The 144,179-nt window shown below is 34.5% G+C and overlaps 5 protein-coding genes and 3 long non-coding RNA genes across 15 annotated transcripts; 3 read left to right on the top strand and 5 right to left on the bottom strand.

Moving 5' to 3' along the window:
- Positions 1-20,798: 20,798 nt before the first annotated feature.
- LOC108481968 (caffeic acid 3-O-methyltransferase-like) lies at positions 20,799-22,345 on the top strand. 4 transcript variants are annotated; one of them, XM_053019797.1, is made up of 5 exons: positions 20,799-21,324; positions 21,405-21,453; positions 21,541-21,715; positions 21,793-21,857; positions 21,941-22,345. In XM_053019797.1, exons 1-5 carry the CDS (start codon positions 21,158-21,160, stop codon positions 22,235-22,237), a joined length of 753 nt encoding a protein of 250 aa, XP_052875757.1. In that variant the 5' UTR covers positions 20,799-21,157; the 3' UTR covers positions 22,238-22,345. The 4 variants fall into 4 exon arrangements, with proteins under 4 accessions (XP_052875757.1, XP_052875758.1, XP_017640562.1 ...); XM_053019798.1 differs by having other exon boundaries at positions 20,799-21,313; positions 21,412-21,453; XM_017785073.2 differs by having other exon boundaries at positions 21,405-21,715.
- Positions 22,346-29,336: 6,991 nt separating this feature from the next.
- On the top strand, positions 29,337-31,870 carry LOC108450195 (nascent polypeptide-associated complex subunit alpha-like protein 1). Its single transcript, XM_017747750.2, has 4 exons — positions 29,337-29,526; positions 29,621-29,714; positions 31,074-31,207; positions 31,301-31,870. The coding sequence occupies exons 1-4, from the start codon at positions 29,458-29,460 to the stop codon at positions 31,631-31,633; spliced, it is 630 nt and encodes a 209-aa protein (XP_017603239.1). The 5' UTR covers positions 29,337-29,457; the 3' UTR covers positions 31,634-31,870.
- Positions 31,871-41,526: 9,656 nt separating this feature from the next.
- On the bottom strand, positions 41,527-45,987 carry LOC108480120 (uncharacterized). 4 transcript variants are annotated; one of them, XR_008271707.1, is made up of 3 exons: positions 45,580-45,987; positions 42,442-42,514; positions 41,527-41,950 (listed from the first exon to the last, which is right to left on the bottom strand). XR_008271707.1 is itself a non-coding variant. In XM_017783114.2 (2 exons), the coding sequence occupies exons 1-2, from the start codon at positions 45,884-45,886 to the stop codon at positions 41,868-41,870; spliced, it is 390 nt and encodes a 129-aa protein (XP_017638603.1). In that variant the 5' UTR covers positions 45,887-45,986; the 3' UTR covers positions 41,527-41,867. The 4 variants fall into 4 exon arrangements, 1 of the variants encoding a protein (XP_017638603.1); XR_008271706.1 differs by having other exon boundaries at positions 41,527-42,015; XR_008271705.1 differs by lacking the exons at positions 41,527-41,950; positions 42,442-42,514 and adding exons at positions 43,794-44,401; positions 44,486-44,532.
- A 1,410-nt stretch (positions 45,988-47,397) lies between these two features.
- LOC108450561 (transcription elongation factor SPT6 homolog) lies at positions 47,398-56,299 on the bottom strand. Of its 2 annotated transcripts, XM_053019625.1 has the most exons (18): positions 55,930-56,299; positions 55,732-55,818; positions 55,359-55,491; positions 55,164-55,230; positions 54,723-54,873; positions 54,506-54,635; positions 54,169-54,415; positions 53,887-54,072; positions 53,674-53,796; positions 53,183-53,569; positions 53,010-53,117; positions 52,138-52,917; positions 51,639-51,780; positions 50,345-51,516; positions 49,365-49,574; positions 48,251-48,746; positions 47,873-48,034; positions 47,398-47,809 (listed from the first exon to the last, which is right to left on the bottom strand). In XM_053019625.1, the coding sequence occupies exons 1-18, from the start codon at positions 55,958-55,960 to the stop codon at positions 47,730-47,732; spliced, it is 4,692 nt and encodes a 1,563-aa protein (XP_052875585.1). In that variant the 5' UTR covers positions 55,961-56,299; the 3' UTR covers positions 47,398-47,729. The 2 variants fall into 2 exon arrangements, with proteins under 2 accessions (XP_052875585.1, XP_017603733.1); XM_017748244.2 differs by having other exon boundaries at positions 47,398-48,034.
- Positions 56,300-66,453: 10,154 nt separating this feature from the next.
- LOC128281636 (uncharacterized) lies at positions 66,454-68,342 on the top strand. The gene is made up of 3 exons (XR_008271886.1): positions 66,454-66,511; positions 67,633-67,868; positions 68,020-68,342. It is a non-coding gene; the product is annotated as an uncharacterized LOC128281636 (long non-coding RNA).
- A 255-nt stretch (positions 68,343-68,597) lies between these two features.
- LOC108480674 (uncharacterized) lies at positions 68,598-72,479 on the bottom strand. Its single transcript, XM_017783753.2, has 9 exons — positions 72,352-72,479; positions 72,135-72,245; positions 71,907-71,952; positions 71,744-71,801; positions 70,872-70,967; positions 70,306-70,359; positions 70,174-70,239; positions 69,347-69,425; positions 68,598-68,865 (listed from the first exon to the last, which is right to left on the bottom strand). The coding sequence occupies exons 1-9, from the start codon at positions 72,409-72,411 to the stop codon at positions 68,788-68,790; spliced, it is 648 nt and encodes a 215-aa protein (XP_017639242.1). The 5' UTR covers positions 72,412-72,479; the 3' UTR covers positions 68,598-68,787.
- A 6,116-nt stretch (positions 72,480-78,595) lies between these two features.
- Positions 78,596-79,359, bottom strand: LOC108484333 (uncharacterized). The gene is made up of 2 exons (XR_001871237.2): positions 79,151-79,359; positions 78,596-78,890 (listed from the first exon to the last, which is right to left on the bottom strand). It is a non-coding gene; the product is annotated as an uncharacterized LOC108484333 (long non-coding RNA).
- Positions 79,360-83,499: 4,140 nt separating this feature from the next.
- On the bottom strand, positions 83,500-84,302 carry LOC128282635 (uncharacterized). Its single transcript, XR_008272978.1, has 2 exons — positions 84,056-84,302; positions 83,500-83,696 (listed from the first exon to the last, which is right to left on the bottom strand). It is a non-coding gene; the product is annotated as an uncharacterized LOC128282635 (long non-coding RNA).
- Between the last annotated feature and the right edge of the window lie 59,877 nt (positions 84,303-144,179).

Consider the following 144,179-nt stretch of genomic DNA (forward strand, 5'->3'; position numbering starts at 1 on the left):
CTTTACTATTTTATTTTTTGTTCTTTATTTTGATTTATTTATCAAGTGTTTATGAGCATAGATCGAATCATTGATCTATTACCTGTGGACCCTGAAATTGAGCAGACTTTTAAACAAAGAAGACGTCCGAGATCTGCTCAAAGACAAACCGATATGGACCTTGGAAATCAAAATCATGGACAAGGTAATGGATTCAATCAAGTGCACAACCCAATCTTTATTGTTGAAAATAGGAATCATGCCATAAGACAATACGCTATGCCATTCTTCAGTGAGTTAAATCCAGGAATTAAAAGACTAAATATTGAGGCACCCCCTGTAACACCCCTCGCCCGTATTCATTGTAGGAATAGGGTTATGGAGCATTATCGGACTTATAACTCAATTAAATAAACATTTCTCATATATTTTCCATTTCAAATATAAAACATTCACATACATTGATAATGTCCCTAATACGAGCTCACGATGCCCAAAACATGCATTCGGGGTTGTTCAGGACTAAATCGATAAATTAGGAAAATTTTAAAAAACTTAGAAAATTTTTATAAAATACAGAAGACACATGCTCGTGTGGCCCGACCGTGTGTCTCACACAGCCAAAGACACGCCCGTGTCACAGCCTGTGTGGACATACATAATGGGATCACATGGCAATGTCCCATCCCATGTCCAACCCTATGTAACTCTCTGACTTGGGTCACACAGCCAACTACACACCCGTGTGACCAACCCGTGTGCCCTTTGAAATGGTCACACACCCCGTGTGCCAGGCAGTGTGCTAGGCCGTGCCAAACGTGTAAGGTATACTGACTTATGCCACACGGCCAAGTCACACGCCCGTGTGCTAGGCCATCTGGAGCATATTGACTTGATTTCTAATTTAACACCAAGGGACACATAGTCGTGTAACCTGACCGTGTGTCACACACGGCTGAGACACATGCCCGTTTCTCTCCCCTGTGGACAAAAATAGGCTATTTACCAAGCCAATTTGCCACCCAAATTTGCATACACCTACACCAAACCAAATGGCACACAAAATGGCACAAATAGGTATTCATCCAATCTCAAATAAGCTTAATTCATGCCATAACAATACCAACAATACAAAGTACACAAAAACCACAATGTACCATTCAATTTCATACCAAAACTCATAATCTCAAATCATGAATAAGACCACATTCATTTAAGCATCATCATACCTAAAATCACATACATGAAAAACTTAACTTATCAAACATATGATACACAATTTACCAATTTGCAAACTACCTTTCATCACAAGCATTTATAATACAATTACCATATGCATAATAAAGGCCATTTGCATATATATATACACAACCAAATCAACTAAAATAAGCCAACTCTCATAGCTATATACCAAACCAAACATTAAATGTTTACAAGCCAATCCAAATGGCTAAGTTCATTACTAATATATATACCAAAATGATCAAAGTTCCTATACATGCCATATATCCAAAAACATAGATTCAAAAGTACTAAAGTGATAGCTTGATAGAGTGATGAGGTCTCCGACGATTCCCGAATCTGAGCTAGCTTTGATTTCGCTACAAAACATGGAAATATAAACAATGTAAGCTATAAAGCTTAGTAAGTTCATATAATAATAAACTCGTATTATCATACAAACACAATTTAAACAGCTAATCATATCAATATACAACTCAATAAATACACAAACCTATCGCATATTCAATCACAAGGTTAGATGTGAAATTTTACAAGTTTCTTCGATTCAAAGCTTATACTGTTCATGTACATACTTGTACCATCTCGAATTAATCTCATAGTCATCCATAACTTTCATATAACCATTGAACCATTTGGAATACTATCGGATACTTGGGAAATCTCGTACCCTAAGTGCCACATATATAGCTGAAGCTATCTCAATCTCATATTACATATAATGCTCACTCTCGAGCTATCAACGGGTCTGATTACACAAGCTAACGGTCTTGACGAGGCTACACGATGCCGCTCACACAAGCTGACAAGAATCCACAACACACGCCATATAACTCAGCCACCGGTAGGACGGACCAGCACCCTAATCACATAACCCCTAATGGCATGTCATTTGTATCCTAATCTATTCCTAAGGCTCAATCGGGATTTCAAATTTATCGAATCATTCACAATTTATGCAATTTCAAAGCATTTAAAACACAAATATAAAAATGTTTATTACATATGAACTTACCTCGATTGCAAAAACGGTAAAATAAGTCAATTAGTCCGATACTTTGTTTTTCCCCCGATTTAAATCCAAATTTTGCATTTCCTGGTCTAAATGTAATCAAAATTAACTTATTTAATGATCACTCTATTCAATTTAGTCCAAAATACACATTAAGGCAACTTTACACTTTTGCCCCTAATATTTCAACATTTTTTATGATTTAGTCTTTATCTCATAAAAATACAAATTCATTCAATTCAACCTATACCCATGCTAGCCAAATTTCAATTAAGTCTCTAGCAGCCCATATTTTTCATTTATTTCACAATTTAACCACAAAATTTCAATATTTCCCAATTTAATTCCTAAATGACAATTTTCTCAAAAATCACTTAACAAATGTTGTTTATCTAACAACAAGCATACATTTTCAATCATCAAACATCAAAATACACCTATATTCATCAATGGAAAAACACTAAACCTTTAATATTTTTGTAAATTAGTCCCTGGGCTAGCTAGATTAAGCTGTAACGATCTCAAAAACACAGAAATCATTAAAAACGGGACAAAAACCATACCTAATTGAGCAAGGATAGCATGGCCGAATGAAAGAGATGAAAAATGGCCTCTTTTTCCCTAGGTTCGGTTGAAGAATATGATAATGGGATAAAATTTTGTTTTGTTTTACTTGTTTTAACTTTAATTACTAAATACCAAAATTAACCTTTAAAATTAATTCAATGTACAATATTACCAAGCCATTGTCACCCACTATCATATTATTAGGATATTTGTCACATAAGGACCTCCAATTTAAAGTTATATAGCTATTAGAAACCTTTAACTAATAGAACACAAGTTTTACACTTTACGCGATTTAGTCCTTTTTATCAAATTGAACATTCAAACGATAAAATTTCTTAACGAAACTTTCACACAATCATACTATCATACTATAAACATTAAAATAATAATAAAATAATTATTTTGATTTTGGATTTGTGGTCTCGAAACCACTATTTTGATTCGACTAAAAACGGGATGTTACACCCCAATTCGAATTGAAACCATTTATGTTTCAAATGCTCCAAATGGTGGGCTAGTTCAGTAGTATGCCCATGGAATATCCACACTTACACCTTCGATTATTCATGGAGGTGATTGATTCATTTAAGTTAGCTGGTGTGACTGAAGATGCACTGAGGTTAATATTGTTTTTGTACTCGTTGCGAGATCGAGCATGAGCATGGCCGTAACACCCCTAACCCATCTCCATCACCGGATTAGAGTTACAGAGTATTACCGTACAATAAGAAACATTTAACATCCAATCATTTAAATAAATTATACATATCATAATCCATTCATTCACATACACTTTGTCCCTAAATTGGGCTTTCGAGGCCCTAAAAATAGCTTTGTAGCAGTTCAGGACTAATTTGAAACAAAATAGAAAAGTTCAGAAAAAGTTGCAAAAATTGGGAAACAGAGGTCACACGGCCGTATGGCCAGGCCATGTGAAATCTCCCCAGGCCGTGTAAATTTTGTACAAGGGACACAGCCAAGTCCTTCCTCACTCGTGTAACTCCCTGAGTAAGGTCACACGGCCGTGTCACATGCCAGTGTGCCAAGCCATGTAACTCTCTGAGTTGCCCCACATGCCCGTATGCCAGGCTATTTACTAGGCCATGTAACTTACTATCAAGAAGCATAAGCTGCTACTTGGCCTTCTTGCATCAAAACATAACCTAAACCATTTAATGAAGCATCACTATAAATCACAAATTCCTTACCGAACTCTGGCTGAACCAATAGAGGGGCTTCAGTCAACAACGCTTTCAACTGATCAAAGCTTTGCTGACACTTTTCAGACCATTCAAACTTAACTTTTTTTTTGAAGCAATTTCGTCAACGACGTAGTAATCATTGAAAATCCTTTAACAAATCTTCAGTAGTTTCAATATAATATGCTTCCGTATGGCCAGGCCATTTAACTTTCGAAAAATTGACACGTGGCCATGTCCCATCCCATGTCCTCACCCGTGTAACTCTCTAAGTAGGGTCACACGTTCATGTCAGACGCTTGTGTGCCAGACCCTGTAACTCTCTAAGTTGCCCCACATGCTCGTGTGTCATGCCGTGTGCTAGGCCGTGTAAATCACTAACTTAGAACCTTTAGAAATCACAAATGACACACAACTGTGTTGTCAGGCTGTGTGTCTCACATGGCTATGTGATAGCCTGTGTCTCAGGCCGTGTGAATCCAAAATTTTACCTAAAATCAAACCATTTCCTAACAAATTCAAGCATAGACATTCAATCCATTTGTGCACACTTTCAATGTATTAATGCATCATTCAAATACACATAATCATGCCAATTCAAACAACCTAATTCACCTAACCAATATGTCATTCAAAGGCACCTCAAATGCATCCAAACAACACCTACCTAAACATGTTCATATTACCACATTTCATGCATATAAACCTAACTCAAACAGGTACTAAAACATACCACAAATGACCATTCTCAAACCATTAAAGAACCTTCCTTACAATCATTTACAAGTGACCAAAATGACATAATTTGGTAAGTATCAAAGTGCACCAAACTAACACAACTTCTAAAGGCTTATACATGCCAAAGCACCAACAACACATTCATCAAAATACCATTACAAATCATTCCATACATGCCATTATAAACCTTGGCTAAATTGCTCAAAAACTATTAAATTGACAGTTGGATAGTATGATAGGCTTCCAACGAGCTTCCTACCAAATCAAGCTTTTGATAATCTATAAAACAAGGAAATCAACTACGTAAGCAACAAGTGCTTAGTAAGCGCATATAAACTTAAACACAACTTACCATTTCATTTGCATAATGTATAAAGCTAAGTATAATATCAACTAAAACCATAAGCTTGGCATAAGCCTATATAACATCACCAAATTCACAAGTTAGTACTCTTGCACATGGTTCAAATGAATCCATCCATAAACAAGTAAATTTTTACATGTAATCACACCATTTAGTTCATAAACCCTTTTCATAAGTTCATGATACATTCCATTTGAAAACTTACCATTTCAATTCCTTTTCATACTCATTGAACCGTTTAGAATTACATCAGATACTCAAGAAAGCTTACACAAAGTGTGCCTTTACATATAATTGTAACATTTCCTTTACATCATTGCTCACACAAGTCGTGAAATGGGCATGCTCACACGAGCTGTCGGTAAGAATGTAAGCTACACGATGCTACTCATATGAGCTGTAAAGAATCCGCAACAAATGCAGGACCTCATTCATCCGTGTGACATTCAAGACCAGCACTCGAAACATGAAATCCCTAATAACATGTCATTTGTATCCTAAGAATTCTTAAGGTTCAACCAGGACTCGATATCCGTCAATTCGTCATAGCATTGATGCATTTATATACTGATTCATTTACATTAAAACAACATAATAAGCATTCAATTTAGATAACATTAAAACTATGACAGTTCATACGAACTTACCTCGATAATTAGAGCCTAGAAGTTAGATCAAACTTTTAGCTTTTCTTCAATCTAAGTCCAAACGTGGTTTACCTTGATCTAAATAGGTAAATTTTAATCAACTAAATACTTCTAGTATTCAATTTCATCAACATTTCATATTTATGCAAAATTACTAATTTGCCCTTAACATTTTAACTTTTCATAATATAGTCCTTAAGCTTATAACTTAAAAGCTAACCATTTTAATCTAAATCCAAGTTAATAAAATATGCAAGGGACCTTGAACCAACTCATGTTTACCATCATTTCACAATAAAACCCTAGAATTTATACCTTTAACAACTTAATCCTTATTTCTAAAATTCATCAAAAATCACTTAATAAAACTTGTTTATTTTTAAAAAAAGATTCATATTATATCAATTAATATCAAAATAATTCAAAGGCATTCATGGAAAGTCCCTCAACCTTTAACAGTTTTGCAAATTATTCCCCAGGCTAGTTAGATTAAGCTAAAACGAACTTAAAAACATAAAAATCATTTAAAATGGGGTTGAAATCACATACCATGCAAGCAACAAGCTTAACCGAATGCTTCAAGCCTTCTTTAATGGTGGTTTTAGGTTAGAAAAGATAAAAATGATAAAGATGATAGTTTGTCATCTTTTAATTTCTTAACATTTTTATTTAATTATCAAATTACTTAATTAACCTTTAAAACTATCAAAGGTTCATTAAAACCTATCCATGCATATCCACTAACTCATTAAATGGTTTTTTTACCATTTAAGTCCTTTATTTTAAGATTTCATAGCCATTGGACCCTTTTAACTAATAGAACTCATCTATTACACTTTTTACGATTTAGTCCTTTTCACCTAATTAACCATTTAAACATCAAAATTTCTTATCAAAATTTTAATACAGCCTTAATATAATTCTGTAAACATTAAAATAATAATATAATAATTTATTCGTCAGAATTTGTAGTCCTGAAACCACTGTTTTCGACACCTCTAAAAACGGGTTGTTACAATGGTTGAATTCATTGCTACCAAATTCAATATCTACTTGGCAAGAATTAGCAGAAAAGTTTTTGGCAAAATACTTTCTACCGAGCAAAAATGCAAAGTTACTTAATGATATAACTACTTTCTAACAATTGGATACGAGTCTTTATATGAGGTGTGGGAAAGGTTTAAAGAATTGCTTCGTAAGTGTCCTTATCATAGGATTCCTCATTATATCTAATTGGAGACATTTTATAATGATCTCAATGCACATACATGATTAATGGTAGATGCTTCTGCGAATGGTGTGATTTTTTCTAAGTCTTATAACAAAGCTTACGAGATCATCGAGAGGATCGCAAGCAACAATTACCAATGGCCGAAAAATCGAGTAGTTTCAAGAAGACAAGTAGCCGGATGCATAAAGTGGACACACTGACTTCACTCTCTGTTCAGGTGTCTTCTATTTCCTCAATGTTAAAACAGTTTACCACTAATGGTTTAAATAATTTTGCAACTCAATCACCAAGTTAGTATGATGTAATTTCTTAGGTATACTGTGGAGATGGTCATTCTTTCAAGAATTGCCCTTCAAATCCCGAATTAGTTTATTATGTAAGGAATCAGTATCAAAATAGAAATGGACAAGGACCATAGTCCAACTTCTACAATCCATTGTGGAGGAATCATCCGAACTTTCCCTGGAGTAACCAAGAAAATGGACCGAACAACAATCAGATGCAGTATAGACCCAACCAAACCCAAGGGTTTAACTAACAAACCCTAAAACCACTTCAATTTGAGTTATCAAACAGTTTGGAGGACTTGTTGAAAGCATACATGGCTAAAACGACGCCTTGATCCAAAGTCAAGCAGCAATATTGAAAAATTTAGAGAATCAGATAGGTCAGTTAGCTACTGAGTTTTGTAGTAGACCGCAAGGAGCCTTGCCGAGTGATATAAAAAATTTGAGAAATTTGGGTAAAGAACATTGTAAGGTAGTCGAGTTACGAAATGGTAAGATTTTGGAAACTACGGAGGTTGTGGTTGAAGAAAAGCTTACTGTAAAAAAGGGAAGGTCAACCAATAGTTAAAGTTCCTACAACTGAAAAGCCAGACGTTGAAAAATTTGATGAGGTAAACCCTAATCTAATGAATTCTTAAAAGCTAACACCTTCTTTTGCAGATTTATCTCATCAGAAAAGTTGTATGTATCAACCTAGAGTTTCATATCGTTAATGACTTCAGCAGAATAAGAAGAAACAAGAGGTATAATTCAAGAAGTTCTTGGATGTTTTAAAGCAATTACACATCAATATTCCATTAGTGAAGGCTTTAGAGAAAATGTCCAACTATGTGAAGTTTATAAAGGATATTTTGTCCAAAAAGAAACAACTTAGTAAGTATGAGACAAACGCTTTGACGAATGAGTGTAGTTTGTTATTACAAAACAAGCTACCTCTAAAACTGAAGGATCCTAGAAGCTTTACGATACCTTGCAACATCAGTAAATCATATTACGGTAAAGCTTTATGTGACTTAGGAGAAAGTATCAACTTGATGTCTAAATCTATTTTCAAACTGTTGGGAATAGGTGAAATAAGGCATACTTGTAACAACCTGATTTTCGGGTTTATTCGCGATTTTCAATATTTTGTAAAGATTTTTAAAATTTTGTATTTGGATGTGGAATTAGTATTTTGAGTAGGTAAATGGGCTTATAGAAGGCCCATGAGTTGGCCAAAACCCAGTTGAATTTTTGGAATTTTAGACTTAGGAGTTAGGGGTTCTGGCTAAGTGGCCTTAAGTGGAGTGATGGGTAAATTGCATCACAAAAAGAGCCTTGGTTAAGTGGCAAGGGTGACGCCACTAGGCTCCTAGAAAAGTGGCGTGTGGAGCTTTGGGAAGGCAAGGGATCGATTCCTGTGTTGGCAAATAGATGCATTTATTTTTTAAGTGCGGAGGGGTAAGTGTTGGAGTTCGGTGGATTACGCTAAAGGAGAGTTGGATCGGTTTAAATGCTTGGATTAAGGAGGGATAAGGGGAGAGATTTAAGGGATTTGGATGAGGCTAGGAGTTGGCTGAATTATGGGAATTGAAGAGGGAAAAATCGGCAGGGGGCTATGTTGATAGTATTTCGGCACTTAGGGTATTGAGTGGTGTCGTTTTTCTTCTGCTTTAACACCTTAGGGTTGTTTTTCCTCTCTTTTTTCCTCTCTAGCCGAAACTACCACCTCCCCTATTCCTCTTCTTCTATTTTTTTTTCTTCTTTAAAACTATTCATCATACCTGCTATTCATCAATACTTTTGCCGAATCCATAAAAGCCGAACTCCTGTGATCATTGCTTGTGCCGATTTCTTCAAAGCCAGGTTCTCCTATGTTCTTTTGTTTTTATTAATTTGCAATTATCTTTTCTTAATCCTAGATCTCGACCGCAATTCTACTTCAAGGTTGTAGCCCACATTATCATCTTCTTCATCACACAAAAGCGAAAACCATAGATTTGGGGGCTTATAGCGAAACTTCAAGACTTTGGGGAATCGAGTTCTACCATCGTTTGATAGATAAATCTACACCGGATTGCGTGGAAATCAAGTGGGAGTAAGGGTAAGTACGTATCATCTCGGATCTGTTCTTATTTTGCAAAGTTAAGAAAAGCCAAGTCCCTAAAATTAGGGAGGTCATCGATTTGGGCATATGGCTCTAAGGGTCTTTAATGATGTTTTCTTTCGGTGACTAGAGTCTTCTTAAGCGTTGAATCTAAGGCGTGGTTCATTGGAGCAATCGATTCGGAGCTAACTATCGATTTTGGCAAAAGGTAAGGTTTCAAAGGTTTTAGGGATATGGTTCGATCATGGATAAGTAAGTTTTGGGGTTTAGTGATTATGGTTTGTAAATAAGAACTGTGCTAATAAATTGTAGGACATCGAAGGGATCTCGAAGCGATCGTCATGAATCGGTGTGTCTGAACACCCTTTCTTAGTTCAATTCAGCAAAAGCCGAAATGCCGAAATTCTGGCATTTCATGGTCATGTGAGTATGCGTATGCTCTCAAGTCATAGAGTAATTGTTAGATCTGGCACCGCAAGGTGGTAAGCACGTTCGCGTGACGTTTTAGCGTATTTCGAAAAAAGGGGCTCGATGAGCCAAAAGCGGGCCCAATGGGCTTACGGACCAATATGGGTAAGAGATGGGCAAATTAGCACATTAGGTAGATGGTGGAATCAAATTGCATAAAACTGATAAAAATTACTGAATTAGCTTGTGTAGTAGCGTAGATCACGAAATTACCCTAAAGAGCAAAATTACCAAATTACCCTAAATAGCAAAATTACCAATATACCCTAGGGTTTAAATTGGTGAACGCATGATTGATTACTCTTGTATTTTGCATGATATGCATTTATTAATATCTGTAGCATGGGATTGGGGTATTAATGGAGGAAGTCTTGAAAGTGGTTCAACCACGTCTTGGAGGCTTTGCCTCAATCGATGAAATTTGAGCGTTTCTTTAAACTGTGGTGTGTAAATTTGGGTAGGTTGAGATATTCCCACAAGGTGTGTAGGGCTGATGCAGGCGGTGTAGCGGTTGGTGGGTTGAGTAGTCTCCCAGATGGGCTTGCATTCATTATTTCATTGATACTCATGTTCTTGAACGGGCCTATGGGCCACACTGTTATGTAAAAGGGGCTAAGGCCTTGCTCTTGTGATTCGAAAAGGGCTTGACCTCTTGTGTCTTCATTATCTGAATAGGGCTTAGGCCCAATGGGCTCGAGTGAATTGGGCTTTGGATGGGTTTCTGATACACCGAGTTTTCCCAAACTCACCCCCTTCCTCTTCCCTCCTTGCGGTGAGCCCTAGTTGGTGGACTTGGAGTGGGCGGGATTCAGAGTGGCCATGAAGATGGATTGCCAATTTTAAATAAGTTTAGCATTTAATTTGGATTATTTTATTTTATTATGCTTAAAGTTGTAATAAGGCCACTCTTTTTAATTATTTTTATTTTGGGGATTATTAAACTGTTAGCACTAGGGTTCGTTTTATAAAAACTACTTGATTTTTTTAAAGATCACGATGACGCATAAAGTTTCCATAAGTAAATGTTTTTCCAAGAAAATAAATATTTTAAACAAACGTTTTCAAACTTAAACATTTTCTTAAGACGGACATAATCAAACGGTTTTCTCAAAATTATACGAGATGTTAGAGTGTGGCAATGGCGGTGTGCATGTCTAGGATTGGATCCGGGAAGAGCTTGGTACTTAAGCGGTCCGACGGACTCACCTCCTCTTTTTCCTGGTTTCCTACGGTGCATGACTTCCATTCACTTTAACCTACTTTTAAAAGTGTCTTTTACAACACCAACTCAGCTTTTCCAAACTAAGTAATACGGAATGTTTTGAACGCATCAATGTGGCGCATCAGATCCGGTCATAACGTCCAGGCCGGGTTTGGGGTGTTACATTTAGTGGTATCAGAGCCTGGTTGCAACAACTCGGCTGTGGATCGGGTCCGAAAATCTTTTCAAAAACTTGGGCCTAAGAAGGGTATTTTTTAGAAATGGTAAGTTTTTCGAAGATGTTCAAGTTTTTTCTATTTGTTAAACGGGGTTAAATCAATAGTTTTAAAATAAAAGTGTTTTCAAATAAAATCTTTTTATTTTCGGTAAACAAAAACATGGTATTTGAAATTTTAAATAGACTGATAAATGAGTGGCACACTGAATCCCCGGCACCAAGTCTGTAAGTATCTTTCTGCTCTATATATATACTGTACTGTACTGTAAATAATACTGTAGATAGTACTGAGCCTTAGAGATAGAGCTATTGATGATGTAGTATTAGGACTACAAGACTGGAACCATAGTTAAATTATGATTGCGCGAAATAACTTTAAAACTTTATCTGTTCATAAGACATTCTGTAATAAACAGTGGAAACAGTAAACTAATGTCATAAAATTCGTAATCAGATAAATCGTTATGAGTACAAGGGCTACTCGAGGAAGAGGCCGTGGTCGAGGCCGAGGTAGCACTCAAGCTGGATCGGCGTCATCTGAACACGTGCCAGCTGGCGGGGTACGTCCACCACCGATTAATGAAAATGGGCCGTATGACCGGGCTGCAGGGGATGACGCTTTGTCTTAGGCCATGTTGAGGGTTTTGGAAAAGGTGGCCGGAGCTAACATCGACCCATGAATAGGGGTCCATTTCGAACGACTTCGCCAACGGAGTGAGATTTTTAGGGCATATCTGGAGTGGCCCCAAATGTGGTAATCTTGGTTGGAAGCCACAGAGCGGATCATGGACGACTGGGACCGCCAGAGATCGAAGTTGAAAGGGCGATGTCGTTCTTTGCGGGATGAAGCGTGTCGATGGTGGATTCTTGTGAGAGAAGGTACCCCGGTGAGAGGGTAACATGGGAGCTGTTCAAACAGACCTTTAAGGCGAAATATGTTGGAGCTAGCTATGTAGATGCACGCAGAAAGGAGTTCTGAATCGACTCGGAAATAAGACCATTCTTGAATATGAGGCGGAGTTTCTACGATTGAGTCGGTATGCTAATGGCATCGTTTCCACTTGAATCTGGCGCAGCGTCGTTTTGAGGATGGCCTTAGAGATGAGTTAAGGGTGCTCATAGCTCCATGAAGGGCGAGATTTCATTGACTGGTAGAAAGGCTAAGATAGCCGAGGAAGTGAAGCAAACCGAATGGACAAATCGTGATAAGGACCGAATCGGTTCGGGAGGATCTTGGACCAATGGTAGTCTTTAAATCGAAATGTTAAGAGAGCTAGGATGGGGAACCGGTTCGGCGATTCCGGTGAACACAGGTAGACCGCAAGCTTGTGGAGATTGCGGCGAGAATGCATCAAGGAGAGTCTTGGAAGCGTTAAGGGCTTGTTTTCGTTGTGGGTCTAAGGAGCATAGGATTAAGGATTGTCCTAGGAGGGCTACTCAAGCTCGGTGGCGAACAAGGGGCCGAGCGACCGGCTCAACTTTGTGAGGATGGACCACCGCCAAGAGGTCGTGGACAAGGTCATGGTGGTAATGGCCGTGGGCGTGGGGCACCCAAAGCAGGGTATTGGTAACGCGGATGCTCGTCGGCCACTTTGGTGTATCTTGCTTCGTCGTCGCGAGGAGGTGGCCTTTTGATGTCATAATGATACGTTTTTATCTATGGTGTACCTTATCTTGCTTTCGATTGATGTGGGATCAACCCATTCGTATGTGGCATATAACATTTGGGCACCTGGGCGTGCACTTGAGGAGACCGTATGTGGGGTGTCTGTGATAAGTCCTTTAGGTCATTCGGTTAAGGTAGAAAACTCTTCAAGGAGGTGCCTCTGGAGATTCAAGGCAAGGTTTTCGTGGGGATTTGATGGAGTTACCGTTTGAAGAATTGATCGATCCTAGGGATGGATTGGTTGACCAAGCATAAGGCAACTTTGGATTGTGCAACTAAGAGGATGGTGTTAAGAACTGTCAATGATGAAGAGGTTATGATCATTGGAGAACGAAGGATTACTTATCCAATGTAGTATCGGCGTTGAGGGTGAGAAACCGATGCGCAAGGGATGCGAGGCATATCGGCTTTGGTAAGTCAAGCTGAAACGGAGGATCTGACTGTGGAGACCATCAGAACTGTTAGGGAATTCCGGGATGTTTTTCCGGAAGAGCTTCTTGGATTACCTCCCAATCGGGAAGTTGAGTTTGGAATCGATTTGTTACCGTGGGACGACTCCAGGTCTCTATTGCACCCTATAGGATGGCACCAAGGAGTTGGTGGGCGAAGGCTCAAATTCAAGAGCTATTAGATAGAGGCTTCATTAGGCCTAGTGTGTCTCCTTGGGGAGCACCGGTCTGTTGTAAAGAAGAAGGACGGAACGATGCGCATGTGCATCGATTATCGCCATTGAACAAACGGCGATTAAGAATAAGTATCCACTACCAAGGATTGATGACTGTTCAATCAATTTAGGGAGCTTCGGTATTCTCCAAAATCGATCTTCGATTCGGATACCATCGCCTAAGGGTAAAGAAGGGATATTCATAAAACAGACATTTGAACTCGATATGGACATTATGAGTTTGTGGTCATGCCGTTTGGGCTAACGAACGCACTGCAGCTTTTATGGATCGATGAATCGAGTATTCCAACCTTACTTGGATCGGTTTGTAGTCGTCTTTATCGACGATATATTGGTATACTCAAACGGAGGCGAAGCATGATGAGCATCTCCGTATTGTCTTTGCAAGTGTTAAGGGAGAAGGAGCTCTATGCGAAATTTAGCAAGTGTGAATTACGGTTGAAAGAGGTAACCTTCCTAGGGCATGTGGTCTCTGCCGAGGGGATTAAGGTGGATCCTCGTAAAATTGAAGCTATTCGGAATGGAAGCCACCTAGGTCGATGTCGTAAATTGGAGTTTCCTAGGGTTGGCGGTTACTCTGAAGGTTTGTGGAGGGTTTCTCGGTGATGGCGGCGCCTTGACAAAACTCATAAGGAAAGGAGTACCATTTGTGCGGACGAGAAACAACAAAAGCTTTTGATCGGTTGAAAAAGGTATTGATGAAGCGCCGGTGTTGATTCAACCGGTGTCCGGAAGGACTTCACCGTATATAGCGATCGTCGCATGTGGGGTTAGGTTGCGTACTGATGCAAGAGGGCAAGGTGGTCGCTTATGCATCACGACAGCTTAAGGCTCATGAGGTGAATTACCCTACGCATGATTTGGAGCTAGCAGCGGTGATTTTTGCGTTAAAAATTTGGAGACATTACTTATATGGGGAGAAGTGCATCATATACACGATCATAAGAGCTTAAAGTATTTGTTGACTCGAAGGAGTTGAACCTTAGGCAACGAAGGTGGGTGGAGTTGCTTAAAGACTACGATCGTTCGATAGAGTACCACCGGGAAAGGCTAATGTGGTGGCGGATGCATTGAGTCGAAGGGTTGTTACGGATTTGAGAGCCTTGTTCGCACGATTAAGTCTATTCGATGATGGAAGCTTGTTGGCAGAACTGCAAGTAAGGCCTACTTGGACTGAACAGATTAAGGAAAAACAGTTGAAGGGCGATTCATTAGCTCTTGGTTCCAGCAAGTTAAGAGTGGTGAGAAGAGGATTTTGGGTTGAACAGTGAAGGAGTTCGTGTTTTCGTGGAAGGGTTTGTATTCCAAAGGATCCTGAATTGAGGCGATTAATTCTAAAAGAGGCTCATGGTGGACTCTGCCATGCATCTGGAGGGAATAAGTTATACCGAGACTTGCGAGAGGTGTCTTGGTGGCCGAATTAAAACGAGAGGTGACCGAATTTGTTGGGAAATGTCGGCGTGCCCGGCGAGTTAAGGTGAGCACCAACTGCCGTCGGGATTACTACAACCGGTGAAAATTCCACTATGGAAGTGGGAAAGAGTAACAATGAACTTTGTGAGTGGGTTACCTTTGACACCCACCAAGAAAGATTCGGTGTGGGTAGTTGTGGATAGGTTAACAAAATCGCTCATTTCATACTGTTCGCACCGACTACTCACCGCAAAAGTTGGCTAAGCTATATGTGGCGGAGGTAGTGCGACTGCATGGGGTGCCAGTGTCAATAATTTCTGATCGAGACCCTAGGTTTACGTCTCGGTTTTGGCGGAAGTTGCAAGAAGCATTGGGAACACGATTGGATTTTAGCACCGCTTTTCACCCATAGACAGATGGACAGACAGAAAGGGTTATTCAGGTTCTGGAAGATATGTTGAGGGGTTGTATCATCGATTTTCGTGAAAGTTGGGAGGACTACTTACCATTGGCGGAGTTTTCGTACAATAACAGCTATCAAGCAAGTATTCAGATGGCACCATATGAAGCGCTTTATGGGCGAAGATGTCGTGCGCCGACGTGTTGGACGAGTTGGATGAACGACGAGTGCTTGGACCGGAATTGGTGGCGGAATCGAAAGCAAGGTTAAGTGATAAGGGTCGGTTAAAGGAGGCGTCCGATGAGACGAAGTCGTATCGGATTTGAAGCGCAAAGAGATTGAGTTATTTGTGGGGATATGGTTTTCTTGAAGGTATCCCTTGGAAGAAAATTTTGAGATTTGGTAAGAAGGGTAAGTGAGCCCACGGTTTATTGGGCCTTACCGAGTTGTTAAGCGGGTTGGACGGTGGCTTATCACTAGAGTTGCCACCGAACGCGCATCGTATCCACGACGTTTTCATGTATCCATGTTGAGGCGGTATCGATCGACCCAACTCATATCATACCGATTCTTTGAAATTAAAATACTGCCCAGATTTAACCTTCGAAGAGGAACCTGTGCAAATACTTGATCGTGACGTCAAGATGTTGAGAAGGAAATCAATTCCACTAGTGAAAGTACTTTGGAGAAACCATGGCAAGGAGGAAGCTACCTGGGAGACTGAGGAGGCTATGCGGCAACAATACCCTCAACTGTTCTGATAGGGTAAAATTTCGAGGTCGAAATTTCTTTAAGGAGGGTAGAGTTGTAACATCCTGATTTTCGGGTTTATTCGCGATTTTCAATATTTTGTAAAGATTTTAAAATTTTGTATTTGGATGTGGAATTAGTATTTTGAGTAGGTAAATGGGCTTATAGAAGGCCCATGAGTTGGCCAAAACCCAGTTGAATTTTTGGAATTTTAGACTTAGGAGTTAGGGGTTCTGGCTAAGTGGCCTTAAGTGGAGTGATGGGTAAATTGCATCACAAAAGAGCCTTGGTTAAGTGGCAAGGGTGACGCCACTAGGCTCCTAGAAAAGTGGCGTGTGGAGCTTTGGGAAGGCAAGGGATCGATTCCTGTGTTGGCAAATAGATGCATTTATTTTTTAAGTGCGGGAGGGTAAGTGTTGGAGTTCGGTGGATTACGCTAAAGGAGAGTTGGATCGGTTTAAATGCTTGGATTAAGGAGGGATAAGGGAGAGATTTAAGGGATTTGGATGAGGCTAGGAGTTGGTAGAATTATGGGAATTGAAGAGGGAAAAATCGGCGGGGGCTATGTTGATAGTATTTGGCACTTAGGGTATTGAGTGGTGCCGTTTTTTCTTCTTTAACACCTTAGGGTTGTTTTTCCTCTCTTTTTCCTCTCTGGCGAAACTACCACCTCCCTATTCCTCTTCTTCTATTTTTTTTCTTCTTCAAAACTATTCATCATACCTGCTATTCATCAATACTTTTGCGAATCCATAAAAGCCGAACTCCTGTGATCATTGCTTGTGCCGATTTCTTCAAAGCCGTGTTCTCCTATGTTCTTTTGTTTTTATTAATTTGCAATTATCTTTTCTTAATCCTAAATCTCGACCGCAATTCTACTTCAAGGTTGTAGCCCCACATTATCATCTTCTTCATCACACAAAGCCGAAAAACCATAGATTTGGGGGCTTATAGCGAAACTTCAAGACTTTGGGGAATCGAGTTCTACCGTCATTTGATAGATAAATCTACACTAGATTGCGTGGAAATCAAGTGGGAGTAAGGGGTAATACGTATCATCTCGGATCTGTTCTTATTTTGCAAAGTTAAGAAAAGTCAAGTCCTTAAAATTAGGGAGGTGTCGATTTGGGCATATGGCTCTAAGGGTCTTTAATCGATGTTTTCTTTCGGTGACTAGAGTCTTCTTAAGCGTTGAATCTAAGGCGTGGTTCATTGGAGCAATCGGATTCGAGCTAACTATCGATTTTGGCAAAAGGTAAGGTTTCAAAGGTTTTAGGGATATGGTTCGATCATGGATAAGTAAGTTTTGGGGTTTAGTGATTATGGTTTGTAAATAAGAACTGTGCTAATAAATTGTAGGACATCGAAGGGATCTCGAAGCGATCGTCATGAATCGGTGTATACCGAACACCCTTTCTTAGTTCAATTCAAAAAAGCCAAAATGCCAAAATTCGGCATTTCATGGTCATGTGAGTATGCGTATGCTCTCAAGTCATAGAGTAATTGTTAGATCTGCACCGCAAGGTGGTAAGCACGTTCAGCGTGATGTTTTAGCGTATTTGGAAAAAGGGCTCGATGGGCCAAAGCTGGGCCCAATGGGCTTACTGGACCAATATGGGTAAGAGATGGGCAAATTAGCTCGTTAGGTAGATGGTGGAATCAAATTGCATAAAACTGATAAAAATTACTGAATTAGCTTGTGTAGTAACGTAGATCACGAAATTACCCCTAAAGAGCAAAATTACCGAAATTACCCCTAAATAGCAAAATTACCAATATACCCCTAGGGTTTAAATTGGCTGAATTGCATGATTGATTACTACTGTATTTTGCATGATATGCATTTATTAATATCTGTAGCATGGGATTGGGGTATTAATGGAGGAAATCTTGAAAGTGGTTCAACCACGTCTTGGAGGCTTTGCCTCAATCGACTAATTTGAGCGCGTTCTTTGCAACTATGGTGTGTAGGGTGGGTGGGTTGAGATATTCCCACAAGGTGTGTAAAAGTTGATGCAGGCGGTGTAGCGGTTGGTGGGTTGAGTAGTCTCCCGGATGGGCTTGCATTCATTATTTCTGTTGATACTCATATTCTTGAACCGGGCCTATGGGCCACACTTGTTATGTAAAAGGGCTAAGGCCTTGCTCAGATTCGAAAAGGGCTTGACCTCTGTATCTTGTTATCTGAATAGGGCTTAGGCCCAATGGGCTCGAGCTGAATTGGGCTTTGGATGGGTTTCTGTATACACTGAGTTTTCCCAAACTCACCCCCCTTCCTCTTCCCTCCTTGCAGGTGAGCCCTAGTTGGTGGACTTAGAGCTGGGCGGGATTCAGAGTGGCCATGAAGATGGATTGCCAATTTTAAATAAGTTTAGCATTTAATTTGGATTATTTTATTTTTATTATGCTTAAAGTTGTAATAAGGCCGCTCTTTTTAATTATTTTTATTTTGGGGATTATTAAACTGGTTAGCACTAGGGTTCGTTTTATAAAAACTACTTGATTTTTTTTAAAGATCACGATGACGCGCAAAGTTTCCGCAAAGTAAATGTTTTTCCAAGAAAATAAATATTTTAAACAAACGTTTTCAAACTTAAACATTTTCTTAAGACGGACATAATCAAACGGTTTTCTCAAAATTATACGAGATGTTAGAGTGTGGCAATGGCGGTGTGCATGTCTAGGATTGGATCCGGGAAGAGCTTGGTACTTAAGCGGTCCGACGGACTCACCTCCTCTTTTTCCTGGTTTCCTACCTGGTGCACAGCTTCCATTCACTTTAACCTACTTTTAAAAGTGTCTTTTACAACACCAACTCAGCTTTTCCAAACTAAGTAATACGGAATGTTTTGAACGCATCAATGTGGCGCATCAGATCCGGTCATAACGTCTAGGCCGGGTTTGGGGTGTTACAATACTACTGTGACACTTCAACTACCGAATCAATCTTTAGCATAAAAGTTGATAAATTTATTTTTCCTGCTGACTTTATTGTTTTGGATTTTGAAGCAAATAAAGAAGTTTTGATCATCCTGAGGAGACCTTTCCTAGCCACAAGAAGAACGTTGATAGATGTGCAAAAAGAAGAACTCACCATGAGAGTTCAAGACGATAAGGTAATGTTTAACGTTCTGAAGAACATGAAATTTCCCAATCCGATGGAAGAGTGTTCAGTAATGGAGGAATTAGAAACCTTAGTTTCTATGGAAAGTAATTTTGAAGAAGACCCGTTGGAGAACACTTTAGGGTCTAAACCATTCGAAGATGAAAAAGGTAATGAAGACATAGCTTTGGTGAAAGCCAATCCGAGAAGTTATGATCAACCACTGTGGTTCAAAGCGCTAGAGTTGGAAGTTCGAGAATTTACACAACCTAAGTTGCCAATTGAGGAACCGCCTAAACTCAAACTAAAGGTATTTTCATCCCATTTAAAATACGTTTATCTTGGTAATAGTTCTACTTTGCATGTGGTTTCAGCGAACTTGATAGAACATCAAGAGGAGCAATTGATTGTTGTTTTAAAGAAATTTAGAAAAGCAATTGGTTGGACCATAGCTAACATACGAGGTATAAGTCCTTCTTTCTGTATGCATAAAATTATTTTAGAGGAAGGTGAAAAAGGCAAAATTGATGAGCAAAATAAACTTAACCCTATCATGAAAGAAGTAGTATGAAAGGAGGTAATCAAATGGTTAGATGCCGGAATTATTTACCCCATCTCAGATAGTTCTTGGGTAAGTCTGGTACAATGTGTATCAAAGAAAAGTGGGATCACGATTGTCGAGAATAAACGAAACAAGTTAATCCCGACGAGAACTATCAGGGGTTGGAGAATTTGTATTGACTACAGAAAGTTGAACAAAGCCACTCGTAAGAAAAATATAGAAAAACTACGTTAAAAGAAATGAAGAAAGGAGGAAAACAGAGTGAGATGCAGAAAAGAATGAAAAATAAAGAAAAAAAAAGTTAAAAGAACATAAAAGAAAAAAAATTAAATTGTCAAAGTGAAAAAAATATAAGAACCAATTCTAGAATTTAACCTAAAATTTTCGTTTGAAATGATGATTTAACGTTTCATATCAACTTACTGTTACATTATTAACGGCAATTAACGGCTCAGTGACTAAAATGTTACAACACTATAACGTAAGTGACTAAAATGTATCATTTCAAACATAAGTGACTAAAATATAACGTAAGGCAAATAAAAGTGACTATTTTAATAGTTTACCCTTTAAATAATTTACCAATCATTTATTCTTTCTTATTTTATTATCTTCCAATTTATGTTAGTAGTTTATTCAATTAGTGAGTTGATTAAGTAGACCTTTTCCAAAGAGTTGATTAAGTAGTCATTAATAGTCTATTACCCGTGAATGGAAGTTAACATAATTAGATAAAAAGACAAAATATATAGCTAAACCCTCCCATCTAGCTGACTGCTTTTTCATTGCTAGTGTCTTCTTTTTCTATTACCCGTGAATGAAAGTCAACATAATTAGATAAAAGACAAATGTAATTAGTTGAATGATTATTTATTTTAAAAGTTTGGTAACACAGTTTTTAAATTTTTTAAAATTAATTTACTTAAAAATACTTATAGTAAAGTAATATGCACACAAATTTAGTACACAAATTACATCAGAGGTTTTTAATTGCCAACCAAAAAGGAAAGAAATCAGCTTTAGTTTCTATTCAAATTTGCTCACAAGGCAAAGAAACATCAATGAATGAAAAAAAAATGAGTTCACTCGTGAATCAGCTGATTTCCTCGTCCACCATGTCCGAAGAAGAAGAAGCATTCCGCTATGCTTAGTGTTTACGAACCTCCGGCATAGTTCCTTACGTTTTGGATGCCGCAATCCAGCTCGGTGTCTTCGATATATTAGCGAAAGCAGGTCCCCATGCCGAGCTTTCTTCCAACCACATCGCATCGGAGATTCAGGCGAAGAACCCCGACGCCCCTTCCCTTCTCGATCGCATGCTTCGGCTCCTCGCCTGCTATGGTTTAGTCACCGGCGGCACCGATAATGGAGAAGATGGTGAAAGAGTCTATGGACTTACTTTGGCTGGTAAAGCTTTTGTTAATGACGAAAATAATGGATCTTTGGTTGCTTCTATTATGAACAAGGGCAAGGTTGAACTCTGGTACATTGAGTTATGCCTAATCTCATGTTTTTTCCATAATTATTCGATCAAATTGGGTTTAATATGTATGATTTATGTAGGTTACAGTTTAAAGATCTGGTCCTTGAAGGTGGGAACCGTTATGAGAAGGTGCGTGAGATGCCCTTTTATCAATATACGAGCTTAAATCCCGAACATGCTAAGGGTTTTGACACCGAAATGACAAATCTTTCGAAGATAACAGTGAAGAAAATACTTGAGAGATACAATGGATTCCAAGGGGGAACGACTTTGGTAGACGTTGGGGGTGGATATGGGGTTACACTCAACATGATCATCTCCAAATACCCTTCCATTAAAGGCATTAACTATGACTTGCCTCATGTTGTACAAGCAGCCCCATCTTTCCCTGGTAATTATATAACCCTACTTTAAACTCACGTGTGTTTATTTATGTTGGCTCGTAAATTTATCTTTGTTATCATGCAGGCATTGAGCATGTAGGAGGAGATATGTTCTCAATTGTTCCCAAAGCAGATACCATAATGATGAAGGTAGATATGCATGGTTATATAGGAGTTAGATGGATTCAAAACTTTACGATTGTATCTATTTTAATTTGTTTGTGTTTTTGTAGGAAATTCTTCACAATTGGGATGATGAGCATTGCTTAAAACTCCTAAAAAACTGCTACGAAGCATTAGAAGAGAGAGGGAAAGTGATAGTAATAAGTTTCATTATGGTTGAGGAAACAGAGGCAAGTAATGCAGCTAAGTTTATTTGTCAAATGGATCTGAACATGGCTATGCTATTTGGTGCAAAGGAAAGGACTGCAAAACAGTTGAAGTCTATGGCCATGGATGCTGGGTTTTCAAGCTTTCAACTCAAGTGCCTTGTTTTCAATGTGATTGCTGTCATGGAATTCTATAAATGATTAATTTCCATGGTGATATGATGTGTCTGATTTGGTTAAATAATTAAGGATTTAGGGTTTGTTTTTGTAATCTTATGAACTGAATCATTGGATCTTTGATTATTATTATCTTTTGTGTTTATTTTCAGTTGTTTTTCTATGTTTTGGGGGATAAAATAAAGGAATAAAAGAAAAAAAACTCTCAATTGCTTTAGTTTAATTTGTTAAATGAAGAAAAATATTTTTAAAAATAATTATAAATTTATTTATTTATTGAGTTGGTGTCACAAATTAACTCAACATCAATTCAATAATAATATTAATTTAATTATAAAATTATTGAGATACCTTTATTTTAAAGAGCAATTAATATTATTATAAAATTATTTTTATATAATTTTAAATAAAATAATTAAAAATATTATTTAAAACAACAAAATTATAAAAAAATTTATTACCATTCCACCAATAATGAAATATTTTTATAAATATATTTTTAATATAAAATATTTTGATAAAATTTAATATTTTAAAATACATAATTAATGAAATAATTCAAAAATCATTTTTGGGAATAAAGTCTTTTAAGTGAGCTTGCTGCTGCATTGATTGGGCTTTACATGTTTGAGCACTTATGTTAAAGGTTATGGTTACCAAAAGGGATTTGAGCACATGACTTGATTTCAATGCAAATCTTTTATCATTAGATTTTAAGAGTAAAGTAAGTGTAATTATTTTGATATGCATATTGTATTTTAATATTTAAAAGGTTTAAATATTTTTATTTTACTTTTATTAATAAGACTTGTGTAATTTTTTTATTTTGAGTAAGTTAATGATATTTAGATAAATTAAACTCAATCAAACATATTATAAATAACTAGAACATATTTCTCCTACCTTAACCAGTGGTCGAAGGTTCGATCCTTACCCTAAGTATGGAGCAGTTTTAAAACTCGCGGCCATCATTTACCCCCCTAATGGGCCTACAGAATGCAAAGAATTAGATTCTGAGCTTGCTCTAGTAGATACCTTAAGAAATAAATAATAATAATAATTAGAACATATTATTTTGTGGATGGAAAATAATATTTTGAAAAAGTTATTTAGGTTGATCGGTAAATAGAGTTTTAGTCTTTTTTAGCTAATTTGGGCACAAATGGAGGATTGGGTAATCAAACTCTTTAATTGTGATGTTTAGTATATGAAGGTTTGCAAAAACTTGTTGAGCTAAAACCTCCAAAACAAAAATAAAATGTAGGGATGGGCAATCTTTTTCACTACTAATTAGGAATGAGATTGTGGAATGACTTATCTTACTATGCTTGCTCAAAAATTACTCCTTTTGCTATATGCTTACTCAAAAATCACCCCTTTGCCACATGTATCTTTTTCTTTAATATTTATATACTGTTATTTATTTTCAATTTACTTGTGTAAAATGATTTATTATGCAATTTTATATTAATTGAAATATGTTACTTGACAAATTTATTCAGAGTGTGACATAATTATCACTAATTTATATACTAAGAACATGGCATAATTATCACTAAGAATATAGTTTACATTTATATTGATACACTATTAATATTTATCAATTTCCACAAGATTAATATTTGTAAATAAGGAATTTAAGAAATTTATTTATTTATTTTTAAAAATATTCACTAATTAATTTCCATAATAGATGTTGTAGTTCCTTGGTAATAGTGTTTTATGTCAATAATTTCACCCAATAAAAACTAAAGTATTCTAAACAAATAAATAATTTAATAATAAAATGTGTTATGCTCTTATTTGTCATTTTACACATATCAACTTTCAGCTATCAGTTAAGTTTTATCAAATACTTTTAAATAAATAGTTAATAGAATCAATTGGTTAAATCAGTTAATAGAATCAGTCGGTCAAACTAGCCACTATTATCAGTTATCAACCAATTGCCAAACAAGACCATTATAATTGAGTGAAAAACAATGTTATTATGGGTAATTACCTTTAAAATTTTAAAACTTACCCTTATTCTATTTTATAATTTCACAAAAAAATATTATTAAGTTAACATCACAAATTAAATCAAGTAATTTATATAGATATATTTATATAAACTACTAATTTTCTACCTCGTGTGCAAGGCACATGATGCCACAATTACAATTTGATCTGATGAGGTTTGCACTTGATCACTGGTTTTTTGGTGGTGAACAGTATTTTTTTGTTTGCTTGATATTGCTTTCTTTACTGCCTTGTTTTCATGATCGTTGATTACTGCTGGTTTTTCTTTGGTCAAATTATTCTGGGGATTACTTGCGGTTCAATTTTACTCTTTCATCGTGGATCTTCGTTCTTTGACTGCCAGGTGTTTGTTGATTTGTTTCTTAAGGAATTGCTAGTCTACCAAATGTAAATATTTGTGCAATGGATGTTTTCAAAACTTTTAGAAAGTAAAACTCGATTTGATTCAAAAAATTAAAATTTTTTAATTTTGAAATATTTGAATTTTGAGTTTAAGTCAATTTGAATTTTAGAGTTCAAGTAACTTAAATAATATTGTGGGTATAAATACTTTTTAATTTTTAAAATGAATAAATTTGTCTCTTTCAAACAAGAATTTAAAAAAATCAAAATAACTTTTAAAAATTCAAAAATTTATAAAATATTTAAAAATATCTTATTTTTATTTTATTTTTCCTTTCAAATATATATGATTTTAAATTTATGTATTCTAACATGGAATTAGTTCTATTGTAACAATATTTTAATTTAAGATGCTTAATTTTTAAATCTAATGGAACAATTTCACTCGATTTGACAAAACTCGAATCTTATTTCAAATCAAGTTAGAATGATAAAATAAGGATCATCAATTTAACTAACTCAAATTTGTTTTACTCGACTCAATCGAACATTAACCCCTAATAAAGAATAGTTTGATGTTGAGGTTTTTTATTTGACAAGTGACTAAATGAAAAATTGAAAGAGGAGAGGGAATAGAGATGGCAATGAAGCAGGCCAGGAGGATTTTGCCTGCCCCAACCTGAACCTTGATGAATTCGATCTGACCTCGAATTTTAAAGAAAAAATTTCATCTCAAACTCAAACTTAAAATTTAATAGGAGACTCAATTTCGACTCAACCTGATCCATATTTAATTTAATTGCTTTATTCTTTATTTGAAGTAAATAATATTATATTTTTATTTTTATTTTGAAATAAATAAAATTTTTTTAGTTTAGACTTAAAACTTAATACATATTTATTTATTGAAAGCAAAAACTTAATATATATAACTAATTTACCTCAAATTAATTCTCTATTTTACTCTTTCACATCTTTGCTCAATTTAGCTTTTATTTTTAATTTAAATTTAACCTTCAATTTTGTAAAAAGTTAAATTTAATTATTCAAATTTTAAAAGAGTCAATTAATGTTTTTAATAAAATACCAATTAAAATTAAACATGCCAACTCATGTATACTTATTTTTTAAATATTTTATTTTTAAATATTTTATAAATTTTAAATTATTTTCTTGACATGGCATTTGTTAGGATCGATCCGATTAAGCAACGAAGAAGAAAAATAGTGAATAAATTAAGAAATTGAACACATAAATTTAACGAGAAAAAAATCCCTCTAAAGAGGATAAAAAACCACGGGCAAAGATAATTTTACTATAATGGCAAAAGAACGAAGAGTACAAAAGATGGAGATAAAGACTAAACCCCGAAAACCCGAAAAAAAAAAAGAACCATCAAAACGTAAACACAAAATTCTCTAAATGTGTTATGAGTTCTAACCTCTAATGGCTGTATTTTCTAAGGTTGTAAAAGAGCCTATTTATAGGCTAAATTCATAAGTCAAATAATAATAAAATAATCTACACAAATCAGAGTTTGATTAAAATAAATAAACAGAGTTTAACTGAAAGATTATTTCTCAAATTTGACTGAAATAGGAGTCATACTCAACAAATCTCCATCTTGACTCATATTTCCATAATGCCATCTTTGCCAAAGCTCTCCACGGGCCTATCTTGAACTATGCAGGGAATTAATTGAGTCAAATCTGTGCTTAGAAATTGGAAGACTTCTAGCCTTCGACTTGTACACTGTCAAATCAAAACTAACCCGAGTCTGATTTTCACGAACACAGTGCCCTAACTTTTCAAAACCTGCATCCAAAAGAGAACCTCTCTTCAACGAAACAGTCATACCTTTTTCCCTCCTATAACCAAGTTGCCTCCGCTCCAAACGAGTTGACTTTAACTCCGTAACGGACGAGGGACGTCCGATTTCACCGGTCATTATAGAACCTTCCAGAATATAAAGACTGCCGGTTCTTTTACCTTTTAACAAAATGAGAGCTTTAAGAGATATTTTAATGTTGTTTTTACTCGATGTTAATTGTGCATCCTTTCAAGTCTAAAATACTCAAGGAGATGAGATCCTTTCGTAAATCAGGTACATACCTGACATCTAAAAGTGTCCTAATTGTCCCATCGTGCATATTAATTTTAACAGTACCAATACCAATTACCTTACTAGATGAATCATTTTCCATGCGCACAACTCCACCTTCAACCGAACTGTATGTGGGGAACCATTCTCTATTGGGACACATGTGGAAAGAAAATCCTGAATCTAGGATCCACTCGGACTTGAGCTTGGAGTTATCACTTGTTGACACTAACAAGAAATCATCACCATTTTCATCGAACAAATTAGCACCAGTTACATCTTCCTCGTTACTCTCAGCAGCTCTTTTATTTTACAGTTTATAGCAATCTGCTTTGACGCGACCTAACTTTTTAAAATAGCGACACATTTTGTCTCGTTTCTTTGATGCTACCAAAACGAAAGCTTGCCTATCTGCCTTGCTATCCAAATGAAGCTCATTATCGAGTTTGTCTCTACTCAAAAAATGACCCTTCACATCTTCAAACGAGAGTTTGTCTCTATCATAAATCAGGGTCTCCCTGAAAAGACTTGTATGAAAGAGGTAAAGAGCACAATAATAGCATAGCTTGATCTTCATCATCAATATGAACCTCAACGTTCTTTAAATCATTTAAAAGAGTAATGAATTGACTGATGTGATTCTAAGAAGCTCACATTCGTTCATGCGAAACGTAAATAGATATTGTTTCAACACTAAACGGTTAGCTAGAGACTTAGTCGTATAATGAGTTTCTAACCTTTTTCACAAGTCAGATGAGGTCTTCTCCATCAATACCTCTTGCAATACCGTATTCACGAGGCACAACTGGATTGCAGACAAAGCCTTTTCATCAAGCCCTTCCCATTCTGTTTTATTTAAATTCTCAGGCTTTTTCTCGATAACAACCTTTTTCAAACTGGATTGTATTAGAATTGCCATCATCCGAACTTGCCACAGATTGAAATTTGTCTCACCATCGAAGTTCTCAATTTCAAACCTTGTTGCTGCTATATCTGAATAGGCTGATCTATGAAAATTTAACTAACTTTGATACCACTTGTTAGGATCGACCCGATTAAGCAACGAACAAGAAAAATAGTGGAATAAATTGAGAAATTGAACACATAAATTTAACGTGGAAAAACCCCTCCAAAGAGGATAAAAAACCACGGGCAAAGATAATTTTACTATAATGGCAAAAAGAACGAAGAGTACAAAAGTTAGAGATAAAGACTAAACCCCGAAAACCCAAAAAAAAAAAGAACCCTCAAAACGTGAACTCAAAATTCTCTAAATGTGTTATGAGTTCTACTATCTAATGGGTATATTTTCTAAGGTTGTAAAAGAGCCTATTTATAGGCTAAATTCATAGTCAAATAATAATAAAATAATCTAGACTAATCAGAGTTTGATTAAAACAAATAAACATAGTTTAACTAAAAGATTATTTGTGAGATTTGACTCAAATAGGAGTCATACTCAACAACATTTAAGACAAATAATATAACGTGAGCATAAAATGCACGTTGTTGAATGTCACATAAACATTGTTAAAATAATTAATATTTTAGTTAGCATTCCATTAAAGAAAAACGATTCGACTTTTTTCTTTGAAAATTTAATAATTAAATTTAATTTAAAGAGAGAATAAATATCTAATTAAAAAAATATGTAAACGATGAGAGCTAAATTTGTCATTATGTCTTTATTATATTATGCTATCATAATCATTATATGGTAAACAATGCTAAAGTAAGATTACTACTCAATCAAAACTTGAGTTATTGTGGCCGATTGAGTCTTAATTCAATTAACATAGGTATTGTTATCAATGTAAGAGGACGTGAGTTCGAGAGTGCACTGAAACGCATTATCCTCCTATTTATGGGTTAAGAAGTAGTTATGGGTAGTTCTAAATATTGTATCAAAAAACAGCAGACATAATCAGAACTTATAATGAAATTATTAAAAAAAAACACTTAAGAGTTATTGAGATACTAAACACTTGAGTTATTGAGATGCTAAGGCATCTATTTATACTACTATTTTTTATTTTGATTAAAATGTAATTGTAAAATTAATTATATAATAATTAATCTTCAAATTTTATTCTCTTTTCATTACATGAAATACTTGTTGATTAGATTAGGATTATATACATTTTAATATACCCATCATATCATATTCATATTTTTTTTCTTAAACATATTATATCATATTTTAATTATTTTAATGGGAATGAAAGTTGTAATGTTTTCTAATTGAAGTGACAATGTTGTAATTTAGAAGAGGTGTTGTTGGTTATTGTAATTGTATAAAATTTGAGATTTAGTTTTTATATTTTAAAATTTTAAAATTTAATCATCTTATATTTGTAATTTAAAAGTCCAATCCAATTATTATCGTTGGTGGTCATTTCAGTCAAAATTTATCACTTTATCATGTTTATTTTTTGCCAATCATATGTCACGATATATGAGGATATTCTAATCGAAATTCTAAGTTGACAAATTTTGATAAAAAAATTTAATTTTTAGCGACAAGACTAAGCTTTTTAAAAATAAAAAAGCAAGAGGACTTATTTTTTAAGTTTTTAAATAGAGAGATTAAATCTTAAAATTTGTAAAAGTGTAAGGGCTAACAGCATATTTTAACCTTTAGGGGAACATTTGTTCTGCTTTCTTTATGAGGTCTAGTATAGCTTCCGGGGGCCCTTAGGGTTTTTCTTGGTTGTTTACATTTCCTTCTCTCTTTTTTTCGGTTTTGCTTCAGCTTATTTCTCTCAACTAAAAAAAAAAAATGACTGCTCAAACAGACAAAGAGGTCGAAGAGATCCTCGCCGCTCATCTCGATCAACAGAAAATCCATGTAATTTCTTTCCCCTTTTCATTTTCCCAAAATAAATTTTCTTTTTCTTTTTACTGATTTTTATTTATTTATTTTTATTGTTGTCGAGTCACAGTCTGAGCAACCCGAACAACCTGTAGTTGAAGATGACGACGACAACGATGACGACGACGATGATGACGATGACAAGGATGAAGATGATGCCGAAGGTGAATATTCGTTTTCAATTAATTTCTTATTCATTTGTTAATATTTTAGATTTAGGGTCGAATTGATTTCAGCAGTGCTATCGTTTTTGGTTAATTTTATATGTTTCATGAATCTTGAATTATGCCTGAGCTTCGAATCAAGCTTATAGTGTCTTTGTCTTGAATCCGATCGATTTTGATCTTGTTTGGACTCTTTTTTAAGCTTTGTTATTGATATCGGTGCTACTGCTATGAATCAAAACCCGGGAACCTACAAGTCTACGGTTCTTGATGGATTTAGATACCTTGTCATATTCGTACTATGTTACATGAACTGGAGTGTATATGATGGATACAGTATATGTATGACATGGTATTCTTTTTTCATATATTTAGAGGGTTTTTAGAGGGGTTTATCTTCATATTTTTATTCAACTCGGATATGTTTCCAACATGCGTGTTGGATTCATCTATGAAATCAATATTTTATGTTAATGTATTCTATGCATTGCAAGTTTCGTTTCTCTCTGTACCATTCTTCAAGATGTTTTAAGTGATAGTGGAGATTTATATCTTGCTAAAATATGGTATTCTTCATATCACTGTGTTTAGAGTTCCATATTCGGGAGGGTTGGGACTTTTTCTGTTAAGAGATTCATCTTTTGTGTTGTTGGTCTGTCTCTGGGCATGGTTAGATTCTTTTAAGTTTGTCTGTGTATTTGGAGATCCTTGAAATTCAAATTGCTATATCCATGTACCAGATACAGATACTTAAAAAGAAAAAGTTCTCAAGCAATATAGGTTTGAGTATTTAATTTTAAGTTTCCTGAATCTTGAATCATGCCCGACCTTCAGATCAAGGCATCAAGTTCTATATGATTTTTTACTTGGATTGATTCGATTTTGATCTTGTTTATTGATATTGGTGCCACTGCTGTGTTTCAAAATGGGGAAACCTGCATGTCTAGGGGTTTTGTTGGATTTAAATACCATCTCATATTTATCCTATGTTAAGACTTGGATTTAAGTTTTGGATATGGCATGCATCTGATTTTTGGACATATATTTCCAGGGTTTTAAATGGGTTTTAAGAGAATGAAGTTGGATTCATTTGTTAACTCACTGTTTTATGTTCTTAATGTATTCTATGTTTTGCAAGTTTTACTATTCTGCTAAATGTTTTAAGCTGTTATAGAGATTTATATCGTGCTAAAATATGTGTACCTTTTACAAATTAATACGAATCAAGCCCTATGGATCCTGCGTTTAGAATTCCACATTCAGGGAATAATAAGGACCGTCATTGAATGACAGTTGGGAATTTCTCTTGGTTTTTTTCTGTTAAGATATCCATCTTTTACATTGTGTGTTCTGTCTCAGGCCTTCATGACGTAGACGGAACTGGTAGGTCAAAGCAAAGCAGAAGTGAAAAGAAGAGTCGTAAAGCAATGTTGAAGCTTGGGATGAAACCGATTCCCGGTGTTAGCAGGGTCACAATCAAGAAGAGCAAGAATGTAAGTCCCCTTTTGTATTGTTAACCACTCGATACTCTCCTGTCCTTGTGCATTATTGCTTATCATGATAACCGATTTTTCCATTGAATTCAGATCTTATTCGTCATCTCGAATCCAGATGTCTTCAAGAGCCCTGCATCGGATACATATATAGTGTTTGGAGAGGCTAAGATTGAGGACTTGAGCTCACAACTGCAGACTCAAGCTGCTGAGCAGTTTAAGGCTCCGGATCTCAGCCATGTGATCTCCCAACCCGAGCCATCGACTGTGGCCCAGGACGATGAAGAAGTGGATGAGACTGGAGTCGAGCCAAAAGACATTGAGTTGGTGATGACACAAGCAGGAGTGTCGAGATCGAAGGCTGTGAAGGCACTCAAGGCTGCAGATGGGGACATTGTATCTGCTATAATGGAGCTAACAGCTTAAACGAATATGGTGTGTGTTAGCGAAATTTGATGGATTTTGCACTAGTAAATGTGTTCTATGAGAATTGCGTGATATGTCATAGTCACAAGTTTTAATGCGATGTTGTTTTGGTGACTTTTTTGTTTTTGTTTTTTTAATCATTTTCATTAGTTGAATTGCAATTTGTAGTCACTCTATTTGTTAACGTATCTTTGGGCAACTGATGAAATGTTTGTATAATTAGAGTTGTTGTGGCAATCAGGCAGGTTCGGGTTGGGTTATTTTAGATTTATATTTTTTCCTGGTTCAAATTAGCATGGGCTCATTTTTTCGGGCTTGTGTTTGGGTTTAGGTTTTTTGGGTTTGAGTTTTTTAGGCTTGAATTTTTTTTAGACTCAAAATGAACTTAAAAATCTTTTAAAAAAAAATCTTAAAAAAAATCTCAATATCTAAATACAATTTGTAAAAATTAAAATTCAATTTAAAATTTAATGTAATAAAGTGATATTTTATTTTGACGTTAAAATTTTAATAATATTTTATGTATTACTAATTATATACATTTCATAATTATTTTATATGTTAACATATGAGCATAATTAATAATTTAACTAAATTTAGGTAAAAATTTAATACTATAATATATATCAAAAGTTTTATTAATAGTTATATAATATAATATAATATTATAGCATAGTATATAATGTAATACTATATGTATATGTATTAATAGTTATGTAGTACTTACTTTTTATATAGATAATATTTTAACAATTCGACCGTTAAATTTAATGTTTTATTCACATAAAACGTTCATGTCAAGTTTTGAATAAATTAAAATGTTTAACAATTGGTTTAACATAAACAACTTTCAACTGTTGAATATAATAATAAAGATGACATTCTCAATCAATACGATAATGATATTGAATTTATTTGAAACTTTATGTCAATGACAAACATAACTATATTGATAAATTTAAAGGTTTTATTTCTTTTTGATACATGCTTAGAATTACCCATAACTCCCTTCCCAATCCTTAAATAGAAGGATAAACGCATTGTTTATGTTGTAGGTACACACGTATCAAATTTGATCCTCATGTTTTAAATATGTTTCATGTCATATTTGAACTAGTGTTTAACACCCAAGCTGATCAATGGTTAGGCAGATAAAATGATATAACTTATACAACATTGATACTTTAAGGAATCAATAAGAATAATTTGAAATTTAAGAACTAATTTAGAATCTAAACTATAGTTTGAGGACATCTAATGTAATTAATCTTATCTTTAATATGAAGAATAATCTATATAGTTGTAGACTTGAAATTTTTTTTAAATAATTAATCTATTTTTATTTTTTGGACTGATATGAGGTAAGAAAAGGTGATGTTTCGAGATCAATCCAATGTCACATGCATAGAAGATTGATTGATGCAATTTGGAAAATATGAACAAAGATCAAATGGCCGAATCTCGTTTCCCTCGGATATTTATTGAAACTACTATTAACCTGGCAAGAGTTTCCGTGTTAGTCTACTAAAATGGTGGTGATGATCATGGTATTCAACATGGCAACACTAAGGATACAGTGTTACCATTATTTATTCACTCGGTTCCTACACTAAAATGAAAATACGTAAATTAAGTCACTAATGTAATAACAAATACTTGTGCTGATATGAAATTTTAGTTGACACTTGGTCTCAGGCTCTAACCCTGAACTACACCATCAATTAAGCCACTTGTATAATAACAAAAAGACTCGTTTTAATATCAAATCTTTAATTTACACTTAATCACCAATACAAAATTCGGATTACATTTTCCCTTCTCTTTATAAAAAAATTGATTAAAAACAAACTAAATAAATCCCAAAAATGATTTTCTCATCATATAGTATAGTGTGCCTAATCACTTATGTCCTTACGGTACCTACATATGGTAATGTAAAACTATCTTGCAACAAATTACCAAATAAAATTAAATATATTTTTTAGAATAGATGGGTAATGGCATCATACATCTCTTAACTACGATTTTAATTTAAAATTAATACTAAATTTTAAAATATATTAATTGAATTTTAAAAATATTAATATTATATTTATTTAACTTTTTGTTAATTTAGCAGCATGTTTGAATCACACGAGAAGCATATGTAAAATTTATGGGTCAAATTGTAAACATCTTCTAATTTAAAAGGTGTCAATTTTTCAACTTGTATTCAACTCAACACCAACTGAGTGGAGGTCGGTATTGTTAGATCAGCATTTATGGTTGATGACTTTTTCAAATTTTACCCTATGAAGATCTCCCATGAGCTCATTCATTATGGAGCTCTTAGATGTTAGGGTTTACGGGTTTAGGTGTAATAACGGTTTTCATTGCTTTGAAATGAAGCCACGTGAGAAAAATTACTTTTTTACAATGTAACATTGCTTGACAACATCAACTCATTATTTCTATGGGGTAGGAAAACCGTCGGTTTATTCTAAAGTGGGAGCACTATACAGAAATCACCCACTTTTGGGAAATATGAAACCTACTAGCTTAATCAAATTGGTCACAAACCACAAGTTCTTTTTTGTCCATATTGGACAAAACACCTTAACGAAAATATATATATATATATATAAATTAAATTAAATTAAATAATTTATATTTAAATTATTGGATATGAAAAATCAATAAATAACATAACAAAAATCAAAAATTAAAAAGAAGAAACGAGTTTTACTAGATGTTGAGGCTTGTTTTACATAGTTTCCTTAAGACAGATTTGGCCGTTCCTACGGTACTTAGAGAAATGTTGGTCGAATGTCTCACATGATACAACAACATGATGATCGAAGTAGTAGCACCTCTGCAGTGATCAACGAACAAACGATGCCTTTTTCTATCACCGAAATGTTAGAAAATATGGAGAGGAAAAGAGAAGAATTTTGGAGAAAAAATAATCTCGGTGTGAGATCTCACACCGCTAAAAGTCTGTTCTCCTGTAGTGGAGAGAGTGAGATTTAGCAAAAATTTCTAAAGAAGTCTTAGCCTTTTATAGGCATTAAAAGTTGAGGAATTTTGAAAATATCCATGTATACGGAGACAATTTGCATTAAAATGGTAATTAAATCAATTTGATTAAAATCAAATCAAATTGATTAGAAATAAATAAAATAAGGATATATATCCTTTTAAATTAGATATTGTATATATTTGATGAGAAAAAAAAAATTCCGTGTTTGGTTAAAATATCCATAAGACCATTTTGGGCTCAACCAATCTGGAGATTTTGCATCACCCATGTCATGCAGATACTCCCCAACCCTAATGGGTTTAAACCTGCACTCCTACATGCAAAGCAAGGTTCCAAGCTGAGTGATTCAATCATTTTTTAAGTGGGTTCTCATATACATACACATCTCATACTTGGTCTTTAACCAATGTGGGATCTAAGTTTTTCTTTTTCTCAACAAATATTCACAAGTAGCTTACTTTGAACATCAAATTCTCATTCATCACTCAACCATTTTGAGCATATGATATACCATTGTAAAGGTCTCATTGAGTAGAATATGAAACCATAATTTTATGATTCAACTCCACCTTTACCAATTGAGAATATGCCTCAAAATTTCCATAAATTACCATTTTTCCAACAATCAATTTTGTTGCACAGCAAAAAAACTTAATTTTTTTTTAAATTGAGCATTTGTATTATTTATAACAATAAATCATTTATCAAACTAATATCTGTCTTTTGGGGTAGGCAGTCTTATTTGTTTCTCGATTTTCAACCAATATCATCTTTTCTTCTGTTCTCGAACCCTTGGTTTGCTTAGAAAATGGGCTCAAAATTCACGAACCAATAACACAATGAAAACTTATTAATATTCCATATGGAAAACCAATTTCTCTCTACTAGCTACAAACCTGACAAAAAATCTCTTGAAAAATAGAATTTGCTTAAAAGAAAATTTCACTAAATTTCGACAGAGTAACTGCACTCAAGAATGTATATTTTGACCCAACCCGTAGTCTCTATTTATAGAGAAAAAAAAAGAAGTGTCTTACCCGAACAAGAGGACAAAAAATAATAATATTTTAATTAAAAAATATGTGTCTCTATTATTTGGTTGGGTCCAAATTAATATTTTGACAAACAATTTAAGCTATGCCAAAAGTAATGCCAAAATCAATTCCAACTACCAAGCAAAAGAAATGTAAAGTGCAAAAAATTAAATAACACAATAAATGTTTACGTAGTTTGGTTTCCTTACAATTGCGGTGTCTTGCCCAGAAAGAATATTCACTATCTTAGTACCTTGTACAACAAGTGAATCCGACCTTTAACACTCACCAATGTTGACTTTTCACTTTTGTACCTAAGATCTAAACATCTCTCTTCTAAGTTCTTCCCTTGAAAACTAAGGAGAGTTAACCAAGTAACACAGTTGATTATTACAAAATAATACACTCTCAATTTAGGTTACTCACTTGTACAAAATAAGTGCTCTCAACTTATGTATGAAACCTATACAAGTTTGCATACTATGAACTTGCTAACATAATCCAATCTATACAATTAATTATCTCTTAATATAAGCAAAATAATTATGACATAAATCACAAAAGATAAGACTTCCAATTAGCTAAGGATATCTTCCTATTAATTGATCCTTAGCTTTAGGGATGCCAATAAAGTTTGATCCAATCCCAACAAAACTTCAAGATATCATAAATGAATAGATAGGGATGAAAGAATCATAATCAACCAAGTATGTCACAACCTAAACAGATCTAGAATTAATTCAACTTGAGTCATGTCTCTATCTTCTTGGAGTCAATCGCTCCAATACCCAAGATAATATACCTTTCCATTTGGACTTGATAAACAGTATAATAGTACTTGAATCGACTTGCTCAATTTTGACTCATCAAATTATGGACCATTTAGATTACCTACTAATATAAGTTTTCTCAAATTATGATCCAACCATATAGTGCACCTTATTATGGGTTAAACATTAGGCAATAAGTGAGTCAACATTTACTTATACATTTTTTCTTTACAAAAACCATTGAGGATAAATACAAACAATATTAATGTGAATGATGGAAGTTCTATTAAACCAATCTATTCAAAGAATTACAAATACATATGACAAAAACATATACTAAGGGCACTAGATCCCAACACATCTGGCTATTTCAACAAACAAATGGCATTGTAATACCACATACCCGTACCTGAGACCGGGATAGGATACAAGGCATTACCGAGATTTTCGGAATAATTTCAATTAATTTATTAATTTCAGAATAATTCATTTTCATGTTTCACGTAACATCCTTTTCAAATATTCAATTCAAACATCATATAAAATACGATATAATATTTAAATTGTAATATTTACATGCTCATTCAAGATATACGAACCTACCTGACTAAATTGCAGAAATACCAAGATTTAGGGGCATATTCGTAATTTACCATTTTTCCAAATTTCGGCCAATCTTAAATTGACAATTTCATTCAATTTATTAATTTAGATAATAAAACAATTTCAATTCATTCCCTTCAATTTAGTCATTTTTTGACATTTTTACAAAATTACCCCCTAAAGTTTTACTTTTATTCAATTTAGTCCATGAGCTTAAAACATGCAAATTAGCCATGCTAACTGAATATTCATATATATTTTCCTCCTCCTCCTCTCCATTCCACATCCTTAATGTATATAACACACTTGTAAGTAACATTATCTATAATTTTTATTCTTTACTTTTATGGATATTCAAGCTGTCCATCTGTGTCATAGTCACTAAATTATTTATATCTGGAGCTATAAAACTTAAAATTAAGATCTGAAAATTTTCCCTGAAACTAGACTCATATATCTTCTTACCATAAAATTTTCAGAATTTTTGGTTTAGCAAATAAGTACAATTTATTCTTTAAATTTTCCCATGATCTGCTGTCTAACAGTTCTGACCCTTCTTCACTAAAAATTAATTATCTCCTCGTACAGAATTCGAATGATGTTATCGTTTATTTATCCTGAAAATAGACTCATTTAGGATTCTAAACATATAAACTTAAGCCCGTAATTATTTTTATCCATTTTTTTATGATTTTCCAAAGTCAGAATAGGGGAACCCAAAATCATTCTGACCTTATCTCACAAAAGTTCTTTTATCTCATGATTTACAGTTCTATTGCTTACATAATTTCTTTTATAAGAAACTAGACTCAATAATCTTTAATTTCATATTTTATTCATCCTCTAATTCGATTTTTACAATTTTTAGTGATTTTTCAAATTTAAACTACTGCTGCTGCGCAAAACAGTTTTAGTGCAAAATATTGATTTCCATTTTACCCCAAATTTCATAATTCATACAATTCAGTCCTTTCTCAATTAACCCCTCAATTAAGATAATTTTCTCAATTAATACTTTTTCTAGACATTATAAGTTATTTAATAACTATTGAAATTCAGAATTTCCACATGAAACTCTAACTTCAAACTCTTTTACAATTAGGTCCCAAACATTCACTTTCAATTCAATTCTTTCAATAAAATCAGCATATAAACAATTTAAAGCTCTAATTCCATGCTAAATCATCATATACTTCCAGCACTCATCCATAACAACTTCAAAAATTAGACATGGAATCAAAAACTAATGAAATAGTAAAAGTCCAAAAACATAAAAATTTCAAGGAGAAAGCAAGAATTAACCTTACATGAAGCTATAGTATGAAAACCAGCTTGAACCCTCCTCCATGGCTATTTTTCAGCTGATGAATATGAAGAGAAATGAAGAGAATTCTAGATATTCCAATTTAGTCCTATTTTTATTTAGCCAATTTTGACAATTTTCCAATTTTGCCCTTATTTCACCCATTTCCTGATTTTTCTCAGCTATTGCCGCCCAAAATATCTCCTTTGGGCTTATTTGCACTTTAGGTCCTTCCTCATTTGACAATTGAGCTATTTAATCCTTTTAGCAACTTTTACACCCTTTTCAATTTAGTCCTTTTTATTTAATTAACCACCCAAATGTCAAAATTTTCTGACTAAATTTTATTACTACCTCACCAACACTCCATAAATATTTCTAAAAATATTTATGGCTCGATTTATGAAGTTGATGTCTCGATACCTCATTCTCGACCCAATTTACCTAATTAATTCTTTTAAATCACCAAATTCACTAATTCAAAAATGCTTTTATATTCACATTTGATTCATAGGTATTAATTTATTAAATTTTTAACTCACCCGTCAGATTTGGTGATCTCAAATCTCTATTCCCGATACCGCTGAAAATTAGGCTGTTACAGGCATTGAGAATACACCTCCTCGTACTGCGTTTGGTGGGTTCATATGGCTTATGGGACCAACAAATATGACCGAGCAATCTATTAGAAATTTTGCCCTTATAGTGCAATGATTTCATCATGACTACTTGAAATGTTCGAAATAATTGAGTAAATAAAATTACTCCATTTTCATTTAATTAATCTTTATATGTTTGTCCTTAATGGTTTTTGTGTGAAAAATAAAATGTATAAATAAATATTAGCTCATTGATTACCTAAAGTTTAACTAATAATAAATTGCATTATATCCACGAATTATAATGCGAGAAGATAAATTATGATAGTAAGTAATCTAATCCATAGTCCATAGAATCATATTGAGCAAATAATTCCTTTAAGGGACTATTATATCGTCTATAAGTCCAATTGAGAAGATAAATTTGTCGTGACTTTCAAAGCAGGATTGACTTAGAAATAGAAAAATAGATGTAATTGTCTGAACTAACAATGCAATAGATAAAACCTAAGTTGAATTTATCTTAGATTCGTTTATGGATTTTTTTTTCACTTGTGACATTCATTATGTGAATATCCTAAATCATGTGTAAGTGAATAGTCATATATGTGTAACTCGTGTACTTTGATATATTAAAAATACGTACTCTCATGATAGTGACTTCAAAGTTGATATGTTGACAACATGATTTGTGCATGCCATGATTTTACTCATCATAGAGGAATAATAACTCAATTTTAAAAGAGTAAATGATATTATATGTAATGATCATTTTCATCACAAAAGATATAATGGTGACCGTAATATAAAATTGATCAAATTAGGTAAACGAATTTAACTTAAAGGGATCGTGGATATCCTATGAGATTATAAGACTAAAACTTAATATATATATAACTTTCGCAATGGTATATAGTGTAGAGATCAATCATGGTACTTTTAGTCGATGAGTCAATAATTTTGTAATTAATAAACAAAAGTCAAAACATAATTACAAATTATTTAAGTCATAATTAGATATGTTCGATTAATCCCTTTGCTAGCTCATTATAACTAAACAGTTAAATAACAAGAACAAATTAAATTAATTGATTTAACAAAATATGAGAAATAGATTGCATAAATGGATATCCATGATAAATGCATTTTCTCGAAAAAATAACTTGAGATTAATTTAATTTCTTTGGATTATTACTTAATTTGATAAATAAATTAAATAATAAAGTCCAAAATAAGAATTAAATTAAATAGTTCACAATAATTTTTATTCAAACAATTAAATTAATTTGCACATTGAATTAATGAATTCAAGAGACGTGAGCACATATTTAATTTTGGAAGAATATTTTATTGTTGGGTTGAATACTTATATAAGTTTAGTTTAGTTTTTTTTTTTTAAATTCAAGTGAGCACATATAATTAAACCGAACATGGACCGACTCAACTAATCCACCAAGGCTAGAATGTGTAGGCACATATTTTATGTATTACACATACAAGTATAACTCGTGCAATACTCCTCTAAATAAATCCTATATATGTCGAAAAATATATACATAATATACCAAGGAACACTCTATCGGATATTAGTGGAATTTATTTTAGTACTCAAATAAATTCTATTATTATTGAGTTTTTATTCTAAATTTACGAGATTATAATTACAATTATGGGGTAATATCAAGGAGCTACCGGTAGTCCTAATTGGAATTGAATTCCCTAAAATAATTCATTTTATGTATTTCAAATACAAGTATAACTCTTGCAAATACTTTTGTATATAAATCATATGTGTCGAGAAATATACGTACAATATACTAATAAATTATATTTTTGTTGAGTTTTTATTTTGAACTTTGTGAGATTGTAATTGCATTTATCTAGCAATTATAATTCAAATTTAGAAGTTATTTTTCGGTTTTGGGATCCCCAAATAGAAGTTGACTTACCTTTCGTTGTTCGGGTTTTTGAGGTAGTGAATGGCAGAGTATATCATCTGGTTGAAAACTTGAATGATTTAAACTCTAGTTTAGATCGAACAACAAATTTGGGCACCTTTCTAGAGCCATTTGTGATTTCAACCTCTCATCAAGGCTCGAAACATAAGTATTTAATTTGATCAAATATATTACTATAGATATCACGATAAAGATTGATCTTAAAAAAAAGTTTTGAATTTTTGCTATGTCTAACTCTTAACTTATTTTCTAAACGATTTTCAAACACGGTTAAATGCTAGATGTTAGGAAAAAGGGATAGTGTTTACGACATACCTACGTTACAGTCCTTGTAATTGTGGCGACATGCATAACGTCTGAACCATACATAGATAGTTATATTAGTCACTTGAATCAATCATAGGGTGAATCTTTTTTAGTGGAATTAGGTAAATGGTTTATGCCATTTTTCCCTTGAATGAATAAACATATATGTATTGTCCAATTGCATTGGTTGACATATTATTTTATGCCAATTTTTACTGCACTCGATAAAATTTTCTTCTTCTACTTGTCTAACATACATGTAGTATAAATGATTGAAACACTAAATCCTAAACGAAATGAATAAAAATGGATTGTGGGAGGTTTTTATGTTTATTTAATCCAACTTCATAAATACATTCAATTGTCAGATCAAAAAAAGCGTAATACAACAAAATAAAATATATATATATATATATATCATTCCTGATCTGCTTGGTGCATCGAATCTTCTATTATCTGGGCAAATCCAGGATCAACCATTACATCTGCAAAGTCATGACCGAAAGGTACAATAGCTAGGGAATCTTCAGCAAGAAAGCCTTTGCCTTGGCCTTTACCTCAAGTCTGACATCTATATCAACCGCGACCATTTTGCCCAACCCTAAAACTTTTGTTTACGAATACACTTATGCCACGAAACAGTTATAGATTCCTCCCTCCTCCAACTTGACCTCGAATGGTTTGTTGGGTCCATGCTTCCACGTTCCTCCTCCGATGTTCAAAAACTGAGTGATTGATCCAAAATTATGGAACTTATCTAAACGGATACATGTGCGGTTTACCGTTGACCCTAAACCATTTCATATATATCTCAAAAACAGCAAAAAAGTCATTCTCGATCAATGCACTTTGTGGCCTATGTTGGAGATGATTACTCCAATGTGTCACGTGTCGTACAAATCTAACGGTCCAATTGCACTTCTAAATTAAATGCAAATTTATAGGATGATAGTAATCCATGTTCTCTAAATCTGCCAAAATTTCTTGGACTATCCCAAACTGTCGTAATACCCAACACAACTAATGTCACTCGAAGCAAGAAATCCATATAAGGGATGTGTAAACAGTGAAAGCATATAATATAGTTGCAATCTCTCTCACTTGGTGCGCTATATACTAAAACTACAGAAATGATGAAAAAAATATTAAATTTAAATTCCATCATAATATCATATTAATTAAACCAAACAAACTCGACCACATAAAAACAAATTACCACATTATTGGATTCCCTATTAATTACTCCTTGTATAGATTGGTATGTTGTATGATCAAAATGCTTGAACCACCTAATAAATTACAAAATATCAGTATAAATAAAACACATACAAAAATAATGGGTTTTTGAAGTAATGGTTCTAATTTTACCTTATAGCTAGAAAAAACCTAAGAGATTTAGAGGATATAAACGCAATGAACAGAAGTTGATATCATCCACACAACTGTAAAATCACAAGGAAACTATTCACTTTCTCGTTCCCCACTCTACATCCCTTGTACACCACCTTGTATAGGGGCAAGCCAAAATGACAAATTCTCAACTATATATACCAACCAATCGAAAATTTGATAACGGGAGGTACATGGGTACAACTAAGTTGTCAAACATTTCTAGCATCAACACACCTCTAATTCAACATAGAACCAAATTTGTTTAGATTTTATGATTGCATATTTATATAAAGTTAGCTTTATCCACAATCATTTCAGATTTAAATTAAATTATTTCCATTTAATTTTCAAATATTACACCATGAAAACACCTACAAGTATCAAAGTACAATAATCATATCATATGATTTCAAAAGCGCACAGAAAACTTAAAGACATTGATATGCACTTTAAACTCAAACATCCATAGGTGTGAAGCTACCTCTCCAAAAAGATTTTAATAGAAAACTCGACTCCACCCCAACCATATTTGAATTTAATTTAATTTCCTATTTTTATTTTGAAACAATTAAGATCACATTTTTTAATTGTTTTAATTTGCATTTTGAAGAAACTAAGATTAAATTTTTTGAGCTTAGACCTAAAACTTAATATATACATAATTTTTTATTGAAGCAAAAACTTAATATATATATATATATATATCAGGGGTATTTTAGTAAATATTGCAAAGTAGGACGAGTGGATTTACCTCAAACCTGAGCCCAACCCCATTATATATATTTTTTAATTTCACCCAGCCCACCCCGCTCCAAACCCGATTTCTAAAAAGAATGCAACTCTAACTAATTGGGTCAGATTCGGGTTTTTTCTTTGTCATCCCTAAATACATCTAGACTATACTTGATTGGCCTAATTAGAATTTTGGACCTTGACAATGTTGAAACAATGAATTATCCCAATAGGATTCTGGCAATGCTGAACACGGTTAACATGATGCAGCACGAAAAAGAAAACACAACTAAAACACCACATGACACAGCAGATACACAAACATTAGTAAAATCTATACAGTACAAATACTAACCAATCAAAAGTTATATAAATATAACATAACTTATTGAATAATACAAGAACAAGATAAGAAAACACGAATTGGCAGGACAAAATTATGAGTTTTTCAGGCAATCAAGGTCATAATATAACAAAGAGTACGATCCACAAAAGAAAAAAACAAAAAATATAATGGCCACAAAAATCATATTAGGCAATGAAAATATGAATACCACGAATACATTTTAGAACCGGTCAAACAGGAATGTCCATAGGTCTATATGGCCCGGATACTTCATGTTCCTAAAGTACCCACCTGTAGCATTTGTGTTTGGTTGAACATGGTTGTAAGAGTACCATCTTTCAAATATATCGAAAATCTTACCATACCGGTCACATATTCAGTATCCGACATGAGTAACACATGTCTAGGCAACTACAAACTAGAGTCAAACTTGCTGATTTTGGGATTAGTTGCCTCATTCTTGCCCCCTGCTGGTTTTCCTTTTCTTAACATACATGGTTATATAAATACGGTCCAACAAATATATTGAAAAACTTACCCATATCAGAACACATAATCAGCAGCAGGCACTCACCCTGAATCTGAGTAACATAGATCTGGACAACTATGAACTACAAAGTTAAACTTGCTGATACAGGATCAATTGTTTTACTCTTGTCCCCGCTTGTTTTTCTCTTCTTAGCCTGCTGGTACAAATCCAACAAACCTGGAATTTTGTCCTTGTTCTTAGTTATATATTGCTCCAAAAAATCATGTTCAGACAATGTCATAATCCAAACAATCTTCTTACCTTCTTTGATAAGTTTCATCGACTCCAAAACCTTCAAAACCTTATACCTGGCAACAATCCGTTTATCAGCCGAAAACAGAAGCAATTTCGGGTACGATTTAATTGTTTGGCATCCAACTTCATTATATTCACATAAAAATCCATCAAAAACCGGAGTTTCCTTTTGGAACAAGCTAAACAAAGAGGGTATTTCCTTAAAGTAATAAAAATTTCCTCTTTACTCCATCCTAGGCTCATAAATGCTTCAACTTTTTTCTTCCAATTAGCGTTGCTAACTGAACAAATAACCCTAAGAGCATGTATAAACCTAGATTCTGCCGGCTCTAGACCGATTTCTTTAATGGTTTTAATGGCGTAAACCATTCGAGCATGGCTTTGCAAAATGACCCTAGGTTGTAATACTAACAAAGAGGGTATTTCCTTAAAGTAATAAAAATTTCCTCTTTACTCCATCCTAGGCTCATAAATGCTTCAACTTTTTTCTTCCAATTAGCGTTGCTAACTGAACAAATAACCCTAAGAGCATGTATAAACCTAGATTCTGCCGGCTCTAGACCGATTTCTTTAATGGTTTTAATGGCGTAAACCATTCGAGCATGGCTTTGCAAAATGACCCTAGGTTGTAATACTAACAAAGAGGGTATTTCCTTAAAGTAATAAAAATTTCCTCTTTACTCCATCCTAGGCTCATAAATGCTTCAACTTGTTTCTTCCAATTAGCGTTGCTAACTGAACAAATAACCCTAAGAGCATGTATAAACCTAGATTCTGCCGGCTCTAGACCGATTTCTTTAATGGTTTTAATGGCGTAAACCATTCGAGCATGGCTTTACAAAATGACCCTAGGTTGTAATACTAACAATTTCGATATCCTACTAGCAGCAACTCCTTCACTAATCATCAACTCAACATTTCGTCGCACAATGGAATTCAGATTCAAAGTCAACAACTATGAAGACGATCGTCTAATAGCTACCGGGATTTCATCAGCTTTCAAAAATTAGGATAAAAACTCTAAAGATGCTTAATCTGAGCATCCAAGCTTCGAGAAAGAATCAAAGGATTCGATAGAATGAATTCAGGCAAAAGCTTACCTTTAAAACCCTTTTCGATTAGATACTCGAGCCTGGGCTTAAACTTTGAGTTAAATCTGGAATGCACGATTTCGGGGCTTTTTTCGACCAATGTGGCGATTTGGGTAGTGTTGAATCCGTAAGATTCCAAATTTTTGAAGAGGGATAAGGATTCAGGGGCGGCGTCTCGGGGTATTATGAGGCGTTTGGAGAGTGGAAGAGCAGAGCTTGAAGGGCGGGGCTTTGAAATAGAAGAAAGGGTAGGGTGGGTATGAAGGAAGCGTTTTTGGATGAGTGAAAGCAGATTTCTGAGAGGGATTTTCGCCATCCTTGGGAATATTGGTTCAGCGTTTAAGCAACTGAAGAAGCAGCCCACTTACTGCAGGGCTTCGGCTCACTCACTATTTACAGCAAATGGAAATCAAGGGTTTTTATAAGGGTTAATTGCTGATATTAGTCCCTCTACTCTGCACTTCAATTTATCACTTTGTTTTTTGGTAAAAAATTTAATTTAAATGTTATTTTAATACACTTTCCGAAATTTGAAATTTCAATTGTAATCTAAATTCAAACCGTAGTAATTAATTTTGTTTGGTTAAATTTTACTATTAATAATGTATTAAGTGTAAATTATGTTCTCGAATTAGATCATTTTTAGTTTTTATAATTTTCAAATTTCAAAATTTTAATCTTGATACAAACAAGAATCGGTATTTAAATCTATTAACTGATTTTTTAAAATAATATATAAAAATAATAATACGACATAAAATTATACATGTAATAACATAACTTAACTCAATAAATAGCTTAAAATATATTAATTAAATCCACAAAAAATTTTAAATGTAGCTTCAGGAATTATTTTATAGACCCTTTTCACCATATCATCCATGGTCCCATCTAAGTAGAAGAGGATACATCAACATTTTTTCACATCAAATGTACATTTAGACTAAACTTTCAAATTAAAAATAATATGTTCTCTTTTAATTGAACGAAATCATAAATGATGTGACGAAAAGAATACATAAAATAATTTCTCAGTTTGAGTGATATTCATGCTTGAATTAGGTTGGAATAAACTTTAAGTGTTATATTAATTTATATATTTTAATAATTTGATTGGAAATATGAATCTAAATCTTAACTATCCAAACGGAATTGAAAACTGTCTTTTACTTAGTATATAATTATTTTTAAAAAATAAAATAAATATTCTGTATTTAAATTAATAAAAATAACTTTAAAATACTACTGTATAAAACTTATTCTAAAGGATAATAATAAAAGCCGACTAATTGAACTGACATGGACCGGTGAATTTGACATCAATTTTATTTTATTGTATGGTAACCATGATTTTTCTCCAAATTCGATCTGAATCGAGTCAATTTCATCTCTACCATTCGTTCATATTATTTAAGAAATTAAATGTTAATTTTGTATATTTGTCATTAAGATCTTTTAATATATTATACATGTAATTTTCATATTACTTTAGCTACATAATAAAATAAAGTAAGAATATTATTTTATATAATTTTTTACATTAAATACATAATAATATAAAAAAATATTATATCATACGACATTAAATACATAGTAATAATAATATTGTATTATATAATTTTTAGATGCTTGTGGTAAAAGAATGTCTAGCAATAAAACCACTTCAGAGTTCAAACTCTCAGGAGAGCAAGTGGATAATCCTCATTTAGGCACTTTTGAGTTCAAACTCTCGAGGCAAGTGGAAAATCCCCATCTAGGGAAACTCTTCTTGTAAAAAAATGGGAGAAATGAAATAGTCAATCAAATAATCTAGTCAGGGAGATGATATAGAGACAAATTTCAGGTTTCCATTCGTGAGAACATGAGTACTATTGTTACAAGAAGATCAAAATACTGAAAAATGAATGTTCATGCCAAAGAAAAAACTAAAAAGATACATTGGTCGTATCAGATGTATCTTTTTGATCCAATTTATACATGTACAAATACACTATAACTACAACTACATGTTTCAGTTTATTATTCAGTCAGCAAGCAAAGCAATAATTTCAATTGTGAATTCAAAACTAAACCCCCTACACCTAACACTACAGCTATCCTCCAAGTAGATAATAATATTACTACCTTTGGGGACCAGTCAGCAGTCCAAATCACCTTTGTCATTGCCAACCACTGCCACTGCCACTGCCACTTTGGGTTCCGGCACTGCCACCCCAACCACCAGGGAAAGCTTCCCTACCTGGAGAGTTTTGAACTTTAGCACCTGGGAAATTACCCCAACCATCTTCCCCTTTTTTGTTACCTGAATCCCGTTTCGGAGTTCCATTGTATGATGAATCCTGCCCCTCATTATGTCCCCTGCTGCTATTATATGAACCCCTACCACGTCCCCGTCCACCATAGGGCCGTGGTGCACCACTTGGATGCCCATCTCGACTACTGCTATTTCTGTAATCGTTTCGCCCTTATACCAAACAAACCAGCTAAACGTTAGACAAAAAGGAGACGAGCAACTCAAAACGAAAATACACTTGAATGTACAAAACGCATACAATAAAAGGACTAGCATTTAGAATGAACTTTTACTCACTACTATAAACAAATGAAAAGTTCTTCACCGAAATTAACTAATGAAAAGATCTTGTGTCCAAAATTTCATCTTAAATGTTTCAAAACTTACCAGTTCTTGACCCTGGAGTGGAAGATTGCCCCCTGTCGGAAGATTGGCCTCTCCAACTGCCTTCATTGGTTGGACCACCCCAACCACTACCGGTAGATGCCCCAGCAGAGGATCCAGCAGCAGGGCTCCGCATTGGTACCATTGCTGCAACTGATCTTATTGATGGAGCTGACTCATTCTGTGGATCATCGATATGCCTCTGGAAATATGCAACTAGACGATCAATATCCTCAAACATCCTTTTTCTGAACTTGAATCCCTTGGGATATAAACCAACATACTCATGATGCGGATTTGTACTTCGTATATAAGTAAGAATGAAAGTGCCAGGATGTTCATGAGAAATGCCAAAACAATAGACAATCCTCATAGGATACTCTTGTCTCTCGATTGTTAGAAGCTTATCAACCTCTGATTTAGTTCCCTTCCTGAATTTACGATAACTCAGCATTGCCTTCAGATGAGACACAAGGGGATCAACATATCGATCCATCACCTGCAATTTAAATTTTATCAACAGACATCCATTACATGGATTTCTATGCCTCTAAAACATATTAACAGTAAAATCCATTAGATGATAGCACCAACTGTTTCATCCAAGAAATTTTTTTTTTTTTTTAATAATATTGATTTTACTCTCCGAATTTAGCATTCTACTCATTAAAGATAATAAATAAGGATTAGCTAGACATCTTAAAATAATAAGAAACATTGACTAAAAAGAAAAGATATACATCTCGTTAAAGAGAGCCAAAAGTCAAGACATCAGTTCGTCAAGGAGCCAACCACGACTTTTTTCTACGAAAGAACAATAATTTATTCCAAGTTTAGAATTCTCTAATAGAAAACCACAATATTTGAAGCATGGACAAACGGATTTATTGTATAATGATAACAGTAAAACAACAATCAATTTTTGAGCTCCTATGGTCAAATTAGAAAGTTCATCCTTCATTTCTACAACTGGAAAGGACTCCCCACTACAACCTAACTCCCATGCAACACCATGCTTACATGGTTATTTCCATGGTTATTTCCACTCAATTCACACCCCTTCAAAGTTTTAAGAAGGGGAATCTCAGGAAAACAAGCATTTTAAATAAAGAGTTACCTCATCCAAATCCTCGAAAGTGTCTTCCCCAATTTTCAATGTCTTCCCAATGCGAAGCAGGCTGGTGATGTCCTTGTGCTCTTTACCACCTTCAACTATTTCTTTATGGGCGTAAACCCCACCATAGACTTTGAGAGTTAAAGTCAAATAAGAAGGTCCACGAGAACTGGGACGGACTATACTTTCTCCAGGTTCCTTGTCGCATAAATACTGTCATGAAAGGAAAACGTAATAAAAGCCATAAGGAAATGTGGAATTTTTTAGAACGATTCAGGCACTGAAGCAATCAAAACTCAAAAGCAGGATTGGATAATAAATGCATACTGCCTGATGTGCAACAGCATCAGAAGATCTAAGTTATGGGGATGCGCAGTGCTGTCAAGGGCGTGCAAAGCACACTCAAGGTGCAAGGACATAGATATTACCTGACACAAGGTGGCAAAAAAAAAAAAGCACTTGCCCGACTTAGGGTGCAACATGTATATTTGCATGTATTTGTATGTGTCTCTGTATATACATAACAAGATTAACATATAATTATGATCTTCTATAAAACATGGAAAGTCCCTTTTTCGTTTGTTGGCCAGTATGAATTGTTGAATACTCAGATTGAGAAGTAGAGTTCGAAATTATGCCCCTTCTTACGAGTAAAGGAACAACTAATGAAGAAAGTAAAAAAAAGAAAGAAGAAACTAAAGAATTTCCATCACATGGGTTTTTTATGCCTATTGTCTAACAAAACGAGCATCAAAACACACCTCATGTACACCTAATCAATGTGACTTGCTGAAAGGGTTTAGAGAGCTTTTGTTGCTTGGCGTTATGGCATAAATATAATGCATGTGCACACTCCTTGACACAACTGAGATATGTTCTGTTAATTTTGTATATTCTTTGGGCTTTTTAATTTTCATTATACAATAAATTCAATTCAAACAGACTCCACGTTGACTTAAAAAGTTCCATTACTTGTAACATACCTCCACAGCTTCATCTGCAGTAATATTTTGGAAGCGTGGATGGACAATCATCCTGGGCTTAAAATGCTTCTTCGCCAGCTCCTTCTCTTTACGAGCTTTCTCTTGCTCACTTTGAATGCTGCTTCGCTCCTCATGATAGTAAGGATCTAGGTTCTGGACATTCTGGTGTCGACTGCTTCTCATCTCACTATCTTTGCAAACCAGGAACACTTGATATCTATTCTTTTGAATTGATTTAATCTTGCAGGTCAAGATGTCACCTTCACGCAGCCTATCAGATAACTCAATTATATCTCTCCAATCATCTGCATAGTCTTCTTTCATAATAATCCCAGTCAATCCAGATTCAAGTGCACATATAGCTCTTCCACCTTGCACTCTTCTAACTGTAGCTTGCACAATTCGACCTTCTGCCAGGGTATCCTCCGTTTCACCTGAAATCATAAAGAACTCCTCATCCTGACTGGGCTCCTTATACGGTTTACGCCAATCCTGGAAGCCCTGAATTAATTCCCTCCTTATATCATAAAAGGTCTCCCTCTTATTTTGTCGATCCTTGCTTTTTAGATAGTTCTCAAGACGAAGCCTTTTCAACAAACCAGGCCGGTCCCTAACATGTTCTATTGCCATCTCCAATGCATCCTCATCGTCATTATCACCCTTAAGATCCTCATCATAAACATCTTTGGCCAACTCTTGGGCAACAAGATAAGATTCTGGATGTATTCTAGTGTCATCCAGCAAATCAATGAACTGGCTGCTGTTGGCAGCAAGCCCACTCCGTCTGACGCGCAGAAAGGCTACCGCATTAACAAACACCTTCTTATCAAGTCCATGGGCTGACAAAAAGTCTTTCCTAGTAAAAATTGTTCCAACTCTGACCAATGATCTCTGCAGTGATGCCGCCTTTCTAGGTCCAAGACCAGAAATGAATTGCAAAGGAGCAAACAACCATTCATGACTAGCAGCCAAATTAGCATCAAGGCCCACCTGATTTGTGACATCAACCAAAACCTGTTCAATCATGCCATACTTCTCATCTGCCGTGAGGAAGTTCTCCATTGGATTAAGCTTCCAAGAGAGTATCTCCTTCCCTGGGCCACACAATGTGGCAACCATCGCTAATGGATTTTGAAGATAACGCCCAAGGGCAACAGCCCGCCTAACAATGCCTAATATCATTCATATAAAAGACAGAACATCCTCATCAACAGAAAAAGATGGATAAAAACTTTGTAATAGAACAGTTCAACAAAGATGGGTATAATTTTGTGAATATGAGAATCTGTCCTACCTGACTGGCCAGGGAGCTGATCTGTTGAAATCCTAGAATTTTCATAGAGACGGGGTAGAGATTCATCCCCATATACTATGCTGAGCTCATCCATTTCATGCCCAACATCTCTAGGATTTTCCTCAACCATCTTAAAAATAATCTGGTGAAGAATCAAACAAATAAGCAGCATAAGAAATGGAGAAACTATATAAAGAAACACTGAATACTCTAAAATGATAGAACCATCTTTAGTAAAAAACAATCAGATTTTCTGAAATGATTCATGCACTTGATTAAAGATAATCAGCCTCCTCAAGGCTTTAAGAAATTTAGTCAAACGACATTTCAAGCAAGATTAGCAACCTAACAAGTAGTAGAAACCAAATAACCTAGATAAAATACTAAGAAAACAAGAAGTGTTTCTTTTACTGAAGAAAACAAAACTAAAAGATAAAATACACAAATCATTTTAGACAAACGGAGAAAACACCTAACATGTCAACAATGATAAGCCTACCTCATAGATATCATCCTTCAATCGAGTACAAGACAAATTCACAGCTCCAAGAACAACAACGTGTGGTTGATGATCGGTCATGAACTTCAAAACACGTTGCTGATCATTTTTCTTGCGTTGCTGATCATGTACATTTTGAGACCGTAATGTAAGAGCAGCAGTATAAAGCACATCAAGCACCTCCCCAGATGAATCCAACATCACAAAAGTGGTTGCAGGCTTCCCAGGGCCCCAACAGCAGGCCATGACTCGCGGTGCAGTTTCCTCATCAGAACTAACATCACTTTCTTTCTTTTGATAAGGCCCCACAGAAACCTTATTCCACAAGTCCTTGCCATATTCCAAAAGTAACCGGTTCTTAGCTCTACTTGCCAACAAGGACCTTGCTTCTTTCTCCATTGAGGGTAAAAGAAAACCAAAAAGAGCATCATGCAGTATCAGCTTTCTCTGCTCATTCCATTGTTGAGCAGATTTGCTAACACCATTACTAAGATATTGGTCGTTACATTCTTTAATCAACTTATTAAGAAACTTTTCTGGCAGCTTAATAGTTACTTGAAGAAGCTTCTCCTCTTCAGCCTTCTGGATAAGGAGCCATTGTGCATCATCAAATCTGGTCAAAGGTTTTTCACGCAACCATTTCACACCAGCAAACTGATGGAAAGAATCAATGGCTATTTTTCCATCAGGGGTAGGGCTGGTTGATACTACAGCATTATCCATAAAGATATTCCGAACACATCTCTTGACAGACGGCTCACAGCTTATCTCAACCGCAGCCTAGGAAATTAAAAACATAAATAACTACACATGGTACAATGAGATTTATTATCAACAATATTACAGTATTTGCTTAGAATAACAATGTATACCATATGCCTGGCTCCTTTAAGGACAGCTTGTGGAGTCTCAAACATTGCACATGTAAAATTTGAAGCTATCTCCTCTGGTGTCTCCTTTGCATCTTCCAACTCATCATCCTACAATTAAATGAAGCAACATTAGATCTCAACACAATATAACAGAAACTACAAATCATACTCACCATCTTTTCCAGAGATAGATGTGCTCCAAGTTGCTCAGCACTGTATCCAAACTTGCTCGCAACCTCCCACAGGCCAGCCTTATTGCAAATACTATATTGTGATCTCCTCTTGGGCCTCTTATATTGACCTTCATCAACACCAACTTCCCCAGGTGGGAAATGCAAGTTAAACTTGGCATCAACATCGTCAACTTCCCTTTCTGACTCTGCTCCCCTGAGATCTTTAAGAATTGATTCAAAAAGCTGTTGGTTCAAATTAAGTCTTGTTTCATCATATATGCGTCGTGATTCTTCTTCAAACCGCTTATTGTAGTGCGACTGAAGACCACTCTTTCTCTTTTGAAGAAGCAGCCATTTTCGGTCAAGGTCCTGAATTGCCCAAAGCACCTAAATAGAAGCATTGTAGCTGTTAACCACAAAAAAAACAAAACCTTTCCATAAATTATGGCTTGGTTATATACAAATTCATAGTTCCATGACAAGCCAGTTACCCTGTGCCACTTCATTGTAGGTGCTTTTTCAGATTTATCCTGATCATCATCAACCTCATGTTGCTCAGGATCTTGAAGCAGACTAAGACACTGCTCCTTGCGATACATCGCAATAAAGGGAATCTGCAAGCAAGAAAGAATTCAAGAATACTAAGAAAATATAAACCAGCACATGAGATAAATCATTTATCAATCAAGTCAGGAAGTACTAACATCTAACTTCTGTACATGAGTTAGATCCAAAAATCTCATAATGTCATCCTTGTTTATAAAATGATCCTGCCTTTCTTTACCAAATAATGGTACTGCACCATTTATAAGTTGGTTAAATATCCAGGTGCTCTCTTCAATTATGCTAAGTTCATCTATTGGAGGAGTGCCGGTGCTTTCCTCTGAGATCTGGAAACAGAAAAGTAAAGCCAATCAAGACTTGCATTAAGAGAATAAAGGAAAACATAATATATTTGTAACACTTTTTAAACCAAATCAACAAACCTGCATTCTTTCTGGAATATCAGTCATCCGAATTTGGTCATCCTTTTCGGTCATGTACTTTTCAGAAAGAACAGTTGGTTCAAATTGATCTTCAAGTCGCCCTTCTTTCTGCTCACTAGAATCTAAGCCCTGTTTGCGTAACAGCAGGAGTTCATCCACATCACCAAAGATATCTATAGCTTCCTTTAAAGCAGATGATGAAACATCCGGTGCATGCCTTGACTTCTTATTCTTCATCTTCTTCCGTCTGCAAACAAGTTATTTAATAAAGAGAACTCCAAAAGTCCAAAATTAAATGTATAAAGGACTCCGTATTCATGCTGTACAAAAGTTATACCTAACAGAAGCTCCATGCTCCTCATCTTCTTCTACAATAAAGTCTGCCATTTCATCTTCTTCACCCATATCTCCATCCTCTTCCTCTTCTATTGGCTCTTCATCTTCAGCAATATCTTCAAGAGGTTGTCCTAAAACATTGCATATATCAACCAGATAGTTCTTCAAAACTGCATAAAAATAATAATGATAATGGACAGTATGTTCAATGCACAAACCATCATCATCACCAAATAGAGTACGCTTAAGCTTTTCCTCAGCAGTTGCGCTACCCTTCATGCCCCCATCAAACTCATCATCAGAAAGTCCAAATTGCTCCTCATCAAAATCTCTCCGAGCCTTTTTTAACCGCTTAAATTTCTTGCTTCCCTGGATTAAATAAAAAAAAAAGATGAACCAAAACCCCAAATAAATAGTTAATCGAGCTGTGCAACAAAACAGATGTTAAATTTGAACCATTGTCTTCAGTTTAATGTTTTATTGCATAACAATTTTCAATTCAACAGGGATAAAACCAGTCAATATGATCAAATTTCAATAACAATGGAATGAAGTTAAATGATGTACAATATTCCATTTCAAAACATAAATGATTAAATGATATAGAAATTTAACAATCATAATGTGTTCATTAGGGTAGGGAAACAAAATCTTACAACCTTCGGTACATTAACATCATTCTCCCGTAGAAGCTCATAGTCATCTTCATCAAGGTCCTCAGCTTCCCTGAAAACATTGATATAAAACATCAGAAATTGGCGAAGCTAACCTGTTGGACCTAGGAACATCATATGAAGTTTTCTTTTGAACAAGTGTAGCAATCACATATTATCATAGGAGGAAAAAATATTAACTTCTTCTTTCTTTTTTTCTTTTTCTTCCTCCTCTCTTCGTCACTATCTTCCCTCTCTTCATCTTCATCTACATCTTCATCCTCCACATCATCAACTATGAATCCATCATTCTCATACTCATCCTGCCCATCCTCTGCTCAAACCAAACATAAATAAATAAATAAAAATAATTCAAGAACAATTAACAAAAAAAGAAAAACACTTCAACACCCCCTCCCCAAAATATTATATTCATCATGCCATTTAGCCCTGATTTTCTTCATTTTCATTATTTCTCTTAAAAAAAGTTAACTAAAAAACAGAACCCAGAATTTAGAAAGCTATGCCCAAGCTCTGAAATGAGAAATCAGATCTAAGAAAAACTAAGTAATACCGTCTTCTTCATCCTCGTCATCAGGGTCGCGGTCATTGATATTGTCCCCTTCCATCGGCTCTCCTTCCTCGTCGACCTCCAACTCATCTGCAAGAATGAACCCAAAATCAAAACAGAGAATCTTTGAGAAAAAGATAGAACTTCAATAGTGAAAATTAAAGAAAAAGAAGTTAGGGGTTTGATTTCCGCGGGTTTAACCTTCTTCATCAGAGATAACGTTTCTTCCCATGCTTCCGAGAAAACCAAAGTAGCAAGAAACAGAGAATATGAATAGAAATTGAAACCAGTTATGCTTTCTTCTCTGTAAAAACCCTAGTAAAATAATTGGAGAAGCCACACTTCTACTGTTCCGAACTTCTGATATATATAATTTTAAAGTTAAAAAAATAATAATAATAAAGGAGACAACAGCTGAAGTCGGTCTACGTGATCGTGGTGGGGGATGATTCCGATTAGGATAAAAACTCACGAATAAAGAAAAAAATACAAAATATAAAAAAATTAGCAAAATCCAAAAGCTCAATACAAAATTTTCTCAAAATTATTTATCAAATTTTAGCAAGAGTCCTTCAAATAGGTTAATATTAAAGAAGATAAGAGACTTTTAACTGAGATAAAAGATTCGATTTTTAATATTAAAGTTATTATATTTATAAGATAATTTTCAATATTATTTTTTCAATATTATTAATTAACACGATTTTCTATATTTTAATAATTTTCCAAAAAATATTAGGAGTCAAATACTATTATATTAAAAATATTCTAAATTTATGTAAAATTCTATTTTATAAAATAAAATGGGTCAAAGTAAAATATTTTACACATAAATGAAAAGAATATGTTTTCCTCGTAAAATGACGAAAAAATTGAAATAAGATAATTTATGTATCTTTTAACTCTACTTTCTGGCTCCTCTCTTTTTCCGCTAAGTTTTTGTTAAGTATGACTCCTATTTATCTTTACACACATTAGATATTAGAACTTATAACATTATTAAAGAATTTTTCGAGTCTATGGGATTTAGCTGTTATCTTAATCTTTTATACTTTTCATTCTTTTACCATTATAGTATAATTATCCCAATAACTTTGTTCCTAATTGTTCTTCATTTATCTTTTGATTTTCTTTAAGAAATAGAGTCCCTCAATTGTTGTTAGTCTCGATGCAGGTGTTATCGTAATAAAGGTGAATAGTCAATTTACCTTTTGACATTTGATCTTACATATCTAATTGGCTAATGGCTTCATTAAGATTTAGGATGTCAAACCGTCATGTTAAACAACAATATTGACAAGAGCAAGTGGACTCGTACCATCTGTAGTTAAGTTATAACTCATTTCACCTCAATATACTCGATAGATCAACTAATGCCTTGATGATGTTGAGTTAGTAAAAAGCTCAATAGAGTAAAAATATTAGTATACTCAATCGATACATTGTTACTGTTTGAAGGCATCATGGTTGCAAAAAGTTTTGGAAGTTGACTTAGCCCATAAAAGTGGATTCTGGCTTCATTAAGATTTCAAGACTAGGATTCAATAATATTTTAGCCTTGAAAAAAGGTTATTAACTCTAACATACATGGCTATAGTGTTTAGAATGAAAAGTCTAAGTTTCAGGAAACTTTCAACCCTAAAAAAGTCTTGAACTAGACATACTTGATTGTCCAGTTATTTGATTTCATGAATACTAACCACCATTGTTAATTTCTTTTATTTTAATGGCTATAAATAGATCCAACTCAATCCTTTGTTGTAGTCATATTTCAAAGGTACATATAAACATCTTTTGACTAAATATTCATATGTGTTCTTTTCAATGAGAACCTCGTTGTTTGGTCACAAAATCAATTTTAGAGGATAGGGAAAAGGGAATCTCTTTGTCTTCAAGCCATATCAAGTGTTGCTAGTCTTTCATTCGTGAGCTTCGGAGGCTCATTCATTACCGACACGAAAAATCATATGCAAAATGGATGGTATGCATAATATATATTCGCCCGTTTTGCAAATCTGTCCTTTGTTTCACATCGAAGTAATCTGTGCATAATGTATTCCCCATTTTCATCTTCAATTGGCTTTATTAAAATGCTCAACTACAATCAATGTTTTCCGTTCTAAAAGACAACATTATCGTGTGCAATTGCAATGTTACTTATATGCAACAGTATATTACACTAATCATCATTGGCAAATCCCATGTTAACGTCCCTAAACCTTGTATTTTAACATTGTGTTATTACATATACAAGTGCTTAAATTGCATCTTTATTTACTTTGCAAATATCATAGCCTCAACCTAACTTAATAACTTCAAGAGTTGATAAATGAACGCAAATAAAATTAATTGAAATATCATTAACCATCAATTTGTCAAAAATTACACGAAGAAAAAAGAACATGACGTTAACGTGGCAGATGAGTACTACAACCTGATGGATGCCTATTTCAAGGCAGATTTCATCACCGTGGACCCTTGTTTGGTGCATCATTTCCCCACACATCGGTTGTTTCAAATGCAGGTCAGAAGAACTTTATCTACTCAATTGTTTGCCTTATCAGCGATACAAGGGATGCAATGGCTAAGGTGTAGTCAGGCTCAACTGATTGAAAAGCTATAAAAACTCCAAATTTTTCAAAGTTATTTCCATCATTGGAGTGGGATGTAAGCACGAAATAATCTCTCACCATCATGGTACAATGATCCAATAGGATGGTAGGTAGAAAAGGCGGAAAAGCTAAAATGTTGGAACAGTTGTTGGAAAATATGGAAATCACATATATAATAAGGTTAATTACATATTATTTACTATGATAATAGATGATCCTAAATTAAAAGCGATCTAATTTAGTTAAAGTTTTTAGGGCTTTAATTATTAAATAAAGTATGGATCAAATATGTGTAGATACTCTAGTAATTGAATTCTAATTAATGATGGGCTAATTAGGAATTAGGGCTAATATGCCAAAGTTATATATATTAGGGTTATGGTCTCTAAAATACACACAAGAAATATTATCTGAATTTGTTCTGTGCTAATTTGGAAGATCAAATCCCCAAGATAAAAAAAAAACTTCAAGGAATTCATGGATTCAGGTAAGTTTCTGCATCTAGTTTTATTCTTAATTTATTCTTTATGATTTGACATGATAGATCTTAGTTTATTAAGTTTTATTTTAGATTTATTTTACAATTCTAACAACAGTGGCTCCAAGTATGATCCCTTAGTTGGGACCGAAAAGATTAACATGACACTTGCGCAATGATGACACGCATGGACCAAATTTTTTCAAGTAAAAGTTGGATTGAAAATTTTGTGATTGAGCAGCATCACTAAAAGTCTCTGCAAATGCTTGCTTTCATAAAGACATTATTCAATGTAGCTTTGGTATGTGTTTAGGATCTGTTAATTGGTCGCTCTAGTGACCATTGTAATGTTCTAGATCCGATCAGACTTCTGGATCGTCTTTAGGGTGTTGCATGCTAACCACAACATGCATATCCATGCCCGTGTTTGTTGAAGCAAGCAACAACTATTGACCTAGTCGATTGCTTTACAAGCAACCCTGGTAAGCACCCTATACAAAGAAACATGGTATGGACATTATTCCCAAACTTGTCTAGTAAAAATATTCCTCCTATCATCCAAAGCATCCAAGCTCTAGTGTATTGATCCATCTCCTCAATAGTTGTATGAGACGGAGGGGTCATTTCGACAAGCTTCTTCGACTACATACACTTCAACCGACACCCATCTAATTCCTTCGACATTTCTTTTGACGACATGCCATCTTAGCAATAGCTTGCACTTGTCTTCTTTTTTATGCCACTAGGTCCTATCATAGCCTTTCCATTTATAACAACCCGATTTTGGACCTAGTCGGAACAGTGGTTTTGGAACAACTAACCCGAGGTAGGAAAAATTATTTTTAATACTATTTTATGTGTTATAGCATGTTTATATGAGTGCATGAAATTTTTGGTGAAATAATTTTAGCGATTGCATGCTTCATTTCAAAAAAGGACTAAATCGTATAAGGGACAAAAGTTTTATATCATTAGCTAAAGGTTTCAAATAGCTAGAGAACCAAAATTAGGGATCTTTAAAGAGAAAACAAGCCTTTATTAATGGCATGGCTGGCCATAGAGACAAAGAAAATCAAAAAGTCAAAATTAGATGAAATTTGGTGACCTATTTTAACTGGTAATAAGATTAAAATAAAACAAAAGACTTCATCTTTTCATCCCTTCTTTTCACCACCAAAATTTCAGCTATTTTGGGGGTTTTAAAGCTTCAAAATTTCAGCCACTCTTTACCCCTTACAAGTAAGTGATTTTGATGGTCTTTCTTGATAATTTTTGTACTTTTGGGACCCTTGTAGCATAATCTAGCTATTGAATGGACTATTTTGAAAAATAGTTGAAAGTATAGGGTTTTTCTATGAGATAATTCATGTTTTTTGTTGAATTTTTATGGAAGAAAATGAATCTTAGTTGTTAAATAAACAACTTTTGTGAAAGAATTTTTATTAAAACACCAAAAAGTGGACCATTTTGTAAAGATGACAAAATAAGTGATAAGTATGAGTAATAATTCAAATTTTGGGCTGCTTCTAGTATAAAAAGAATTTGGCTAGGCTTGGTTAGTGAGAAAATTTGATAAAAATCGATTTACGAGCCTAGGGATAAAATAGTAATTTTGTGAAAGTCTAGGGGCAAAATGGTTATTTTTCCAAAATATGAATTATGAAATCAATTGATTAATATGTTGATTAAATTAGTGAATTTTGATCATTTTAGATCAAGAAATACAAAATCCTGACCTAGACCGGAGAAAGGCTAAGCTAGTAGACTAAAGCCAATTAGTCGTCCACTTTTTGTATACCAAGGTAAGTTGTATGTAAGTAAGGCAACTTTATCGTTATTAAGTGTTGAATGATTAATTTTGCGAAATATAGTTGAAATTGCTTATGCCGATTGAACCTAGGAATAGATTGGATATATATGCCATGACATTTGGGGGGATATGTGTACTAGTGTAAGACCATTCTGGGATATGGCATCTGTCACATTTCGTGTGCCAGTGTAAGACCATATTAGGAACATGACATCGAAAATGTTATGAGAGACCATGTTTGGAACATGACATCGAAAATGTTATGAAAGCCAGTGTAAGACCATGTTTGGAATTGACATCAGCATTGATACCATGTTTGGAATTGACATCAGCATTGATTGTGTGCTAGTGTAAGACCATGCCTGGGACATGACGTAGGCCACAATATGAGAGCCAGTGTAAAAACATGTCTGGGACATGGCATCGGCCTCAACATGTGAGCCAATGTAATACCATGTCTGGGACATGGCATCGGCAATGAGGCGAGAGCTAGTGTAAGACTATGTCTGGGACATGGCATCGGCCTCGACATGTGAGCCAGTGTAAGACCATGTCTAGGACATAGCATCGGCAATTTACCCTCTTGTACAAGGTTTATCGGATATCCTTTAGTATTCCAAAGGATTTCACAGGTTATTTTTAAGGCTTATCATAAAGATATGGAATGATATAATCATGTTGTGAGTGGTACAGGTTTTTATTCAAAAATTATGAGATATGAGTTTAGTTATGATGCCTTAATGGTAAGAAATACATGAGTAAGTTCTACCTATGAAAATGATTTCGGGATGATTTTGAAATTCCTTGGTTTATATTTGTGATGTATAAGTATGTGGTGATATCTATCTTTGTGCGCTCTAGAATGTTGTATTGGTTTATAACATGCAATGTGTCTAAATATGCGTGGTTGACGTTGTTATTTATTTACATGTAACTTACTAAGCTTTATGCTTACTCACTCTCATTTTCATTTTCTTATAGTGCCGTCAAGTTAATATCGGGAATCAAGGGATGCCAGAGGCATCGATCACACTATCACCTGAAGCTTTTGGTATAGCTAGTTTAAATGTTTTGAGTATGGCATGTATAGGGACTTGATCTTTTGTTTAGTGCCATGTTAGTTTAGCCATAAGTGTTGGCTCATATGGATGTGATATTCATTTTGTATAGGCCATTAATGTTGGCTAATATTATTATTAAATGCATTTGATGAAAATTCTCATGGTTGTGGTTGTTTTGGTTATATGTGTTATGCTTGGAATGGTTTTGGTTGATGTTGTGTAGGTAGGTGCAAGCAAGGGTGGCAAAAATGCCTAGTAAATAGCCTTGTTTTTGTCCACACGGGCATATGGCTAGACCGTGTGTGACACACGGCTTGCCCCATGGGCCTATGGTAAGGCCCTGTGTCCCTTGCACCTAAAGTTGGAAAAATAAAATGCCTAGTAGTAACCACACAGGCGGAGACACGGCCGTGTATCCCAACAGTGTGGAGGACACGACCTAGTACACGAACGTGTACCATGGCCGTATGCCCCTAAAGGGCTGTTAATGTTAGAAACAGAATGTCAAGGTTTTTACACAAGGGCTGAGACACCGACGTGTCATGGCCGCGTGAGGAAACGGGTCATAGACATGGGCGAGTGTCAAGCTGTGTGAAAACCCCTGTAGGTTCAAATCAAAAAATAAATTCGCACGGGTTAGGGACACGGGCGTGTCCTGATATGTTCAGGCCGTGTGAGCCACACGGGCCTTCAACATAGCCATGTTAAGAAGACAATGGGCGTGTTACCCTTCCACACGGGCGTGTGTCCCTGACTGTTTTGAGATTTTATAAAGTCTTCTAAAGTGCACAGATTTGTCCCAAATAAATTGGAACGAAATTTCATAACTCGAAAATGTATGGTTGCATGTGTTTAAGATCAGTAGCACCTCATACCCTATTCCAATGTCGGATACGGGTAAAAGGGTGTTACACCATTAATCAACAGGACAATTATTAAAGCAGCATCTTTAAAATTGATGATGGCTTCCACACAAGGCAAATGGAAGGTAAAAGTTTTTGGTCTTCATCTTTCGACCAAGGCCACAACAAATTCAAGAATGTCATGAAACTTCTCTTATTTAGAAGCCACATAAAGACTGACATCCTCCGAGTGTTCCCGGATACATCCATTGGGAGCTGGGAACTTTAAATTCTATCAGGATAGGAGAATTTGATCTATTAGTTGTTCAAAAATCACAAACAAATAAGATTATAAATTGAAAAATCTAAAAAAATATTTCAATGATAACTAATTTAAAAAAAAAAATAACTCAGGAGTTTACCACACATTATTGGCTATGTAATCAACCATTTTCTCCTTAGAATATATTTAAATAACATTAATTGTTTTTTAGGGTTAAATAGTTGGAGAACTTAAAAGTTAAAGAGTTTTAAATAATTTTGGGTGAGAATAAAAGAAGATCGATTGGGTTTTAATATAGTGAAAGTCGACAATCATGTGAACCAACTTCCACTTTTTTAAATGCAATTAGTTAGGCGAAAGAAAAAATAAACTCAACACTCATTTTTGTCAAGATACCATGCATGTATTTTACATGTACTTCCTTCTTTTAACATGCAATATACAAATTATTATTATGTTGATTTGACAATACACTAAACTCCACACTTATTTAAAATATGAGTTGTGCTTACATTCTAATATTCAAAGCTTGAGTCTCATCACTTTTTTAAAATATTTTTAAAAACTTATATAAAAAATTTTAAAATAAAATGACAATTTTATAAGATTATTTTTCATAAACTTTTGGAGCTACAAAGATAAATATTAATACTGAATAATGTAAACTCTACTATAGTCATTTCTGTACATTCAATGTACTCTACGGATAAAGGAACACATAGAGTTGAATATAGTAAACTAAGAAATTGAAAGACTTTGGTTGAAATTGTCGTTTGGAAATTTCTTGAAAAGCTAATCATATGTTCTTTTCTTCATCAGAACAATAAGACCGTTATACTCATTACTAAACTTGTTGAAGAGATGAAATATAATCAAGGTATATCTTTTTTTATCAAAAGTTGAATTGATCATCAGAAGAAGAATCAGGTCAAAAATTAGTACACACTCTGGAAAAATAAAACTTCCATCGAAGAGAAGCAAATGGAAGGCTTTCATAAATTTTGTCTTAAAATCGAGAATAAAGTTTTCATTCTCAATAAAAATATGCTCCATTCTCATAAATGGGGATCAAACCCCAAACCACATTATTAAAAGATAAGGTGGACTACCACCTCGCGGTTAAAAAAAAACCAATAACCTATACAATTATTTTCATCTATCTATGTACTGCATACGAATACTATTAGAACTATACAACAAATTCAGACTAATACAGCCCTCAATTTTTCCTATAACTATGTCCTTTTTACTATCCAAGTTTTAAAAGACCAAGTTCCGCTCCTGTTATTTATAGTATGTCAATGCCAAAAATGCATTTCGACACAGCTGAACCTTTAGGCTTTTTCTAATAGCTTTCTTTGAAAACCATCTCACTTCTCTTCTCCAAATACTGGGCCTTCTATTAACACCACATCTAGGCAGTACATCAACCTACATTGCACCTAAAAGAATATGCTTTCAACCCTACAGGAGTTTACCTTAACATTTCTCATCATTCATCAAGCCCCATTTCTTAAGCCTTGTTTTCATTTCCAATGTGTCCTTAACTCACATTTTGCCTTTTATTACATAGGACTTCTCAACCAGACTTAATATTTATAGTATACTGACCAGTCTTAGAAGGAACCCAAATAATCTCATCTTCTCTAATTGTTTCTCCATTGTTCTTTTTAACCTCATTCCAAGCTTCCTAAGTGACATCATTCAAAGGGTTGGGCAACCTCTATCTTCCCTCTCTCCAAGCCTCACTAACACAAGCTACTCTTCTAACTTTAGTATCCTTGATACTGATGTTTGGAAATAAATCACTTATATCTTTACCATTAATCCACAGATCGTACCAGAATGAGAAACTCTTCTTAGCCTCCAAATTATAGTGTATATATGGCATGAACATTTCTCTTAATTATAGAATGTTTTTCCAAGTCCAATTGCTACCCACAGGCTTAGAAATACCCCATAATCTAAGCCTACAAACCTTAGTTTCAGTCACCTAAACAACCCACAATGAGGTCTTAGAAGTAAGAATACTACAACTTTATTCCAGCTTACTAGATTTTTTTACCCCGAATCCACCTTCATTCTTAAGTAAATTGTTGAGGTTTATTTCTGCCCCTCTCCTTCGGAGCGGTTCTTCCTTATTTATAAGACATGTTTCCCTAATGTGACATGATAAGGAAGTAGTTAGGTGTCATATATCCTAGACATGTCTTTTTAACAGGATTTGCACCTAAGGGTCATCATATGTGTTCGTGTGTCCCCAACGAGGCATGTTTGCATGCCTTCCTGGCGAGAGATCGATATAATGCCTCGCAAGGTTGCAGGGTGTTCCAACCAACAACCTTGTGAGGTGAAACTTCAGCACCTCGCAATCTTACAAGGCATTACATCAGTCTCTCACGAAGAAGACATGCGAACACGTCTCATGAGGGACACACGAGTACATATGGTGACACCTGGGTGCAAATCATTTTAGAAAGACACGTTTAGGATACGTGTCGTCTTAATTTATATGCATGACAATTAGCTACCTCCTTAACATGTCACATTAAGGAACCATGTCTTATAAATATGGAGAAACAGCTTCCAAGTAAAGGGCCAGAAACAAACCCCAGCACAAACATCTTTTCAAGAAACACAACATTTTTTCCTCTTATATTTACCGCCAATATAAGTAGCAAGCTTCCAACATAAGAGAAATATTTAATAGCCCAACTATTAATTCTCACTGAGATCTTTTCCATTAATTCTTAACAGTGTTCCTTCTTTAATCTACTAGAAATAAGAGAAATGTCTAAATATATACCCCGATAGATGAAGAATTTCATGTTTCAACTCACCTGAACCACCAGAGAAAATAAGATAGCTTTTACTATTTTTCACATGCAATCTGGAGGCAGCATGAAAGTGCTCCAACATTTCCTTAAGGCAAGGAGAAACCGACACACAGTATTTGTTAACAGAGTTTGATCTACCCTTACATATTGACTAAATGCAGCCCTTATAATGATCTCCATTGTTACAATCACTTACTCAAAATAATCTCATATACCAATCATAAAGCTCTCCAAATACTTTCAACCTTTTGCGATGTTTGTTCATTGAAAAATAAATTCTTCTGACTATAAAAGCTTTTCTAAAATACGGAAAAATTATTCCTGTTTTTAGGAAAATGTCTTACCCTTTTATTTTTTATAAGACATTTTACAATCAATTTCCTCTTCACATCCTAGCACTTGCTAAACGCTCTTCTCCTTCTCTTTCCTCTTCCCCCTTCGTTGCGACCCTGACCTAGGATTCATCTCTGTATTGAAAACAAATAGCAGTTTGGTTGAAAAAAAAAAGCCCTATCCATTTTTAGTCTTTTCAGAAATGGAACTCTCAACAATTAGGTGATTTTTTTTGTTCAATTTCTTCGTCTATTTCCCTTCAGCAATTTGCCACTTCAAGCAAAATCAACCGATTCAAGTTTGAAACTCAATTGTCAAAATGGACGGATAGACAATTATATGAGAAATAATGAGAAATTAAGAACCATTTTGGAATTATATGATTTGTTTGCTTGCTTCTATTTGATTTTTTTGTTTGTTTTTAATTTTAATTGTTTCTAATTCTGCTTGTGATAGTTAGGTAATGTAATGGCAAGGATTACTCTATTGAAAATGCAAAAGCAGCTCTGTGTTAGTCTTCTCTTAAGGTATTTTGGACATAAACATTGCTTTGTTATTGTTATTATTTTAATTTTGAAAAAGGAATTACTGTTTTTGGATGTTGTAACTTTCATGCTTCTCCCTGTGTGTTTGTCTTTGGGATTTGTTGAGCTGATTCTTTCTTGTTAGCTACATGGCTATTCTAAATAGTGTCATTATTGAGATAAGTGGTATCATGGTTCTTGTTGCGGCTTATGTGGTATTTGAACCTCTGATTTTGATCAATAAAGATCTCTTCTACCTTCAAAAATAGATGAAAGAAGCTTAAGTGTCCTTGAATTATATATTAATATAATAAGACCATTAAAATAGACATTTTCATTTATTCATTTGTGCTTTCATAAGTTTTACTAGTCTTGTGATTTTTTAAGCTTTATTATTCATGTGGATTGATGTATTTCCTTACTATAAAAGATTAATACTTTTTAGGTTAGATTTAGCAAACATAAATTTTGATTCTTCTGTTGTCCGTTCAAGTGTCTAGTTGACTTTACCTTCAGCATCACTTTTACATTGGTGATTCATTTTTGTTTTGCTGCACATGCAAAGCATTAATGTGTAAATTGGTTACCGCATCTGTGTTGACTTGATTTGAGTTCTAGGAACCCGCTGGAAGTTTTGATGCATGTAGAATTTATCTAGTAGTTTTACATTATTAATCCATTGATGTGTGTCTGTGCATGTTTTTAAATAGTAATGATTTGAGTTCAAGGCAAATATACTAATTATTTTACATTATTAATCCATTGATGGTAGTTTTACATTATTAATCTATTGATGGTAGTTTATCTGGTATTTTTACATTATGCCGGTATTTCAAGGCAAATATACTAATCATTTTTGGCAATTGAAACAAGCTCTCTGTGTCATGTGCTTGATCATTGAATATTATGGTTTGAAGTGTTGAATATAATCTTTCATGGTTGAACTTGATTCGCAATTTTAACATTTTCTTGTGCTATCAATTCGCTGCTTGTAATAATGGGATAAACATATCTTTGTTAGATGTTGATTGTTCCTAAGTTGTTATTTCTGTTGCTTAATTCTTTTTACCGTTTTATGGATTTTTTTGGTTGAATGATTTGCTATCATTCTTGTTATAATTTAGGTCGATGTTTCATGCAGCAATGTTGGATGCAAGACAATTTGGGAAGAAGTATGGCATGGCTCAGTGCACTAGGGATATAAGTAGAGCTGACTGCAACAATTGCTTGTATACTTAGCTAATGACATTTAGAGCCACAATTGGAAATAAGAGAGGATGGGAGGTGTATGGATGAAGTTGCAGTATCTGGTACCATGATTATCAGTTCTATTCAAACTTTTCCATCACTGCAAATGATGGTGAGTTGCCATCGACTTCAATCATTGTTATGTTTGTTTCAAGTGTCCACCACATAACTTTTATTAATTACTACAATCCTAATAATTACTACAATCCTTGAAATTATTTTGATACAAATGAAATTGAACCCTTTCTGTAATACTAAAACAGATGCAAGAAGATTGTACTTGCAAGGAGTTGCAATTGGCATAACAATGGCGGGCCTAGTGTTTATATTTTTGCCATATTCATTCATTGGCTATTCAATCATGTTGAGGTCAAAGCTACAGTTGACGGCCAACATGGTTAATTCGATTGATGCAGAAAGGTCAACAAAAACCATATATACATATTCTTGTGTAATTTACTTTCTTAGGTCAGGGAATTTCTTATTGTAATTTATTTTTTTCTCTTTGAATCTTTTCTTTGACACCATATATCAATATTTAATTTGATGTATAAAATATAAAATATAAAGTTAATAGATACAAAATAAACTTAGTTAAACAATAAAAGATAATAAATTCTTAAAATGTATGCTTCATTTTAAGTAGTTTTTATGAAATATTTTCAAAAATTTTCCAAACAACAAAAATATTGTACACATACAAAAAAACCCTAAATTTGAATATTTAAGCTGATTTAGACTAATACTGTTAAGATTTAATGTGGGTAATTAAGAATTCAAAATTTAAAACAATTTTTTTGAACAATTTCATTATAAGTTCTGATAATATATGCTCTTAAAATTTTAAAACAAGAATATTAGCATAGATATTATAAAAATTAAAAACATTCAATCTACTGTTATTTTTACATGAACGTTCTATCATCTACAAAGAAATAAGAGTATATGAAACCAAAATCATAAAGCTACAAAAATTTCATAGGATGTAAGACAGCCCAAAATTGAAAACCGGTGAGAACCAAAAAAATAGCCTATGCCCAAAGCACTGTCACGACCAAAAACAGCGTCAAAGCCAGCCCAAAACAAAATCCTACAATCACCATGGAAGCCTGGAGACATTTTGAATGGAATCAGATTAAGGAATAAAAAACTGGATCAGACCAGCTGGTTAAACTGAATAAAATCAGGAACTAGTGGCCAGTCCTGTCCACTAGCTATAAAAACCGGATAAACGATGAACCAGCTCAAACTGTATATGGTACCGGTAAAACACCAGTTTTCTACATTTTGTTTGGTACATAATACAAATGGGGGAAGGGGAGATAACAATTATAGGGTTTAAACCCTAGTATTTGTAATTGATATGTATGGTTTTAATTTCTTAGTTTTATACTAAGGATACTAACGTTAAGCCAAATTCATTTTCTATTAATTAATAACTAATTTTATAATTTTATTTTACATTAAATAAGTGTTTAAAGTATTTAAACATTAAACAAAATAAGAACATAAAACCGTTGAAGCTCTGATCTATTTTTTAAAATATTAAAATACATATGCTTGCTAACCTAACGAGATAAAGTCAGATACCTTTCCCTGAGATTCAAACTTTAATTTGAGAGTGAACCACGACAATCCTCTGTCTACAAATGGGGCAAGAGCAAGGGCCCTGCAATAAAAGCCCAACAAAGCATTAAATGGTTTTAGATGGAGAACAATTTACTTTAAAAAGTGTGGAGAAAAGAAATAAATTTATTTGATTGATGGCTACCTAGGATTTTAAATGAAAATCCGCTGTAGTGATCTCATATTTACAGTTATAAGAGATGGATAGAACAGTTTTTGAACTTATGATCACTCAACAAGAAGCATCGAATAGATACACCCATGTTGCTTCAATTCTTCATTTTAGTTGAAATACTTGTGTTGGTCACATACTCGTATTCAACACACACACTCAAGTTTGAGTAACATAAGATATGACAAAGGCACAACTTGGCATAAGCTAGATTGTCGTAGGTTATTAAAATATAATCCACAGCACTAAGAATGTCCAAACCACTGTGTAGAAATGACCCATTTCTATAAGAGAGGTTCATCCTCCCCACCCCCATCTCCAAAAAGATGTAAAATGAAAGAATATTTTAAAAAGTTCCTTATGCTTTTATGTTCTGTGTATGTTCAGACAATGATCTTAAATTTTCTTTAACTGAGCCAAAATACATGACATATAATTCGCTGCAATAGGAGCATGAAAGACCTGCACTTAACAGTGTAGAAGTTGAACAAATAAAATAAATGGATTTAATTAAAACCAAATTACTTGCAATTGAGGACTAATCAGGAAGTATCAATTCTCTCAAAGATTCTGAACTAATTGATGTTTAAGGAGAGACATTGAAATTCTATCAACTCACCCGCCAGCTCTAACAAGCTTAGTCACTTGGCTTCCTGCCCAAACCATGGCCATAACCTTGAGAAATCTGCAAGGCAGGAGAATGCTCATATCATCTTTATTCTCATAAACAACGAAAAGGATGAGATATTACCTCTGAGCAGCTGCCATATAACCCATTCTACCAGGCACGGGGGCAACATAAAACCTTAAATGGAAGCAAAACCACTTCTTGTTACGTAACTACGTTATAAATGCATACGAGCACCTAAGTAGGATGACTAGATAAGAAACAGGAAACTTTTTCCATCATTACTCATGAAAAAACTGATGACAACAATGATGTATGGGAAATGGGAACCAGAGACATTGATGCCTTTTTTAAAATATAATGTTAGCCAAAATGTAGATGTACAAAAGAGTAACTTTGGTTTAGTGTGGCTCTTGTTAAATAGTTCCTATAAATGTTTATGCAACATGAAATCAGTCTGCCTCACAACAAAACCAAACATGGCAGATTAGATAATTAAGACACTGTGTCCTCAGTGAGTAGGAAAGGAATGATATAAATCAAATCCAAATAAAATTTTACATATGTCAACTGACTGGTGAATCAAAGTTATGAATGCTAAAAACTAATATTATAATAATACAATATATATGCCAAATGAAATCAAGCAAGGAAATCATGAGCTGACAATGAAGCAATAGTTTACTTACCAAACCAAGAGAAAGGTAATGAGGTAGTAAACTGTATTCAGGAGCCCATAAGACAACACCCCAGAAATTCCATATCGTCTCAACTTCTTCAACACACTGAGAACCGAAGAACAAGAACCAACAAAGAAATTAGCCCCACATATCCGCAACCCTCTTCATTTTATTAGACTTAAGGTTCATAAGTGCACAAAACAAAAGAAGTCAAGATGTCAAAGCATGGCATTGTGTATTGCTGCTGTTAAGATTAAAACAGCTCCTCCCAAGAGAAAATAGGTTATTTAGCATGGTTCTCATTTCTGGTGTAAATCTGTGTCATATGGTTAAATAATAATTGCATTTAGAGTGACATATCATTTAAAGAGAAAGAGAAAAAAGAAGATACAGAATGAATAGAAATCTAGCATGGAAGGATTTATAGTTTAAAAGCACAGTTCGCTGCTATCCAACAACAGTGCTCCAGCCAAAGCAAAATTAAGAAATTAATACAAGCATTCTTTATCAATCTACTCAAATCTAGAACAACAAAGTATTGCTATGCAAAACACAACAACAGAGATTTCGGGTGAATGGAAAAACATGTTGCTCAAATGCATGTATCAACTTGTTGGAGTCATTTCAAAATTAGTGATTATAATAATCTACGTTACTGGAACTCAAGGTGAGTTGCAATATGTATTTGATGCAGAAATAATCATTTTTTTAGAAGCTTTTTCATATATTCAGAGGATCATATTCTCATGTTCATATCCAAATTTTAGGAAAAGGAATAATTTGGGCAACATAAATGCAATAAACATTGTATTTCAATCAAAATTAGTATAAACGGGAGCAAACACAAATAAATAACTAAATAAAAAGCACGTAGTAAATACTCTTTAGATGAAAAAAACGATTCTCCTTGACTAGCCTCACTCTTTCCAGCCGTCGAACCTTTACATCGAACAAAAATAAAGAAGTTAAACAAAATCAAAAATAAAAGTATATAAATAAGCAAAAATCCCTTTATTATTAAGTGTCTATTTACAAATTCCATACCCTCATTGTTCGTTGAATAATTGCCGTCATCAGTTGGGCCATAAACCTAGTAACCGCAGGCAATAGAAAGAATACAAATTAAAAAATTAACAGAAGCCAAATACGATGAATTAAATTTGAAATTTAAACAGAGAACAAATCGAGCAGTAAAAGAAATTCCCAATTCAACAAATAGGTCATTATAATTATGAAAATATAAACACAAAATAATAACCAAATGGCGCTTACAATGTTGTTATCGCCGTTGATTGAGCAAGAGAGTTTCTTGGAATTCTGAGAGACAAGGCTCCTGGAATTGCGAATTCCAGAAATGCTTAAAAATGAAATCTCACTGAAACCCTAAAGAAAAAATGGAAATTATATTGGTATAATTGGAGATTAATAAAATGAATAGAACAAAAAATAGTGGAAAGAAAATAAAGGAAACGAAGAAAAGAAAATTTACACGATGAGGGTCAGGGATGTGGAGGACGAAGTTGGGCGTGAGTTTGAGCGAGAAAGACATGGCTTTTTACGGTGGATAAAATGGCGGGATTATGACATTTTTATTTGGGGATTTTAAATAATGATATCATATCAAAATAAATTCATCAATTTAACTAAAAATTGGAAATTTTATTAAATGATATTAAAATTATTTTAAAGTGGATGGAGATACTCTAAATGTATAAATCTTTAATTGTTCCTCGTATCCAAGTTTTTGTCAAATATATTAATTAAATTGAAATATTTTGGTTAGTTAATTGAATTAATAAAAATTATATTTTTTATTTTTTATTAAAATAAATATAAAACATATAAAAAACATTACTAAAGTTTAATTTTTTAATAATTCAAAATATATATTATATATAATATATTATCTATTTCCATTAATATAAAAATATTAGTTCAAAAATATATTGCTAATATAAAAAGATATATTATATATAAGATATATTATTTAATTTAGTTAATTTTCGATTTCGAACTGAATTAACAGATAATCAAAATTTTAAAAAAGTATTAACCGACCTCTAACCGAACTAAATTCGACCACCAATTAATTAATCGAATTAAACCGGTTCGGTCTATAATTTAGTTTTAACCGAGTTAACACCCCTAGATGCATGTTTGTTTTAACAAGTAATTTTCGGATAATCAAGCTCACGGTGTAATGAATTTGTTAAAATTAAGTGACCCAAATTCTTATTTAAATAAAATACGATGGAAAATAAAATAAAAGTAAAATCCATAAAACTAGACTTCTTTTATTTTATTTTAGAATAAGGTTTTTTAAACCTTATTAAACTTCATCTATTTTATATTGATTAGGATAAGGTGTTTAAATCCTACTAGAATATGGCTTTACAAGCCTATAAATAGACATAATCTATTCCTCTTGTATTGATTCAATTTTTCGACATAGTGAATTTTCTTCTCCTCTGCCCGTGGTTTTTTTTTCCCGTAAGGGTTTCCACGTAAAATTTATGTGTTCTTTATTTTTATTTTTTTATTTTTTATTTTATTTTCTTTTCACAAATTGGTATCAGAGCTTCCGAGTTATTCATCTCGATCAAGGTAATGGCGTCTTTGAAGTATAAAATTCCGCTGTTGGATCGCAACACCAGATTTGCGTTGTGGCAAATTAAGATGCAAGCAGTTCTTGCACAGATGGATCTGGAGGATGCCTTGCTAGGGATAGATAAGATGCCTTCGACATTAACAGATGAAGAGAAGAAGCGTAAGGATCGAAAGGCGTTAACACAATTACATCTGCATTTGTCCAACGAAATTTTGCAGGATGTGATGAAAGAGAAGACCGCCACTGCATTATGGAAGAGGCTAGAACAAATATGTATGTCGAAAACTCTAACAAGCAAGTTGCATATGAAGCAGCGTCTTTATGCTCATCGTTTGGAGGAAGGTGCGTCTGTACACAAACACTTAACAGTGTTTAAAGAAATTCTCTCAAACTTGGAGGCCATGGAGGTTCAAGATGATAAGGAAGATCTAAGGTTGATTCTACTTTGTTCGTTGCCCTGCCTTATTCAACCTTTAGAGACACAATTTTATATAGCCGCGAGTCTCTCACAGTTGATGAGGTTTATGATTCTTTAACCTCGTATGATAAGATGAAGCATCTTGTGGTTAAACCCGACTCTCAAGGAGAGGGTCTCATTGTTCGTGAGAGACAAGATCGGAATGTTGATGATGATCGTGGTAGGACACAGGAACAGAATCTTCGTGGTAAATCTAAAGGTAAATCGAAGTCTTCAAACAGAGGTAAAACTTGTAACTTCTACAAGAAGAAAGGGCACATTAAATCTGAAAGTGCTATAAGCTACAAAATAAGATTAAAAGGAGGTCGAATCAAAAGGAAAACAACCGAAAATTCCTATGAAGTGATGTTGTAGAAGATTACAGTGATGGTGAACTTCTAGTTGCTTCTATCAATGATTCTAAAGTAAGCGAGGAATGGATACTTGATTCAGGCTGCACCTTCCACATGAGTCCCAATCGGGATTGGTTTACAACTTACGAAACAGTGTTTGAAGGTGTTGTTTTGATGAGAAATAATGTTTCATGTAAAATCGCAGGTGTTGAAACAGTTAAAGTTAAGATGTTTGATGGAGTTGTCAGAACACTTAGTGAGGTACGACATGTTCCAGAATTGAAGAGAAATTTAATTTCGTTGAGTACTTTTGATTCAAAAGGGTACAGATATATAGCTAAAAGTGAGATTTTAAAGATTTCCAAAGGTTCCCTTGTTGTGATGAAAGGGCAAAGAAAAATTCCAAGTTATATGTTTTGCAGGGCTCTACTGTTACTGGTGATGCAGCTGTCGCTTCCTCTTCCTTGTCAGATGATGATATTACTAAACTTTGGCATATGCGCTTAGGGCATATAAGTGAGAATGGCATGGTAGAATTGAGTAAAAGAGGACTACTTGATGGGCAAGGAATTTGCAAACTAAATTTCTCTGAGCACTGTGTTTTTGGAAAGTAAAAGAGAGTTCGATTCACTAGAGGAATCCATAACACGAAAGGAATATTAGAGTATACTCATTCTGATCTGTGGGGGCCATCCAGAGTGCCTTCGAGAGGTAGAGCTAATTATATGCTAACCTTTATTGATGATTTTTCCAGAAAAGTTTGGACGTTCTTCCTGAAGCAGAAAAGCGATGTGTTTTCTGCATTTAAGTCTTGGAAAATTATGATTGAAAATAGACGGAAAATGATAAAATACCTCTGCATGCATAATGGCTTAGAGTTCGCTCGATGAGTTTAATAGATTGTGCAAGTCGGGGATTATGAGACACTTGACGGTTTGTCATACTCCACAGCAAAACGGCGTTGCAGAACGAATGAACAGAATGATCATGGAGAAGGTTCGATGTATGTTGTCAAATGCCAACTTATCGAAGTCATTTTGGGCAGAAGCAGCCTCTGCTGCATGTTTTTTAATCAACCGATCTTCATCCGTTGCCATTGAGAAAAAGACTCCACAAGAGGTATGGTCTGGTAATCCTGCTAATTATTCTGATTTAAAGATTTTTGGGTGTCCTGCGTATGCTCATGTTGATAATGGAAAATTGGAACCAAAATCCATTAAATGCGTTTTTCTTGGTTATAAAACTAGTGTAAAAGGGTATAAGTTATGGTGTCCTGAAAATAGAAAAGTTGTGATTAGCAGATATGTTGTTTTTTATGAAACTGCCATGCTACCTAACTTATCTCTTAAAGACTCTTCCAATAAAGAAAATCAAAAGCAGGTGGAGTATCAGATTAATACAGAGTCAACTCCTCAAGCCGGAACAAAAGTTGAGAATAGAGTTGCTTCTTCACCACAATACTCTATCGCCAAAAACAGAACTAGAAGAGAAATTAAACCTCCAAAGAAGTATGCCGAGGCTGATCTAGTTGCTTATGCTTTAAATGTGGCTGAAGATATAGATGCGAATCAAGAGCCATCTAATTATTCTGAGGTGGTTAGCTGTGAAGACTCAGAAAAGTGGATGTTTGCTATGCAAGAAGAGATGGAATCACTCCACAAAAACAGAACATGGGACCTTGTGAAACTTTCTAAAGGTAAAAAGGTTGTTCGTTGTAAATGGGTGTTTAAAAGGAAAGAAGGGGCTCCAGGAGTTGAAGAACCCAGATATAAAGTAAGACTTGTTGCAAAGGGTTACAATCAAATTCCAGGAGTGGACTTCACAGATGTGTTCTCTCCAGTTGTTAAGCATAGTTCGATTCGAGCTTTGCTTGGTATTGTGGCCATGCATGATTTGGAGTTTGAGCAGTTAGATGTAAAAACTGCATTTCTGCATGGAGAAGTTGAGGAGGATATTTACATGCAACAACCAAAGGGTTTTATAGTCTCAGAAAAAGAGGACTATGTTTGCTTGCTGAAAAAGTCCCTTTACGGTTTGAAACAGTTACCAAGACAGTGGTACAAGAGGTTTGATTCCTTTATGACTTCTCATGATTTTAAAAGAAGTAGTTTTGACAGTTGTGTTTACTTTAAGAAAAACAGTGATGGTTCTTTTGTGTATCTACTTCTTTATGTTGATGACTTGTTGATAGCAGCAAAAGATAAAGGAGAGATAAGAAATGTCAAAACCCAACTAAGTAAAGAATTTGAGATGAAAGATTTAGGACCAACAAAGAAGATACTTGGAATGGAGATTCTCAGAGATAGAAAAACAAGTAAATTGTACCTAAGTCAGAAGGGGTACATTGAGAAAGTTCTTTGTAGGTTCAATATGTAGAGTGCTAAGCCTGTTAGTACTCATTTAGTAGCCCATTTCAGACTTTCATCAGTTTTGTCTCTACAATCAGATTATGAGATTGAGTACATGTCGCATGTTCCATACTCTAGTGCAGTGGGATCTCTCATGTATGCTATGGTTTGTTCACGTCCAGATTTATCATATGCAGTCAGTGCAGTTAGCAGATACATGGTGAATCCCAGTAAAGAACACTGGAAAGCAGTTCAGTGGATTCTAAGATACTTACGAGGTACTACTGATGTTTGCTTACAGTTTGGAAGAACTAGAGATGGAGTCATAGGGTATGTTGATGCTGATTTCTTTGGAGGCCTTGATAAAGAAGATCTCTCACAGTTATATCTTTAAAATCGGAGGTTGTGCAATCGGTTGGAAAGCCACTTTGCGTCTCATATCGCTTTGTCTACCACCGAAGTCGAGTACATGGCGATTCATGAGGCTTGTAAAGAAGCTATTTGGTTGAAGGGACTTTTTAGTGAACTCAATGAAGACCTTCAAATCAACACAGTATTTTGTGACAGTTAGAGTGCCATCTTTCTTACAAAAAATCAAATGTTTCATGAGAGAACAAAACACATTGATGTTCGGTATCATTTTGTTCGTGATATTATTGCTCGTGGTGATATTATTGTGAGCAAAATTAGTACTCATGAAAATCCTACAGATATGATGACTAAGTCACTTCCTATAACAAAGTTTGAGCATTGCTTAGACTTGGTTGGTGTTCATTGTTGAAGTTAAACCCTTAAGGGGTTTTATGGAAGAGGTGAATAACTTGTTTATTAAGAATTTGTGTCAAGGTGGAGATTGTTAGAATTAATTGACCCAAATTCTTATTTAAATAAAATACGATGAAAAATAAAATAAAAGTAAAATCTATACAGAACTAGACTTCTTTTATTTTATTTTAGAATAAGGTTTTTTAAACCTTATTAAACTTCATCTATTTTATATTGATTAGGATAAGGTGTTTCAATCCTACTAGAATATGGCTTTACAAGCCTATAAATAGACATAGTCTATTCTTTTTGTATTGATTCAATTTTTCGACATAGTAAATTTTCTTCTTCTCTGCCCGTGATTTTTTTTCCTGTAAGAGTTTCCACGTAAAATTTGTGTGTTTTTTTTTTATTTTTTTTTCACAGAATTAAAAATCGAATTAGATTTCTTTAGAGTAATAAAACTCTTTAAATTACAATATTCGTAAAGAGAATCATAATGGATGTAAAGAAAAAGTATATTTTATCCAATAGCAAAAAGCTTAAACTAAGATTTCTAGATGAATAGGATGAAATATTAGTTCCTCTAACACATAATTTAAATGTGAGAATTTGTCCAATAAAAAAGGAAATAATGAATAAATTGATTGTAAATTATGAGATTTTGTGACTTTTGCTCATCGTGAGTAATATATTTTTCGTAAGGAAAAATAGAATTTTCATAATGATTGTAAATTTTGCTGATATCATTTGAGAATACAAATTATTGTTGTACCCAGAAATCAAACTTTAGTTAGAGTCATTAGCAGAACTAATCAAATGATTCTATTGACCCATTCAAAGAACTAAATATTTCACAATTATTAAATTAAATTTATTATAATAACCCTGATTTTCAAAAAATAAGTTCTATTGTAATGAAATTTTAGTTGATAACAAGTAAAAAGGTTGGAACCTTGACATTCCCTTTCCCATACCTTTAATTAAAAAAGAGAAGAAAAAAAAAAGTAATTCTGACCCTTCATACAAAGGCCAATTTAGTATTATTATTGCGGTTGAAATGTGCTTTTAAAAAATTAAATTTAGAAAAAGTGTTGTAAGAAAGAGCTATGAAAAAGTGTAGTTGACCAATTGGTATTATTGCTGCGATTGTGAAATGCTTTTTAAAAGTACAAGTTAGAAAAAAATGTTGTGGAAAAGAGTTATGAAAAAGTGTGTTTTGTTAATTTAAGATATTTGACATTAGTGTCAAAAATTACGGACGGAAATTAAAATGTTTATTGTTAAGCTCAATTTATGCCCAGCCCACACATATACAAAACTAAATAAAAAACAAACCCAAACTACAAGGCCCAAAGCATAAGCAAATTTCAGCAAACAAAAAACCCAAGGAGCTGCTGTTTTGCAACCGAAGCAGTCCCCAGGTACCGCACATCGGCGAATCTCCGCACCGTGCGTCACTCCACCTCCACGTAGGAGACGTACACGCCCATGAACCTACAAACAAGTGAAATAGGTTGTAAAATCGGCTATAAAAGCCTCAGAAATGTATTGTAAAAGGGGAACTTTTTTTGGTTTTCGCTTTCTTTTCAAGAGAAACGAGTTACGTTTTTGAGTACCATAAGCAAACTAAAATCAATAAAGATCAGCCAAGAATACTCCAAAGGTGACTATTTTATTTTTATTTTGTTTTTTATTTTATTATTCTGTTTTTATTTCGACACAAATACGAGGCAAAGAGAGAACGAGAGGCTTACCGGAGTTATATCACGTTCGCACCGTCGGTGGGCCTTGTCCCGTTTGTCGCGGTCAGATATTGGGGGCGGTTGTAGGCCAGAATATTAGCCTTTCGGCTGAGGGGGGAAATGGAGAAGCTGAGAAAGTTATAAGCTTTCAAAGTTTTCTTTCAAAAAGAAGACAAAAGGTTAAAATGTTTTTTAAAATAAAAAAATGATTTAAATAATAAAAAGTTGAAACAGCATGGGGAAGGGGAAAGGGATAGCGTGTTTTGACTGGGTCCACACGCATTTTACCCTTAAATGGGTAATTTATGTAGCCAGTCCTTTCTATTTGCGCCATTCTTGTTTTGACCCTATTTGGTTTCTTTCATTTTTGCCCTGAAATTTTCGCACCTTTCCAATTTAGTTCGTGCATGAGTGTTGCTTTTGGGGCTAGGAATATTTTCTTTTTTAGCCCTTATACCTTTGCGCCCATTGCGTTTTAGTCCTTTTCAATTTCAATATTTTTGTTTGTTGATTGTCTCTCGTAATTAGCTTTTATTTCAATTAAGTTTTTTTCTCCCTCATTTTGATTTATATAATTCATTATTTCTTTAAATTCATTTGGCATTCATTTCTTTTATTTTTTTATATATACATACATTTTAAATTACTTTGATGAATTACGTTGTTGTTTTTTTGTTTTTTAAATTATAAGTTTCTTTTTTAAATTTCTTTTATATAATATTATTTTAAAATTTTGTATGATTTTACATTTAAATAGCTCTTATGTGTTATTATACATATATAATTTATGATAAAATTAGCCCTATGCTAAATAGATTATTGCTTTCATGTTATTCTATATAAATGTTCTCTTTATATTTATTATATATATATATATATATTTTTTTTCCTCTTAAATTTATTATACGTATATATTTTTCCCCTTTTTTAAGTTGATTCATGTACAATTGGGTTCTTAGGAATCCTATTTTGATTGTATGTTTTGTTTGTTTTAAATACCTTCATTTTTTTATTTATTTTTAATCTTTTATGCATATATATTTTCTTTTCCTTATTTTTTTATTTTGATACAATTCAAGCTTTCATTCAAATTATTTACTTTATAATATTTATTTTATATTATTTATTTTATTTTTTCCCTATTTATTTTTTAAATTCTTATATTTATTACCTATTTAAAATTTTCTATAGTTTATATAGTTATATTTCAATTTTCTTTTCCTATTATTTATTTTATTTTATTTTAAAAACTTGTTATATTTTATTTAGGTGATTTATTTGAAACTTCTTTTAAAATTGGTTTCTTATGTATTGACCCTTGGATATAAATGGTGGTATTTTTATAATGTATGATGTGCTGTTATTGCATGTATTTTAAGTTGTTCCTTTATATTTCCCTATTATTTTAGATTATTCATGAGATGTTATTGCCACGTGTTTTATTCCTTATGTTATCAAGTTTTTTTAATAAAAATACATTTCATTTATTTATTACATTTCATTTGAAATTTTAAACAAGGCAATGTTCAGTATTTAAAGAATTCAAAGGATCGTGCTCTAACGTACTGGGTTTCATTTTCTTTGTTTGTTTTGAATATTCGAATATCCTCTTAAAGTTAAAACGCACGTTTTAAAGGCAAGATCACATTTGAGGGTAAAAAATGTTGTGTCCTAACGTACTGGATGTAATGTTTTACCTCAAGGTGAGATGGTCTTTAATACACATTTGAATTACCTAAATGTTTTAAAAGCCAATAAAAGGAGGATCGCATTTTGAACTCTGTCCAAATATTTAATTTTCTGCATTTAAGACACTAATTAATTGATTAAGTACCAATTTTGAGCGTGTCGAGGGTGCTAATCCTTCCTCGTATGTAACTGACTCCCGAACCCGTTTTTTTAAAATTCGTGGACCAAAATGTTTTATAAGGTGGCCTAATTACACCTCAAAAAGGATTGGTGGCGACTCCCAATTTTTGTTTTCAAAAGTCGATTCCCGTTTTTCAAAAAATGATTTCGACATTTATTTTAAACATAATGTTGAAAATTAAAAGTAAATCAATTTAGATAATATTTAAATAATTTAATATAATTATACATAAAATATATACTTTTTAAGTACTTTTTAAATATTTTTGAAACATTTTGTAATTTTAAATATAATAATAAATAATATTTAAATGATTTAATATAATGATATATGTACTATAAATTAATCGAAAATTTTAAATACTAATACAAATACAGATATTTTTTATAATTTTTATTTCAAAACGCAAAAATTAAAAGCATCTAAACTTCAAATTTTATCTTTAGGTAAAAAAAAAACATTTTTTTACTACACTCTCAACCTTATAAGCCGAAAGTTTGACACTATTTTTGGGTGAAAAAATTGCTTTTCCAACCTCAAAAGCATCCCCGTACGCGCCTAATGGACATCAATGTGATTTATCAACTTCAATTAAATTAGACAATAGAAAAGGTAATTATTTCGCTCACAACAAATCAGAAATTAATCTATCCCATACGAGTCAACTAGTACATGATTCGGGTTGTGACTTGCTAAAATTTTAGGCTTATTTATTAAATTCAAAGTAAAAAATGAGTTTAAATTTTTGTCCAGACTGTCCCTGTCAAATTAATTTTTATATTATTTTTATATAATATATAAAAATACTAAAAATATTAATATAAATATTTCCCAACAAATTAAAAATAAATAAAAAATATTTATAACATTAACATGGGTGTAACTTAACAAGCAAATGCCTCTAAAATAATAACAAAATTAATAATAAAACAAGAGTTATACAATATCTAAGTAATAATAACAAAATAATAATAACAAAATAGTAAAATGGTAGCAAAACAGTGAGAAAATAATAAAAAATAGCAGCAAAACAACAAGAAAACGAAGTTTTTTTTTTTTTTTTTTTTTTGCTAATTTGGCTTAGGCCAAAAAAGCCTTGCCCGAGACCCAGCCCATTTTTTAAATAGACCTCATTTTTTTTCTAAACTTATTTTTCGAGTATATATTTTTACCCAAACCCTCCCACCTTTCAACCGCGCAGCCTGGCCAATGGACAAGTCTAGAGTCAACCCACACACCACTTGATTCGTTGCCTTTCTTGTATACTAATACTTGCAAATTCTTAACGGTCTATTTAGACAACACAAAGTAATTGAATAAAAATGTAATCATTAGAGTAGTAATTATACCCATTTGTAATTACAAAGATTTGTACTTTCATAGGCATGTTTGGTTGAGAGAGTGTAATTGCATAATAATTTTCTATGTCATGTTTGATAATAGAAATTGTAAAATCATTTATATTTTTAAAAATATATTAATTACTATAAAAATATTGTTAATATGATAAAATAATTTCTAAACAAGTAACAAAAATGAAAATAAAATCATCATATGTATTATGTTAATATAAAAAGTAGTTGATAATATGATTACTATTAAAATGACAAGAAAAATAAACATCATACGCAATTTTATCTAATTATTCCAGTGCATGTTTGTTGGGTTATTCCCTTTTTAATATTTAACATATATATGCTTATTATCATCATCTGTTGGTTCTTAACTGAATTTATCATCATTTAAATTTGAATCTTTATCAGTATGATTATCAATATCTCCTTCTTCCATGTAGTTTTCGAAGTATAGATCATCTCAATTCCACTTATAATTGAAGTTATGAAATACGCAACATCTAGTACGATCCAACCTTTTTTTTTTAATGTTATAATAAGATGATGTTATTAATATGATGAATATTTTTTTTGGAACAGCAAGTGTCTTCTCAAGTATGTTTTGAAGCCTTAAATCTCTCAAACTAAAGAGTTCTGTGGTGTTAGTGTTTGTCACTATTCTCTCAGATGGTATCATACCCCACGATATGGTGTAAGAAAACATTTTGTATTTGCATAATTAGCATCAAACCTTATAGCATTCGGGTTTACAGTCCAAATAATTTGTAGTTTTAATTATAAAAACTTATCTAAATTTGATTTGAAGAACAACTTATGTTAGGTTATATCCCTTTATATAATACACAAACTAAGTAAAAAATAATATAAATTTTATTATATATAAAGGTTTTATAAAATGTCCAATAACTTTCATAACACTTCTTATAAATAATATATATTTTTTCCATAACTTTAGAAAATTATTTTTTATAAATAATGTTATAGGCCAATTTTGGGCCATTTTTTAAGATAACTCGGGCCCAGTTACATTTACAAATTAAACCCAATACAAAGTGGTCCACAATAGCCCATTAACTAAACCCAAACCCGGAGCCCAATAACCAACATCCAATACATTAAATCCCAAACCCTTTAAACCCTTTTACCCACAAGCCCACTTAACCCACAACCCAATACATTTAAACCCCAACCCGTTAGCCCAACTAGACCTAAGCCGAAGCCAGAAAACATAAACCCTAGCCAAACCTACCCCCCACTTGCCCACTTGCCCACTTGCGCCGCAACCACCGGCCAACCACCCTCTGACTCACCTGCTTCGCCGTTTGCCTATCCCCTGCAAGGACAAAACAGAAGACATGATAGAAACAATAAAAAAAGGGATGTAAAAGGGTTATAAAACCCGATTCAAAAACATTGTAAAAGGGGGGGACTTCTTCAATTCTTGGAAAGATAGTTGATATACAAATGCTACAATCCTAACAGAGGGAATATTTTTTAAACACCACCAACATCAGAGAATATCAAGAAATTGAAGAGCAAAAAAACTGAAAAGAAGGTTGACCCATTTTTCTTTCTTTCGATTCTGTTTCTTTCATTTTCATATTACAAATTTATTTAAAATAGCGAATAATAAAAAAGTAAAAGGAATTCGATCGGAGCCTCCGACGGTCGCGATAGTGGTGGATCCCTCACCATCGTCGGAATCGGACCTAGAAGGAAGCCGAAAGCCTCCTCCCTTCGGTGTATCTACGTCTCGGTGGTATGGCCTTTAAAAGGTGTCTGAAACCCGACTGAAAAATCCCCTTTTGAGCGACGATGGCCACCGTTCACGGTGGTGGAGCGATGACGGCGAGGATGGGCTTCTTTTGAAACCCTAGCAGAGCTCAAATAAACAAAAGGGGGGGTGTTCTTTAAGTATTATCATTATTTTTTTTCTAATATTGTTATTATTATTACTATTATTATTATTATTATATATTAGAGTATACTTCCATTACATATGCATACGTATATACTTCGTTATTTTTAGTTACTTTAATGTCATATTATTATTAGTATTATAATACTATATTTATTATTAATGTTAGTATATATTTTGGCATGTATGTATGTATATATATACTTTTCATACAGATCATCATTTCATTATTATTACATTTATTATTTTCACTACTATTATTTTTTATTATTATACATGTATCTATACATGTGGATATTTTAGTACTTATTATAATATTTTCTTATTATATTATTATGTATATTATTCTTTTAAATATTATTTTTCTATATATTATGTATATATTATATATATTATGTATATATCTAGTAATATTATACTTATATATATATCATGTATATACTTTAAATACAATATATTTTTTCTTTTTCTTTTATATTATCTCATGTATATATGATGTTATGTTTTAATACTATATTTTTAAATACCATCTATATTGTGTTTATTTTTTATATATATACTATATGTTGTATGTATTTTTATATATAACTATATTATACGTATATATGTGTATATTATGAACAAATTTTTTTTAATGTTTTGTTTTATGTATATATATGCGTGTATGCTTATGTAATATCATTAATAGTTATTTTTTAAATATTATTATTATTTTTAATATGAGTAAACTATGTAAATATATTAATACCTTATAATTTTTATTTACATATACATATCTTTTTAATATTATATCTTTATACACGTCATGTATATATTTCAAATACCATATTATGTTTTTATATTAATTATGTATATACTTTTTTAATATTATATATGTATATATTTTAATATATTTGCATATATATTTATGTAGTATTATTAATAGTCTTTTTATTTCTAGTATGTATACATTATGTAAATATTATATTATGTAGGTATATATGTATTTTATGTATATTATATACAGTTTTTCCTAAAAAGGAAATATTATATTGTTCATATGTTATTATGTTTATATTTTGATATCATTAGTAATGTATTTCTTTATACGGTCTTATGTACATATTCTTAACAATCACTGTTCTTTTTATATATATACGTATTTATGTAGCATGTGTATAGTTTTATATATATACTATTATCATTCTAATATAGGTACATATCGTATATATTTTATTATGTACTTATTTTAATGTTTTCATGTATATATATTTCTTAAACTATTCCATCTATGTATTTTGATCATCTTATGTATATACATCCTTCATATTATATTATATATCTATCCTTTTAATACCATTATGTATATAGTTTTTATTTGTTACTATTAAGTATACGTATGTGTAGCATCGTTAATATTTTTAATATCATGTTTGCATAACTATATTAACCATTATTATATGTGTATACATATACATACATTGTTTCCATTTTATTTTAATTCTTATATTACGTTTAATACCGCATACATCTTTATCATTTTTTGATATTATTATCATGTTTATTATTTGCGTCAATGTGTTTCTAGTTCTTTTATTTATTTTTATTTCATGTCAATTAGCTCTGCATTACTTCGAAAATCTTATTCTTGTTTTCTAATTAATTTCAATACATGAGGCGACGTATCGGTTTAACACTAAGTCGTTGATTTCATCGCTATGTTGGGTGAATCTTATCGGCTTGTGTTGAAAACGGAATGCCCTTTTAACCAATCAGAATAAAAAATTATCGTCTTTTCAACCGGATCACAATTAAATCTTATATTGAACTTGCAATTTTGAAAATTAAGACAACACTTGTTTATAAGATACCAATTTTGGGCGTCGCGAGGGTGCTAATACCTTCCTCGCGCGTAACCGACTCCCGAACCTTAATTTTTCTCTGGACTTTCACGTAGACCTAAACTTGGCCTTCTTTTTATTTTAAAAATAAATTTATTAGGTGTCCGATCACACCTATAAAAAGGATCGGTGGCGACTCCCTTTGTTAATAAAATCGAAAGTTGGTTTTCAAATGTTTAATAAATCGCCATAATTAGCGACCAAGCGAAACTAAAATTTTTACGTTGCTACAGCTGGCGACTCCGCTGGGGACTGCATTTTTGAGAGTCGCGTCGAATTAAACGCGTGTTGTCAAAATTTTCAAAATTCCTTGTTCAAATTAATATTTAGTCGTGATCCTAAAATTGTGTTTTTGAAAAATCATGTTTTGCATCGTGTTGTATATATTCTTCTAACTTGTTTTATCTTGTTGGTTTTCAGCTCTAAGTTTTTTAGTTTTTGTAGTTTAGTTTTTTAATAAAACGTAAAGGTTTATGAGTTTCTCCCCACACACCTTGCACTTGCATTTTGCATAACATGAGCTCTCTACCCGGGCTCCGTCCGTTTAAGTGAAAGTAAACACTATGCCTTCGTGAGTTAACTCGTCCCTCCGCACAGGCTAGTGAATACTTTCGGGTTACATATGACTTATGCTTTCGTGAGTTAACTTGTCCCTCCGCATGGGCATAAGTAAATGTAATCCCTCGAATTGAACTCGTGAGCCCGTGATGGGCTACGACCGAGGCTTCGTACTAATCTCAGTAGATGACAGTACGGACAATCTGAGTACCTTTATTAGAACTGAAACCGCATATAGTAAACCGTACGAGCCACCTAACTAGAGCCATGCCGAACCTCCGTCCGTTAATGGCCACCAAAATAAATACATGGGAGAAACGCCTCTTCCCTTTTATTTCTTTAACATTTACACTTTCAATTTGGTTTTCCCGTAATTCATATTTGTTGTACTAACCAAGATATTTGTCTGTGTTCTTATTTTGCATCATGCATTATAGGCATCATATTAGGAAGGTGTTGACTAGAGATTGGTTGCCAAAAAACGGGTTTCTAATGAAAGAGTCAATTATACAAACAACCAAGAAGAATGCCGTGGTTCGGGACTGGTCTCTAAAAACTCAGAAAGAAAAAGGGGATAGTCTAGTGGAGGGATGTATTGCCAATCTACCCGAGCACGTAATCGTGAATATTCACCAGAATAACCTTGAAGATTTGGTTCGGGTTTGGAATCAGTGGGATTCAGACACTAGGGGTATCTTCACTGAAAGATATGGGGATATAGCCAACTTGATTGCTGTCAATGTAGACGAACGATTGATCCAAGCCATGGTCAGATTTTGGGATCCGGCTTACCAATGTTTTACCTTCAATCATGAAGATATGACTCCGATTATAGAAGAGTACATTGCTTTGCTTCGTGTTGAAAATGCGCAATTCCATAAAGTATATGTGAAGGCGCCTAAACCGATGACCTTCAAGAAGAAGTTAGTGAGATTGACAGACATGACTGACGCATGGGTCAAAAAACAGATAAAGAAGAAGAATGAAACCATTTGTATTCCATGGTCTTCCTTACGAGATTTGGTTCTGAACCATCCCGACATGTTGAAAAAGGTAAATTTATTTGCTTTGGCCATTTATGGTTTGATCATCTTCCCGAAAGTCCTTGGACACATAGAAGTTGCGGTGGTGGATTTTTTCAAAAAATTAAAACAAGGAATCAACCCTGTCCCGACTATCCTAGCCGAGACCTTCAGATCCTTAAATAGTTGTAGAAAAATGGGAAATGATGCTTTATCAGATGCACGCAGTTACTAAATGTCTGGATTTTGAGTCACTTCTGAAAAGTAGAACGCACACCGTTCCATATGTTTTCAAAAACATTTACCCCGTTGGAAACTTATATCAAGAAAGAATGGCCAAAGGAAGTCACTGAACAGCATTGGGTCTCAGTTTTTCAGAACCTTCGCGCCGAGGATATAACGTGGAGAACACCGTGGATCCGCCCTTCGGTTCTATTATTCAAGGTTGGAAATCAAGATTGGGTACCACTACTCGGGTTATGGGGAGGAGTTGGATATGCCCCGCTATTAGTCCAAAGACAATTTCTTCACGACAATTCATACCCGCCTCTGGAGGATTAGCACAGTCCGAGTTAGCTTTTGCGGGTGAAGGGTATATGAAGAGGGTCCGAGACACTACAAAGTCTTGGAAGAAAATTCATCTGATGGAATTGGCTCTATATGCTGATACCCTCACCCAAGATTACGCCATCTAGAGGAAGCAACGGGTGAATAGTCAGCAAATCTCGTCAATGAACTACACCGTCTAGAATCCTTTCTCGGAAGAAATGCCGTCTGAGCTAGAAATGGCAAGACAAGAATTTGAACGAGAAAAAGCCAAGATGTCTCGGAACCTTAGTGCTCTTCAAGAGGAAAACTACCAATTGAAGATCGACGTTCAGATTGAAAGATCCAAAACCGGGAAAGTGCAAAAAGAGGCTGAAGTCGTAAGAAATGACTTAAGAGATCTTCATCTGGAAAATAAGAAGTTAAGAAGCACAATAAAGAATAGTGGGCTGGGCAAGTCGTCGGCAGAATGGAAGGAAGAAATAAGCAACATTAAAGGCGAGATAGAATTTTAGAAAGGAAAAGCGAGGAAAGAGGAGGAAAAGGCTGCGCGGGCTATGATAGAACTGAGGAAGAAGAACGCCGAATATGAAGCTGTGTCTGCCTAGGTAATGACTAGTCGATCTAAACGTCAAGAACTAAAAGAGAGGACACGAGAGTTAGAAGATATACTGTAAGATCGTCAACAACAGCTAGATACTCTCTTGAAATCTTTGGAAGAAAAGAATAGCCAATATGATAGAGACATTCGTGCTTACGAAGAATGCCTCCAAGAAAAAGAAATGCAACTTAGCTTTTTGATAAATGAAATTCGTGGGGTAGCCATGCACGTGGTACAATTATCGGAAGAAGATGAAATTCTCATTTGCCAATTCCCTCCAAGTCAAAGATCAAACATATCAGAGTTCTTAGCACGAGTAAAGAAATACGGCGATATAGCTAGGAAGTTTGTGTAATGGCTGAATCGAAAATGGCAAAATGTTTTGTAATGAAATCTTTTAATGAATGAAATGCCTAAATAGGGGCTATCTTGAAATCAACACCAATTTCTTGCATTTCTTTCATTATTAACATTCATTTGACATTTATGCATTCATTCATTCATTGTATATCCCATAATCATTTGCTGAGGTTAAAACATACAATTCGCAGTTGTAATACCACGAGACTGGAACCACGTCATTCGTACAGAACGCGTCGACAAGCTAGGGCAATGGAGGCTGAATTCAATGAAAGAATTGAAAGGATGGAAAGAGTTCAGAGGGAATTAAAAGAACAACTGGCTAAGTCACAGCAAGAGACAAGAGACTTAATGGTGAGATCTCGAGAAGAATCACTTGAACAAAGGAACCAAATGGCCAAAATGATGGAAATGATGTCAGCTTTAGTTAAAGGAAAGGGACCCATGTAGAGCCTTGACGTCGAAGAACCTCAGTAAAGAGTTAATCACAGTCAAGATCCGCTCTATCCCCTAGGATTCACTCCGCCGCATGCCCACGCAACACAAAAAGGGTACACCCAAGGGGAACCCATAGACCTGGAGCAACGGCGGTGCCACCTACTCACATAGGGCAAGGAATATTTGTATCAAACCCGGGGGCTAGTCCTGCTGATCCACTAGTTCCAAATTTGGACGATCCAGCAGAAATAGCCAAGTTGAAAATCGGTGATCACGAGGTTCAAGAGAAGTATAGGAGCTTAGAAGAAAGACTTAAAGCAATAGAGGGTACTGAAGCCTTCTCTGCACTGAGTGCCAAAGAGCTCAGTTTGGTGCCCGATCTGGTTCTTGTAACACCCCCTACCCGTATCCATTGTCGAAATAGGTACGAGGCATTACCGGAGTTTACTGAACATTTTCAAATAATTCTGAGTTATTTATTATTTATATTTTGAAAATAATCATAACGTCTCTTTATTGGGCCCTCGAAGCCCCAAACAAACATTAAAAACCAATCGGAATTAAATCGGGATTATAAAAAAATTTTCGCAAAATCTTAAATTTTATTTTCATCTAAGTACTTACCATTTCAATGCTTTTTATAATTAAACAAGTTACCATTCAATCAATAGTTTGTCACTTGTCTAAGCGTCAAACCACACCATTGTTAGTATACTTGCACATATTTCATATAAATTCAACATTGATATACTTAGTTTCTCGACATGTCACACTTGAGTTTAATAATTGTCTTTACTTACATAATTTCCTTGTATCAACATATCAATTATAATCATATATGTACATGTCATGAAACATATCATTCTCTTACCGTTTCTTCATAAGTATATATCATTCATTTCATTATATCAATATTTCATGCTCCATCATTTCCATATATTTTATGTATATTTATTCCGGTAATAGTTTATATCAAACTTAATATAAATTATATTCCATGTACTTATACTTATTTCGTTTATCTATCTTCATAATTATTTCATATAATCATTCACCATCTGATACATATTACTTGAATATCAATTGTTCAACAAATGTCATAGCGTCTCCCATCCACGGTCTTATTTATCTTTGACATGATGCCATAGTGTCTTTCAACTATGGTCTTACTCATTTTCTGTCATGTTGCCATGGTATCTTTCAACCATGGTCTTATTCTTTTCATGTCACGTTGCCATGGTATCTTTCAACCATGGTCTTATTCATTTCATATCAAGTTGCCATGGTATCTTTCAACCATGGTCTTATTCATTGCATATCACGTTGCCATGGTATCTTTCAACCATGGTCTTACACATTTCATATCAGGTTGCCATGGTATCTTTCAACCATGGTCTTACACATTTCATATCAAAGAGCACACTCCCTCGAACCTCACCCTTACAAGGGATTACCACCAAAGCTAAATCCCAGTAATATAAACTCATAGAGTATTGTCGGGATTACCAGTCTAGGCTAAATCCCGCAACGACAATTACTCTAATGAGCTTAGATCCAATTACCAATCCAAAGCTAAATTCAGACCCTAATTCGGATTACCCGTCCGGGCTAAATCCATTTTACACATATTCTTCGAGAGGGCTATATCAGGATAGGATCACCCGTCTAGGCTAGATCCTTTTTACCGTCAATTCCTTTTCAGAGATCCATCAAATTTTCCTTTCATTCAACCGGGATTTCTTCCCATTTTATAAAATATATCAATGTTTCATAAATTTCCATATAATAAACATTCAAATCATATTCATATCAAAAACATGCATTTCAAGCATTTAAGAATATAATTCAAGTTACACGAACTTACCTCATTGCTTGTTTGTGTTTATAATTTCATTAATCCGATATCTTTTATTTTTCACATCGAGTCTCATATTTGAGTCATTCGGATCTTTATAAACAAATTTGATCATCATTTTCATTTATTTCATATTTTAATGCATTTAATTAATGCTCTAGGCAAAATTTCCATTTTGCCCTAAACTTTAATTAATGACAATTTCATCCTTAGGGTCGGAAAATAAAATTCTTACAATTTAATCCTTATTTCCAGCTATTATTCTCATATATATTGATAATATCCATGAATTCTATAAAATATCGAATTTTCCATAATTTCAACACTTTTCAATTTAATCCCTAAAACATGTTTTCCCCCGATCTTGAACTAAATTAATAATTTCATTCAATTTTGTAATTTAAATAATAAAATAATCCATTTCATGCAATTTGGTCATTTCTAACATTTTTACAAAATTGCCCATAAATTTTTACTTTTATTCAATTTAGTCCCTGAGCCTAAAATATGCAAATTAGCCATGCTAGATGAATATTCATACATATTTTCCTCCTCCTCCTCTCCATTCCACACCCTTAATGTAGATAACACACTTGTAAGTAACATTATCCATAATTTTTATTATTTACTTTTATGAATATTCAAGCTATCTATGTGTGTCATAGTCACTAAATTATTTATATCTGGAGCTATACAACTCTAATTTAAGATCCGATAATTTTACCTGAAACTAGAATAATATATATTTTTACCATAAAATTTTCAGAATTTTTGGTTTAGCCAATAAGTACAGTTTCTTCTTTAAAGTTACCCCTGTTCTGCTGTCTGACAGTTCTGACCCTTCTTCACTAAAAATTAATTATCCCATCGTACAGAATTTTAATGATGTTTATGTTTGTTTCTATTGAAAATAGACTCATTCAGGATTCTAAACATATAAATTTAAGCCCCTAATTATTTTTATCCAATTTTGTATGATTTTACAAATTCAAAACAGGGGAACCCGAAATCATTCTGACATTGTCTCACAAAATTCATCATATCTCATGATTTACAAATTCATTACTTACACCGTTTCTTCTATAAGAAACTAGACTAAATAAGATTTAATTTCATATTTTATTCATCCTATAATTTGAGTTTTACAATTTTTGGTGATTTTTCAAAGTTAGACTACTGCTGCTGTCCAGAACTGTTTTAATGCAATATATTAATTACCATGTTATAACACCCTTATTTTCTTTTTCTACACCATTTCTCATCACTTTATCTTATTTTATCTTCACTAACATATCAAGAACATAGGACCTTATGTAATAAAACTATACTATAACATTATTTCCATGCTTTCTCAATAATAACAACTTAAAAATATATTAAAATCTTGATGTACTTACCTTGTTCTCTTGATTCCAATCTTTAATTTGATTTTCTCTCTCCTCCGGCTTCTATTTCTTGAATCCAACTTGATATTCTTGCTCCCCATCATCTCCTTGCTATCTTTCTCTCTTGATGGCTATGGAAATTCTTTCAATATTTAGGTGAAAATAATGAATTTTTGGAGGAAGGACTAAATTGTAAGAAAAGGAAAACTTTCTTTCTTCTTTTTCTTCACCACGTTAGTTGCATGAGAAATGGTGATCCTCCCCCCTTTCTTTCCTTACACACATATATATATATTAAATAAAATAATAATAAAATAATAAAATATCATTTAAAAATTAATTTAAAGTATTAATAAACTAATATTTATTTATTTAATTTATCTAAAATATCTCCAACATCATCATTGTCTCTAGATTTCTCTCTCTTCCAATTGACCATTTTGCCCTTTGTGATCTTTTAAAATTCCATTCTTGAGTCATCACTTAATTTGATAAAATTGCAATTTAGTCCCTCATAATTCTTCACCTATTCAATTTGGTCCTAATTCATCAATTTTTCTTGGTTCTAGATCATTCCATCCTTAAAATATTTTCACTATTAGTCCTTAAACTTTTCATATTTACACTTTAATCCTTCAAATTTTGAGTATTTACTCTTGGGCCACAAAACTTTTCTCACTTTTACAATTTAATCCTTTCTTGAGTCAATATGTCATTATATACTTCCCAATATTGACATAACTCAAAATTTCCTTTTTGTCACTTTATTTCCTTATTTTACTATATCACGAATAATATTTTACTATAAAAATTTTTGGGGTATTACAGTTCTGCCTCCGAAATTTAAAGGACCAGATTTCGAAAAATACGATGGCATGAGACGTCCAAAGGCGCATCTTGTCATGTTTTATCGAAAAATGACTGGTTACGTGAATGAAGACAAGCTACTCATACATTGTTTTCAGGATAGTCTAGTAGGATCGGCTCTTCGGTGGTACAACCAACTTAATAGGGAAAAGATCTGATCTTGGAAGAACTTGGCGTCAGCCTTCTGTAAGCAGTACAAGCATGTATCGGATATGGTGCCTAATCGAATGACCCTACAAATGATGGAGTAAAAGGCGTCAGAAACTTTTAGACAATATACACAGAGATAGAGGGACGTCTCGGCCCAAGTGAAACCCCCACTAACAAAAACAGAGATAACCGTTCTCTTTATCAACACTTTGAAAGCGCCGTTTTATGACAAATTAGTGGGAAGTGCCACGAAGAACTTTGTGGATATTGTAATATCCAGTGAGCTTATAGAGAATACCGTCAAGAGCGGTAGAATGGAAGGTCAAGAAAGTTTAAAAAGGGCAGCACCCATGAAGTAGAGGGAACCAGAAGCCCATATGGTGGGAATGGGAAGCAATTATACCCCTAATCCATATTCAAATCAACCCCGACCTCGAAATTATCTACCTCCAAATTTCTATTATCCTCCTCAAACCCCTTACGACCAAGCACCACCTCCTTCTTACCCCGTATACGCCACGAACAACCAAAGGCCCGTCACCACATTCCCACAAAATACTCTACTCGCTCAAAGCCAACCCAGAAATGAACCAAGACCAACAAGACCCAATCCCGAGAGACAGCAATTCACCCCTATTCTTGTGTCGTATGGGGAATTGTACCCAAAACTCCTGGAGAAGCAATTAATATCTCCCCATTACATGGCACCCCTTAAACCTCCATACCCGAAATGGTACGATCCAAATGCTAGTTGTGCATACCATGTCGGGAATCAGGGGCACTCTACGGAAAACTACCTGTCCTTCAAAAGGAGAGTTCAAGGACTCATCGATGCAGGTATTCTGCGATTTGATGGCACCGACAGTATATCCGGGAACCCATTCCCAAACCACACCGAAGGGAATGTGAGCGCAGTGGGAGAGGAGGACAAACGATAAAGTAGAAGATTGGTTTCTGAAATAAGAACACCTCTGCAGAAAATCTGGGAGGTGCTAGTTGAAAAGGGCTTGCTCTGTCATCTTAACAGAGTATTCGAGGGAAGAAATACAAAAGATCAAAGTTTTTGCGAATTCCATGGTATTGAGGGGCACGATATTCAATCCTGCGAAGAGCTTAGGAGTTTACTGCAAAATATGATTGATAATAAAGAGATTGAGATTTTTTATAAAGGCAAAGAAACCGATAGAGGAGAAATATGCGCCTCTGACCATCAATCGTCAGGTTTCCCGTATAGCACCGACCGACCGTTAATAATTTATTATGACGCGAAGAAGGAGCCGGTGAAACCAAAAGTGATAATCGAGGTATCATCGCCTTTCCCCTACAAGGACGATAAAGCAGTACCATGGAAATATGACGTCAATATCGTCACACCTGAAGATGAAAAACCCAAAGCCATGACTGGAAGCGTTGGGGAAGTAGGTCATTTCACTCGTAGTGGAAGATGTTATTCGAAAGAGGTCGAATCAGTGAAGAAGAACAGTGACTTGAAACAGAAAGAAAAAGCACCGATGCACGTGACCGAAGATGAATATGAAACTGTGCCTGAACAAGATGCTAAAAAGGCTGTGGATGAGGAGGAAGCACAGGAATTCTTAAAATTTATCAAGCACAGTGAGTACAACGTGGTAGAACAATTGAGTAAGCAGCTAACGCGAATCTCGGTATTATCTCTACTGTTGAATTTAGAACCATACCGGAACGCTCTGCTGAAAGTGTTAAATCAAGATTATGTGGCAAACAATATATCCGTTGAAAAACTGGATAGGTGGGCGAACAACTTGAATGCGGATAATTTCATTTCTTTCGATTCTGTTTCTTTCATTTTCATATTACAAATTTATTTAAAATAGCGAATAATAAAAAAGTAAAAGGAATTCGATCGGAGCCTCCGACGGTCGCGATAGTGGTGGATCCCTCACCATCGTCGGAATCGGACCTAGAAGGAAGCCGAAAGCCTCCTCCCTTCGGTGTATCTACGTCTCGGTGGTATGGCCTTTAAAAGGTGTCTGAAACCCGACTGAAAAATCCCCTTTTGAGCGACGATGGCCACCGTTCACGGTGGTGGAGCGATGACGGCGAGGATGGGCTTCTTTTGAAACCCTAGCAGAGCTCAAATAAACAAAAGGGGGGGTGTTCTTTAAGTATTATCATTATTTTTTTTCTAATATTGTTATTATTATTACTATTATTATTATTATTATATATTAGAGTATACTTCCATTACATATGCATACGTATATACTTCGTTATTTTTAGTTACTTTAATGTCATATTATTATTAGTATTATAATACTATATTTATTATTAATGTTAGTATATATTTTGCCATGTATGTATGTATATATATACTTTTCATACAAGATCATCATTTCATTATTATTACATTTATTATTTTCACTACTATTATTTTTTATTATTATACATGTATCTATACATGTGGATATTTTAGTACTTATTATAATATTTTCTTATTATATTATTATGTATATTATTCTTTTAAATATTATATTTTCTATATATTATTTATATATTATATATATTACATATATATCTAGTAATATTATACTTATATATATATCATGTATATACTTTAAATACTATATATTTTTTCTTTTTTATATTATCGATGTATATATGATGTTATGTTTTAATACTATATTTTTAAATACCATCTATATTGTGTTTATTTTTTATATATATACTATATGTTGTATGTATTTTTATATATAACTATATTATACATATATATGTGTATATTATGAACAAATTTTTTTAATGTTTTGTTTTATGTATATATATGCGTGTATGCTTATGTAATATCATTAATAGTTATTTTTTAAATATTATTATTATTTTTAATATGAGTAAACTATGTAAATATATTAATACCTTATCATTTTTATTTACATAGACATATCTTTTTAATATTATATCTTTATACACGTCATGTATATATTTCAAATACCATATTATGTTTTTATATTTATTATGTATATACTTTTTTAATATTATATATGTATATATTTTTAATATATTTATGTATATATTTATGTAGTATTATTAATAGTCTTTTTATTTCTAGTATGTATACATTATGTAAATATTATATTATGTAGGTATATATGTATTTTTATGTATATTATATACATTTTTTTCTAAAAAGGAAATATTATATTGTTCATATGTTATTATGTATATATTTTGATATCATTAGTAATGTATTTCTTTATACGGTCTTATGTACATATTCTTAACACGTTGTTCTCTTTATATATATACGTATTTATGTAGCATGCGTATAGTTTTATATATATACTATTATCATTCTAATATAGGTACATATCGTATATATTTTATTATGTACTTATTTTTAATGTTTTCATGTATATATATTTCTTAAACTATTCCATCTACGTATTTTAATCATCTTATGTATATACATCCTTCATATTATATTATATATCTATCCTTTTAATACCATTATGTATATAGTTTTTATTTGTTACTATTAAGTATAATGTATGTGTAGCATCGTTAATATTTTTAATATCATGTTTGCATAACTATATTAACCATTATTATATGTGTATATATATACATACATTGTTTCCATTTTATTTTTAATTCTCATATTACGCTTAATACCGCATACATCTTTATCATTTTGATATTATTATCATGTTTATTATTTGCGTCAATGTGTTTCTAGTTCTTTTATTTATTTTTATTTCATGTCAATTAGCTCTGCATTACTTCGAAAATCTTATTCTTGTTTTCTAATTAATTTCAATACATGAGGCGACGTATCGGTTTAACACTAAGTCGTTGATTTCATCGCTATATTTGTAACGCCCCCTTACCCGAGACCGTCGCCAGAGTCGAGCACGAGGCATTACTAAACTTATTTGAGCACTTAAACAAATTCGGATAAGCTGTCCAACTGCGTCATAGTTGCTTAAAAATTCATATCTCGAGTTCCCAAACTCGAAATCAAATTCCGTAAATTTTTCCTTAAACTAGACTCATATATCTATCTACTAATTTTTTTCTAGAATTTTTGGTTGGGCCAATTAGTACAGTTTATTAGTTAAAGTATCCCTATTTTAGGGTTTGACTGCTCTGACCTCTGTGTATTATGAATCAGATATCTCCTGTACAGAGTTTCAATGACTATGCCATTTGTTTCTAATAAAACTAAACTCAATAAGAAATCTGTACATATAAAGCATGACTTCTAATTATCTTTGTATAATTTATGGTGAATTTCCAAAGTCAGAACAGGGGATCCAGAAATCGCTCTGGCCCTATTTCACAAAAATTTAAACTTCTTATAAAATATAACTCATATACCTGTTTTGTTCTATCCATATGAAAATAGACTAATAATTCTTCAATTCCATATTTTAATCATCACCTAGTTGTATCTCTACTATTTTTAATGATTTTTCAAACTCACATCACTGCTGCTGTCTGAATCTATTTTAGGGTAAATTTTGCCTATTTCATGGTCTCCATGGATTAGCTAGCAATTTAGCATACATAACACCAATTCTGATCATGATTAGCCATTCCAATGGCTAATCATTACCAAGCATTTCCATACCACTCAATATCCATATCATAAGACCATATATACAAAATGATTATAATGCTATACATGCCATACTTAAATTAATATATGAGCCGTTATGCCAAGATGATACACAGATAGTGTGAACGAGCCTCCGACCGTTCCCGATTTCCGAGCTGGCTTGTCAAAACTACAAGGAATGAAAAGGAGGGGGTAAGCATAAATGCTTAGTAAGTCCATATGAAATTAATAAGCAATTACCAACATGCTTTTAAGATAAAACACCACAATTGTACAATTATACATACTCAGCTTAAGCTGTTTTATCGAGATACATTTACTAAATAATTTATTTCTGGAGCTACGAAACTCCAAATTAAGTTCTGTTAATTTTCCTTGAAACTAGATTCATATACCTTTCTCCCATTAAATTTCCAGAATTTTTGGTTTAGCCATTTAGTACATTTTATTCATTAAAGTTTCCCCTGTTTCACTGTCCAACAGTTCTGACCTCTCTTCACTTAAAATTATTTATCTCATAATTCGGGACTTGGTTGATGTTTCCGTCTATTCCTCTTGAAAATAGACTCGATAAGGATTTTAAATATATAAATTAAAACTCATAATTATTTTTTTACAATTTCTAATGATTTTCTAAAATCAGAACAGGGGATCTCGAAGTCATTCAGACTCTGTCTCACAACAATTTAAATATCTCATAACATAAAATCCAATTGTATGTACCGCTTCCTCTATATGAAACTAGACTCATCAGGCTTTAATCTCATATTTTATTCAGCCCTTAACTCAATTTCCACAATTTATGGTGAATTTCAAAATTTACACTACTGCAGTAACCCAAAACTGCCAAGGCCATATTTATTCATTCACCACTATTATTCACTAAATCCATACAATATCATTTCATCCATCATGGTAAGAACACATAATTATGCTTCATAAGCATAGATCCATAATCTCAATGTCATCAAGTATCAAGAACTTATTCCAAATCGTGTCATTTTCATAGTATTCACCAATTCTTAATCCTTTTGGGCCATTTCACATTTTCGTTCATAATCAAATTAGGGAACGATTACGGAATTGAGTACCTCATTATCACAATGCCATAGTAAAACTATGGTCTTGCACATAGTCACATATCACATACCGAGGCCATAGCCCAGCCATGGTCTTACACGGATCACATATCACACTGATGCCATATCCCAGATATGGTCTTATACAGTAGCACATATCACATCGATGCCATATCCCAGATATGGTCTTATACGGAAGCACATATCACATTTCTCCGAAGCCATAGCCCAGCTATGGTCTTATACGGAAATCACATTTCACATGCTGCCATGGTCCAACCATGGTCTTTTCCGTCAATTCGTCTTAGCCACTGAATGAAAGTACTCAAGTCCGTTGTTCCATTTAATTTGTACTTTTATTCAAATATCATTTTACAATTATCGCAGTTTAATGACATTTTATATGCAATAATATATCATATCATTCTGAAATTTTCATTTCAAAACATTAAATTACACATTGCATTATTAAAAATCATATGAACTTACCTCGACATAAAATATTAGCAATCGAGCCTATTCCTCGTAAACTTTATTTTTCCCTCGATCACGACTTGAATCTCGTTTCTCTTGATATGCAGTGAAATTGTGCAAAACCAGCTTAAAAGCTCTCTCCCATGGCTGTCTGGCCGAAATTATGAAAAGAATGGCCTAGAAATCTCTTTTAATTTCAATTTATTTGTTTAATTTTGTAACATTTACCATTTTACCCTTAGCTCACCTGATTCCAGATTTTTTTTCTTACTTATGCCGCCTCATCCATTCCCTTTTAGCTAATTTGCCTTTTAAGTCCTCCCTCATTTAACACTTGAGCTATTTAATCATTTTATCAAGTTTTGTACCTTTTTCAATTTAGTCATTTTTAATTAATTGACTATCCAAACGTTAAAATTTTCTAACGAAACTTTAATACTAACTTATTTACATTCCATAAATATTTTTAAAAATATTTATGGCTCGAATTAAGCATTCGAGGTCTTGATACCTTGTTTTAGACCCAATTTACTTATTAAATTCTTCTCTTTTTTTTTTTTAAACACAAAATTCACTAATTCAAAATTCTTCTAAATTCACACTTGACTCATAATTATTAATTTATTAAATTTTCAAACATACTTGTCGGATTTAGTGATCTCAAATCACTGTTCCGATATCACTGAAATTTGGGCCGTTACAATATTGGGTGAATCTTATCGGCTTGTGTTGAAAACGGAATGCCCTTTTAACTAATCAAAATAAAAAATTCTCGTCTTTTCAACCGGATCACAATTAAATCTTATATTGAACTTGCAATTTTGAAAATTAAGACAACACTTGTTTATAAGATACCAATTTTGGGCGTCGCGAGGGTGCTAATACCTTCCTCACAGAATCAATTCTCGAACCCTAATTTTTCTCTGGACTGTATTTTTGAGAGTCGCGTCGAATTAAACGCGTGTTGTCAAAATTTTCAAAATTCCTTGTTTAAATTAATATTTCGTCGTGATCCTAAAATTGTGTTTTTTGAAAAATTATGTTTTGCATCGTGTTGTATATATTCTTCTAACTTGTTTTATCTTGTTGGTTTTCAGCTATAAGTTTTTTAGTTTTTGTAGTTTAGTTTTTTAATAAAACGTAAAGGTTTGTGAGTTTCTCCCCACACACCTTGCACTTGCATTTTGCATAACATGAGCTCTCTACCCGGGCTTCGTCCGTTTAAGTGAAAGTAAACACTATGCCTTCATGAGTTAACTCGTCCCTCCGCACAGGCTAGTGAATACTTTCGGGTTACATATGACTTATGCTTTCGTGGGTTAACTTGTCCCTCCGCATGGGCATAAGTAAATGTAATCCCTCGAATTGAACTCGTGAGCCCGTGATGGGCTACGACCGAGGCTTCGTACTAATCTTAGTAGATGACAGTACGGACAATTTGAGTACCTTTATTAGAACTGAAACCGCATATAGTGAACCGTACGAGCCACCTAACTAGAGCTATGCCGAACCTCCGTCCGTTAATGGTCACCAAAATAAATACATGGGAGAAACGCCTCTTCCCTTTTATTTCTTTAACATTTACACTTTCTATTTTGATTTCCCGTAATTCATATTTGTTGTACTAACCAAGATATTTGTCTGTGTTCTTATTTTGCATCATGCATTATAGGCATCATATTAGGAAGGTGTTGACTAGAGATTGGTTGCCAAAAAACGGGTTTCTAATGGAAGAGTCAATTATACAAACAACTGAGAAGAATGCCGTGGTTCGGGACTGGTCTCTAAAAACTCAGAAAGAAAAAGGGGATAGTCTAGTGGAGGGATGTATTGCCAATCTACCCGAGCACGTAATCGTGAATGTTCGCCAGAATAACCTTGAAGATTTGGTTTGGGTTTGGAATCAGTGGGATTCAGACACTAGAGGTATCTTCGCTGAAAGATATGGGGACATAGACAACTTGATTGCTGTCAATGTAGACGGACGATTGATCCAAGCCATGGTCAGATTTTGGGATCCGGCTTACCAATGTTTTACCTTCAATCATGAAGATATGACTCCGACTATAGAGGAGTACATTGCTTTGTTTCGTGTTGAAAATGTGCAATTCCATAAAGTATATGTGAAGGAGCCTAAACCGATGACCTTCAAGAAGAAGTTAGTGAGATTGACAGACATGACTGACGCATGGGCCGAAAAACAGATAAAGAAGAAGAATGAAACCATTTGTATTCCATGGTCTTCCCTACGAGATTTGGTTCTGAACCATCCCGACATGTTGAAAAGGGTAAATCTATTTGCTTTGGCCATTTATGGTTTGATCATCTTCCCGAAAGTCTTTGGACACATAGAAGTTGTGGTGGTGGATTTTTTCGAAAAATTAAAACAAGGAATCAACCCTGTCCTGACTATCCTAGCCGAGACCTTCAGATCCTTAAATAGTTGTAGGAAAATAGGGAAATGATGCTTTATCAGATGCGCGCAGTTACTAAATATCTGGATTTTGAGTCACTTCTGAAAAGTAGAGCGCACACCGTTCCATATGTTTTCAAAAACATTTGCCCCGTTGGAAGCTTATCTCAAGAAAGAATAGCCAAAGGAAGTCACTGAACAGCATTGGGTCTCGGTTTTTCAGAACCTTCGCGCCGAGGATATAACGTGGAGAGCACCGTGGATCTGCCCTTCGGTTCTATTATACAAGGTTGGAAATCAAGATTGGGTACCACTACTCGGGTTATGGGGAGGAGTTGGATATAACCCGCTATTAGTCCAAAAACAATTTCTCCGCGACAATTCATACCCGCCACTGGAGTTAATCACAGTCAAGATCCGCTCTATCCCCCAGGATTCACTCTGCCGCATGCCCACGCAACACAAAGAGGGTACACCCAAGGGGAACCCACAGACCTGGAGCAACGGGAGGTTCCACCTGCTCACATAGGGCAAGGAATGTTTGTATCAAACCTGGGGGCTAGTCCTGCTGATCCACTTGTTCCAGATTTGGACGATCCAGCAGAAATAGCCAAGTTGAAAATCGGTGATCACGAGGTTCAAGAGAAGTATAGGAGCTTAGAAGAAAGACTTAAAGCAATAGAGGGTACTGAAGCCTTCTCTGCACTGAGTGCCAAAGAGCTCAGTTTGATGCCCGATCTGGTTCTGCCTCCGAAATTTGAAGTGCCAGATTTCGAAAAATACGATGGCACGATATGTCCAAAGGCGCATCTTGTCATGTTTTACCGAAAAATGACTGGTTACGTGAATGAAGACAAGCTACTCATACATTGTTTTCAGGATAGTCTAGTAGGATCGGCTCTTCGGTGGTACAACCAGCTTTGTAGGGAAAAGATCCGATCTTGGAAGGACTTGGCGTCAGCCTTCTGTGAGCAATACAATCATGTATCAGATATGGTGCTTGATCGAATGACCCTACAAATGATGGAGAAAAAACCGTCAAAAACTTTTAGACAGTATGCGCAGAGATGGAGAGACGTCTCGGCCCAAGTGGAACCCCCACTAACAAAAACGGAGATAACCGTTCTCTTCATCAACACTTTGAAAACGTCGTTTTATGACAAATTAGTGGGAAGTGCCACGAAGACCTTTGCGGATATTGTAATATCTAGTGAGCTTATCGAGAATGCCGTCAAGAGCGGTAGAATGGAAGGTCAAGAAAGTTCAAAAAGGGCAGCACCCATGAAGAAGAGGGAACCAGAAGCCCATATGGTGGAAATGGGAAGCCGTTATACCCCTAATCCATATCCAAATCAACCCCAACCTCGAAATTATCTACCTCCAAATTTCTATTATCCTCCTCAAACCCCTTACGACCAAGCACCACCTCCTTCTTACCCCGTATACGCCACGAACAACCAAAGGCCCGTCACCACATTCCCACAAAATACTCTACTCGCTCAAAGCCAACCCAGAAATGAACCAAGACCAATAAGACCCAATCCCGAGAGACAGCAATTCACCCCTATTCCTGTGTCGTATGGGGAACTGTACCCAAAACTCCTAGAGAAGTAATTAATATCTCCCCATTACATGGCACCCCTTAAACCTCCATACCCGAAATGGTACGATCCAAATGCTAGTTGTGCATACCATACCGGGAATCAGGGGCACTCTACGGAAAACTATCTGGCCTTCAAAAGAAGAGTTTAAGGACTAATCGATGCAGGTATTCTGCGATTTGATGGCACCAGCGGTATATCCGGGAACCTATTCCCAAACCACACTGAAGGGAATGTGAGCGCAGTGGGAGAGGAGGACAAACGACAAAGTAGAAGATGAGTTTCTGAAATAAGAACACCTCTGCAGAAAATCTGGGAGGTGCTAGTTGAAAAGGGGTTGCTCTGTTATCTTAACAGAGTATTCGAGGGAAGAAATATAAAAGATCAAAGTTTTTGTGAATTTCATGGTATTGAGGGGCACGACATTCAATCCTGCGAAGAGTTCAGGAGTTTACGACAAAATATGATGGATAATAAGGAGATTGGGATTTTTTATAAAGGTGAAGAGACCGATAGAGAAGAAATATGCGCCTCTGACCATCAATCGTCAGGTTTCCCGTATAGCACCGACTGACCGTTAATAATTTATTATGACGCGAAGAAGGAGTCGGTGAAACCAAAAGTGATAATCGAGGTATCATCTCTTTTCCTCTACAAGGACGATAAAGCAGTACCATGGAAATATGACGTCAATATTGTCATACCTGAAGATGAAAAACCCAAAGCCATGACTGGAAGTGTTGGGGAAGTAGGTCATTTCACTCGTAGTGGAAGATGTTATTCGAAAGAGGTCGAATCAGTAAAGATGAACAGTGACTTGAAACAGAAAGAAAAAGCACCGATGCACGTGACCGAAGATGAGTATGAAACTGTGCCTGAACAAGAAGCTGAAAAGCCTGTGGATGAGGAGGAAGCACAGGAATTCTTAAAATTTATCAAGCACAGTGAGTACAACGTGGTAGAACAATTGAGTAAGCAGCCAGCGCGAATCTCGGTATTATCTCTACTGTTGAATTCAGAACCATACCGGAACGCTCTGCTAAAAGTGTTAAATCAAGATTATGTGGCAAACATTATATCTGTTGAAAAACTGGATAGGTGGGCGAACAACTTGAATGCGGATAATTTCATTTCTTTTAGTGATGATGAAATACTGCCCAATGGTAGAGGTTCAGTGAAAGCATTGCATATCACAACCCGTTGTAAGGGCTATATAATACCGAACGTGCTCATCGACAATGGATCGGCACTCAATGTCATGCCTTTGGCCATACTTTTCAAGGTTCCGATTGATTTGTCGTATCAAAGGCCTTGCCATTCTGCAGTAAGGGCATTCGATGGAACAAGACGAGAAGTCATGGGAAAAATCGAGATCCCTCTAGAAGTGGGTCCCTACATATACGATGTTGAGTTTCAAGTCATGGACATTACACCATCATACAATTGTCTCGTGGGAAGACCTTAGATCCATTCTGCTGGAGCAGTCCCATCATCCCTCCATCAAAAGGTGGAATTTATCATGGATGGCTGTTTGGTCACTGTCGAGGGAGAAGAAGATATTGTAGCATCTATTTCTACTAACGCACTATACATTGAAGTGAGTAAAGATGCTTTAGAATGTTCCTTCCGATCCCTTGAATTTGTCAATGCCACATTCGTCGCTGAGGTAAACAGAATTCCCACGCCAAAACTGTCAAGAAATACCAGGATGGGTGTCAAACTACTGTAGGGAGGGGAGCTCGAGCGAGAAAAGGTTTGGGGAGATATCTGCAAGGAATAGTCAGGACTCTAAAGCCAGTACACCACAAGGCTCGATATGGTTTGGGGTTCCAGCCAGACATACGTCAAAGAAGAAAAACAATGGAAGAAGGATCAAGAAAGAAGGATCGCAAGAACCTTAGGCTGAGAATTGGAATAGGAGCCAATAACGTACCCTCATTTGTCAAAAACATTTACATCTGCAGGGATGATATACACCGGACAGGATAATATACAAAGCACACTGTTATTAATTGAAAAGGGTCTTCAGAATGTCAGTATAAATGTCATTGACAAAGGAAGTGAGGCAATTAAAAATGTTTCAACGATACGCCCTTGTCCTCCTGGTTTCATGTTGAACAATTGGACTGCTGAGGACCTTCTTGTAGTTTATAAGTCTTCAGAGTAATGCTCAAACATTAACCCTCTATTGTGTCCTTAGATATAATAGAATTATTTTGTAAGAGCTTGCATTCGCTCTTTATCATTTAAATGAATATCAATGAAGATGCATTTTGTCACGACCTTTCGCATTATCACTAATTTCATAATCATCTTCTCATTTCATGCCTATCTGTACATTTACCTCACACCATGCTATAATATTTCATTTGTTGGTTCCAATACTGGGATGCCCCCCTATAGTTTCCCTTTCCATTCAACTTTTAGGTGCTCAGATATCAACAGCATGAACAAACCCGTTACGAGTCCTGAAATTGATTTTGAGAAGGCTATTTGTTTAGGAGAATTTGAAGTCGAAGAAAATGCTGAAGACTATGTCTCGTCTCCTGACTTGCTAAGAATGGTGAGCAAGAGGATAAACAGATTTTGCCTCATCAAGAATCTGTTGAAACAATAAATTTGGGAACTGAAGAAAAGAAGCAAGAAGTGAAGATTGGCACCTCTATTTCAGAGGATACCAGGCTTAATTTGATTGCTTTACTCCGTGAGTACAAAAATGTATTCGCATGGTCATATCAAGACATGCCAGGATTGGATGAAGATGTAGCAGTCCATAAACTCCCGTTAAAGCCAGAATGAAAACCTATTCAACAAAAGCTAAGACGGATGAGTCCTGAGATGTTGTTGAAAATGAAAGAGGAAGTCAAGAAGCAATTTGATGCTGGCTTCCTACAAGCCTCCAAATATCCAGAATGGGTGGCTAATATAGTCCCGGTACCAAAGAAAGACGGCAAAGTACGAATGTGCGTGGATTACCGTGACCTAAACCGAGCAAGTTCTAAAGATAATTTTTCCTTACCACACATTGACACGTTGGTGGATAACACAGCAAAACATTAATTGTTTTCTTTCATGAATGGATTCTCGGGGTATAATCAGATCAAGATGGCCCCTGAGGATATGGAGAAAACTACCTTCGTAACAATTTGATGAACATTCTGCTACAAGGTGATGCTATTTAGGTTAAAGAATGCTGGGGCTACATATCAGAGTGCTATGGTGACATTATTCCATGATATGATGCATAAAGAAATAGAGGTCTACATCGACGATATGATTGCTAAATCCCGAGGGGAAGAAGAGCATATAGCGAACCTGAAGAAGTTGTTCGACAGACTGAGAAAGTTCCAGCTAAAGCTCAATCTGGCCAAATGTACGTTTGGGGTTACCTCAGGAAAGTTGCTAGGCTTCATCGTCAGCGAAAGAGGAATTGAAGTTGATCCAGATAAGATAAAAACCATTCAAGAACTACTACCCCCGCGCATGCAAAAAGAGGTTAGAGGATTTTTAGGGAGGTTGAACTACATCGCTCGGTTCATCACTCAACTGACCAACCAGTGCGACCCAATTTTTTGACTCCTTCGGAAACATAATCCGGGAGGATGAGACGAGGAATGCCAGATGTCCTTTGATAAAGTAAAACAATATTTGTCTAGTCCTCCAGTGCTAGTACCGCCAACTCTCGAAAGACTATTGATATTGTATTTGACTGTGTTTGAAAATTCGATGGGTTGCGTACTTGGGCAACATGACGAGTCAGGAAAGAAAGAAAAAGCGATCTACTACCTCAGCAAAAAGTTGAATGAACACGAAGCAAAGTATTCGTCCATAGAAAAATACTGTTGCGCTATGGTTTGGGTGGCTCGGAGACTTAGGCAATATATGTTGTATCATACGACATGGTTGATTTCAAAGCTAGATCCAATAAAGTACATGATGGAATCACCTGCACTCTCAGGAAGAATAGCACAATGGCAGATTTTACTATCGGAGTACGACATCATCTATGTGAGTCAAAAGTCGATAAAAGGAAGTGCAATAGCAGATTTCTTAGCTGCTCGAACAACAGAGGAATACGAGCCATTGAGATTTGATTTCCCGGATGAAGACTTGATGTGCATCATGGGAAAAGAATGTGAGTCATCAAACGAAAATTCATGGAAGATGAGTTTTGATGGTGCAACGAATGCATTGGGGCATGGGATTGGAGCAGTCTTAGTATTACCAGAAGGAAACCATTATCCGTTCACTGCCAGGCTGAATTTCTTCTGTACCAATAACATAGCGAAATATGAGGCCTGTATCATGGGACTTCGTGCAGCAATTGAATGAAACATCCAAACTTTAGAAGTATATGGAGACTCAGCATTGGTGATTTATCATATCCGTGGAGATTGGGAAGTAAGGGATTCAAAATTAGTCAAATACAGTGATCTCGTGGCAGGGTTGATCAAAGAATTCAAAGAAATAACTTTTAATTACTTCCCACGAGAAGAAAACCAGTTAGCTGATGCCCTAGCCACTTTGGCTTCAATGTTTAAAGCAAACAGACAAACATAAATAATGCCTCTTCAAATGAGCATATATGAAGTCCCTGCACATTGTTTCAGCATTGAGAAAGAGTCAGATGGGCAGCCATGGTTTCATGATATCTTAGAATACATCAAGAATCAAAGGTATCCCGAGCAAGCAAATGAGAACGATAAAAGAACAATCAGAAGAATGGCAACGGGATTTGTTCTTGATGGGTATATCCTGTACAAAAGAGGAAAAGATTAAGTACTCTTGAGATGCGTTGATACTGTTGAAGCTAGGAAAATACTTGAAGATGTCCATGAAAGAATTTGGGGGACGCATGCCAATGGTTCCACTATGGCCAGGAAGATTATGAGACTCGGTTATTACTGGTTAACGATGGAAAGTGACTGCATTAGTTTTGCAAGAAAATGCTACAAATGCCAAATTTACGGTGATAAAATCCATGTAGCCTCTTCGCCTCTTCATGTCATGACTTCTCCGTGGCCCTTTTCTATGTGGGGCATGGATGTTATAGGGCCAATCTCCCCAAAAGCTTCTAATGGACACCGATTCATTTTTGTAGTCATTGATTACTTGACAAAATAGATAGAAGCGGCTTCGTTTGCCAATGTAACAAAGACTGCAGTTTGTAGGTTTTTGAAAAAGGAAATCATTTGTCGATATGGTTTGCCTGAAAGAATCATTTCAGATAACGCCATGAATCCAAACAACAAGATGATAAAGGAGGTGTATGAACAATTCCAAATAAAGCATCATAACTCATCACCCTATCGCCCGAAAATGAACGGAGCTGTTGAAGCAGCCAATAAGAATATTAAGAAGATCATTGGGAAAATGACTGAGACATATAAAGATTGGCACGAAAAGCTACTATTTGCTTTGTATGCATATCGCACATCTGTACGGACATCTACGGGGGCAACTCCTTTCTCTCTGGTCTATGGGATAGAAGCTGTGCTACCTATCGAAGTTGAGATCCCCTCTCTACGAGTCCTAATAGAATTGAAACTAGAAGAGGCAGAATGGGTTCGAGCTTGAAATGACCAGTTAAACCTTATTGAAGAAAAAGGTCTAAAGGTAATCTGCTATGGACAGATGTACCAGAAGAGAATGATCGTAGCCCATGATAAGAAAGTACGGCCAAAAGAATTCTACGAAGGAGAACTTGTGCTGAGAAAGATTCTCCCAAGACAAAAAGACTTCCGAGGAAAATAGGTACCAAATTGGGAAGGTCCATACGTCGTAAAGAAGACATTCTCGGGCGGAGCTTTGATTCTCACCGAGATGGATGGGAAAGAGTTAATCACAGTCAAGATCCGCTCTATCCCCCAGGATTCACTCTGCCGCATGCCCACGCAACATAAAGAGGGTACACCCAAGGGGAACCCACATACTTGGAGCAACGGGCGGTGCCACCTGCTCACATAGGGTAAGGAATGTTTGTTTCAAACCCGGGGGCTAGTCCTACTGATCCACTAGTTCCAGATTTGGACGATCCAGCAGAAATAGCCAAGTTGAAAATCGGTGATCACGAGGTTCAAGAGAAGTATAGGAGCTTAAAAGAAAGACTTAAAGCAATAGAGGGTACTGAAGCCTTCTCTGGACTGAGTGCCAAAGAGCTCAGTTTTATGCCCGATCTGGTTCTGGCTCCAAAATTTAAAGTACCAGATTTCGAAAAATACGATGGCACGAGATGTCCAAAAGCGCATCTTGTCATGTTTTACCAAAAAATGACTGGTTACGTGAATGAAGACAAGCTACTCATACATTGTTTTCAGGATAGTCTAGTAGGATCGGCTCTTCGGTGGTACAACCAGCTTAGTAGGGAAAAGATCCGATCTTGGAAGAACTTGGCGTCAGCCTTCTGTGAGCAGTACAAGCATGTATCGGATATGGTGCCTGATCGAATGACCCTACAAATGGTGGAGAAAAAGCCGTCTGAAACTTTTAGACAGTATGCGCAGAGATGGAAGGATGTCTCAGCCCAAGTGGTACCCCCACTAACAAAAATGGAGATAACCGTTCTCTTCATCAACACTTTGAAAGCGCCGTTTTATGACAAATTAGTGGGAAGTGCCACGAAGGACTTTGCAGATATTGTAATATCCGGAGAGCTTATAGAGAATACCGTCAAGAAGGTCAAGAAAGTTCAAAAAGGGCAGCACCCATGAATAAGAGGAAACAGAAGCCCATATTGTGGGAATGGGAAGCCGTTATACCCCTAATCCATATCCAAATCAACCCTGACCTCGAAATTATCTACCTCCAAATTTCCGTTATCCTCCTCAAACCCCTTATTACCAAGCACCACCTCCTTCTTACCCCGTATACGCTACGAACAACCAAAGGCCCGTCACCACATTCCCACAAAATACTCTACTCGCTCAAAGCCAACCCAGAAATGAACCAAGACCAAGAAGACCCAATCCCGAGAGACAGCAATTCACTCCTATTCCTGTGTCGTATGGGGAACTGTACCCAAAACTCCTAGAGAAGTAATTAATATCTCCCCATTACATGGCACCCCTTAAACCTCCATACCCGAAATGGTACGATCCAAATGCTAGTTGTGCATACCATGCCGGGAATGAGGGGCACTCTACGGAAAACTATCTGGCCTTCAAAAGGAAAGTTCAAGGACTCATTGATGCAGGTATTCTGCGATTTGATGGCACCGGCGGTATATCCGGGAACCCATTCCCAAACCACACTGAAGGGAATGTGAGCGCAGTGGGAGAGGAGGACAAACGACAAAGTAGAAGATGGGTTTCTGAAATAAGAACACCTCTGTAGAAAATCTGGGAGGTGCTAGTTGAAAAGGGGTTGCTCATTATCTTAACAGAGTATTCGAGGAAGAAATACAAAAGATCAAAGTTTTTATAATTCCATGGTATTGAGGGGCACGACATTCAATCCTGCAAAGAGTTCAGGAGTTTACTACAAAATATGATGGATAATAAGGAGATTGGGATTTTTTATAAAGGCGAAGAGACCGATAGAGGAGAAATATGCGCCTTTGACCATCAATCGTCAGGTTTTCCGTATAGCACCGATCGACCGTTAATAATTTATTATGACGCAAAGAAGGAGCCGGTGAAACCAAAAGTGATAATAGAGGTATCATCTCATTTCCCCTACAAGGACGATAAAGCAATAGCATGGAAATATGACGTCAATATCGTCACACTTGAAAATGAAAAACCCAAAGCCATGACTGAAAGTGTTGGGGAAGTAGGTCATTTCACTCGTAGTGGAAGATGTTATTCGAAAGAGGTCGAATCAGTGAAGAAGAATAGTGACTTGAAACAGAAAGAAAAAGCACCGATGTACGTGATTGAAGATGAGTATGAAACTGTGCCTGAAAAAGAAGCTAAAAAGCCTGTGGATGAGGAGGAAGCACAAGAATTCTTAAAATTTATCAAGCACAGTGAGTACAACGTGGTAGAACAATTGAGTAAGCAGCCAACGCGAATCTCGGAATTATCTCTACTGTTGAATTAAGAACCATACCGGAACGCTCTGCTGAAAGTGTTAAATCAAGCTTATGTGGCAAACAATATATCCGTTGAAAAACTGGATAGGTGGGTGAACAACTTGAATGCGGATAATTTCATTTCTTTTAGTGATGATGAAATACCGCCCAATGGTAGAAGCTCAGTGAAAGCATTGCATATCACAACCCGTTGTAAGGGCTATATAATACCGAACGTGCTCATCGATAATGGATCGGCACTCAATGTCATGCCCTTGGCCACACTTTCCAGGATTCCGATGGATTTGTCGTATCTACGGCCCTTTCATTCTACAGTAAGGGCATTCGATGGAACAAGACGAGAAGTCATGGGAAAAATCGAGATCCCTCTAGAAGTGGGTCCCTACATATAAAATGTTGAGTTTCAAGTCATGGACATTACACCATCATACAATTGTCTCTTGGGAAGACCTTAGATCCATTCTGTTGGAGCAGCCCCATCATTCCTCCATCAAAAGGTGAAATTTATCCTGGATGGCTGTTTGGTCACCGTCGAGGGAGAAGAAGATATTGTAGCATCTATTTCTACTGACGCACCATACATTGAAGTGAGTAAAGATGCTTTAGAATGTTCCTTCTGATCCCTTGAATTTGTCAATTCCACATTCGTCGCTGAGGTAAACAGAATTCCCGCGCCAAAACTGTCAAGAAATACCAAGATGGGTGTCAAACTGACTGTAGGAAGGGGAGCTCGAGCGAGAAAAGGTTTAGGGAGATATCTGCAAGGAATAGTCAGGACTCTAAAGCCAGTACACCACAAGGCCCGATATGGTTTGGGGTTTCAGCCAGACATACGTCAAAGAAGAAAACAATGGAAGAAGGATCAAGAAAGAAGGATCGCAAGAACCTTAGGCCGAGAATTGGAATGGGAGCCAATAACGTACCCTCCTTTGTCAAAAACATTTACATCTGCAAGGATGATATACCCTAGACAGGATAATATACAAAGCACGCTATTATTAATTGAAAGGGGTCTTCAGAATGTCAGTATAAATGTCATTGACAAAGGAAGTGAGGCAATTAAAGATGTTTCAACGATACGCCCTTGTCCTCCTGGTTTCATGTTGAACAACTGGACTGCTGAGGACCTTCTTGTAGTTTATAAGTCTTCAGAGTAATGCTCAAACATTAACCCTCTATTGTGTCCTTAGATATAATAGAATTCTTTTGTAAGAGCTTGCATTCGCTCTTTATCATTTAAATGAATATCAATGAAGATGCATTTTGACACGACCTTTCGCATTATCACTAATTTCATAATCATCTTCTCATTTCATAGCCTATCTGTACATTTGCCTCACACCATGCCATAATATTTCATTTGTTGGTTCCAATACTGGGATGCCCCCTATAGTTTCCATTTCCATTCAACTTTTAGGTGCTCAGATATCAACAGCATGAACAAACCCATTACGAGTCTTGAAATCGATTTTGAGAAGGCTATTTGTTTAGGAGAATTTGAAGTCGAAGAAAATGCTGAAGACTATGTCTCGTCTCCTGACTTGCTAAGAATGGTGGAGCAAGAAGATAAACAGATTTTGCCTCATCAAGAATCTGTTGAAACAATAAATTTGGGAACTGAAGAAAAGAAGCAAGAAGTGAAGATTGGCACCTCTATTTCAAAGGATACCAGGCATAATTTGATTGCTTTGCTCCGCAAGTACAAAGATGTGTTCGCATGGTCATATCAAAACATGCCAGGATTGGATGAAGATATAGCAGTCCATAAACTCCCATTAAAGCCAGAATGCAAACCTATTCAACAAAAGCTAAGACGGATGAGACCTGAGATGTTGTTGAAAATAAAAGAGGAAGTCAAGAAGCAATTTGATGCTGGCTTCCTACAAGCCTCCAAATATCCAGAATGGGTGGCTAATATAGTCCCAGTACCAAAGAAAGACAGCAAAGTACGAATGTGCGTGGATTACCGTGACCTAAACCGAACAAGTCCTAAACATAATTTTTCGTTACCATACATTGACACGTTGGTGGATAACACAGCAAAACATTCATTGTTTTCTTTTATGAATGGATTCTCGGGGTATAATCAGATCAAGATGGCCCTTGAGGATATGGAGAAAACTACCGTCGTAACAATGTGGGGAACATTCTACTAGAAGGTGATGCCATTTAGGTTAAACAATGCTGGGGCTACATATCAGAGGGCTATGGTGACATTATTCCATGATATGATGCATAAAGAAATAGAGGTCTACATCGACGATATGATTGCTAAATCCCGAGGGGAAGAAGAGCATATAGCGAACCTGAAGAAGTTGTTAGACAGACTGAGAAAGTTCCAGCTAAAGCTCAATCCGGCCAAATGTACGTTTGGGGTTACCTCGGGAAAGTTGCTAGGCTTCATCGTCAACGAAAGAGGCATTGAAGTTGATCCAGATAAGATAAAAACCATTTAAGAACTACCACCCCCGCGCATGCAAAAAGAGGTCAGAGGATTTTTAGGGAGGTTGAACTACATCGCTCGGTTCATCACTCAACTGACCAACCAGTGCGACCCAATTTTTCGACTCCTTCGAAAACATAATCCGGGAGGATGGGACGAGGAATGCCAGATGGCCTTTGATAAAGTAAAACAATATTTGTCTAGTCCTCCAGTGCTAGTACCGCCAACTCTCGAAAGACCATTGATATTGTATTTGACTGTGTTTGAAAATTGGATGGGTTGCTTACTGGGGCAACATGACGAGTCAGTAAATAAAGAAAAAGCGATCTACTACCTCAGCAAAAAGTTGAATGAACACGAGGCAAAGTATTCGTCTATTGAAAAATACTGTTGTGCTATGGTTTGGGTGGCTCGGAGACTTAGGCAATATATGTTGTATCATACGACATGGTTGATTTCAAATCTAGATCCAATAAAGTACATGATGGAATCACCTGCACTCTCAGGAAGAATAGCACAATGGCAGATCTTACTATCGGAGTACGACATCATCTATGTGAGTCAAAAGTCGATAAAAGGAAGTACAATAGTAGACTTCTTAGCAGCTCGAACAACAGAGGAATACGAGCCATTGAGATTTGATTTCCCGGATAAAGACTTGATGTGCATCACGGGATAAGAATGTGAGTCATCAAACGAAAATTCATGGAAGATGAGCTTTGATGGTGCAACGAATGCATTGGGGTATGGGATTGGAGCAGTCTTAGTATCACCAGAAGGAAACCATTATCTGTTCACTGCCAGGTTGAATTTCTTCTGTACCAATAACATAGCGGAATATGAGGCCTATATCATGGGACTTCGTGCAGCAATTGAATGAAACATCCAAACTTTAGAAGTATACGGAGACTCAGCATTGGTGATTTATCATATCCGTGGAGATAGGGAAGTGAAGGATTCAAAATTAGTAAAATACAGTGATCTCGTGGCAGGGTTGATCAAAGAATTCAAAGAAATAACTTTTAATTACTTCCCACGAGAAGAAAACCAGTTAGCTGGATGCCCTGGCCACTTTGGCTTCAATGTTTAAAGCAAACAGAGAAACAGAAATAATGCCTCTTCAAATGAGCATATATGAAGTCCCTGCACATTGTTTCAGCATTGAGAAAGAGTCAGATGGGCAGCTATGGTTTCATGATATCTTAGAATACATCAAGAATCAAAGGTATCCCGAGCAAGCAAATGAGAACGACAAAAGAACAATCAGAAGAATGGCAACGGTATTTGTTCTTGATGGGGATATCCTGTATAAAAGAGAAAAAGATCAAGTACTCTTGAGATGCGTTGATATTGTTGAAGCTAGGAAAATACTTGAAGATGTCCATGAAGGAATTTGTGGGATGCATGCTAATGGTTTCACTATGGCCAGGAAGATTATGAGACTCGGTTATTACTGGTTGACGATGGAAAGTGACTGCATTAGTTTTGCAAGAAAATGCCACAAATGCCAAATTTACGGCGATAAAATCCATGTAGCCCCTTCGCCTCTTCATGTCATGACTTCTCCGTGGCCCTTTTCTATGTGGGGCATGGATGTTATTGGGCCAATCTCCCCAAAAGCTTTTAATGGACACCGATTCATTTTTGTGGTCATTGATTACTTGACAAAATAGATAGAAGCGGCTTCGTTTGCCAATGTAACAAAGACTGCAGTTTGTAGGTTTTTGAAAAAGGAAATCATTTGTCGATATGGTTTGCCTGAAAGAATCATTTCAGATAACGCCATGAATCCGAACAACAAGATGATAAAGGAGGTGTGTGAACAATTCCAAATAAAGCATCATAACTCATCACCCTATCGCCCGAAAATGAACGGAGCTGTTGAAGCAGCCAATAAGAATATTAAGAAGATCTTTGAGAAAATGACTGAGACATATAAAGATTGGCACGAAAAGCTACCATTTGCTTTGTATGCATATCGCACATCTGTACGGACATCTACGGGGGCAACTCCTTTCTCTCTGGTTTATGGGATGGAAGCTGTGCTACCTATCGAAGTTGAGATCCCCTCTCTACGAGTCCTAATGGAATTGAAACTAGAAGAAGCAGAATGGGTTCGAGCTCGATATGACCAGTTAAACCTTATTGAAGAAAAAGGTCTAAAGGCAATCTGCCATGGACAGATGTACCAGAAGAGAATGATCGTAGCCCATGATAAGAAAGTACGGCCAAGAGAATTCTACGAAGGAGAACTCATGCTGAGAAAGATTCTCCCAATACAAAAAGACTTCCGAGGAAAATGGGCACCAAATTGGGAAGGTCCATACGTCGTAAAGAAGGCATTCTCGGGCGGAGCTTTAATTCTCACCAAGATGGATGGGAAGGAGTTACCGAATCCAGTGAACTCAGATGCCGTAAAGAAATATTATGCTTGAAAAAGGAAACCAATATGAAAACCTGGAAAGGGCATCTTAAAAAAAAAAAGGGGGGGGATCAAGGTGAAAACCCGAAAAGGGCGTCTTGATTAAACATAAAAGATTAGGATGAAACCCGAAAGGGCGTTCTAATAAAGGAAACCCGGGCTTAAAGAATAAGGCGGTCGAATAGTGGGTTAAACAGCAAGACTATAGTATTTGAAGTATTTCTGAAAGCTCGAAATCTTTTACGCAAGAAGCCATGCTCGAAAAGATTCTGGATTGAGGAACGGGGAAGAGTTCATGTGTTAAATATCTAGAGCATTTGTATCCGTTGAATGCGATCCCTTTTCTCTTTATAACACTTTTTACTATCATTGATTAACTTTCTTTGTTTGATACACTTGAAATAAATAAATGCGAGGTATTCTTTTGTCCCTACCTGACCATTTTCATGCATCTCATTATGTGGCTCATTTACATGATAAATAGTGAAATGACATACTCTAAACAAAAGAAATGTTAAACATTACCTGGATGAAAATTTGACAAGTACAAGAGTCTCAAAGTAAGAACAAAGTTAAAACAGGGGCAAAAGAGTGATATCTGAGAAACGCAGATTATTCGTGAAGCATGAAGACAAGTACGAGGCTTGAAGAGAAAATCGAGAATCAAAGCAATGAACGCAGATCCTCAAAAATCGTGATGAAAATGACATAAAACTAACATGCTTAAGGCGCATAGCATAATCATGTAGGCATAAAGGCATTTAAGACCAACATGTGCATATCATGACAACATTATGCATGACATATACATGTAATCCAGTACAGCAAGAGGACGTGATGATAGCTGTACTGAATCAAAGGAAAAAACACCTGGGTTCTACCGAATGACAGGTTTTGGTATTTTGATATTTTATTTCTGTTCTCAGAAATCGACTCATATTGCGAGAAGTGAGTTAAGCCTCAGGGTACGCTGAGGTATTTTCAATTTCTGTTTTTCAAATTTCTGTTTTCAAAAATCGACTCATATTGCGAGAGGTGAGTTGAGCCTCAGGACACGCTGAGGTAATTTCAATTTCTGTTTTTCAAATTCTGTTTTCTTCAAAATCAACTCATATTGCGAGAGGTGAGTTGAGCCTTTTTAATTTCTGTTTTTCAGAAATCAACTCATATTGTGAGAGGTGAGTTGAGCCTTTTTAATTTCTGTTTTTCAGAAATCAACTCATATTGCGAGAAATGAGTTGAGCCTCGGGGCACGCCGAGGTATTTTAAATTTTTGTTTGTCAAAAATCAACTCATATTACGAGAGGTGATTTGAGCCTCAGGATACACTGAGGTAATTTCAATTTCTGTTTTTCAAATTCTGTTTTCTTCAAAATCAACTCATATTGCGAGAGGTGAGTTGAGCCTTTTTAATTTCTGTTTTTCAGAAATCAACTCATAATGCGAGAGGTGAGTTGAGCCTTTTTAATTTCTGTTTTTCAGAAATCAACTCATATTGCGAGAAATGAGTTGAGCCTCGGGGCACGCCGAGGTATTTTAAATTTTTGTTTGTCAAAAATCAACTCATATTACGAGAGGTGAGTTGAGCCTCAGGATACGCTGAGGTAATTTCAATTTCTGTCTTTAATTTCTGTTTTTCAAAAATCAACTCATATTACGAAAGGTGAGTTGAGCCTTTTAATTTCTGTTTTTCAAAAATCAACTCATATTGCGAGAGGTGAGTTGAGCCTCGAGACATATTGAGGTATTTTCAGTTTTTATTTTTCAAAAATCAACTTATATTGCGAGAAATGAGTCGAGCTCAAGATTACATGCCGAGAAAAGAATAAAGATTGAAGCTGATGGAAGACACCAGATTTGGATCCCCTGAAGTTGCAGTGGAGCAGGTCAAAGTTGCAAGCCTTGTCTCCTTGGAGTTGCAGTGGAACTAATCAAGGATATCAAATCTTGCCTTTCTAAAGTTACAGAAGAAAGGACCACAAACCCTGTCTCACTGAAGCGATAGAAGAGCAGATTGAAGCTGTAGACCTCATCTTTCTGAAGCTGGATGGAAGTAGATCGAAGCCACAAATCTCACATTCTTGAAGTTACATTGGAGTAGATTGAAGCTATAAGACGTATGTCAGAAGATGCAGTGGATTGAACCAGAGCTACAGGATATGGTGGACTAGAATGAGGGTACCTGAAGAAAAGAAGGGCACCAAAGAAGTCGAGACTCTACAAGACTGGGCAAAATTGGCCTTCCTTTGTGTCTTTGCTCTATTCTCGTTACACGACAATGAGCAAAGAGGGGCAACTGTTATAGGCCAATTTTGGGCCATTTTTTAAGATAACTTGGGCCTAGTTACATTTACAAATTAAACCCAATACAAAGTGGTCCACAATAGCCTATTAACTAAACCCAAACCCAGAACCCAATAACCAACACCCAATACATTAAATCCCAAACCCTTTAAACCCTTTTACCCACAAGCCCACTTAACCCATAGCCCAATACATTTAAACCCCAACCCGTTAGCCCAACCAGACCTAAGCCCAAGCCAGAAAACAGAAACCCTAGCCAAACCTACCCCCTACTTGCCCACTTGCGCCGCAACCACCGGCCAACCACCCTCTGACTCACCTGCTCCGCTGTTTGCCCATCCCCTGTAAGGACAAAACAGAAGACATGATAGAAACAATAAAAAAAGGGATGTAAAAGGTTATAAAACCCGATTCAAAAACATTGTAAAAGGGGGGGACTTCTTCAATTCTTGGAAAGATAGTTGATATACAAATGTTATAATCCTAACAGAGGGAATATTTTTTAAACACCACCAACATCAGAGAATATCAAGAAATCGAAGAGCAAAAAAACTGAAAAGAAGGTTGACCCATTTTTCTTTCTTTCGATTCTATTTTTTTCGTTTTCATATTACAAATTTATTTAAAATAGCGAATAATAAAAGAGTAAAAGGAATTCGATCGGAGCTTCCGACGGTCGCGATAGTGGTGGATCCTCACCATCGTCGAAATCGGACATTGAAGGAAGTCAAAAGCCTCCTCCCTTCGGTGTATCTACGTCTCAGTGGTATGGCCTTTAAAAGGTGTCCAAAACCCGACTGAAAAATCCCCTTTTAAGCGAAGATGGCCACCGGTCACGGTGGTGGAGCAATGACGGCAAGGATGGGCTTCTTTTGAAACCCTAGCAGAGCTCAAATAAACAAAAGGGGGGGTGTTCTAAAATTTCGGACGAAAATGAAGCAAAAAATGAAAATTTTTTATTTAAATAATGAAGTGAAACGGTGCCATTTTGCACCTGGAGCACCAATGTCCAAACGGTGTCGTTCGATCGACTATACCCGTGTACGACCCGACCAGTCTTAAAGAGGATCCGCGTGTATTTAAACCAAGGGTCTATTTGCACCCTTGGTCCTTTCGCTTTCGAGGTCGTTTTAAGGTGGTCCTATTCTGCTTCTTCCTTTTTTCGATTTTACCCCAGAATTTAATTTCTGTTTCATTTTAACACCCATGTGAACTGTGTCGTTTTGAAAATGGAAATATTTTTGCTATTGATCCTTACCATTCCCCGCGTATTCGCATTTGGTCCTTTGTTACTTTCGAATTGGCCCTGAAATTTTGTTATTAGTTCTATTTCAGTCCTCATTTATTCTTTATTAAGTATTATCACTATTTTTTTTCTAATATTGTTATTGTTATTACTATTATTATTATTATATATTAGAGTATACTTCCATTACATATGCATACGATATACTTCGTTATTTTTAGTTACTTTAATGTCATATTATTATTAGTATTATAATACTATATTTATTATTAATGTTAGTATATATTTTGGCATGTATGTTTGTTAATAAAATCGAAAGTTGGTTTTCAAAAATGTTTAATAAATCGCCATAATTAGCGACCAAGTGAAACTAAAATTTTTACGTTGCTACAGCTGGCGACTCCGCTGGGGACTGCATTTTTGAGAGTCGCGTCGAATTAAACGCGTGTTGTCAAAATTTTCAAAATTCCTTGATCAAATTAATATTTAGTCGTGATCCTAAAATTGTGTTTTTGAAAAATTATGTTTTGCATCGTGTTGTATATATTCTTCTAACTTGTTTTATCTTGTTCGTTTTCAACTCTAAGTTTTTTAGTTTTTGTAGTTTAGTTTTTTAATAAAACGTAAAGGTTTGTGAGTTTCTCTCCACACACCTTGCACTTGCATTTTGCATAACATGAGCTTTCTACCCGGGCTCCGTCCGTTTAAGTGAAAGTAAACACTATGCCTTCGTGAGTTAACTCGCCCCTCCAAGACAAAGCTAGTGAATACTTTCGGTTACATATGACTTATGCTTTCGTGAGTTAACTTGTCCCTCCGCATGGGCATAAGTAAATGTAATCCCTCGAATTGAACTCGTGAGTCCGTGATAGGCTACGGTCGAGGCTTTGTACTAATCTTAGTAGATGACAGTACGGACAATTCGAGTACTTTTATTAGAACTGAAACCGCATATAGTGAACCGTACGAGCCACCTAACTAGAGCCATGCCGAACCTCCATCCGTTAATGGCCACCAAAATAAATACATGGGAGAAACGCCTCTTCCCTTTTATTTCTTTAACATTTACACTTTCTATTTTGATTTCCCGTAATTCATATTTGTTGTACTAACCAAGATATTTGTCTGTGTTCTTATTTTGCATCATGCATTAAAGGCATCATATTAGGAAGGTGTTGACTAGAGATTGGTTGCCAAAAAACGGGTTTCTGATGGAAGAGTCAATTATACAATGCCGTGGTTCGGGACTGGTCTCTAAAAACTCAGAAAGAAAAAGGGGATAGTCTAGTGGAGGGATGTATTGCCAATCTGCCCGAGCACGTAATCATGAATGTTCGCCAGAATAACCTTGAAGATTTGGTTCGGGTTTGGAATTAGTGGGATTCGGACACTAGGGGTATCCTCACTGAAAGATATGGGGACATAGCCAACTTGATTGCTGTCAATGTAGACGAACGATTGATCCAAGCCATGGTTAGATTTTGGGATCCGACTATAGAGGAGTACATTGCTTTGTTTTGTGTTGAAAATGCGCAATTCTATAAAGTGTATGTGAAGGAGCCTAAACCGATGACCTTCAAGAAGAAGTTAGTGAGATTGACAGACATGACTGACGCATGGGCCGAAAAACAGATAAAGAAGAAGAATGAAACCATTTGTATTCCATGGTCTTCCCTACGAGATTTGGTTCTGAACCATCCCGACATGTTGAAAAGGGTAAATCTATTTGCTTTGGCCATTTATGGTTTGATCATCTTCCCGAAAGTCATTGGACACATAGAAGTTGTGGTGGTGGATTTTTTCGAAAAATTAAAACAAGGAATCAACCCTGTCCCGACTATCCTAGCCGAGACCTTCAGATCCTTAAACAGTTGTAGGAAAATAGGGAAATGATGCTTTATCAGATGCGCGCAGTTACTAAATGTCTGGATTTTGAGTCACTTTTGAAAAGTAGAGCGCACACCATTCCATATGTTTTCAAAAACATTTGCCCTGTTAGAAGCTTATATCAAGAAAGAATGGCCAAAGGAAGTCACTGAACAGCATTGGGTCTCAGTTTTTCAGAACCTTCGCGCCGAGGATATAACGTGGAGAGCACCGTGGATTCGCCTTTCGGTTCTATTATACAAGGTTGAAAATCAAGATTGGGTACCACTACTCGGGTTATGGGGAGGAGTTGGATATGCCCCGCTATTAGTCCAAGGATAATTTCTTTGCGACAATTCATACCCGCCACTGGAGGATTAGCACAGTCCGAGTTCACTTTTGCGGGAGAAGAGTATATGAAGAGCGTTCGAGACACTGCAAAGTCTTGGAAGAAAATTCATCTGATGGAATTGGCTCTATATGCTGATACCCTCACCCAAGATTACGACATCTGGAGGAAGCAACGGGTGAATAGTCAGCAAATCTCGTCAATAAACTACACCGTCCAGAATCCTTTCTCGGAGGAAATACCGTCTGAGCTAGAAATGGCAAGACAAGAATTTGAACGAGAAAAGGCCAAGATGTCTCGGGACCTTAGTGCTCTTCAAGAGGAAAACTACCAATTGAAGATCGACGTTTAGATTGAAAGATCCAGAACCGAGAAAGTGTAAAAAGAGGCTGAAGTCGTAAGAAATGACTTAAGAGATCTTCATCTGGAAAATAAGAAGTTAAGAAGCATAATAAAGAATAGTGGGCTGGGCAAGTCGTCGGCAGAATGGAAGGAAGAAATAAGCAACATTAAAGGCGAGATAGAATTTTAGAAAGGAAAAGCGAAGAAAGAGGAGGGCAAAGGTCATGGCTATGATAGAACTGAGGAAGAAGAACGCCGAATATGAAGCTGTGTCTGCCGAGGTAATGACTAGTCGATCTAAATGTCAAGAACTAAAAGAGAGGACACGAGAGTTAGAAGATATACTGCAAGATCGTCAACAACAGCTAGATACTCTCTTGAAAGCTTTGGAAGAAAAGAATAGCCAATATGATAGAGACATTCGTGCTTACGAAGAAGGCCTCCAAGAAAAAGAAATGCAACTTAGCTTTTTGATAAATGAAATTCGCGGGGTAGCCATGCACGTGGTACAATTATCGGAAGATGCTGAAATTCTCATTTGCCAATTCCCTCCAAGTCGAAGATCAAACATATCAGAGTTTTTAGCACGAGTAAAGAAATACGGCGATATAGCTAGGAAGTTTGTGTAATGGCTGAATCGAAAATGGCAAAATGTTTTGTAATGAACTCTTTTGATGAATAAAATGCCTAAATAGGGGCTATCTTGAAATCAACACCAATTTCTTGCATTTCTTTCATGATTAACATTCATTTGACATTTATGCATTCATTCATTCATTGTATATCCCATAATCGTTTGCTGAGGTTAAAACATGCAATTCGCAGTTGTAATACCATGAGACTGGAACCACGTCATTCGTATAGAACGCGTCGACAAGCTAGGGCAATGGAGGCTGAATTCAATAAAAGAATTGAAAGGATAGAAGGAGTTCAGAGGGAATTATAAGAACAACTGGCTAAGTCACATCAAGAGACAAGAGACTTAATGGTGAGATCTTGAGAAGAATCACTCGAACAAAGGGACCAAATGGCCAAAATGATGGAAATGATGTCAGCTTTAGTTAAAGGAAAGGGACCCATGCAGAGCCCTGACGTCGAGGAACCTCGGTCAAGAGTTAATCACACCAATATCCGCCTATCATCCAGATTCACTCCACCGATATACCCAAGAACACAAAGAGGGTACACCCAAGGGAACCCACGCACTGAGCAACGCGGTGCCACCGCTCACATAGGGCAAGGAATGTTTGTATCAAATCTGGGCTAGTCCCATCGATCCACTCATTCCAGATTTGGACGATCCAGCAGAAATAGCCAAGTTGAAAATCGGTGATCACGAGGTTCAAGAGAAGTATAGGAGCTTAGAAGAAAGACTTAAAGCAATAGAGGGTACTGAAGCCTTCTCTGCACTGAGTGCCAAAGAGCTCAGTTTGGTGCCCAATCTGGTTCTGCCTCCAAAATTTAAAGTACCAGATTTCGAAAAATACGATGACACGAGATGTCCAAAGGCGCATCTTGTCATGTTTTACCGAAAAATGACTGGTTACGTGAATGAAGGCAAGCTACTCATACATTGTTTTCAGGATAGTCTAGTAGGATCGGCTCTTCTATGGTACAACCAAATTAGTAGGAAAAGATCCGATCTTGGAAGGACTTACGCCGACCTTCTGTGAGTAGTACAAGCATGTATCGGATATGGTACCTGATCGAATGACCCTACAAATGATGGAGAAAAAGCTGTCAGAAACTTTTAGACAGTATGCGCAGAGATGGAGGGATGTATCGGCCCAAGTGGAACCCCCACTAACAAAAACGGAGATAACCGTTCTCTTCATCAACACTTTGAAAGTGCCATTTTATGACAAATTAGTGGGAAGTGCCACGAAGGACTTTGCGGATATTGTAATATCCGGTGAGCTTATAGAGAATGCCGTCAAGAGCGGTAGAATGGAAGGTCAAGAAAGTTCAAAAAGGGCAGCACCTGTGAAAAAGAAGGAACCAGAAGCCCATATGGTGGGAATGGGAAGCCGTTATACCCCTAATCCATATCCAAATCAACCCCGACCTCGAAATTATCTACCTCTAAATTTCTATTATCCTCCTCAAACCCCTTACTACCAAGCACCACCTCTTTCTTACCCCGTATACGCCACGAACAACCAAAGGCCCGTCACCACATTCCCACAAAATACTCTACTCGCTCAAAGCCAACCCAGAAATGAACCAAGAGCAACAAGACCCAATCCCGAGAGACAGCAATTCACCTCTATTCCTGTGTCGTATGGGGAACTGTACCCAAAACTCCTGGAGAAGCAATTAATATCTCCCCATTACATGGCACCCCTTAAACCTCCATACCCGAAATGGTACGATCCAAATGCTAGTTGTGCATACCATGCTGGGAACCAGGAGCACTCTACGAAAAACTGCCTGACCTTCAAAAGGAGAGTTCAAAGACTCATCGATGCAGGTATTCTGCGATTTGATGACACCGGCGGTATATCCGGGAACCCATTCCCAAACCACACCGAAGGGAATGTGAGCGCAGTGGGAGAGGAGGACAAACGACAAAGTAGAAGATGGGTTTCTGAAATAAGAACACCTCTGCAGAAAATATGGGAGGTGCTAGCTGAAAAGGGGTTGCTCTGTCATCTTAACAGAGTATTCAAGGGAAGAAATACAAAAGATCAAAGTTTTTGCGAATTTCATGGTATCGAGGGGCACGACATTCAATCCTGCGAAGAGTTCAAGAGTTTACTGCAAAATATGATGGATAATAAGGAGATTGGGATTTTTTATAAAGGTGAAGAGACCGATAGAGGAGAAATATGCGCTTCTAACCATCAATCGTCAGGTTTCCTGTATAGCACCGACCGACCGTTAATAATTTATTATGACGCGAAGAAGGAGCCGGTGAAACAAAAAGTGATAATCGAGGTATCTTCTCCTTTCCCCTACAAGGACGATAAAGCAGTACCATGGAAATATGACGTCAATATCGTCACACCTGAAGATGAAAAACCCAAAGCCATGATTGGAAGCGTTGGGGAAGTAGGTCATTTCACTCGTAGTGGAAGATGTTATTCGAAAGAGGTCGAATCAGTGAAGAAGAACAGTGACTTGAAACAGAAAGAAAAAGCACCGATGCACGTGACCGAAGATGAGTATGAAACTGTGCCTGAACAAGAAGCTAAAAAGCCTGTGGATGAGGAGGAAGCACAGGAATTCTTAAAATTTATCAAGCACAGTGAGTACAACGTGGTAGAACAATTGAGTAAGCGACCAAGCGAATATCAAGATATCTCTATTGTTGAATTCAGAACCACACCGGAACGCTCTACTGAAAGTGTTAAATCAAGCTTATGTGGCAAACAATATATTCGTTGAAAAACTGGATAGGTGGGTGAACAACTTGAATGCGGATAATTTCATTTCTTTTAGTGATGATGAAATACCGCCCAATGGTAGAAGCTCAGTGAAAGCATTGCATATCACAACCCGTTGTAAGGGCTATATAATACCGAACGTGCTCATCGACAATGGATCGACACTCAATTTAAAAATAGTTATAAAATTGGAAAAAATTTTACTTTATATGATTTTATCTTAATTTAAAAATATTTTTACGAGTTTTTTTTACTATCATCAAGCTGGGTGCCTTGTATATGATGAATTAATTTGTATGGATTAATTAAAATCAAGTCATTTGTTTAGTATTAAAGTCTATAATTTTAGCTATTTGTCGGAATTAGATCTGTCCAAAAATCAAATAGGCCGCTTGAAAAAAATATTATTATTTAAATTTAACTAAAATATATATAAAATATCAATTAAAATATATTTTAAATATCTTATTAATTTTAAATAATAAAATCAACTTTGTAAGTAAATTAATTTGACCCAAAAATAAGTTTAGATTTAAAACTTTTTATTGAAAATGAACCCTAACATTGACCGATCCGAACTCTAATTTGAGTTTATATAAATATAGTATTTTATTTTTCATTTTTTATTATAAGAAAATTGTATCAAACATGATTTTATTATTGAAAATGTATTCTTTAATTTTCAAAAATAAAAATATTTTTCAAAAGCCAAATAGAGCATACTTTCTAGTATTTTTCAAATAGAGCATATTTTTCAAACGGCCTATTTGATTTTTGGACAGATCTAATTCGTAAATAGCTAAAATTATAGACTTTAATACTAAACAAATGACTTGATTTTAATTAATCCATACAAATTAATTCATCATATACAAGGCACCCAGCTTGATTAATGATAGTAAAAAACTCGTAAAAATATTTTTAAATTAAGATAAAATCATATAAAGTAAAATTTTTCCAATTTTATAACTATTTTAGTGAATTAATGAAAATAATTACTTATTAATTTTTATTTTTACATTTTTTAATTCTAACTAAATACATTTTTATATTTCAAGAAAGCAATGCTACCATTTAGGATTGAATAGTTGAGAGATGAATTTTATGATTCTTCTAAAGCTTAAGCAAAATAAAAACAAATTTAGGAATCTCAAACATGAATGAATAAATAATATTTCATAGAATAAAAATATTTCATAGACATCATCAACAAATTAATTAAAAATGATATCCCTATCAACATTCTTTGTCTATTGTGTTTTGAAATTTAGTTTGTTAGGTTCATAAACTATTAATGGTAAAAGTATCATAGAAATCATTATATTAAGAGTTAAATTGTATTTTGATTTTTTTACTAAAAATGAGTCAATTAGTCAATGTACGTTAGATCAAACAGTAAGTTGATCTTCTATTAAAAATTTCATCTATTTCTACTACCCAGTCATTGCACATCAGCATGAGGGACACGTGGCATGCCAAGCGTCATTGTTTAGTTATTCTATCAACCAAGTTAATTTTTAACAATACAAATGAATAAATTTTTTAACAGAAATGAACTTATTCTTTGATCCAACATATATGAATTAATTTACTCATTTTTAAATAAAGGAACAAAATATAATCTAACTCCTAATTTAATGACCTTTATAATAAAGATTTAATTCTATTAATCCATCAATAAATAAAAGTTCAAAGTTTATCAATATTTTCAACATTGAAGCCAAAAAAAAAACATTTTACTAGATTACAAACATTCATGACGTGGATACAAAATTATGTCAAAATTATATTTATATAAAAAATTAAAATCAGTAAAGTTTTAAAACTTTTATTGTCTTAAGTTCAAGTCCTTATCTAGATTTATTTTTAAAAATATTATATAAAAATATAAAAAAAATCTTTATAGTAACATTTGTTAATTTTTAAAAGAATGATTTCTATTTTATCAAAACCAATGGTTTTTAAGTATTTTTATGAATTGAGTTGGTACTTGGTTAACTCGTAACATTAACTCAAACAATGACTTAATAATATTATATATTATTAGATTAACACACACCCTCGATGCAGGTGAAAAATCAAGTAATAGTATAATTGAAAGCGGAGGTGGAGGGAGCATGCAATGGCCCTAGCACTTAATGTGGTAAAATTATCTTTTTAATCTCTTTAAATTTATGCAATTACAAATGAATATAATTGTGAAATTGTACATTGACCCTCAAAATTTTATTATTCATTTTCCCCCTAAATAATATTCTAGCTTCGCCCCTGATTGAAAGTTTAAAAACCATGGTGCCCTAAGTACAAATTTCAAATCTTATTATGTGCGAGCTTTTATTAGTGTCATGTAAAGATATAAAAAGACAAAAAACACCTTCATGATAATATAATTTACTTTATAAAAAATTATCTTTTAGCCACTTCTTAATTGAATAGGTGTCAGGTTGACTCGTGACATCGACCTAATTAGAGATTTTAAGTATAACTAGTCTTCAATATCGCGCTCATTGCATGAAATATACATGTTTATGTTTTTACTATTTTTTGTAAAATATTAAAGTATGTATGTACAATGTTTAAAAGATGGGTTAAATTAATTTGTATGTGAATTAGATTTTCAAATTTGTATGTGAATAAGTTTTTCAAGCGATATCATGATATTCTCTCTTGAACATTGAGAGTATAAATAGTGAAATTAAGTTGAATGTTTTATGATGATGATTATTTCTTTTCTCGATTTTTCCTTGACAGAGAATGAAAAAGAAATACAAAGTAGGGGTTAATGAGGATTTTAAGCTCTTTTGTTTCACTGGATTAATCTATCATCTGAGATAAAAAAAAAAGAAAGAAAGAAAGAAAGAAGATTTATAATGAATTTGAATATTGTTAAGCACAACTAGTTGATTTTATATGGAGGTAGGTTCAATAAAATTTCGAAATTGTGATGGCCTATGTATATGCATTGTGTAAAATTGGTGAGAATAAAACTTATCAGATGAGATTGTCACACCCGAATATTTTTAAAAACCCAATTAAGAATGAAATGTGGGACTTAATTAAATGTATGATAAGTTGGCAGACTCTACTAGGAATTTTGGGAAAATTTGTAAACCGACGAGCAAATAGTTGAGTTCTAATTCTGTTTTGGTTAGACCGGTTGGTTCCATAGTGGGATACATAATGATTTCTGGCAATTGACTAGGAGGGTTTAAGAGACCGTGTATAGGAGTTATATATATAGGTGAAGGAGGACATATTAGGAGGGAGAAGAATCCTCTTTAATTTAGTCTATAAATTTCTTTCTTTTATTTGCTTTGTCTTCTTCAGTTGCTCCAAAGAAGAAGAGAATTGAAGATAGCTTCGTATAGAGCCGTAGTCATGAGAATTGGAGGCTAGAAGTAAAGAAATCGAGTATCAGATAAGCTTTATTATCCTCCGGTACTTGAGAAATCAAGGAAGAAGAAAGTAAAGGCTCATGATAAGTTTTTGTAAATTGGATTCTGAATTTTAAAGTTGAATAACTTCGATTTAATCGATAAATTGTTTCCATGCTTAACTACCATGATGAAAGAGGCTCTGGCGTTTGGACAAGTTAGCCTGACAAGGGTTAAAGAAATAAGGTGAGTTTTTATGCTCCATCTTTGGGTGACTGAAGAGATTGAACTAATGGATGATATGTGTTTATGTTGTGCTGTCCGAACTCATAGAACTGTATGAACATGGTGACTGAGTATGCTTAATTGTATGTATATTGAATGTTTATTTAGTTACGAATTGAAGTATTAATGGGTGGTGAACCACATGTTAGTGATAAAATAAGTGTTTAGGTGAAATGCTTGTAATATATATATATGTTATGCGGGGCACTAAGAAAAGTAGTGACAAGTTAGACGAAGTTAGGATTGGGCGAATGGCTGGGAAATAGAGTTTTCGTTTACCACCATCCGGGATTGTTAGGTGCAACCCGTGATGAGTGAAGCTCCGGGCCTTATGGAGGGGACACTGTGGTGTTTGAGCATTAAAGTTAAAAGTGAGGCATAATGAAGGAACGAGTGAAATGAATGGGAAATCAATAGAGTTTGGGCGACATTGTGGAATTAATATCTAGCTTGTTAGAATAAAAGTGACGGCGATTACCGATTGGTCATTTGGGGCAACATTATTATGATGATTATTAAGTTTCATAAAGCAACACCGCGACGGTAGTTAGCAGGATCTATGGGGTGACACCGTGAAAGCAGTAAAGTCCTTTGGGGTGACACCGTGGTAACGAGTATTAGGTCATTCTGGGTGACACCTCAAAGGAGGTTCAAGGTGTAAAACCATAGCTCAGCTATGACAACCAATAGATTTTTCCATGACATTAAACATGAGGTTAAAAGTGTAAGATCATAGCTCGACTATGGCAACCAATGGAGTCTGCTGGGACAGTAAACTAAACATGGGGTAGTCCACTGGAATAGTAAAAATAGGGTAGTCCGTTAGGACCTTAAACATGAAATTACTTGTGTAAAACCATAACTCGACTATGACAGCATGTAAAGTCCGTAGATCAGTAACCGGAAGACTCGCCAAGGTAAAAAGGAGAAGTCATGATGTGACTTAAGCGACCAGGCATTAAACAAAATGGACTTGGTTTGTCTAGGGACCCAGGATATTGAGACAACTGGGGGATTTGCCAAGGGCAATAATGAATGGAGCCTAGGAAGCGTCCTAACTTAGTCATGTATGAAAGGAGAAAGCGATTCTGTAAAACCCCAAAACCCTATCTAGAATTTAGATTGAATTCCGGGAAGTTACATTGGCCAACCAAAGTGGCGGAGATAAAAATCATTTATAACCATAGAAAATTTTTCGCTAAACCCTTATGCTTCACAATTTTAGTAGATTAAATGATATGTAGTTATTTTCAGAAACAACATTTAACAGACATTTAAAAACTGTTAGAAATAAATCAAATCAATATTTTTGAACAATTTCAAAGTAACTTAAAAATTCTCGTGCCACAGTACACATAGACTTATGTGCAAAAACAAAGGTGCATAATTTGAATAGTTTATCATAACATTATTTGAAATCAAACTAATCAAAGAACTCTGAAACCTCCGCTATGTCTAGTCCAACCCCAAAACACGGAATGTACCTAAAAGAAAAAACACTACAGAGATGAGCTACGCGAGCTTAGTGTGAATCTGAAACATAAACAGATGGAAAAAGACTAAGTGACACAATAAATACTTTAGACAAGCATATGTATAAAAATATCATTTACGAAAATCTCAACCGGTATGTTAAATACAATATCAAACCACAGAAATGATGTTCCAATCATACGCAATAATCAGAACATATTACATGACATTAAATATATTGTTAGTAACCAAATGTTCACACAATCAGACAAAATGTTTTGACAAACAGACGTATATTTAGATGCGAACGAATGTATAAGTAAAAAATCCCACCCCACCAACCAAACACGACTTTGTCAATCCAGTACGCCACATAAGGGCTATGGTCGGCCCGTTCACCCTGCACACCACATAGAACCATAATAGGTTCATCCATCCTCCACACCACAATGAGGAACTATGCCACTTGAGTAATTGTATTCAACTAAGCTGATATATGTATAGGATAGTACAGTAAACTGCTATACAAAAGTATCACATTTAAAACTGCTAAGTCTTTCTTTTTTCTCTTCATAACCAGATCCCAAAATTTTCATGCTATGTAACAATCCACACATTACACAAACAACATACAGAAATGAACATTAACATTTCCAGTTGAACAGATTCAAATTTGATTACACTTGTATTCTAATATTCAGTTATGACAACAATAATAAACTCATACTTATTCATCACATAAATGAGAAACAAAATTAAAGCCCATAAATGCACATATATACACGAACTGAACTAAATCAAGTCCCAAACACGCTTACTGAGGCTTGACCGAGGGTCGGATTACACAGAAAAATAAAGCAGATAGTTTATGACTCAAAACAAAAATTCTACAAAATAGGGCCACATGGCCGTGTGCCCTAGCCGTGTAGAAGTCTCTAGTGTGACCAAGTTACATGGCCGTGTGAGTAGTCCGTATAACTTACTATCGAAAAGTGCCAAAAATAAAGAGCATAGGAGGCATGACCATGTAGAGATCTCACTCCCCATTGTAGGGACACATGCCTGTGTGGCCAGGTCGTGTGGTACCAAAAATCATCGAAAACCCTAAATTCCCAATTGCACACAGTCGTGCGGACCGCCCGTATACAGGACACGCTCGTATAGCCATCCGTGTGGTCACAAAACCACACCGAAATAACCTGAAAATCATGCTTTTGATGTCGAAACGATCCCCAACCCTTGGTAACCTAGAATTATGCCAAAACATACACAATTTTATGCAATTCAGTAACAATATGATACTTCAAATAACCAATTTTAGAAACACATAAGACATTATTAAATTCCATTACAACTCGATACCAAAGTTAAACCATTTCAGAACACACACCTTAGAACGCAATATCAAACACAAGGACAAACCGGTCCACTCTTACCAAACTATTCAGAAACCTTAATTTCACACATAAACTTAAACTATAAATATTTCAATTAACAAATAATAGAAACAGAAGCAATTCTATTAAAAACACTCATGAACAAAACTTGCCCGCTTCACCTCTGATAAAACGAAACACACAAGGATGATCCGACTTGACAGACAACATGTAACGTGAGTGTAAAATGGAAGAAACAAGAAATCAAAAGAACTAAAATTTGGGGAAAGAACCAAAAAATAACAAAGGGAGCAACAAAAAAAAGGAAAAAGGAAATGGAAAAAAAAGTTGAAACTGAAAAAACCTCCTCTTTCAAATTTTACAAGTAAATCTTTTAAAATTAAAAAGCAAAACCAAAATAAATTAATTCCTCAAAACACACACGAGGACTCAAGCCCGGAACCCAAAGGTAAACTAACACACTTACCACCACCAAACTAGTAGGCTCATTTTGACATTAAAACGCGAAAACCCATTCAATTGCTTGACCTATTCAATTACCCTAACCACAACATCAAAACTTCTAACCCAAAATTCTGGGATATTACAAATTCCTTAGACGAGATATTAAAAATGGCTTTCCTCAATAAGAGTCCGCTAGAGAAGTTGCGGATTTCATATAGATTAAGCAGATGTAGATAAAGTTGAAAGGATAAAATCCCAATTTGGTAATCGAAAAAAGATGAATAAGAAATGAACAGACCAACAGGAGGCTTCAAAGGAGGAAATTCAAGCTTAAGGCTACATGATTAATAAAGTCCGCAAGAAAGTAGTGAGGAACGGGAGTCTATCAAGACCCTGTAACATGGAAAGGACTTTATAGAGCTACTAAGAGTGGAAACTATCAAAGAACACAAGAAAAGGAAACATTGTGTTGGGTACTATCGACCCATTGGAGTACCTTGAATGACGGGATTTAAGAGATCTTATTCAGGTAAGGATCCAAGATTATGGTGATTACTTGGGTACACGCCAATAGATGCCGCTAGACAAAGGTATCGAGTCTGAGTATTAGGGTTGTGGCATATAAAAAAATAGGGATATAATGAAAGTCTGAAACAATGATAACCATAGGTAAGACCCAAGAAAGGGTATTTCTAGATAGAGTATGGTATATGTCCAGAATAGGGATCAGGTTCATCTAGAGTTGACTCAAAAAGAAAAAGTGGCAGGGGCCTTGTCAACTAATTTTGCAAATCCTCCTATGAAAAACAGAGAGTTAAATTATGAGCCAAGAATTTCAATTTCTTAATATTTATGCCGCTTTACATGAATTTATTTTACAGATCTCACTAAGTTCTTTTGAACTTATAAAATTTATTACATAGGTGTAGGATAGATAAAGACTTTATATCGAAAAGAGAGGCCAAGGAGACCCCACCAATGTTAGAGATGGGCAGGGAAGTTGTTTCATGTATATAGAAGGGTAGCCTTAGAGGCCACGCCTAAGGGATTATGTTGGATGTACTTGTATTATAGGCTTATATTAAAGTTTGTAAACATCTATTAACTTATGAAGTTAGGAAGTTTGTAAAAAATTAAAACACGAACGATACAAGATATAATAGAAGTCAAACTTTGAATTTTAATACCTTTTAAGAGTGTAAATTTTGTTAGGTTTGAAATATTGTTAAGTCATTCGAGTTGGTGTGACACTTGGTATCCATACTGGTCAATCGAGTTGAGTATAGGGTATTATAAATATATTGGAGCTTAATGGTCTATTCAAGGGTATGTGATGCCTAATGTGTATGCATGGTGTGGAATTGATGAATATAAAACTATGTGATGCGATATTAGAGATTTTAATTGTTGTTTGACCAGAAAGGGAAGGAAAAATATGTAATGAAGGTTTTGCATTGTTCTAACTTCAACGAATTTATTTACAGAGTAGAGTTCATAAATTTGTTAAGGATGAAGAGATTGTTATTTCTTGATACACAAATCATTGCATTTGATCATGAAAAATGTGGGATCTTTTTAAAAGAAATGGATCTACTGTGATATTAAGTTTGTGATACATAAAATTACTTAGCATAAAAAGACGACATGGGAATTGATTTTATATATTTTATTTAAAAAATCGATATTATATCTTTTAAATTTATATTATATTACGATATATGACTTTTATATTATGATGATTATAAATAATATATAAAAACTATAACTTTATTAGACTTGGGACACATAAAATTTTATAAAAGATAGTCAAATTAAATTAAATTTCATGAAATTTTAAAAAAAATCATCACTTAAAAGTAGACTATATTTACAGTATATTGATAAATTATGGATGAATCTTATATTTTATAAACATAAATTAAATTATTATATTTGTATGCATGTATTATTATATATATTAGAATTTTATTTAAATTTTGATTACTTAATTATTTTACTATAGAAGATCTTTTAATGGCTTAAATGATAATGCTTTACCTTCTTGAGAAAAAAAGAAGAAGATGGAACTATTTATAAATTATATTATTTTATTGAAACTTTTTAATATTAATTACATTTAATATTTTTATTATTGTATTGAATATTTAAAATATATACTATGACATTTTAGATTACAGTGCACTTAAGTTTAAGCTAGTTAAATAAAGGGTTGCTCATGTTTTATCAAGACAGTTTGATAACTTAAGTTTAAGTTTAGAGAGTCTAATTAAAATTTTTAAAATTTTAGGAGATAACATGATTTTTTTTCCCAATTTTTTGAAGTTTAATTAAAGGTTTTAAAATTTGAGAAAAAATAAAAATTAAAAAGAAAATAAAAGCTTTAACTTCTTATAAAATAAAAAGAGATGGGAAGAGTAAAGAACAAAGGAAGTATGAAAGCAATAGAAAATGTACTTTATTGATAAAAAGGGATAATTACAATGCTTCATCAGAATCTCTATTTATAGGTATAAGAAATATAAAAGAAGTAGAGGTCTAATTCTAATAACTATTAGAATTTAAAGTACATCAAAACTTTATCTTTATCATGATGGACTTCCACTTAATAAGATATTCATAACACTCCCCGTTGGATGTCCATTGGTAGATAATGTGCCTCGTTAAAACCTTATTAGGAAAAATTCTGGGGATAAAAAAACCTTCTATTACAAGCTGCCTCATTAAAAACCTTTACCAAGAAAACCCAATGGGATAAAACCTTGGTTAAAGGAAAAGAGTACAACTTGTTTTTAGACTCCCCATGATGGCAACATTACATTACATCTTTGAGTTGATGCATTCTAATCTTATGGAGTAGTCTTTCAAACGTTGAAGTTGGCAATGCCTTAATAAAAAGATCTGTTAAATTCTCACTAAAACGAATTTGTTGAACATTTATATCACCTCTTTCCTCAAAATCATGGGTTGAGAATAATTTGGGTGAAACATGTTTCGTTCTGTCACTTTTGATATAACCACCCTTCAATTGAGCTAAACATGTTGTATTATCTTCGTATAAGATAGTTGACATCTTTTCCTGTAAAGGCAAATTACATATCTTTTGGATATGCTGGGTTAATAACCTTAGCCAAACACACTCGACTTGCCTCATGCATTACAATTATTTCTGCATGATTTAAAGAAGCAGCAACTAATGTTTGCTTTGTTGAATGCCATGATATGGTAGTACCCCCACATGTAAATAAATATCCTGTTTGAGATCGACCTTTATATGGATCCAATAAGTATCCAGCATCACCATAGCTGACTAATAGGGATTTTGAATCATTTGAATAAAATAACCTAATATTAATAGTTCCTCTGAGATATCTAAATACATGTTTAATTCCATTTCAATGTCTACATGTTAGAGAAGAACTAAATCTTGCTAACAAGTTTACAGTGAAAGTTATATCAGGTCTTGCGTTGTTTGCAAGATACATCAATACCCCAATGACATTTAAATATGGTACTTCAAGACCAAGAAACTCTTCACCATCCTTGCAAGGACGAAATTGATCTTTATTCACATCTAATAATCGTACAACCATCGGAGTACTTAATGGGTATGCTTTATCCATGTAAAATTTTTTTAATATCTTTTCCGTATAAGTTGATTGATGAACATGAATTCCATCTTTTAAATGCTCGATTTGTAAGCCAAGACAAAACTTTGTTTTTCCAAAATCTTTCATCTCAAATTCTTTCTTTAAACAATTTACTGTATTTTGGAGTTCTTCAAGAGTTCCAATAATATTTAAATCATCAATATAAACAATAGTTATCACAAAATCTGATCCAAACCTTTTTATAAAGACACATGGACAAATTGGATCATTTTTGTAACCTTCTTTTAACAAGTATTCACTAAGACGATTGTACCACATACGTCCAGATTGTTTTAATCCATATAAATTTTTCTTTAATCTGATCAAACAATTTTCTCGAGAAACTCTATATCCTTCTAGGATTTTAAATCTTTCAGGGATTTTCATATAAATTTCACTATCAAGTGTGCTATACAAATAGGTTGTAACAACATCCATTAGATGCATGTCAAGTTTTTCACGTACTGTCAGACTAATAAGATATCTAAATGTGATTGCATCCACCACAGGAGAATATGCCTTTTCATAATCAATGTCGGGCCTTTGCGAAAATCCTTATGCTACAAGTCGTGCTTTATATCTTATGACTTTGTTTTTTTCATTTTGTTTTTGCACAAATACCCATTTATATTCTACCGGCTTTATACCTTTAGGTGTTTGGGATACAGGTCTAAGAACCTCACGTTTAGAAAGTGAATTCAATTATGCTTGAATTGTATTTTTTCCATTTTGGCCAATATTTTCTATTTCTACATTCATCAATAGATTTAGGCTCAGGATCATCATTTTCTTTTTCTACTTCAATAGCAACATTATATGCAAAATTATTGTCGACAACTATATTTTTCCTGTTCCATTTTTTCCCCGAAGTAGCATAACGTATTGAGATATCTTTGTTATCATCATTTTCAGGTACTGAATTCCTTTAGGATTTTTTTTATTATAATTAGTTATATATTTGGCCTCTTCTTGAGAACTTGTCTCTATAATATAATCACCTTGAGTATTTGTTCCTTTCCTTTTACGAGGATTTTTATCTTTGGAACCAATCGGTCGTCCACGCTTTAGGCATGGATTACTTTCTTTTGCATTAACAGTTTGCCCTATTGGGATATCAATTCGTATTGGAGCATTTTCAGCTGGTATGTAAGATTATGTAATTCTCTTTAGGTCAGTAAATGAGTCTAGCAATTGATTGACTATGTTTTTGCAAATGTATGATCCTTTGAACTTCTTGTTTACATTGACTTGTACGAGGATCTAGTTGAGAATGATGATCCATTCCATGTAATTTCTTTTACCAGTTGTATTTTTTCCCCCCTAATGTTGGGAATATTGTTTCATTAAAGTGAAAATCAACAAATCATGCTGTAAATAAATCTCCAGTTAATAGTTCAACATACTTAATTATAGAAGGAGACTCATAACCAACATATATTTTCAACCTCCTCTGAGGACCTATCTTTGTCCTTTGTGGTGGAGCAATTGGAACATATACTGCATATCCAAAAATTCTAAGATGGGAAATATTTGGCTCCTGACCAAAAACCAATTGTAATGAGGAGTATTTATTATAACTTGTTGGCCTGATGCGCATAAGTGCTAGTGCATGCAAAATAACATATCCCTAAAATGTAACATGGAGCTTTGTTCTCATAAGTAATAACCTAGCTATTAGTTAGAGGCGTTTGATAAACGATTCAACTAAATTGTTTTGTGCGTGAACATGAGCTATAGGATGTTCAACTTTTATCCCAATTGACATGCAATAATCATTGAAAGCTTAAGATGTAAACTCACCAGCATTATCAAGAAGAATAGTTTTTATTGTATAATCTGGAAATTGTGCTCTTAATTGAATTATTTGAGCAAGTAGTCTCGCAAACGTCAAGTTGCAAGTCAATAATAAACATACATGTGACCATCTACTACATATATCTATCAATACCATAAAATATTTAAATGGTCCATATGATGGATGAATAACCCACATATATCACCTTGAATACATTTCAGAAATACGGAAGATTCAATCCTAGCTTTAGCTGGTGATGGTCTAATAATCAGTTTACCTTGAGAACAAGCATCACAAGAGAAATATTTGAATTCAAGAATCTTCTAGTTCTTTAATGGATGCCCAATTGAATTCTCAATTATTTTTCACATCATAATAGATTCAGGATGGCCTAACCGATCATGCCAAATAGTAAAAGTATATGGTTCTACAAACTTTTGGTTTGTAGTAACGTGTGCCTCAATTGCACTAATATGTGTATAATATAAACCTAATGAAAGAGTAGGTAGTCTTTTCAAAACATATTTCTTTCCACATTCAACATTTGTAATATATAGATATTCAATATTTTCTCATTCATAGTCTCAATATGATATCTATTAATACGAATATCATTAAAAGTCAATAAATTTCTTTGAGATTTAGTGAAAAATAAAGTATCATCAATGACTAATTTTATACCTTTAGGTAATAATATAATTGCTCTTCCGGAGCCTTCAAAAATTTTTTAGCATCACTTATTGTTAAATGAGAAAAATATTTCTCTTTGAGTATCGTATGTGTTGTAGCACTATCAGCAAGACATATGTCTCCATTGATTTTGGATCCAACAAAATTTTTTTGATCATTTATATTCTTCGTAAAAATAAATAAAATATAACATTAGAAACGTTGCAAATATTTATTGAATATGTATAACTTGCAAAATAAATAAATAAATAAATAAACATATTTTTTAATTTTTTTAATCAAGAAAATAAACATATTTAAAATAACATAATAAAACCAACTTATTCTTTATGCAAGAAAACGAAACATACTTAAAAATAATATAAAATGCTAAAATAACACCAAATTTTCTAATGATTCTCAAAGAAATTTGTCACATCAAGGTGATTTATATCCTTAAGGCCATGAATTACATCACCAGCTTGTTCTCAATGAAATCGGAACAGTGGTTTAGGGACCACAAATCCTAGGCCGAGAAAATTTATTTTAATATTATTTTATAGTCTGTAGTATGATAGAAATATCATATGAAAATTTTATTAAGAAAATTTTACCAATTTCATGTTTAATTTGATAAAAAGGACCAAATTGCATAGAATGCAAAAGTTAAATTCTAGTAGCTAAAGGGGATCAAATAGATATTGAATTCAAAATTTAAGGTCTTTATATGGTAAATAGACCAATTAGTGGAGTTAGTAGATAAGGATGATTATTCATCATTGGAAATTTAATAAAGTAAATTGGAAAGATGTTAAAATAATGATGATAAAGAAATAAATAATTAAATTAAGTTATTTTTCATCATCTTTCCTAAAAAAAAATACATGAAAACCCTAGTTATGAGAACTTGAAGTTAGCAAGTTTATTTGGCTTAGTTAGGTAAGTATTTTGGTCTCGTTTTTAATGATTTTTATGTTTCCGAGATAGTAATAACTTAATTTAGTTATCTCGGGGATTAATTTGCAAAACTATTAAAGTGTTAGGGCTTTTCCATGGATGAATATGTACGAATTTTGAAGTTTTATGGTAGAAAATGAAATGTTGTTGATAGATAAATAACTTTTGTAAAGAGAATTTTAATAAAATTATGATTTAATTACTAAATTGAAAATATGAAAAATTCAAGGAAAAATTCTGAATTTTATGAAATACATAGGCTGCTATTGTGATACATGAAATTCGGCTAGGCTTGAAATAAGGATTAAATTGTATGAATTTCATTTTCCAAGCCTAGGGACAAAATCATAATTAATTAAAAGTATAAGGGCAAAATAGTACTTTCGCCAAAGATATGTATTGGACTGAATTGAATATGAATTGTATTAAATTGGGCTAAATTCATTCGTATAGATCCGAATAGACCTGATACGGAATTGGATAGAGGAAAAAGAAAAAATATCGGATTAGTAGATTAGAAATCCACGAACACTTGTCGAGGTAAGTTTGTGTAACTAAATTGTATATTTATATGTTAAATTGAATATGTATGTGTGAATTGTATAATATGCCATGTATAAGTATTGATCGCATATTCGACAAGTGTGAAATCCCGTTTGAACCTTGGAAATTCGATGGATATGAATGACATTGTCATTAAGGGTTCCCCGATTGGTTGTGGTCCAGCATGTGTTGTGGGTACACCACAGTTCACAAGATCGTCCAGTTATGTAGCTCATATGAGCATCTCGATATATGGCTTGCATGAGCTTCTCGATTAATGGCTCTCTGGAGCTTTTCGATATTGGCTTACATGAGCTTCCCGATTAATGGCTCTCTAGAGCTTCCTGATATTGACTAGCATGAGCTTCTCGATTACGGCTCTTATGAGCTTCCCGTTACATGGCTCACATGAGCTTCCCGTTATATGGCTCGGAAGAGCTTCCCGGTTACATGCTCGTACAAACATACATGTACATGAATTGACAGATTTTAGTTTTGTACACTTCGAGTGCACTACCCGTGTATCCATTGAAATTACAAATGATTCAACAGGAAAAGTTCTGATATGAGACAATCTGAATTCGAGATGAATTATTACAGAAATATACTTGAAATACATGAATATGATTTGTATGTGGACACATGATGTGGAAAGTATATGAATATGGAAATGTGACTATTGATGAGCTCTTACATGTTTCTTGATTTTCATATGAAATACATGACTAACATAGTTGATGAGGATATGTGTTAGGGCTTTTGGCCAATTTGATTTGAATATGTCTAAAATGCTTACCTTTAATGCGATTTAATGATATGCTAAATTCCATGTTATACGAACTTACTAAGTATTAAATGCTTACCCTGTGTTATTTCTCCTATTTTATAGTAACTCAGAAGCTCGTTAAGATTGGAAGTTGGTCAGAGACACATCACACTATCCATCGGCCTTTTCGGTATATATAGCAAACTAAATTTTGGTTATAATGGCATGTATAGGCTAAATTTGGCCAATGATGGTATATAAATGTTTGGTTGAAACTAGCCATTTGAATGGCTTGTGTTTGATACATTTTGATATTTATATATAGCCTTGACATATTTGGTATGTGTATGAAAGGGTTGAATGATAGAAATCATATAGGCATATTGATGATTGGTTTGAGATAACATATTTGGTAAAATATGCATATATGTGTATTTATTTATTTTGGTAAGTTTAGATACTTGAATATATGTGATGATATGTTATGTATAAAACTTGATTTTGGCTTGAATTGAAGGTCTTGTTGTGACTTATGAATATGCAAATTGTTGTGTATAGGTTGATACCAAATTTGGGTGAGAAATATGGCTTGGAAATGGCCTATTTTTGTCCACATGGGCAAAGACATGGGTGTGTGTCTCAGCTATGTGTAACACACGGCCAGATGACACGGTCGTATGTCCCCTGTATTTGAAAATTTTGTACAAGTTAGTATACTCAAAATTATTCACACGACCTAGCACACGGGCGTGTGTCTTGGTCGTGTGACCCAAGTCAGAGAGCTCCTAAGTTTGGACACGGGCTAGGACACGGCTATGTGTCCCTAATTCGAATGTCCAAACGGCCTGAGACACGGGCATGTCTCTTGACCGTGTGAGACACACGGCCTGGCCACATGGGTGTGTGTCCCTTGCACCTTGAAAAAATTTTGATGTTTTTCTAAAATTTTTCTGAGTACCCAGTTTAGTCCGAACTTATTTCTAATGTGTATTTTGGGTCTCAAGGGCTCATATAAAGGACTTTATGATTGACTTCTGATATGAATACTTTTTTATGTGAAATATCTATTTACTTGATCTGTAAATTTCTATAACAGCCCGATTTTGATCCTAGTCGGAACAGTGGTTTCGAGACCATGTAACCGATTTTGAAAAATATTTTAATGTTATTTTCTATGTCTGTGATATGTGAAATTACATCTGGGAAATTTCTTTGATTTAATTTGTCTGTTTTTGTGCTTAATTATGAAAAAATGATTAAATCGCGTAAAGTGTAAAAGTTGAGTGCTAAATTTTAAAACACTTATTTTGCTTGGCTTTTAAAATAAAGGTCCTTGCATGTAAAATTTACCATTTATATTAATGGTAGACAATGATGAACATTAGTTGGTAGAAATTTAATGGTATATGCCATGGGCAAATTGGTAAAAGGTGAAATAATGTTAATTAAAATAAAAACAAAACAAAAGGTAGTCATATTATCATGCATGTTAGCCGAAAATCAACAAAAGAAAGAAGGGTTTGAGGCTTTTATACATTCGACACTTTGGTAGCTAAATTGAGGTATGAAATTTGTTCGGTTTTTGATAATTTCTACGTTTCTGTGATCGTTGCTTCGTGTTCTTCAAAACCCATGTCTGAATTTCTATTTCTGTTACAGATTTCATGAAATGCCATTGTTGATATCATGAGTTTTGAAATGTTTATGGATGAATTATGAAGGCTTGGTAGATGATTTATAAGTTTTGTCTTTGAATTTTGATGAAATAGAGCTATTTGAGCTAATTTGTGAAAATGAGGTTTTAAAGGGCTAAATTGTAAATTAAATATGTTATATAGGCTTGTATGAAAGCCATGTATATTCGGTCAAGCTATAGTCTTGGTGAATTTTGCATATTTGCGATTTTGTGAAAAATAGACTAAATTGTCAAAGTGTGAAAATGTAAGGGATAAAATGAAAAGTGCTCTAAATATGTGTTCATGGATTATTTTGAGTGGAATGAATGATTGAATGGTTGAATTTGAATTGTATTAGATCAAGAACAAAGAAAATTGGACTTAGATCGAGGGAAGTCCAAAATAGTTGAATAGTACAAGGTAAGTCAAATTACAATTATGTGTTAAACTGACTAAATTCTGCATATACAAACTTTAATTTGTATTGGATGACCTTGAGAACCTGATGAATACCTTTTGAGTAAATTCTGTTAATACGTTGGTATCCGAAAAGCTCCGTATGCTTCTAAAGGAACGTTGACATCTATCTGAGATTTCGTGTAAGACCGTGTCTATGACACAGGCCTTGATTGATATTTATGTATAAGACCATGTTTGGG

Source organism: Gossypium arboreum, chromosome 10 (assembly GCF_025698485.1).
Source record: "Gossypium arboreum isolate Shixiya-1 chromosome 10, ASM2569848v2, whole genome shotgun sequence".
In the NCBI taxonomy this organism is placed as follows: Eukaryota; Viridiplantae; Streptophyta; class Magnoliopsida; order Malvales; family Malvaceae; genus Gossypium; species Gossypium arboreum.

Coding starts and splice junctions, on each gene's coding strand:
- LOC108480120 (XM_017783114.2), bottom strand. CDS start 45,886: ATGGCGAAAATCCCTCTCAGAAATCTGCTTTCACTCATCCAAAAACGC. Junction 41,951..45,579: donor AATCGAAAAGGGTTTTAAAG/GTAAGCTTTTGC, acceptor TCAATCACTCAG/TTTTTGAACATCGGAGGAGG.
- LOC108480674 (XM_017783753.2), bottom strand. CDS start 72,411: ATGTCTTTCTCGCTCAAACTCACGCCCAACTTCGTCCTCCACATCCCT. Junction 70,968..71,743: donor TCGTTTTTTTCATCTAAAGA/GTATTTACTACG, acceptor TTCGGTTCTCAG/TGTGTTGAAGAAGTTGAGAC. Junction 70,240..70,305: donor TATATGGCAGCTGCTCAGAG/GTAATATCTCAT, acceptor CCTGCCTTGCAG/ATTTCTCAAGGTTATGGCCA.
- LOC108450195 (XM_017747750.2), top strand. CDS start 29,458: ATGACTGCTCAAACAGACAAAGAGGTCGAAGAGATCCTCGCCGCTCAT. Junction 29,715..31,073: donor GGATGAAGATGATGCCGAAG/GTGAATATTCGT, acceptor GTTCTGTCTCAG/GCCTTCATGACGTAGACGGA. Junction 31,208..31,300: donor CAATCAAGAAGAGCAAGAAT/GTAAGTCCCCTT, acceptor CATTGAATTCAG/ATCTTATTCGTCATCTCGAA.
- LOC108481968 (XM_017785073.2), top strand. CDS start 21,158: ATGCTTCGGCTCCTCGCCTGCTATGGTTTAGTCACCGGCGGCACCGAT. Junction 21,325..21,404: donor AAGGGCAAGGTTGAACTCTG/GTACATTGAGTT, acceptor TGATTTATGTAG/GTTACAGTTTAAAGATCTGG. Junction 21,716..21,792: donor AGCAGCCCCATCTTTCCCTG/GTAATTATATAA, acceptor GTTATCATGCAG/GCATTGAGCATGTAGGAGGA.
- LOC108450561 (XM_017748244.2), bottom strand. CDS start 55,960: ATGGGAAGAAACGTTATCTCTGATGAAGAAG. Junction 55,231..55,358: donor AAGAAAAAAAGAAAGAAGAA/GTTAATATTTTT, acceptor CAATGTTTTCAG/GGAAGCTGAGGACCTTGATG. Junction 53,797..53,886: donor CTCATGTACAGAAGTTAGAT/GTTAGTACTTCC, acceptor TCTTGCTTGCAG/ATTCCCTTTATTGCGATGTA.